Raw genomic sequence first — 143,382 nt, 5'->3', positions numbered from 1 at the left:
TGTGCAGTGCAGCTGAAGTCATGCACAGGAACTAGGGGAGAGTATGTACAGTGATCATAGTGATGACAGGCAACTAGGGGAGGGTAAACCTCACTGTTCTCAAATATTTAGTAAGGAACAGAGTTTAAAAGGTATTAAAGTGTTTTACAATGCAGGCAGCAGCCCACATCCAGGCTTTGAGGACCTTTGAGGTCCTACTCCATTGAGGGGCCTGCCTAACTCCATTTACTTTAATTACTCATACCAATGTGTAGTTTATGGGAGTTGGATGACTAATAGGTTATCTGAATATAGATGAGATGCATCTCAGCCAGTTCTTACTCTCTTATGCCCACTGTTCCACTGCCCAGTGTGTGACTTGCACAGCAGCCACAGGTACTTCTCCCTCACTGCTGCAAAAGGCTGGTCAGATCACCCAGCCCATGGCTTGCAGCACTCTGGTGATGGCTCTGTCAAGGCACAGGCACTGCACAGCCAGCACTGCTCACATGCTCTGGATGGGCACATGGAAGTCACAAATAACTGCTGCTATAATTGACTGAAGAGTAAAAGGAGGACTGATGGCAGCTGACATTATGTTTAACTGAGGGCAGTGTGTCTTCTAAACACTTCACTGCCACTAGGGAGGAAGGGATGTATCCATGTGGGATTGTAATTTGTGCTTTATTTCTAGCCGTTGAAGGACAACGTCGTTTTTAGGGTGTAAGGGATCATTTCAGGCATCTTAGATGGGGACATCATGCTCTTAGACATCATTTTGAGATTAAATTAGTCATATAATGCAGTATATTATTAGCTTTGTTGTGAATTTTGAAGGAGGCTTCCTCAAAAAGTAGTTGTCTACATTGGATAGCTGTGTTTAGTGCAGTAGAGCAGATCTGTATCTTGCTCTTATGCTGACTGGAAATCCAATCCCTCTGATAGAAAGGACCATCTATCCATATTCTGTGCTTGATTGCATAGCCTCAGTTCTCTTCAACTGTTAGCACAAAGCAAAATAATGTACCTAAAAGTACAGAAACTTTATTCTTCAGGAGTCTTCCAAATGAGGACAGCCAGTAGAAAAATTCATCCTCTTGTGTCTCTGACAAGCTGCAGGAAATGGCAAGGACCCTGCAAAGAGAAGTGAAGATGTTTTCCAACAACAGCTTGTTAACTAACCTCAAAATGTTAACTGTAAATTACTTAGGATGTAAACAAAGCTGGAGCAAGGTCAGTAGTCTCATTTCTTGTCTTTGGAGGCCACAAGGATGAGGTTCCTCACAAGGATGAGGTTCTTAAATGTTTACCTCCCTTAAATACTTAAAGATCTTTGTGGCTTGATCCCACATCCTCCAGAAAGAGACATGCAGGATCTTTACTCCAGCTTTCACTTTCAGTTTTGCTCCCATGTAATATTTTGAGTCTGGTGAACAGAGGTAGTGATAGAAATGCTATCACTGTACACCCATCTGCCCACACTTCAGTGTTAAATCTCAGTTCTTCACATAACAGCTTCACATAACCAAAGGAAGTCAGTACCAGCTTGGTCAGATTGCTGTTATCCTCTTCACAGGATCAACAACCTGTGATTATACAACCTCTCTTTCTTCTACCAGTAACTTCAAAACCCTCTTGACTGATTTCAGTTGAATTTGATGGACAGACAGCAATCTTAAAGATGGGAAGTTCTTTCAGTCTCATAAAAATCAGTAATCCCAATCAGTTGGGATAACAGAGAAATCTAAATGATACCTCTTAGCCATTAATACTTGCCTTCCATTCCAAGAATCTGTGGTTTCTCAACATGATGGGTCTCACCTTTTGTGCAGCCAGGCAGACAGGGTAGAGTGAGTAGTCACAGAGACTGCCTCATCTCATGTTAGGATAGAAGTGATTGACTGGTGGGAGATTTTTACCCTGCCTCTATCAGCCACTCTGATGCATCACAAATAAATTAGTTGGCAATCTGGAGACTTGGCTGAGACCGGTTTCCTAGGTATTGTGGACAGTGTATGCTTCAGTACCTGATACTTATATAAATCTGATATTAAGATCCTTGTTTTAGATGCTCTGTATTTATAGATTTTGTTAGTTAATAAAGCCTAGGTAGGAAAAGGTATTTAGGCACTTTCATCCTGCTACTTTTCCCTGACACCTCTCATTGGGGTCTCAGGAGCAGACTGCTTTAATGTGGGCAATTTTAAGTGATTTTATGTTTGTTTCTGGGTGATTTTCTTTCCCTGTCTAGCATGAGCTGGCAAAACTCACAGGCATTGGCACCACAGCTAAAAGCTGCCACAGGTACCAGCAACATTGCCAAAGCTTTGCATATCAACTTCTTTGTCCCTCACCTGTGGGCAATGCAACCAAGAAGTGTTATTTTTTGCTGAGGCTGCAGCTCTGGGAAATCTTTTTTTTGCTGATATATAGGATTTTTAGGGCATATTATTATATTATTTAAATAAAACTGCCGGTGAATGAAAAGCTTTAGTACGAAACCAGGGTGACTTCATTGTGTTGCCAAAAATACACGCTCTGATAAGGCCTGCCTGTAAAAGGCAATGAGGAATATGCATAGGTAGCAGTGTGCTAACACTGTAAATCTTTGTAACTCCTGCCAGCAAAGAGGAGGAGGAACATCAAGGTCCCACCTTTCCCTCCTAAGGGGACAGTGTTCTCCACAAGTCTGTAACCTACAGGGTCCTCTCACCATCTCTGCATCTGAAGGGTAGCAGTGGGCATGGCAGGGCCTTCACCATCCTTGGCTGCACTGTATCCTAAAGATTCACAAATAGGATTTTCAGAAGCAGCTCAGCAACTTAAAAGCGTCTGTTTTTATTGGATGCCAATGGTATATGTGCTCCCACAACATGCTCAAATAAAAGGCAGTCTATAAGCAAAAGGTCTTTAGGTCACTTCTTGCCACAATTAGTAGTAATTAACAAGAACACATGATCACTGTATTGCAGAAGCAGCTAGAAATTGCATTGCCCAGAGGAGGCATCTGCAGGATCAACACAATTCATCCTCTTTTTGTGCATGAAACTGTTAGGATATTTTCAAGCCCATAACTGGCCATCCCTTCCTCTCCTTGCTGTGACATTCAACATCCCACCTTCTATTTTCCCTGCTGGCTCACCCTGTACCTGCATTAACACAACTCTGGGCTGTGGGCACACCAAGACTTGAGTGGCTGTCACAGCTCTTCCTTGCCATGATGTGGCATCTCTGCAGACACAGCTCCCATTCCCATGTGGGATGCAGCACTCAAACAAGAAGGAAGGGGGTGTGCAGGCCCTGCCCAGCAGGATTCAGCAAAGTATCTGTGGTGTGAGGTAGGTGAATTTCCTTTTCCACTTCCTTTCTAGTTTGTTTTCAAAGGGAGTCAACAGGGATGTTTTTGTATGACTCACAACTGGAGCCCCTAGTACAGATAAACAGCATTCAGACTTTCATCTGGCTCTGTGCTGGGCCAGCCTGGCCCATGAGCTTTCCTGGGGGATCAAGAGATGGGAACTAGAGACTTCCTTTTTGGAAAGACATTGGAGAAGACACAGTGTGACTCAGTCCTAGCTCTTCCAAGGACAAAAATCAGCTGATCTTAGAACCATAGAACCACAGAATCACTTGGGTCTGACGGGACCTTTAAGATCATCCTGTTGAACCTCCCTGCCACAAGCAGGAACATTTTTTCACCAGACCAGGTTTCTCAAAACACCACCCAACCTGGCCTTGATCACTTGAGTGATGGGGCATCCACAACTTCTTTGGGCAATCTGTTCCAGTGCCTCACCATCCTCATAAAGGATTTCTTCCTTTATTTATCTGCCTTTTTAGTTTAAATTCATTGCCCTTTGTTCCATCACTACAGGCTCTGGTAAAACGTCTCTCTCCTTCTTTCTTATAAAATCCCCTTTAAATACAGAAGGGCTGCAATAGGGTCTCCCTAGAACCGTCTCCTGGATGAACAGACCTGACTCTCAGCCTTTCTCCATAGAAGTGTTCCAGCCTTCTGATCAACATTTTACCCTCCTGTGGGCCCTCTCCAAGAGGTCTGTGTTTTGTGCTAGGGGCTCCAGAGCTGAATGTTGTACTCCAGGTGGGGTTTCTGGGAGCAGAGTTGAGTGGGACAATCCTGTCCCCTGACCTGCTGACACACTTCCATGCAGCCCAGCATTTGGTTGGCTTTATGTGCTGCAGGGCAGCTGGGCCACATCCAATTGTTCATCCACCTGTACTCCCAAGTCCCTCACCTCCAGGCTGCTCTGGATCCATTCATCCCCAGCCTCTACTGATACTGAGTGATACTGAGATATTGCCCCAACCCAGATGTAGAATCTTGCACTGTTGAATTTCATGAGGTTCACATGGGCCCACTCCTCCTGTGTGTGGCATCCCTGCCCCTGCTGAATCCAGGGCACCACTCAGCCTGCTGTCCTCTGCAGAATTCCTGAGTGTGACTCAGTCTGCTGTGTGTGTCATTATTAAAGATACATATTAAAGATCCCAGTACAGGACCCTGAGGGACACCACTTGTTAGCAATCCCTATTTGGATGCTGAGCCATTGACTGTAATTGGATGCCATCCAGCCACTTCTTTATCCATCAAATAGTCCCATCAATCAAATCCACCTCTCTCCAAATTAGAGGTAAGAATTCTGTAGGACCATGCCAAAGTCAATACACAAGTCCAGGTAATTGACAGGTAGTTTTACTTTCTATTAGGTTGGAGTGGTTCATCCTGCACTGCATTTCCCAAGGATATCAGAGGTCATACCTGCATTTCAGTTTGTGACTGCCCCCTTGCCTAGAGGCTCTCTGTGAGCAGAGGTCCAGCCTCACTGGCTCTGGACTCTTTTCTGCCACTGAGAGATGAGGATCCAGCCCACAGGAGGGAAGGAGTTAAGTGCTTGACCAGCTGCTGTCTCTGAGGCACTGAATTCCTTCCCCGTGCAATCCAGCAGCCAGTGTCACGACAGCTATATTTAGAAAGCTGATAAAGGTTTGGTGCCAACAGTTGTCCTGCCCCTCGATGAAGAAGCTGGAGAGAGAGTGAGAGGGAGGCAGCTGATTGCTTTCCCCTCCAGTACCACTCTTGCTGTCTTCAGTGGGCTCTTAGCCGTGCCTCCAGCAGGGACCCCCAGTGGAGCCATCAGGCACAGGGGTAAGTTCCCTTTCCTTGCTCACCCTTCTCCCTGAGCGACCACGCGGCCGCGACCCTCCGGCCTGAGCGTGGCTGCCGGGCCCTGGGGAGCTACTGCCAGCTCCTGTGGCACTGAGTCCCTCTGCCTGGGCCAGGGCAAGGCTTGGCTGCTGTGTTCCCATGTTCCTAACTGAGCTGTGGTGCCCACCCAGCGTGAGAACAGCAGCCTCCACACAAAGGATTACAAGGACAAAGTCCCAAACTTTCAAGCTGCTTTGGCCTTAAGCTTTAGGAGCGTTTCATTTTGGGGACACGAGGTCTCATGTTTCCTGCCCCTGACCCTCCTTCCAGCCCAGCTCTGGCTGTGTACGGCTCCTTCCAGCCACCACGTGCGGCCAGGGGAGTATAGAGTTTCTGCCCTGCCACCCCTTCCTTCCTGGCCTTCCAGCACCCTTACTCACAGGCAGGAGAGCATTGGTGCTCACTGGGCAGCAGCCAGGGAGCTGCAGGAGGCCCTGGGAATAGCAGGCTCCCTGGATGAGGAGCCAGTGCAGCCCTTGAGGAGCAAAGTGTGGGAGGCCTTTCTGCTGTACCCCCAGAGGCAGGGAAGGGCCTCCTGTCCAGCCCTGTGTAATGGCTCTCCCTCTTGCCCTGCTCCTTGTAGCAGATCCCCAGCAGCCGCCATGGCCAGCGGCAGAGATTCCGACAGCGAGCCGGCGGTGCCCGAGGAGGAGGAGGAGGAGGAGGAGAGCCCAGATGTGAAGGCCGTGCAGGCACATTACCTGCGCAGCCCCTCGCCCAGCCGGTGAGTCCACAGGCACTGCCACAGCCTCCTGGCAGCACGTGGGAGCTGCTGCCCTCCCTGCTTGCCCTTCCTGCTTTCCCTTCCTTCCTCTGCTCCACACTGGCGCTTGGGCCAAGCTGAGCCCGGGGATTCCCTGCCCTCCCTGAGCTGGGGTCAGTGTGCCAGCTCAGACAGGACTGCTGCACCAATTAATCCATCCCACTGGGAGAGTGCACAGCAGGGATAAACTGCAGGAAGGATTACTATGGGCTGGTGGTGTCCCTCTTCCCTGTCTCATCCTCTCATGCCCCTGTGCTGACACTTCTGATCCAATTTCAATTCTTCATAAATTCAGCTTCATCTTTATGTCTGTTGTAAGGACTTGTGGATTTATTCAATGTTGATATTTTAGGCTTTGCCAGCTCTAGAAGGGCCAAGAGTCTTGGGATTTGGGCTTGATTCAGAACCAACTTTAGCTACTAACAGCAGGCTGTCACAGCACAAGCAGAAATTGAGTTACCTCAAGCAAAACAAGCATGATTAGATGTGTTTTCTCCTAATACAAGAAAAAATACACCCCTTTGTTCTCTTTTCCTAAAGCAAAATGCTCTGCAGGGCTTTCTCTACCCTTTGAGATGCTTTAGCTGACAGCAAGGAGTAGGGATAGAGTTTGAAAAGAACCTTCCCCAGTGTCTCTCAACAAGTAGGAGGTTATTAAATGTTTCCTGATAACTGTGGGACACTGCAGAAAAAATGAATACTTACTTCATTTAACCACATGTATTTCAAAGTTGTTTAAGAGAATCACTGAGATCACATAAGGTAAAATTATGTATTGTAAAATTATGTATTGAACTCTCTTCTACTGCTCATCAGTCACTCAAAATGAACAGAAACTTCCCTTCCCTTCCCTTCCCTTCCCTTCCCTTCCCTTCCCTTCCCTTCCCTTCCCTTCCCTTCCCTTCCCTTCCCTTCCCTTCCCTTCCCTTCCCTTCCCTTCCCTTCCCTTCCCTTCCCTTCCCTTCCCTTCCCTTCCCTTCCCTTCCCTTCCCTTCCCTTCCCTTCCCTTCCCTGTTCATTTTTTTCTCCCTTTTTTTTGCTGTCAATGGCAAAACATAATGATGAAAATGGCAAGATCCTTCCCAGCTGTTACCATTTTACTGAGCTTGGAGGCAACCTTTACAGCAAAAGGAATCGAAGGCAGGGCATAGCTGCAAATTTGTGTCAGCTCCTGTAAATGAGACTGAGACTCCCCTTGCTCATCTCGTAAACTCCTTTGAAGAACTAGAAAAGAATTACTTCCAGTCACGGCTGACAAGTGTTGGAACTCAACTAAATGACCTGGATGAGCCTGTTAAGTGGTTTCCAATGGCTGTGCCCTCTGTTTTGATTCTGGAGCCTGAAAGCAGTTCAGCTCTCCAGACACTGCTGCACCCTGAGTGCATATTAATCACCCTCCCTCTCCTGCTTTAATTAAACAAAAACAAACTATTGCAAGGCTGCAAGCCCTGCATTGCCAGAGAGCTTCTGTGATGGCAGCAAACTTGTCCTAGTGATTTGTACCATCTATTTGGAAGGAAGTGTAGAAGGTGTAGATCAGGGAAAAAGCTCTGTAAAATATTTTGTTAAGATGGTCTAACTGAGAGACTGAATTTTATTGGACTGTATAGGTGGACCCAGAGTGAAATATTCTTGTTTTTAAGGTTGTGGCCTTTTTTGCTTAACACAAACTTATTACACTGTGTCAAATAACTCACTTCAAAAGTGTTTGTGGGTGTAATAGTGGTTTCTGACCCACAGTTACTCAACACTGAGTGAGTGGGGAGACTGACCACAGGTTCATGCTCTGAAGTGCCCAAGGTACAAAGTACTGAGGGAGAGATTCATGGGCTTCAGTCTCAATGCTTGCACTGCAGCCTGTGGTAACTCAAAGGATGCTTGCAGGCAATTAACTGGCAGAAAGAAAACCCCACAGTTTTCTAGTGCAATCTGTTTTGAATTACTCAATAAATTTTAGTTAGGAGCATGTTTATGTCTGTCTGTCTAGGTGAGAGTTACTTGTGAGACTTTTTCTTGTGCTCTGTCCCCCTCCCAGTCTCAGACACTGGTCTTCTTTTCCAATAAACTCCTCCACCGTGCAATTTGATTGCACTCCCAGTCCACTGCAGCTTCTTCCCATGGGACCTGCCTGCATCCTGCAAATACTGGATGCCAAGGCATCTTTGAAGCCTGTAGTGCCATGGTGGAGATTGGGGTGGGAATGAGATGCAGGAAAATAGCTGGGACTTCCTTTCTACAATCAAAGAATCCTCCCTGCTCCAGCTCCCTGCTGTTCCCCTCTGGAATGGGTGAAAAGGGCTAAAGTCCTGGGGATGGGATCCCAGTGGAGGGGCATTTGCCTAACAGGCAGTGTGGTTGATTGGCAGGTACTCAGTGATATCAGAGACTGATACAGAGAGCATCTTCATGGAGCCAATCCATCTGTCATCCTCTGTGGCTGCCAAACAAATCATCAGTGAAGGTAAGAGAGCTATGGAAGTTACAAAGACCTGAAGTTGCACTTGTTTTGCCTTTCTCATCCACAGATCCCAAATGATAAAAAAGCCCTTATGAGAAAACTCCATCTGAAGTAGAGAAAGACAAAACAACTTATAGAAAGGTGTGGTGACTTCCTTTGAAGCTGTGCAATGAATCTGTGGCAGAATTGTGTAGTGCAGGGGTAAAAGTTTGAGTGCTGGTTGCTTGCTGCAACAACTAAATTAAAATAGAATGGAATAGAACAGAACAAAATGGAGTATTTCAGTTTTAAAGGACATATGTGATCATCTAAATACAACTATCAGGGCTGGCCAAAAGTTAAATTATATTATTAAGGCACTGTCCAACACCTCTTAAACATTGTCAGGGATGGGGCATTAACCACCTCCCTAGGAAGCCTATTGCAGTGTTTGACCACCCTCTCAGAGAACAAGTGCTTCTCAATGTCCAGTCTGAATCCCCCCAGCTCAGCTTTGAACCATTCCCACGTCTGATCACTGGATAGCAGGGAGAAGAGCTCAGCAGCTCCCTCTCCATTTCCCCTCTTCAGGCACAGGCAGCAGCTGCATTCTTCTGGGCCTGGAATAAGGGTGCCCTCAACTCCCAGGCCTTTGGCCAGCGTGGGACTGAGAGGATAGTGCAATGTGCCCTCCTCATTGCTAATGCCCCTCAGGCATTAGCATGTGCCTGCCCACACTGCAGGCAGAACATGGTGATGTTTCTTGGGAAAAAAAGCCACAAGGCTTGTCCCAGGCACAAGTAATGATAGCTCATACATTTGCATTGTTTTTCTGTGCTTTTAGTTACAATGTCAGTTTGTTGCAGAGCTGAAGACAAAGGACATCAGGGTAGACTCGGTGTGTCCCAGGATGTTGGAGTCTGCGCAGCAGCTGATGGTGGAGGACCTGTACAACCGAGTTAAGGAAAAGATTGATGACACCAGCTTGTTTAACACGCCGTGTGTGATGGACTTGCAGAGGGCACTTGTGAAGGACAGGCTGGAGACCCCCAGGGACGCTGTGGATGAAGTCTGGCCTAATGTCTTCATAGCAGAAAAGTGAGTGTCAGCTTCTGTCATCAAGTTGCACGAGATTCCCAGTATAGGGTCAAATGGAACCATTGAAGGCATAACATGTATTACATGCATCTAATACCTTCCATCCCTAGAGAGCCCTAAAGTGTTTTTCAGACTGTGCTCACAGAAATCTCTATGCACTGGAAAGTAAATACTTCTGGAATAGAATCAGCAGCTTTCCTATGCTGTTTAGATGCTTCAACAGTTTAAGAGAGGAAAAGACAAATAAGCCCAAATTCCACTGTTCTGATTGGAATTTGACTCTAAAATTGAAACTAAAGTCTTTGTTATGTAAAAGTGAGTTTAAAAGGTAATGCCAAAGCAAATGTGGAGTAAACATGATTAGGTCTCCTGTGCCATGCTTCAGCTGTCTGAGATACCTGTGTAAGTGACCAGACAGAATTAAAAGGGGATATAGAGTAAAGCATCAATTATGGAGTGATAAAAATTGATAAATAAGTACATGGCCTGAACCTAGGATGGCAGTATGAGTTTCAAATCAAGCTGGAGTGAAAACAGAGCATATGGCTCTACACGTGAATGCAGGCTTCTTGTTTTCTTTTCCCAGTGAGTATTGGAAAGAAATACCTGTAGCACTCTCAAAGGACATTAAGGTCTGAGTGTACCTCATGCAGAATGAGTAATATGGACTGGGAGTTATGTAGACCTTGTAGCATGCAGCTTTTTTCCCAGCTAAAATAAGAGCACTGATCTCTATCATGTTTTTCCTTTTCTGCAGAAGCATTGCAGTGAACAAAAGCCGTTTGAAGAGACTGGGGATCACCCACGTCCTGAATGCAGCTCATGGCACAGGTGTCTACACAGGACCAAGTTTCTACAATGGTCTCAATATCCAGTACCTGGGCATTGAAGTGGATGATTTTCCAGACGTGGATATCTCCAAACACTTCCGTCCAGCTGCAGAGTTCCTTGACGAAGCCCTGCTGACTTACAGAGGTAAGAGGAGAAGACTGAAGTGGTTCCAGGTTGCTTGGCAATTAACAGGGAGAAACCTTACTCTGATATGGCACATTTGTAATGGGGTAGAAGGCAGAACCTTTGCCCTCTGCATGCAGCTGTAGTGAACTGCCCATTTCTGCCCAGTTTCATTCAAAACAAGAGGGAGCAAACTGGTAAGGGGAGGCAGCCCCATGGCTTCAGGTTCAAAGTGGCTGCAAGTCAGCTCCTGCAGCTGCTTTAAAAGAACGTGACTATAGCAAAGAGCAGAATCCCTGCTCTAGCACATTTTTTTAAATACTCTATAATACTATATGTATATATATATAGATATATTCCTGTACGTTACACATTTCAGTTTTGCCATGATGCAAAAACCAGGCTGATTTACTAGAACAATCCATGTGGCTGAGTTAAACCTCAGCTGGTGTCTACACCCAGGCTGCTGTCAGATTTGCTGGACTTCAATTCCATGGCAACTGTTATTCTGTGGACCTCCAGTGCATATTTGTTGCAAATTCAGTGGACAGTTAGAAATATCTTTTTGCTGTTCAGTATTGAAAGAAGCACCAGGATCTGTGGTATCACTGATATTGTTCATATGAACTGTCAATTAATCTAATTTCTGTAGAGAGGTAACAGATAACCTCCTAGTAGTAGTGACAGTAAGAAAAGTTTAAAGTTCAGTTTGTATACAAGGAACATTGAACCAGTTTTAATAGCTCAGCAACATGAGGAGTATGCACCAAGGCAGAGGAGCCTTGGAAGAAATGAAAGCAAGGAGATCTCCCCCTCTTGATGAGCTGTTAGATTGGCTTTGCTGGCTGGTAAAACACTTGAAAGGCAACCGAGACTTTTGATGCTAAGAAAGGTATAAAAGAATTCAGGATTGTAGGAAGAGGTTCATTATGTAAACCTCTTGTGGTAACTTATCAGCAGTCAAAAAGATGGTGCTTAAATTGGCTTCATTAAATTTCAGTGCAAACAGATTGATTAAACTGGAGTTTAACACACATTTAGAAACAGTAATTTCAGTTGTTTGCAAGCTAGCAAAGCTTCATTTACACTCTCTTCGTATTTACAAGCTTCTCTTCAGCTGTAATTTGCCATGCAAGTAACTTAAACCCCAAACAAATTGTCTGTGCCAAAGCTTGGTTTTCTACAAGAGGTAGTAAATGTTATAAAATAAATCAGATCCTCAGTTTTGATTCTTGCTCATACAGTTACTGGTGCAGGACAGGGGGTCCCAGTAGTTTGAAGAAGCTGGATCAGTTTGTCAGTCAAAATCAGCTCTTTTCTGATACTTGCTTGGTTCTGCTCTTGTAAGATATAATAGGACTTTGGCCTTCAGCCAGTCTCCAATGTAATTCTTTGAGGGTGCTTTGCAAAACTGACCTATATTCTGGCAAAAATACAAATAAATTAATATAAATTTAAGTCCTATAATGTCGCTTATAGAAAAAATAAGTTACTTGCTTATCCTCCCAATACCTTCCTGGAGGCTAATGCTAATATCTGAGTTTTTACATATTGAGAAAAAGCATGGAAAGCTTAAATGTCTGACCCTGTGTCAGCCAGCAAGTCAAGAATGTCTCACTTGCCTTTCTAATAACTATTATAAGCTTTTTGACTATTTGAGTAAGTGAAGTGTGTAGGCAAAAATACAAACACTATTTAGATTGTTTGGAAATGTGCCTGCCCACAGTTTTTGAAACTAATGTGCTTTTTATTCCTATGTATCCAGATTTTTATTAAGGCAAAGCTAGCAAATATTTAGTATTGGTTTCAGTCACTGTAACATATAATCTGTGTAGCTTTTATCACCATTCAGAGAATGCTTTTGTGCTGCATAGCAGCACATCCTGCCTGTTATTGCAAGTAGCTGATTCTTCTCATATTCCCTATCCGTAGGCAGAATCCTTGTCAGCAGCGAGATGGGGATCAGCCGCTCCGCTGTGCTGGTGGCTGCCTACCTGATGATCTACCACCACATGACTGTTCTGGAGGCTCTGATGACCCTGAGGAAGAAACGTGCCATCTACCCCAACGACGGCTTCCTGAAGCAGCTGCGGGAGCTCAACGAGCAGCTGCTGGAGGAGCGCGAGCTGGAGCGTTCTGGGGAGGAGGATGTGACTCCAAGCCAAAGCCCTCTTGCCCATGCAGGGACTTCTTCGCTGCTGTCTGGAGCTGGGGACTCAGGGAGCGTCAAGGGAGCCAAAGCCCACTCCATCACAGTAGAAGAAGAGGACACTGGCAGCATTTTGGGTAGTTTTATGAGCTCTTCATCAGTGGAAAAAACTAGCTGGGTTTCCAAACACTCCACCCTGATCACTGAGGAGGAAGAAGAACAATTGTATGAGGAATGGAGAAGGAAACAAGGCTTATCTGCAAAGGAAGCAGGAGTTCACCATGAAAGAAGAACATCTCCAAAGCATCTGGATCGGGAAGAGGAGCAATCTGATGAGGATGTGGAACAGAGGATCCATGATTGGCAGCGCAGAAATGAGAAATACCAGATGGCAGGCACAGCCAGGGAGGAGGATGGTGAATGCAGCATGGGAGGAAGACCTTACCCATCAGGTGAATTCAGTGATGTTGAGAGTGTGAGCAGTTTTGAGATCCGAACCCTAAAAAAGCAGCTGGAAGCCAGTAGCTTTAGCAGGATGAGGAGGAGCCGCACAGGCTCTGTGTCTTCTGAGAGCACTTGGGACATGTGGAATCAGAGGCTTCTGGAGATTGAGAAGGAAGCTGCTCAGAGGTATCATTCTAGGAATAAAACTTGTGGGGAGAGACAATCCCCAGAAACAGGAAGAAAGGAGAGGGATGTGGATGAGGAGAGTGTGTTTTCAGACTCCTCCTCTAGCTCCTTCTACAATTTCTGCCAGAAGAACAAGGACAAGTTGACTCCTCTAGAAAGGTGGAAGGTCAAGAGGATCCAGTTTGGCTTTCACAAGAAGGATTTAGAACCATCATCTGCACCATCTCCAGCAGAAGATGGCAGCCAGGCAGGTCAGGAGGAAGCAGAAAGGAAGAGTTTGTCAGATATTGATCTGACTGCTTACCAGGCTTGGAAAATGAAGCGGCAGAAGAAGGTGGGCAGTGAAAGCAGCAAGGAGGAATTTTTGGAGTTTGCCAAAACTGAGGATTCTGCTTCAGCTAAAAAGAAGCAGAGGCGTGTAGAGCTCCTTGAACGTTCAAAGAAAATTTTAGAAGAAAGTCAGTCCATGTGCAGCTGGGAGACAGAGAGTACAATGAGTGGGAGTATTCCCCTGTCAGCTTTCTGGCCTTCAGCATCTTCTGCAGGTGCTGCTGACGATGCAGCTTCTGCCCTGAGCATGCAGACAAATCATTCATCTTTGTCACAGGCCAGGAGTTGTACAGGAGCAATGCAGATGCCAAATATACCCCTTCCCAATCTCCCAGTTGGCCCAGGTGACACGATATCCATGGCAAGCATTCAGAACTGGATCGCCAATGTGGTCAGTGAGACCATTGCACAAAAGCAGAATGAGATCCTGATGCTGTCCCGTCCCTCGTCCGCCATGGCCTCCCTGTCAGGAGACCTTGGCAGGCGTGCAGATGATGACAAGGTTTCTCTTCTCAGTGCTCAGAGTGGCTCATCCCTCGCTGCCTCTCAGCTCCACCAGCAGGAGCTGCGCAGGGCTGAGTCTCAGTCTGTGCTGTCCTGCAACAGCTCCGTCAGCACCAGGACAGAAGGGGCTAGTTCAAACATGAAGACGACCCAGACAAGCAAACCACTGTACAGCCTCTTTGCTGATGATGTTGACCTAAAGAAACTCAGGAGGAAGGAGAAGGAGATGCAAATGGAAATGAGAGAAAAAATGTCAGACTATCAAGTTGAAAAGGTGATCAGAGACAATAAACGCAGCACTTTATTTAAGAAAAAGGTGACCAAAGCAGAGGAAAATGAAACAGAAGATGACAGAGAGAGCACAACAAACAGCCACAGGCGTCCCTTGCAAGCAGATTTTGACAGAACTGATGCAGTGTTCGATCAGTTCAGTCAACCTACAACCTCAGGTGCTCCAAAGTCAGAGATAGATACTGATATTACCAAGTGGCTCAATGGCCTGAAAGCAGAAAGAGAACCACTGTCATATTATGAGCAGACTGAGAAAGCTAGAGAGAAATATAGCAGATCATCCAAAGTTAGACAGATGGATTCTGAGACATCCAGTTACAGATTCTGCAGATCCCAAAGAAAAGAGCTAGATAGCTGTTCTTCCTACGAGTCAACAGGAGATTCACTGAGAACCATGTCAAGATTTTCCTCTGCTTCTGCAAAAGAAGACAAAAAGATGTACAAGTTCACAAGGTCCAGGGTCAGTGAGACAAGTTCCAGAGGAAACAGCCCAGAGCATGTTTTCAGCCAGTCACCTGAAGCACCTTTTGACTCTGAATCCCCTGAACCATCTACACAGAGCCGAGTTAGAGCTCATCATGTGGAGGCATGTGAAGAGGAGGCCAGGTCAGACGTGTCAGAATGTGGAGCAAAGAGAAAGTTCACCCAGAGCTTTTCAAAGTCTGAAGAGGATGGAAAGAAGGAGGCAAAAGTGGAGCAAAGTGAAGAAAGGTTTGCATCTAGGCAGGTCTCTCAGTACAGGCGAAGAATGCGGAAAGAAGAGGAAGAAGAGATGGATGATGATGCCATTATTGCTGCTTGGAGGAGCCGACTAGAAGAAACTACAGCAAAGCTCCAGCGGAGAAGGGAAGAGTGACCAAGATCAGACTACAGGAACACAAGCAGAGCCACAGAGTACCTGAATCACTCACTCATCGTTATATTTTTGATAATCCTTTGTGGTTTGTAGGGCATTTCCTGCAGATAGTTCTCTTCTTAATCAAAAGCGATGAAGGGAAGAGGTCAAGTTCTGCAAGTGTTTGTGGTTTGTCAGAAAGAAGATGCTGGTGTTAAATGATCAATGTAGGTAGGAACACAATGTTAGAAGCCATTAGGAGCCAGACGACGTTTCAGCAGCAAAAGCAGGTAACGGTGACACCTCAAGTCAAAAGACCAATCACATCCCATTTTGGTTATTTCAATTTCCTAGTGTCATTAAAGACTGGACATGTTTTTTCTAGGATATTTTGATCATAAATGGAAGAAGCCAACAGCCTTTTCTAGGAACTTAAAGAATGTTTTTCTCTTAATCAGTTTTACTGTATATGACTGAGAAGATATTACCAGGTAGGCTCCATTTTCTGCACCAGCCTTACAAATGTCTAGAGAAATAAGTTCAGGGGAATACATGTTCTGTTTTACTTTATTAATTAGCAGAAGCAAAGTGGAATACTAGAAAAAAGAAGATGCCTCCTGTTCAGAAGTTCAGTGCAGTAATGAATGTATTAATTGTTTTCTGTTAGATGGAGTCATCTCTGCTCCAGTATGGTTGGTTCCTGCTAATAACTTCAGGTCAACAAAGGAAAAATGCAGTAATATTAACAGCCATCCAAAAATCATTTTTTGGATGTAGTTAAAGAGATAGAGTTAGGATTAGTGTTAGCGTAGGCTGGGTTTCTGAGTATTGACTTCACTTTGGTTTATGTATGCAGCTCAGCTAAGTTGGTGCTTTTGTGTTTATAGTCAGATTAATTTTCAACATGATTGCCTTGAAAGAAAAGAGCAGTACACAAACTGACCTTGTAATAAAATTGTTTATTAGACCATGGGTGTAAGGCATCATGCACCGAAGGAGAAATTGCGTGTGTCTATGAATGTGGCACCTGGAAGCTTGTTTTTGGAGGCAGTGGTAGGTTCAAACAGCATCTTAAAGTGTTCTTTGCATCCTGAGCTACAGAGGAAGAAGCCCAGCCTCCATGGTAACTCTGAGTACTCCAGGTTAAGAGCCTTGGGTCTTTCCATGCCCTGCAGAGCCTTGTGAGATTGTGTGACACAACCACCAGCTTGCCCCAGCATCACTTGTGTGTCTTCCCACACCACAGCACCCAGCCCTCACCAGTCAGCATCCTCCACCTCTCCCTTACAAGCACATAGGCCGGTTTCTACTGACTTTGACTCTGGAATTATTAGTTCATTTTTCTGTACAGACTGTATTTTGAACCAACAAAGCCCTCTGGCAGAGCTGAGTCTAAAAGGACAATGGAGGGATGATGCAGTAGCGCTGTCTCACAGGAAGTTTGTCTTTTTCTTGTAATCTCTTCTCCCTCCCACTGTGATGCTTAGAGCTCACCATTACCATTATGCTAGTACCTCTCCCTATTTTAATTGTGTAATACAGACAGCAAGCTCCACAGGGCAAGGGCCTGCTCTTTGTCCCTGTCTGTATGGCGCTACACACATCAGCAATGCTATCTAAATAATGGTTACTGATAACAAAATGCAGCTGGCAATTTTCCTAAACTTAGAATCATTTCTCTCAACTATAACTCACTGATCAGACATTATCCCTGCTTCTCTGAAGATAAAGATAATTCTTTCTGACAGCCAGGACTGGGGTAAATGATAGCTACTTATTGTCAGGTGAATGGAGTCTCACAATCAGGTGATTAACCAGTAACAAAGGTAGAAAAAATAAGAGAAATCACTTACTTGTGTGGGTTGTTTTGGGGTTTTGTTGTTTTTTTTTTTTTCAGTAAACTCAGATTACATTTCTGAAATACATAAGGAACATGGTCATGTTAATGTTTCAGGCATGCAGAGATGCTCTGAGGTTTATAATGCTCTTCTACTATAAAATCATATATAATACAATGCATCCCTTGTTTCTGCATATCTCTGTGAGTTGTTATTTTTAAAGTAGTGAAATTCCAGGCCTTGAGCCACATTCTGAGAATTTACATTGAATTTCTGCAGTGTGTGTTAGGATAGGCATTTTCCTCTTTTCTTCATCCCTGGTAAAGTTGCTCCACAGAAAACAGCACTGCATCGACATATTTGGAGCTTGCTTTAATTTCACCCTAGAAAAGGTCTTAAGTTTTGATGGATCAAAGTTGAAGTGTGCAATACCTTCTGGCACTGAATTTACTTTTTTATCAAAGGCTGGTTCCCTCTGAAAAATCCCTCTCCTGCATCCCGTGCCTGGATGTTCCCAGCAGACAAGCCTGTCCTCTGCAGTACTGTAGGGGGCATCTCGCACTGTAAAAGACGAGCAGTAGATGATGTAGTAATTGGTTTCATTTTGCACTGTACAGCACAGCCTTTGTTTGGGCAGCATTTTGATTTAAACACTAATCTAGGTCTGCTGCACAAATAAATTATTCAAGACCGAGGGGCAGAATATGGTTCTGTAACAAGTCTGAGCCAGACCGTCCTGATAGCGAGTTTTGACCCTTGTGAGAAAGGGTTAAGTGGGTTCTGCTGACTCATTGAGGTAGGTGGCTTATTAGTTCACTTGTGTAAAAGGGAGATAAAAATGGGTTGCTGGGGAGAGGCCATCTAAGATGCTGGCTGAGCAGCCATGAGGGAGAAGCCTTAGAAATAGCTGAACTTTATTTTCTTATTGCTTATATCCTTGTTAATAAAGCCAAACCCCCAAAGCAATAAGGGGGTGGGGATCATTTTGGACTCCATGCAGTATATGGCCAGTGCTTGAAAGCAAGATGGGAAAGGCTCCAGCTCACAGGTATAAATTACATGAAACAGTGACATAAAGACCTTGCATGGTGAAAATATTAAAGCATTCAGTCATAAGACCAATAACCAGGAGAGACAGAAATGGAGGGGTTGAAGGCAGGCTAGAAAGCCAGGTTTTAAGATGAGAATTTAGAAAGGAGATAAGGAATTGCTGAAAGGGGAGAGGTCTGCACAGATTGTTTCAGGTGACCAGAGCTGCAGAGTGAATGGTTTTTCAGCAATGACACCAGTCTGACAGTAGATTAAAAGAGTAAATAAGTACCCAAATTTATCTAGGAAGGATTTTTCAGCAAAGATGCGCTGGGACTGATATTTTTTTCTCCCTCTCAGTTTGCTGCTGTAGGCAGGAGGGTTTTTTTGCCATTGTATAGTGTAAGGTGAAAGTGCAAGGAGCATCCATACGGTCAGTTAAGAATATAAACACAAGAACATAAGAAAGGCTGTATGGGGTCAGACCAAAGGTCCATCTGGCTCAATATCCTGTCTCTGATAGAGAACAACAGCGAATACCTAGGGAAGAATATATACAGTGATAAAATTGTTATTTCCCCAGCATGATCTTCCAGCTTCTAATCATTTGCAACTCAAGGACTTCCTAAGCCAGGTGTGATATTTTTGTATTTAATAGTCCTTAATAGATTTTCCTCCTATGGAAGTGCCTAGTAATTTTTGAGTTATAACCACTACAGCCTCATACCCGCTAGTCTCTGTGACCTCTTGTAGCAAGAAGTCCCACAAGTTACCGTACAAAAAATGCTAAGCCATCTTCTTTCTGCCTGTTCTGAACCCTCTGCCCACTAGCCTTCAATGCCAATGTAGTATCTGTTTAGTATCTACATGTCCCACGAGATTTTAGCCCCCCTTCTGTTGTTCTGTCCCATCCTTAGCTCTCTGGTTTTCTGCCTGAGTTACTTATCCCTCATGCAGGGGCTGCCCCATGTCTCTTCACTATCCTGGCCATTCTCCTCTGAACCCTCTCTAGTTCTGCTTTGTCATGTTTGGGATGAGGGACCAAATCCTCATGCAATATCCAGGGTGCAGGTGTGGCAGGGATTTATCCTATGGCATTGACCTTTTTTTTCTCTTTTTTGTTCCTTCCCTATTGACTTCTAACAGGCTGCATATTTCTTTGGCCATTGCTGAGCACCAGTGTGATGTTTTCATAGAACTATTTATTATATACACCAAGTCTTGTTGGATGGCAATGGTCAACTCTGAGATCATTTTATATGTTAAGTTTTCTTATTTGTAATGTTTTACATTTATTAGCCTTGAATTTCATCTGCCATCTTAGTCTCTCTGTCACATTAAGTCCTCCTTCATTTTTCCACAGCCATCCTCCCATTTCTACTACTGTTTCCTTAAGGTCCTTTCAACAAGGTAGAAACTCAGAAGGTGTGGAAAGCAAAGAAGTTAAGGAGGGCTAGATGAGAGGAAAACCCATTTCATGTTTGCTTGAAGTAAGAGGTAAGAAAGTGATGGAAGTCAGAGACCTGAAGACAATAGGCAAATTAAGAAGGTGATCTACAGTGGTCAGAGACAGGAAGATAAGAATGTAAGCCAAAGAGGCCAGTGGAAAATATTAATTTGTTTAGATGTATCAAAGTCTGGGAAAAGTTAGGAGGCAACATCTGTGGGAAGAAAGGGGATTTAAAGAAGTTACAGGTCTGTGAGAAATGTGAAGGGGACTGGGAGAAATGCAAAGAGTGAGAGACATTAGTGGGACACTGATGATAAAATGACATCGGTGCTGGATTGGGAATTCAATGTAGTACAAGCAAGTTTGAAGGAAGTGGAAATGTGCCAGAAATATGTTATTCCTTCTGTGAGAGCTGCATTTTGCATCGTAATACTGATAGCTGTGGGGCCATGGCCCATTTCCCACATCTAGGAATTTCAGGACAATGTGATTTATTGCATGCTGCACTAGCTTAGACTGGATGATTTTAAAAGGAGTTTAGCACCATTTCCTTCCTTTACAGCTCCTTGAGAAATGCTTACACATTAGCTGTGGTGGAGAGCTAGGTGAATTATGAGACAAAAAGTTTTATTTGGGGAGGTTATGTTGCATTGCCTGCCTTTCCTTAAGGGGTGTAGCTGGAATACATTCAATATAGACATTACAATGTGAAAACGCAATATCCATGACCTTCCTAAATTTATAGACAATCCAACAAAGGTACTGAAAGCATGTGATTAATATAGTCTAGGGCTTGGAAACAGACATTGCATACTCATGTAATCCAGCAAAATCTCTTTGAGAGCTACCTACCTATTCTCTGGAATTTCACTTGTCATGTAGAAAAATGAAAGTGGGTCAAACCTCTAGCTGTTCTAATTGTGAAGAAAATTTCCAGAATTGGAAGTATGTGTAACAAATAAACTATTCTCTAGAGAGGTGAGTGCATGGGTTTAAATGGTGTGTGAATTGCCCCAGCCATTTCAGCAAGGTTCTAACATATTTGCCCAGAACTAATAATTTAGATGCCAATAGTATTTATCATCCTGTACTTCATGTAATAAATTGAGAAAGGTTCAAAGTGCATGTATTTAGGTTGTGTACTGCCAATACCAGCATAATCTGCTTGAATGAACACCCTGTCATTGCGGTTGGTTTTGTTGTTTTCTGGAATTTGTGGGTTTTTTTTTTTTTCTTAGGCTGTCTTTTGTTCTTTGATACATTTCAACATATTCAGAAAGCTGATTTCATGTTGTTTCTCTCTATCCTCCTGTTACTACCACTCTAAGCTTGGTATTTTCCTGTGACTGCTGTTCCTCTGCCACAGGGTGCACACACACACAAAACCACACAGAGATATAAAGAGAAAACATCATTTGTGACTTATAAAAGCAGTCAACAATATGAATTCAGTTCTTCCTAAGACTATCCAAGTGTGGTGATGTGAAAACTGTCTTAGAGAGCAGGAGAAGGGACATCCTGTTTGTGCTTTGAACCTTCCCCTCTGGATTGCATTTCATTTTTATTTGCATGTATCTTTAAAACAGACAATTTTAATCCTTACACAAGAGCTTCCACATCTGATTCATATCTGCAGATAAACTGGTTTACTTTTAGTTGTGTGCCCAGGAGGACACAAATGTGCGTAATAGAAAACTAGCTTCATTGTTAACTATGAAGAGAACAATGTCTCTACATAATCAATCAATCAATCAATCAATCAATCAATCACTTATTTTTTTTCCAGTGCACCCTTCATGCCAACATGCCTGAATGCTTTATGGTCATTAAATTAAATCAAAGAAGACACCACAGAATGGACAAGGCCAGATCAATAAATCTTAAAACCTGATTCAAAGTTACCAAGGACTCTGCACAAGTAACCATGACAGGAAGGATGACTCCAGTCAGGAGGGCATGTGCGTGGGCATAAAATTGAAACAGGACTTAGGTGATACTAATTAGAAGACAGAAACATTTAAAGGAACTGTAATTTTTATAGCATCACCCAACTGCCAACAGCATCAATGTGCGGCTTAATGTCTTAAGAGTATTTTTGGATTTATGAGTGATATAAGAAAATAACAATGTGGCAAGAAGTTTTTACAACTTTATACAGCTGTGTGCTTCAGGGCATCTCTTGCCTAATTATAAAGATTTGCCTATTTGTGATCTCTCCATGTAATTATTGCAGGGCACCATATTAAAGAAAGATGCACTAAACACCAGCTGGCAATAACCACAGTATGACTGCTCTGTCTGCATGGACGATACCAGCAATTTGATCTCTGGAATGACTCCATGCTGAACTCAGATCCAGTCAGAAGTCATCATTAGTTGGGCAGAACATTTCTCCCTCCTTGCTTGAGAGGAAAGCTGCAATAGTTTTGATGAAACTGCCAGTTAATGGGGAGCTTTGTACATTTTGCTCATAAAAATATCCCAGTAGCTGTCACAACCTATGGAGGTTCATTCCCAAAGCACATAAAATGACCACAGGCCTGACTACATTCAAAACTAAAAGCAAACCCCAGTTCTTCAACTTAAACTTCCCTCCCTCAATAATTTCGAGGCATGTGGTTCTCAGTCTGTGAATTGGATCAAAAGTATTGCCTAGAGGCAAAGGGTCAGAGGAGATTCCACTTATGAAAAACAGGAGGCCCTCAAAAGGGTGCAACCTCAGTTGCTGAACAGACACCACAAATAGGATGGATAAAAGCCCACATGAGACTGGTATGTGAGCAAGCAGAAGCTGACAGTTGCCCCTCAGGAATACAGTATAAAGCTTTCAGTTCTGCAGGAGATGTGATCTGAAAGTCTGCTTCCTGGAAGCAATCGTACCTGAACTGTTGCATGGTGCTGCAGTTGCATAATTTAATAGTTGTCATGTTTCATCCCAAGGTGAGTGTTCTTGGTGGTAGCGTACTTAAAAAATTTGTATGTCATTAGGGATAAAAGGGTCTATGCCAGACAAGGTCAGATATTCTCTTCATGACTGGCAGAAGAGGTCCATATTAAAACAAAGAAGATGTTTAATTTCCTTTTGAACGTGGGCAGATGATTCAGACCCACGTGCCCTTCATATGCTCTGTCTCTCCCCTTCCTATCTCCTTTCTTTTGAAACAGATTTAAGTCCATCTACTTTTATATTTTCAAACAAAACCCATAAAAGGGCCATAAATATCATGACTCGCTAAAATGAAAGCTGTTTTCTTCTTCTCCCAGGAGACTCCTGCCTGAGAGAGAGACAGAAAGAGTTCACCTCTTTGAAAATTTCCTCCTCTGTCGAAGTAAAGCTGGTATCTAAAAGCAGCCTTCAAGGCTTTGTTCTTATCATCTTGACCTGGCTTTGTACTGGCTTCTCTCTGTGTTGCTTGTGGAAGTGTGAAGGACGGGGCTAGGGGAAGGAGTTTTGGCTATCACTGGCAGAGCAAGGGTCATGCTTGGAAAGGGATTTTTCATTGTGGTTTCAGAAAACATTATAAACTCAGCGCACTGGCAGAAAGAATGAAGAAACTCATTCCCCTCCTGGATCAGACCAGTGATCCACCCCTTGTGTCTCTGATGTTGGCCAGAACCAGATTCACCTCGGAAGGTATAAAGAAAGTTTAAGTGGGTAATTATGGAATAACCTGCCCTGAGTAAAATTTTCTCCCCTCCTGGCCCAAAGCCCTCCTTCATCTCTCCTCCTTGGTTAGAGTTCAGCTCTATGCCCTGAAGCATGACGGCTTCTCTCCCTCCCAAACCGCTTTTCATCCTGGCCTGTCTCATGTAACTGCCTATGACAGTGATGGGATGTATAGGTCTTGTCCATTGAGAGTCTGTGACAGATCATAGCCTTATTGGAAAGAGAGGCAGAGAGGCTGAAGAGAAGGCGAGGGAGGAGAGCATAAACTCAGATGAAATATCCATCAGGAAGATGGAAAGAAGAGTGAGTGCCTGGGAAACTAATTGCTGCCTGCTGATCTGGGCTGTGGAGATAGCTTGCAAGTGAGCAGTTTTGCTTTTCAGAGATTTCAGCCTGGAGCACACTAGGAAAGTCAACTCTTGGTTGAAACTACTGTTCATCAATATTTCCCCATATATTTATATATATATGTATATATATATATATATATATGTATAAATTTTTTAAGCTGTAGAAGTAAGACAGGAGTCCTGAGAAAATGATTCCATTATAAGCTAAGGGAGCTTTTTCTTTTTCTTCCCCTGAAGTTCACTGCTCATTTTTGAAAAGGTATTGGTGTAATTTGGGGCTCTTAGACACTGAAAATGGATGAAAATCAGGCTATTTTTCTACTGCCCAAAAACGATTTAGGAATCCAAAGTCAGATATTCCTGCCTAGGTCCTTATACCTCTCGTACAGAGATGGCTGCTCATAATCCTGAGTCGAGCAAAGCCCAACTTCTGTGGATTTGTTTGGCCATTGCATAGGGCATGAGAACATTTATGTGACACAATGCCAGATGCCCCAAGGTGAGGATTAGAATTGTCCAGCACATGAAGGCTCTTTACTTTTTAGACATTGACAACATTATTGCAGGTGATAGCACTGTACTACAGAAAGCATTAACAAAGTTCCAGGGAATGCTTAAATGTACTTCCTAGATGGACACTTTCCAGTTGTTGAATGACAGCTTTCACTTATTTGTCCAAGAGCTCAGCAATTCCTAGGAAGAGGGAAAGAAGAGCTAAGTTTTGGATCATATCCAAGTCTCAGTCATGATTAATTTCATTCCCACAGTATCTGCTGTTTCTCATATTCCTTTCCCTCAAAAGTGTGGCAAAGGGATCTGGAGTTTTCCAAGTGATGGGTGTTGAAATCACACCCGATCTCCTGGATACAACACTGAGGTGTTCAAAGCATCCTGCTGGTGTTGGCTGAGCATAGGAGATTGTTCATTAAGACAAATGACTGCATCATTCATACTGGGAACAGCTGCAGTGAGCAGCTCAGTGGCAGTGTTCAAGGCTCTGTAATCTCCTGTTAGTTGCCACTTGCCATTAGATTTTTTTACTGGCCATAAAGGAGAATTGTAGGGGAAATGAGACGTGACAATAATTCCCTGTTCTTCCAGCTCCTTTATCAATTCAGTAACAGGACAAATAGCACCAGAAGGTAATGTGTACTGTGGAATATTAACTGCCTTACTATGAAGTAAAGGAGCAGCTGTTTGCAACAGATTAGCAGTCAGAGATGCATCTGTAGGAGATAAACTCGGGGGCAGAAAGGGTGATGGCCCTATTTCCCATTTTCCCCACAACTGACCCTTCAATACATCCATGCCCAGTATATTAAGGTCAGGTGGATTGTCTGCCCCTTAGACAGAATCAGCTTTGCCCTGACCAGACTGGTTGGTGGGTTTCCCATTATGGCCTGCAATAGAAACTTGACTGCTTGTAAAGCAGAGGCTGCCCTAAGTGAGCCATGTTGTAAGGTAGGGATGGATCATTAACTAGGGACCATTTTCTTGGGATTGGGATCCTCAGCAGTAGGAGTAGCACCCACCTTAGTTTCCTAAATATCCAGTCTAGGTTTAGTGCTGGTAGATTTGGATATATTCCTGAGCTCACAGTACTTGCATGCTCTATCCCTTTGAACCATATGGTGTCACCCCGTCTCCAAACACAAATCTCAGAGGGTTATGAGAAGTAAATGAGGAAAACTTGTCCATTTCCACAAAAGGAACGTTGGCATCTCAGAGACAGCTCCTTCTCTAAACACATTTTCCATCATCTTTTACACTGAGTAGTAACTGACCACGTTTGTTTCTCAATTTTCCCTTTTGTCTTTCACATGGAGATAGGCTGGCTCTTTTATATTTTCTCTAGCTGAGGATCTCCCTTGGTTTTTACCCTCTGGGATGTATAGTGGTAAATCTGCCAGCCACACTGAAGGACCTCTTGGGGAGTAAAACCATTTAAGCTTGTCTTAATAGCTACACACTAAAGATTCTCACACCCCCTCAGCTTCCATTAGGCACACATCAGAAGTGTGCAGGCTCCCAAATCACCTCCCAAGGATTCAGTTCTGCTGGGAGGGGTTGTCAAGCTCCTGGGGCAAGGGGAGCTGGTCCTTCTAATTCAGCTAAAATCCCTGTTTTCACCATGGCTGCATACAGGCCCTTTAGTTCTTCCTGGCCACCTGTCCTACCTACCTGGCTCTGCTTCAACCAAATGCTGCTGCTCCCAGCACATATCAGGCCTTAGCATGAGCTGGGTTGGCCAAACCAGGAGCCTGAGTCACAGAAAGGACAGGATCTTCAGCAAACAAACAAAAACAAAAGGGGTTGTTGTTATTATTTATCAGGAAATGTAGTGATAGGAAGTGAGCTAACAATTTTAAACTGAAAAAGTGTAGATTTATATTAAATATTGGGAAGAAATTCCTTATTGTGAGGGTGGTGAGGCCCTAGCACAGGTTGCCCAGGGAAACTGTGGATGCCCCATTTCTGGAAGTGTTCTAGGTCAGGTTGGATGGGGCTCTGAGCAACCTGGTCTAGTGGAAGGTGTCCCTGCCCATGGCAGGGAGCTTGGAACTGGATGATCTTTATGGTCGCTTCCAACCCAAAACATTATACGATTCTCTGACTGTTTTCTTCTAATCCACTTATACAGTGCCACTTCCGGGTATGTAGAGGGTGGTAAGAATATTCTTTCACTGAACTGACCTTATACATGTGTCCACAGCTTGGTCTGATGATGCTTACACACTGTAAAATAATCTCTTATTTCTGTGGCAAATCTTTCTTCTGCCAACAATTAAGTACTCTTTATAATTCTATTTTTTGGTTATGTTTATGAAAACATAGCTATTACAAGTGTATAGAAAATGTAAATAACTTGCCTAATATTTTTCCTAGCGACCTCTCTCCTTCTCTCTCCTTCAGTTATGAATGCCTTGGAGAAGAGATCATTCTTGCCTAGTGCCTGAAAATGCCTTAGCTTCTAGGGGGAGCTACAGTAAATAAAAAAATTATGCTGGATTCTATTTTCACTAAAAGAAAAAAAGAAAGGCATGTTATAACCCTGATTTGGTGTGATTATACTGTAAATAGGCCATAAACAGTCAAAGGGAAAATAACCCACAATATTCACACCTTTGAGAGACTGTGAGGTGGTAATCGCTATTCTTCCCTGCTGTTCAAAATATTTTCCAAGTGTCCTCGAAACTGCATTGGCAGCAGAATGTGGCCCAATTCAAGGGCTTTAATGCTACTGCTAAGTAGAAATGATTTTTGTCCTCGAAATTTTCAGTGAAATAGTCTGTATTTTGCAAAAAAAAAGCATAGCTATTCATTTTGAAAGCACTAAGAAAAAAGGCAGAGGCAACCAGAAATCTTTCTGACAAGACAATTCCATGTTTAAAAAAAAATTGTCCAATTAAGGAAGAAGTACAAATGTTGAATTTCAAAAATAGGTATGTTCCATCTGAAGATGCCAGAGAATTTCAGTGTTGTATGCTGAAGTGAATAGGGAGCATAACGTGGAGTATATCCACTTTATACATGGGGAAACAGGAACAGAGATTTGTCTTCAGCTCATTTTTTCACTTTTCCCCAAGAACTGTTGCACCTTCCATGCCACACACAGAACTGTCATTTTAAACTGGTGGTACAGCTTACCTTTAAGCCCACAACCCTTCTTTGCAAGCAGCATGGCTACCTCTGCCTGTCAGAACGCTGCAGAAGAGCTCTGCCAGAGATTCATTCCAGGGAAATGCCGTGCTTTTTCTGCCCTTTGTGGTGAGACTCTTTTTCACCTTATATCCGTCCCCATACTCAACACATTAAAATATTTCACCTTTATGACTTATTATTTCTCAGCATCCTTTTAGGATGATAGATAGCTAATGATTTAGATATTTACTGTACTACATTAATATCCAGTGGTCTTAACTAGCACAAGGACCCCACTGCAGCATCTACACCATGCAGCACAATTCTAGATGTTCCCACCCTAAAAGACTTGCAAGTTAAATAAATGAAACAGACACAGGCTGGGAGAAAGAGATTGCACCTGTCAGTGTGGTTGAGACCCAGAAACAGAGCCCAGTGTTGTACATGGATACTGCAGCAGCAGAAGCCTGCAGGAAATTTCAAAAGATGGGGCTAAATTCATCTTGCTAACAAACAATCTCCATGAGCAATCACTCACCTCTCCGTGGCACAATTAAACACTCACTGGCCTCCAGAGAGCACAAGCACAACTTTCTAAACTGGTGATTAAGGCCTTTGCCTGTGAGGGGCAGACATATGTTTCAGGCCTTTTTCCAGGGAATGTATGATGTGAACGAGTGTAGCATTCATCAGTGCAGGCTTTTCCCCTCCCAAGTCATGGCTCCTGGCTGCTACCTCGCAAAGCAGCAGTGCTGTGCCTTTTTGGCCCAAAGAATACTTAAATAACCATTTCAAATAGTTGCTTTGGGACTCTTTTACAGAATAATCAACAGCTCAGGGAAAGAGCCTGACACTTCCTTGGACCCAGGTTCAGGTTCTCTGAGTGAGTTAAAATGCTGTCTTCTGAGATGGCATTAACACTGAGCTACTGAGTTGAAAAAGGCCCCTCTCTGCCTTTTGTCACCTGCTGTTTATGGGCTGTCTTGTCTGTGGATAAGGTTGGTGTTAGAACCGAAGGTAACTTCAGGTCTGTGAGCACAGGCTGAGGAGAAATTCCTTATTGCAGTTTTATGTTTATCCATCATAACCCAGTGTAATTGCAGACTGTCCCTAAAATATGCTGCATTGAATTTTACAGTGCTTCAATCATCTTTTGGATCTGGGTCACACTGATGGTACAAGCGGTTTCAAATATAAATACAGGCTATCACATGGATGGGACATGCATTCCTGGCAAAACCAGCAGCTTTACCTATGTTTTTCTGTTTGAGAAATGATTCAGAAACAATCAGATTGGTTCTGGCTCTGTGTGGCAGATTGCACTTGAGCATGCAGCAGCCTCCTAGCCAGCAGAAAGCTGGGCTAAATCACCCACTGGAAGTACAAGCCTGCTTTAGCATTTAACACTTCCTTAGCATTTAACAGTGAAACTCAGCAAAACGACAGCTTTTATTTTTTGCTTTGTCCTAGGCTCAAAGGCTCCCAAGGCTCAAAAGATTGCAAATGCCTCTGGAGTATCAAAGCTTCAAATCCAATGTAGCCTGGCTATTATTCCCTTCAGCCGTGAGCATGGGCAGTTGCAGAGATGGGATGAATGCTCCCCATCTAGATAATTTAAAACCTGTGTTTAGCATTAATTCTGTCAGTTTGGAAAGCAGGCAGCTGACAACACAGGGCGATGCAATGCCCTGTGCTTCTGCTGGATTTGCACATGGTAAGAGACCATCGTGTGTGCTTGCTGGAATGGGAGGGGTTTAGGTGAGATTAGCAAATGGGCAGAAGTACCTGCTCTGAGGGAAAGGTCTTGCCAAGATTTATGCATGCAGTGACACAATCAGAAAGATACTGCATGAGGCACGTTACAATGGACACACTAAAAGTCTTCCTATTCCCTTATTCTGCCATATGGACTGAGTTACATACTGTGAAAATCATGTTCCTTGCATGAAGGAGCAGAAGAAAATACTGTTTGGCTTAAACCTATTCCTGCTTGTAAATGTAAATTAAATCTGTTCTCCTTCAAATTTCTTTTGTTCTGCTGCCTTTATTGTTGTGGAAATTTTCTTTGGTGACTCTTCTGGTGTTCTCAGCCTGGCCCTTACAGGTGAAAATCATGACCCCTTCTGAAGTTACAAGCTCTAGGAACATGTCCTTGGCTGGAGGCAACATGGACTTACAGAACCCCAACCAGAGTGCACTGGTACACTGGCTTTTCCTGCCCTCCTCCATGCAATTATCTGGGGGAAAGTTCTCTAGGCCAGCAAAACCATATTCATAATATCCACTATTTAAACCTCTCACTTGGATTCCTTTCTTGCAGTGAGAACTGACATAGTGTCAAAGTCGACAGCACTATGCCAGTTTATTGCACCAGAAGACCTTTTCCTTTCCTCCCATCTGCAGAGCTTGGCTGCTCCCATTATATGAACCCTTCCCCACTCCTTCCCCTAATAAAATCTCCATGCTTCACATGCTCCCTCAGCCTCCCTTTGATTCGTGCTCCCAGAGTCTTCCTCGCTGCTGACGTCGGGAGCATGCACAGCTCTGTAATTTCCCGACAGCCCTTTTCAAACACTGCCTTTTAATCAGGTGCTGTGTTTTACCAGCACTTCCTTCTCTCACTGAACGCCTTTGAAGCGACGCTGCCAACACTGGTGGGGCTCCTTCTCCGCTGCCTTTTTTTGTTGTTGCTATACAGAATTCTAGGACAGAATTTTGTAGCTTTTTAGAGGCTCTGATTTTTTTTTTTTAATTTTTTTTTCTGTGTTGTGATCCTAATTTCCTTCAGGATTTCTTCTTCCTCTCCTGGGAAATTTGTCTCTATTTCTGGCATCTGTCCTTCCTAACCCTTCCCACGTTTCTTCCCTTCTAAAGACAGGGGAAAAGAATCCATTTAATATTTTTCTGTAGTAACGTCTATCTCATCTGTCAATAAATTACCCTTTGCCATCTCTGGGAGACCCCTTTGTCTCCCTTCACTGACCTTATTCTGTACCTTGCCTGGTTTTTTTTGAGGGAGGATGCAATATCCCTGGGCTGTCATTCCATGAAGAACAGCTGTCATTCCTCCCATAGTGTATGCGTATGTGTTTGAGGAGGGAGGGGAAAGGGAGGGGGGAATTAGGGGAGGATGGGGTTCTGCTGTTGGGAAATATGATGATCCAATTCAGAGTGGTAAATGTTTTTTCATTCATGATATTCTGTTGCAATTCTTTTTCTTCAGTGGTTTTAGACATTCATTTTCTTATTAATCTAACACTCGTCTATCTGACATATATTATACCTACCAGAATATGTATTAAACATATTTTTAAACTCATTATATATGCATTTTATAAATGTCTAATTTCTGCAGTCTCTGCAACTGTGAATGCTATCTCACTGTCAGAGCTGCAGCCTAGTACTACAGAGGTGGATTCAGAAAGCATTATCTGTGGCTAAAAAACATGACTTTTCCATATATTTTCAGTGTTACAAACTGAAATGCTCACTGAGAGGGTTAAAGAGCATGATGTAGTCCTGCATGTAACTAGCTAGCTGTGCAGACCTGCAGAAGGAAGAGATGCATCCATGAATCCAGCAATTCCTGCCCCGTGTTTATTCCTCCTTGTGTTTTTTGAAGCACTGCAGACTCCCAGATAACTCATCACAGATCACTCCCTGCATTTCTCGTGGTCCAAGGGCTTTGTGCATAGACAGGTACAAGTTCCTTTCTTCCTGTTCCCACACACAATCAAGCCATAAATTAATACAGTTTGAAAAAGCAAATATTAGTTTCTGTCAAATTCTACCAATATATTTTAAGAAACAAAGGAAGTAAGTCCACCAAAGACACTTTCACCTCTGTACCTTCTAGCAATTACAATTCTTAATGCATTTATTTTCACAATATAGGCACGAAATAAGGAAATGCAGTTATTATCTATGGTGTGCATAGAAACACACCAAAGTAAGCTCAAGGCACAAGACACAGCACTGATTCTCTGAGTACCTGAGCCAAAAACCTGGTGAAACACACCGAGTCTTATTTGATCCAGCCTTGGGGTTTCCTTTGTTTGGAAACCAGCGACAGGCACCATGTTTGTGTCACAGTCTGGGTCCAGACATGGCCTCTGGATCTGTGAGCTCAGAGGTGTTCCAAAGGCCTAGATTAGCAACACTAGAGAGAGACTGAAGAACTTAAAGTCAAAAAGAAAGTCAAGATACAACACACATACGAAGCTCCTCACTTCCTTGTCCTGTACTAACAGGACATCAGCAGAGCATCTTTTCTCTTAAAAGCACTATGGTACTTGTTTTACAATTCCTTTGTGATTGATGTCCACTCTGGCCCTTTCTCTCTCATCTGATGGCTCTGGCAGTCCCTGCTTGATTTAGCCATCCCAGCTGAAAAGGTAACCCATCTCCACAGCTAGAAGTAATAAATTCTTTAGCCACCACAGCAAAATACATTGATAAGATCTTGAATTAAATCACTCATGTCTGCAGTTCTCAGTCCAGGATATCACAGTAAATTGGTATCAGCTGAAATCAGATTTACATTAGTAAATGTATCAGGCTATGAGCTGAACAGTTTGCATTGGCCACACCATTCATTCAGCCACCTTTCTTTGGGATAACTACCTCCTGCACCTTAGTAATGCAGCCAGTTGAACAGTGATATTTTAAACTTCTCCAGGAGTAACTGAGGCTTGGGAACCAGAGCCTTTACTTCTCTAGAAACAGTCTTCAAGGACTAAGGCTCTGTTTGCATATGGAAATTGGGTTTTCAAATGCATTCAAATGTTGGTAATACCAACCCTGCTCCAGCACCAGGAAGGAAGGTGTGAAATCTACAGAAGAATGGCTCTTAGCTACTGCCATCTTCAGGACTATCCCATGTTAATTATTCAGCTCTCTTGCAAAAAGACACCTGTGGCAATTGGCAGAGTATCTGCACAAACATTAGCAGCCTTGAGGCTGAGAAACTGTTAAATAGCCTTAGTAATAGAATATTAAAACCTCGATGATGAGCAAGCGTGGGTGGAATAATTGTCTGCTCAGAAAGAGGCGCCTTTTTCTCATTCTATTCCTGTTGTTGAATCCTTATCTCCTGGATAAATAAAAACAAACTCCCCAGTTATTGTTCTCGTTCACCTTTTGACTCTTGATTAGATTTACTGCAGATACATCCCTTTGGCAATGAAAATGGAATCAACACATTTCTGATGCACTCTAGTGGAATTCTCAGCCCCTGGTCCACCCTCAGACCATCAAGGTCCTCGTTTTCTGAACGGTGGTTAATTACCTGTCCTTCTAGTACATGGATGAGATAGAACTTTGAGAGAGATCACGTGCCCTGATTAACAGACTGGTCTGTTTCTCTTTGAATCTTTATCTTATTTTTAATCCTCAGCACTTGGAGCCAAACCTGATACCTTTCTGAAGAGAGAAATTCACGGTGATACAAGCTGCCTTGCTCAGGCTGCTTCTCCTTTCTATATTTTTCAGTGTTTTCCCAGATGAGGCCCCAGGATTATTGCAAACGAGTCCCAGGAAGAAATGCTGCGCAATTAGGCGAAAAGAAACTCGAAGGAAAAAAAGGAGTAGAGCCAGCAAATTGCTTGAGATAACAATCTCCCCCCACCCGTGTGTCTCTGTAACTAAGAGGATTAGCTGAACTTTCTGTGTCACACCAAAACTGACAATAAGCAACAGTGACTTCCCCCCGCTGGCACTTGTACCTTCACATGTTTCATTTTCTTGCCCACACTACTGCCTTGCCCCTTGCTGATTGTATGACAAACTTGGGGATGAACATGATGGCTCTTTCCTTTCCTTTAAGATTTATGACTCAAAGCCAAATAAAACCCAACTCAAGTTATTACATGCTCTGTTTCCTCCTAACAACAACTCACTTTTAACAGTGTAAGCTAAGCAAGGAAACATGGAAATATGGTCTCCTTGATCTCACCTGATCTATCTGCTGCTAGAGATGCAAACAGCAGCCTCGGGTCTGCCAACACAGGAGCAGGCATAAAGACGTCCCTTGGGAGCAGGACCAAACGTCTGGAATTTATAAAGAAGAAGTGCCATCAAAATTCAAAGTAACTGAGGTTCCATGTACATGCAGCACTTCCAGCAAGGAGCTGGATGTTTATTTCAAGTTAAGATTTATCATTCTGTGGTAGAAGGACTACCTAGGGTAGTCTTGCAATGAAAGGAAATGAACTTTGTTGAAGGAGTCTGTTGCCAGTTATGGAATCAGCCCTGTGTTCCTCTGACAATGGTGTACACATGACGAAAAGAATTTGGCTTGTGGCTGAAGATGATCACACATCAAATAATTCCAGTTTCTAAAGTAAACTAATTCCTTTTGCTGACCTGTGTAGTACATCACTCTAAACCTGGTGAACAACTCCTTTCCCTGAGCTTGCCAGAGAATTTGTATAGAGAGATGAAGTTCTGTGAGACAAAGCAAAGGAGGAGCATTCTGCCACCTGCACGTGCTCCCTCCTTTCTCTTCCCTGAGCTTCCACAGAAGACCACAGCAGAAGGTGTGGAAATCCAAAAGATGAATGTCTCTGATACCTGAAGGGCTACACACAGGCACACTAAGTAAGCACCTGTGCCACAGTGAAGAAGGAACTTGAAAGCAAGAAGGAGGCAGGAGAAGTAGAAATTATTTCACGCCAATGTAAAGCAGATACCAACACACAGAAAGGGAATGTTGTGATAAAACGAGTTGGGATGTGGGACTCAGGTGATCACCAGCAGCATAAGGATTGAGGGGAAATGCTGACACAGCAAAATCTGCAGGCAGTATTAGGGTTGGGTCATAAAATGCATGGGATTTGCTGGTTCTTGTAAAACATGTACTGAACTAGGCATCTGTGCTGTATGCCCTCTCATTGCTACACAACTGCCTGGACCTAAATTAAATCACTATGGCACTTCTGCCATGTTAAACGGTGCGAGCAGGTACTCTCAGGCCACATAAATTCAGTGAAGTAGTGTTTTGGGTGTCCCTGTACAGCTTTATTTGTGATCAAAGGGTATGGTGTTGTGGGGGAGAAATACTTCCAGACAGATTTAGACTTTTACTCCAAAATCTGTTCAGACTGAGGCATTGTAAAAACTGCCCGGTGTATTGCCATGGGGCAAGACTGCCTTGTCACTCTGTAGCAACTCCTGTCTCGCCTATATGGAGCAGCAGTTTTAGTTCAAAGGGATCCAGGTCCATTCTCTTTCCCCATTTACATGAAATGGGACTAGAGTGGAGCGTGGCAGCCTATTAACAGTGCCCCACAGCACTGCAAGAGTTCTGCCTAGAGAGTGAAGGACACCGTGTCCAATTGAAATTACAGAGGAATTTGGGGTAGGCAGAATGTAATTACACAATTGGAATTTAAACTGTGAAATTAAAAGGAAATATTCAAGGATGAAGGGGCAGAGAGAATCCCTAATCTCCAGCCAGGCTAGGCTGTGTGACAGAAAAGTCCCTTTCTGAAGAGGGAATAAGCAAAGAGCTGTCCTGGAAGAAAGGGAGGTAGAGAATAAAGACAATGTTTTCAAAAGCACCCTAACTCCAGCTGTGTGTTTGTTTCATAGGCTATGTCTATTCTACAGAAAACCTTGCGGTTGCTAAAAGGCATCAGATGTGTCCCTCTTGGCCCCCTCTTCACTGAGGTCAAAAACAATTTGGTTCCTCATGTAAGCAGCACCAAAGCATTCCCAAGGTCTACAGCAGAAAGCGTGCTGTACAACCGGTCAAAAAAAAGGAGTTCAGCCCTGGTATTCATACAGGTACAAACCAGAATTTGCCCTTCTACCCGAGTTTGTCACACTGCTGGCAGTACTGCTTTAGTATCTGAGCTTTTCCCAAGTCTTAGTTAACAATCATCCCAACAAAAACCAGGTATTTTTAAGGGTTTTGCTGTAGTAAGGGGAGGAAGAGAAAACCACTGAAAGCAGATCTGCGACAGTTTTGAGTGGCAACTTGAATCAGGCAATTGCAAATCCCACTCCTTAGAGATCTGAATCAAGTTGTAGGACCCCATCATTGTCCCTCTGAGAGCAGAGAAACAGGTGAAGATGCAGCCAGCCTTGTGGGTCTCTGGGAGAGGAACAAGAACTGCTGAACAGGGTCCTTCAATCAAGGTACAACAAAGAGAACTGGGGGCTCATCTTCCTGGGCTGCCCAGCTACACATGCCATTGAAGAATTAAGTTTCTTAATTTCTCTGCTTTGGTTTACCATTGCTAAAAAAAGCACAGCAATAATTTCCTAAATCTTCAAAGGTTGTAAGATGTAACTGGTTAAAATCGGTAGGTTCAGAAGCTGCATTGATGACAACTATTGAAATGCATACAAAAACCTCAGCTAGAGCTAAAGTAAGTGCAGGCAAAGCAGCAGAAAGTGAGAAATAGATTGAAAAACCCACCTGAAAAGATAAGTGTCCTTTTAGTAATTACTTCTCCCTTTCCTGAGGATGTGTGAAGGTTCTGAATTACAGGGGTTTTTTTTTAATATGAAAATAAAAAACATGCTTCTTTTTGTCCGTGCTCCATTTCTTATCTCCAAAAACACAGTTAGCTGCACTTGGGAGGGGCAGAGTATTATGAGAAGGTACAACTTTCCTGCTATAATTTTATTATCTTTAAGATTCAGAGGAGTGGCGACAACTCTCAGAAATAAAAGATTCAGGGTCGTCCTTTCTCCAATCCAGACACAACAGAATGGGGTCAGAATCGAAGGCAGAAAGCAATCTGGTCAAAGGCAGCCAGAGGAGTGTGCAAGGGAAAAAAATCAGCCAATATATGCAGTGGACAGTCTCCATTTCTCTTCTGCTGTTCGTGCTCAGCACTCACAAGGTGCGTAGGAAGGAGATCTGAAGAGGGGGAAAAGTCTAATAATGCAAAGAGACAGTACTGGTGGGTCCCAAGCCTTGGGGATAAGGGACTCTTTTCCATGCTTGGGAACAGGGGGAGGGCGGGGAGCAATGCAGGAGAGAAAGGAAAAACAGCTTTGTGGTTGAAGTACTGAACTGCACAGCCTCAGAGCACCTAGGTGCAAGTCTGTGTCCCACTAATGTCGGCTGTGACACTGGGGGGACTGTGCACAGTCTTTACGTTGCTTTTCTTCACTTGTCCTCAATCAAGAAGGTACTAATCCTATTTTTCCCTCCTTCTTTCCCTGCCAGCTCTCTAAATTGCAAGCTTTTTGAGGCACAGTGTCTTTTGCTATGGATAGCATGCTCAAAAAATAACACCGTAGCAGGGAGGCTGCGGTTGCTCCATCAGGTTGTGTATGACGATGAGAAATAGGAAACAGACACACACACAGGTAAGTTTAATTAAATGTGAGACAATCTGTGCAGTCCCCAAGTGAAAGAAATACAGAGGGTTTTGAGGATGTGTGAAAACGTAAGGGGCATAGAATGACTGTTTTGAGGCAGAAGCCTCTAATTATCTGGATGACCAAAGGGAAAGCAGAGGCAAATGTGATTCTAGTAACAGGCCCTCCTGTAGGAGAGAAATCTCATGTAAAGAAAACAGGATAGAGAGAAGGGGGACATCGTGTGAGAAAAGCAGCATCTGGGATTCACATCTGAGTGGCACAGTGGAATTGGAGCAGAGCAGATAAGTTTGCTCTTAATTTCCCTATAAACTGGAGCTGTTTTGTGAAAAGGATAATTTCCTTCCCGATGTGCTTTTTGCTTAAATACTGTGATTTGTGTTTCTTTTGCTCCCTGCCTTCCTACCTCATGTTTCTTTTGTCCTCTGCCTCCCTACCTTAAAAAAAAAAATTGTCTGTGAAACACTACTGAATTAATTCTAGCAGGAGATAGAAAATTCAGAAGGTCACTTAGCAATCATAGAAAATTTGGGGTTATTGGCACAAGTCAAGCAGGCCAAGGAGGGCTAGGAATTAAAAGATATCTGGTTCAACATCAAAACAATGGGTGCAGATACGCTGCAGAGCTTTAAAAGATCCTCAGATACCATTTCTTCCCTTTACATGTGGTGTTGATTTTGAACACTGTATTGTTTTTCACCGCCAGAAAAATCTTTTTAAAGCAAAATCCCTGTGAGAGGCGATGCTGTGTGGCTGACAAGTCCAGCCAGAGAACAGAACCACAGCGTCCTGCTCGCTGTTCGCTGCTTTGGGCTCTGTTTCAGCACATACTTCACCACCAGTGTGAGCCCAGTCTCACTGACTGCAGCTGAACAACCAAGTTTCTTACTTATGCCTTTCTGTGAAATGAATCCAGAGTGCTCAGCTCCTCGTAGGACTAAGCTTTGTATCATCTTTGTGTCCAATTATCTCAAATTTCAAGTATTTCCAGCAAGTTGCTCATGAGTAAGACACCAATCAGGCACTATGTGGCACTCACAATTGAAAGAGAGGTAAAATTTATCTGATAAATTATTCATCACTAATGATTTGGCCAGCTTTCCTGGATATATAGCCACAGGGATGTATGACACCTTGGGGAAGGCATCAGATAGAGATGCATTCAAAGAAAACTAGAGGAAAGGATGCAGACATAGATCCAGACTAATCTTTACAGGGAGAGGGAGAGCACCTATGTGGCTTGACTGAATTAAGTTCTCTTTATAGGTGGTCAATTAGAAAACACAGAGCAGATTAATAACTACCAGAAAACGACAAATAAAAAAAGAATACTAAAAAAACAAAACAAAAAAAACCCAAGCAAAAAACAAAGCAAAAAACCAAACCACTAGCAACTACTTGTTTTCAGACATCTTTTCTGCGGCAGCTGTGGGTTCCAGCTAAGAGTGCAGAAGCTGAGCGAGAGCAAAGGCTAAATCAGGTGTGGTAATGGGAGCAAATTTTCCCCAGCAAGAAGCTGCTGGGATCAGGGAAGAGGTTACTGGGAAGTGGCATGCCGGACTGAGAAGAGTCTTTGGGTGAGATAGGGAGATACAGGAGAGAATATTCAGCATAGGCAGGATTAAAGCTGTGCAGAGTCTTAATCTAGGCAGCCCTTTCTCTCTACCTTTATCTGTCCTGGTGCAGCCCCTGCGTGCTGCAGTGCTGGTATAACCTGGCCATAAAACTGGATTAACTGGCCCGCGAGGATCATGGCTGAACTGAAGAGGAGCACGACAATATGCCTTTGTTTACATGTTCGCTCCTGCGAGTGCAACACAGATCTTGAGGAGACAAAGTGCTTAATTGCTGGTTTAGGGTGTCAGCAAATGAATGTGCATGAGTAGAACTGGTGTTAGGGGAAGGTTTTTGCTCTATCACGGTGCAGTCCATTTCTGCTAGTGTTTTCTGCAATAACAAGAGGTTATTTTATAGGATGGCAAGGAAAAAAAAAAATCCCATTACCAAAGGACCCTATTTTTAAATAAAAATGACAAAATTACCTTTCTGATTCACCCCTCGGAGATACACCCTGCTGTCTCCCTCGTTCAGCCTTTCCTTTTTGGCTCTCTCCTACCAATGAAAAATTCTAGTGGCTGTCTCTGATACGACTCTTAATTTCTTCAGCAACAGCATGCAAGAACAGATCCCTGACAGTTCCTCTTACTCCAGAATGTTTTCCACCCCAGAAGAAAATCCGGCTTGGACTCTAACCCATCTGAGTTAATGACTCCTGGAAAACGTTAAGACCGAGTCCTTAATGAATGTCATTCTGTACTAGCCTCCCTTTCTTCTTTTTCTGGAAATACATTAAAAAGCTCGGGGATAACGTGTATTTACACAATATTAAGAATGTAAGTTTTATTTTTACTCTGCCAAATATGTCAAGAATAACAAAGTTTTGCCACTCTGGCTGATTGTTCGTCCTGATTTGGAAGCTTTGAATCTAAAGTTAATTTTATTTGTTGGTCCCTCTGGTCTCATATTTACTCCCCTTTAACGAGGGAGGCATGAAACCTGACTCCCCTTCCAGGACAATTTGACGCGGGAAGTGTAAGAGGATAAAGTATTTGAGAAAAGCACCCCAGGAGCATTGGGTTGCCCAGAAGGAGGGAATGTTGGGGTAGGGTTTTTTTGAACAGAGGAGAATCGCTTCTGTGCAATCCCTTTTTTCTGGAGGAAAACCTGACCCTCACTCAGGCACCCTTTTCCTTGGGAACCACAGGTTCTGCGATTCCATTCTCCCTGGATGCAATTCCTCTTTTTCCACAGGGGCTTGGGCAGTACCTGGGTGCAGGTGCAGTCCAGACGGGGATTTCCACAGCACCTCCCACAGACACAGCGCCTTTGGAGCGGCCATTCTCCAGGAGTCTCCTTGCAGGCACCTGTCCCCCCCAGATTATTTCAAGTTAAAAAATCTCCCTACCTGTCCACTACTGACTACCTCAGTTTACCTCAAAAATCTTCATCCTCTCCCCTACAGGTAACTTCAGATTTTACCCCCAAAATATGAATTTTGTCCTTGGTAATTATCTACATTGTACCAGCATGAAAACCCAATGGTTACCTTATCCCCAAATTGTTCATTTTGGCCCCCAAAGATTCAATCGGATTTTTCCTGTATTTTTCCAAAATACTTCTTTTTCCTTACAGATGACCGCAAGTTTTCCCCCCAGATTTTTCCCTGTCACTAGTGATTACCTCATTTTTACCTCCATATGTCCATTCTCTCCCCTAGAGATTATCTCAAGTTTTAGCCCCCCAATTTTCCCTTCCCATCCACTACTGACAGACAGCTTTGCTTGTACTTCAATGTCACTTCTCTGCCCTACAGATTAACTCAGATTTTACCCCCAAAACTACCGTTTTTGGTTACCTCAAAACCTTCATTCTCTCCCAAGTTTTACCCCAAAACCTTTCCTTCCTGCCCACTACCGATAACCTTATTTTTACCCCAACACGTCCATTCTCTTCCCTACTGACCACTCAGATTTTACCCCCAAAACATTCAATTTGTCCCCTGTAAATTAACTAGATTTTACAACCACAAAAAAAACCCCTTAATGACTACTGGAGGACCTTTGGGGGGGGTCGGACCGCCCCGTGCCCTGAGGGGGCGCGCGGGGGGCGCCTCAGTGCGCACGCGCCTCCCCCCACCGCCCGCCGGCGCGAGGAGGGGGAGCGAGCCGGTCCGGCCGCGCTGCGCATGCGCGGCGCCGCTCCGCGCCCTCGCCGGGAAAGCGGCTGAGGGGAAGGGAGGGGAGGGGGGAGCGCAGAGCCCGGCGCGCATGCGCAGAGCGGCGGCGGCGGCGCGGGCAAGGGAGGGAGGAGAGAGGGAGGGGAAGGGGAGGGGGGAGGGTTTATCGCGCGGCCGATTTTTGGTTAAAATATTCAAAATGGCGGACGGAGGAGCAGCGAGTCAAGATGAGAGTTCGGCGGCGGCGGTGGCGGCGGCGGCAGGTAATCATTACTGCGTTTTACATATTCATATTCATACTCGCGCGCGCGGGGCGCACCCCCCCCCCCGCCCGCCCGCCCGGCCCCGCTTAGCATAATTTATTAGTACTCAGGATTATTATAATTAACGGCACAGGAGGGAGCGGGGGGGGGAAAGAGAAGGAGAAGCAGAGCAGCCTCCCCGCGTTGGGGAGACACACGCACACATACACACACCGTCCCTCCCGCACACGGAGCCCTCACGCCGGGGCACCGGCCATGGGGGCGATGGGCGGCGGCGGCGCGGCGAGGCGGAGGGGTCGGGGCGGGAGGGAGGGGGGACACACACGCCGGGAGGGAGGGGGGAGGCAAGCCCCGCACCCAAAAGCGTTCGGGGGTGGCTTGGCCGCCACCCGGCCCGCACGCCCACAATAAACCCGCTTTACATATTCATGGAGGTGGGGGGGGGGGGGGGGGGGGGGGAAGGGAGGGATGCTGGAGGAGCGATCCCGGCGGGTCGCCCGAGTGGGGCAGGGTCCCCCCGGCGGCGGGGCGGAGGGGGCCGGGGGTGCTGGCCCCTGGCTGGGGCCCGGGCAGGCAGATAGGCTCGGTTTCCTTATCGCTCCCCTCGTTGTCCCCCCCCCCCGTTCCCCGCAGCACCCCCCCTCAGCCGGGGTTTATTTCCCCAGAGCCTGGGCCTTGCAGCGTGGGGTGGGTGGGTGCGGGGAGGGGGGCAGCGGGAGAGCGTGGTTTGGCTTTTTCATTTAAAGCTCCCCCCCTCCCCTCGCGAGGGGCGGGTTCGGCGGGGGTGACCGCGGGGTGCACGGGCAGAGCCCCCCCGTGCCTTTCCCGGCGGCAGAGGCACCCCCGAGGGCCGGGTTTGCCCCCCAGCCCCCCGGGCCCGGCCCGCAGCCCCCGAGGGCCGGATCTGCCCCGGCGCTCTTTGCCCCGCTCCCCCTGTGCCCCGGGGCACGGCCGTGCCGGTCCCGTCCCTCTCCCCCGCGCTCTCCCTCTCTTCCCTCTCTCTCCTTCTCATTTGAATAATGTCTAATTCGGGGAGGTTTATATTATTGAAATGGCCGCCCGGCTTTCCCCGCCTCTCATGTTTAGTAATTCAGACCTTTAATAACAGCCACTCAGAGCCCAACGCCGTGTTTATATTTTACATTCGCCCCATGTGCTTTTGTGGTTCAATATGATTCTTCTTTCTCGCTCTCTCGCTTTTTTTTTTTAAATTTTCTTGGCAAACCCACAGGGCCCCGAGATCAAACCCAGGCTGTGTGAGGAGAGGAGGGGGAGAGCCAGGCCCCGGCTCCTCTGGCAAGCGCCTAGGCCTCACTCTGCTGCTTGATTTATTTACTAATAACCAAAATGACCCCCCCATCTCCACTCCACCCCTGCCAGCAAAAACAAAACCCTCCTGGGGCTTGAGCAGCATCAGATCTGCTCATAGATTCTCAAACACTCATGTCTTTTAAATAAGGAGCTTATTTTTAATTTATAGCAACTCAAGACTGTAAAGCTGTTCCTTTCATATCTGCTTTTCAAAAGCTTGGGCATTTTTGGTCCCTTTGTCCTTGATTCTTTTCCTTAAAGGAGAGTTGCTTCTAATTTACGTTTCCTGGCACTGAGAGAGCTGTAGAAGACACACTCAAAATCTAAACAGCTTTCCTCCTCCCTCTGAACACAAACAGAATTGAATACATTGAAGATAATCTTATTCACCTTCTTTTTGCTTAATGTGGATGAGGTTTAACAGTGCAGTGTGTCAGATGCTTTTGACGCTGCTTGTATCTTTGACTGTTCTGGGTTGAGGCTTTTTTTTTTTTCCCCTCTCTCTTTCATTTAGATTTGGCTTTCAAGACAGAAGATACCACTAGGCAGTACAGGGTCTAGAAAGGAAGATAAGTTTTCTGTGATTGTGTCATAAGAACACCAAGTGAAAATTGAAATTAATCCTCTTAAATTGTCTGCAGTAATTCAGTTTTAAACCAGATATTAGTCTACTTAGAAATAAAACAAATGGGCTACTTGATTAGGGGGAGGCAGTAATTTAAAATAGAAAATATTTATGCAGGGATGGGTTTCAAATAAAACTGTGTAGGTTTTCATTAGTGACCATTGTTTTCACCCTGTGGAGAAAAAGGACTGAACAGCAGGGTACTTCAGAGTAGCAGTGCCAGATTAGCATGTAAACATCTTTGAAACACTACTAGGAAGAGCGTTCACGTGCAAGTGCAGATGGCGTATTTTGTAGTTTGGTTCTAAATTTAATTTGTCACAAAATACTGCACTGCAGCTAATGAAAAGCGTTTTGATTTAAAAAATAACGACTCCGATTATTTATCCTTTTTACTTCACCCTCGGCAAAGACAGGCCTTGAATACAAGAAGGAAAAAAAAAAAAAGCTGTAGAAGCTGTAATGAGACTGTTCAGGTGACTGACTATTTCACAGACCAACAGCACAAGGCTGGCTGGACAAAAAGCAGTAATATGATTTCATGCCTTAAATAGCATATGTTTTTGCACTCGCTTCACAAGATGTGGTCAAGCCGATGATGTCATTGGCCAGAGGACAAGGTGCAGTTAATTTGATTTATTGACCTGGGGTGAGGTGTAGCACTGAAACCTTCTCATAGGGAAACCATTTATCTGAGGACAATTTCCTTTATAGCAGCAATTTAACCACTGCTGAGACTGTAGATATTTTATCCAGCATGATAAAAATGTACATGGCATCTTGCAAACAAAATTTCTTTGTCACTGGTGTTTTAGTAATTTTTCTAGAATGGAATACTGGACAGTGGCCTTGTGCAGTCTTATGGCTGAGCCGGGGTTTATAACGCTGAATTCAGGTATTTACATGCCAAAATACAGGCGTATTTCTCTCAAACATGTATCTGTGTGTCATTGTTGCAGCTTAAAATGTTACTGGAATGCGATGGGGATACAAATGTGTCTTCATCAGTGAAGCCCATAGGCGACACTTTAGCGTAAAGCACCTTTTCCCAAACCTTGGCATCATCTTCACTTGCTAGAAGGTGCCCAGACTACTGTGTGGGTATCGCTGCTCAGTCTTGCGTGTTTGTCTGAGTCTCAGACTTCTGTGTTACTTTGTCACAGGTAGGTGTCAGATTTTAAGCTGCTCCTTGGACCATATTTGTGTGTTTTCCGGTCAGAGAGCAAAAGAAACTTTCTTCTCCATTGTCTACCTGGGTGTGGTGAGAATGGAGGGTTGTGCTACTGTTACAGTGCTTCCTAATTTAGTTCCACTGTCTGATTACATCTGCTCAGTTATTAAGGTGATGCTGCATTTTCTATCTTTTCTTGGTTTTTTCTTCCCTTTTTCCAAACTACCCAAACTTAGCAGTCTGACAGCTGGTTGGAAAACAGGCCAAACTGTGCCAGCAGCCATGCTGCTGCATGTGGAGCAGAATTAGGAACGTGTGTCGGGATGGTTTTAAAACTGGAGAAGTTGAAGCTTCCCTCTTGCTCCCCAGAAAGAAGAGGGAAAATCTAAGCTTCCCACTCTGTTATTTAAATAGGAAAAAAAAGAAAATCTCAGGCTTGCTGTCACTATCAATTTCTCCAAGATTAGCCTGGAGCCATAATTCAAGCAGCAAATGTTCATACTGGCTCTCTGATGCTGGATGTGGCTACCTTGTAAACCCTTGTCTTGGTGAACATCCGTGGCGATGTCTGGAGGTGCCTCGTTTGATGGGATTGGTGAGGTTGCCTTCACCTTGGTCTGCCTGTTAAGCCCAAGGAAGCACCAGCATACTCTGTGCTGGGAGTCCCTTGAGTGTGAGGAAGTGCTTTTCCTTCTTTGGCTTGATCATAACAATTTATTGCCCAGAAAAATGAGGTTTGGAATATCATTGTCACTGAAATAATAGTTGTCAGATTTCAAGTGCAAAATTCCATATTCAGAGTAGCACATTTTGGCTGTTTTCTTTATATCCAGATCTGTGAGGATGTAAAGAGTTCTGGAGTAAATGTTCTGCCCGTGCTGTCCAGGATGTTTTGGTTGGGTTCATCTGTCATCCAGTTTCTTTCTGTTAAATAGGGTACAAGTTCCTCTTAGGCAGATTTGTTTACTCTCCTGGTTCTATGGCAAATTTGCAAGAATTTTTTGTAGCAAACACTAAGTTTTCATTTACTTTCCTTAAATTTTAATTCCTATGGAGTTGAAGATTTCAAATCGGGTTGCAGCGTCATTTTCTATTCCTCTTAAACTCTTGTTGCCCTCAGGACAATAATCTTGATAGTTCTGTTTTATACAGCTGACAATTAGGCAGCCTCTGCTCCTTGCACTTACAGCTTTATTATTTTTATCTTGAGAGAATCGGTGACAGTCCTGGCAAATGACTGTCTTTTTTTGACATACGTATTTTGAGTCTTGGTGACAAAGCTGTTGTCAAAAGGTGGTGTTGAACAAAATTAAGTATGACTTGAGCGTCCCAAATGTGATGTGCTCGGCTGTGCTTAAGCTGGAATGTGAATGAAAGACTATCTCGTGTTGCTGGATAGACTTACAGTGCTGGCTGTTCCCTACTGCAGAGATTTGCTTCTGTGTTAACAAATCCCCTCCTTTTTCAAATGTGCTTCATTGTTATACAGAGCAAGTTAAGTGTGGGAATTGTTGGGCTAAGTGTAGGAGATAAATTTAAGGGAAGATACTGGTCTTGGTTAGGGTGTATTAAATAATTGCTGGCATTTCACATGAAATGGTTCTACAATGGTAATCTGAGGAAAAAAGAATCCGTTGATGTATTTTCCTTTCTGTAGCTCTTTGCATTAAATTTCTTGAATTGTGTGAATAGGCCCTCATGCTGCTTCATGTGCACTTATTTTTCTCTATAGAAAAGGAAATAATTACTTAACATCTCAGTATTATTCCTTTCCCTAGTTTCTTATTTCACAACTATCTAGGAAATATCCACATTTGTTAACTGTATTATGTATGTGGGCTTCATAGTGCATTAGAAAGTCTTTGCAAAGGGAGTTTTTTATAGACTGCTACTGACTAATTGAATCAGTTTAGGGTTAATAACACAATCGAGTGATGAAGCAAGTGTTGGTTTGGTGTAGAGGATTTACTGGGTTCCAATCCTGAGTTTGTCACCAATTTTGCTTGCTTTGCTGTTCTGGGCTGAATCTGTGTAATGGGAATTATAGAGCACATTTTCACAGGGATGTTGCTGGGAGGAAAAATTAGCTAATGTTTTCTAGTGTCTCTGAGGGTAAGAGAGCTGTGATTCTCGTGCTTTTGCATGCAGTGATCCAGGCTGGTGCCCAGGTTGAACTTTGCCGAGGACGTTTGAGTGCTGGCACTGTTGGCACACTCCCGTCAGCGATGAAGGCCTCCCGTTGTACAGGCGCAGATTACTGTCAGTTCTAACTATGGTGTGATGCAGATCTGCTCCAGGGTATGCGGTTCAGTGACAGCTTGAATCAGCCCCAGCCTGTCCTCATCTCCCTGTGTGTTCCTGCCTCCTTCCCTGCGCTGGTGCAGATGCTTGCTGGATTCCTTTGCTGGGCTAGTTCAGGGAATTAAATTGGCAGAGAACAAGCTTCGCCAAAAATAATGAATGGTTTTTTTGTTGGTTTAGCTCTTTGAACTGGCTTACAGTGAGATTAGACAAATAGCAGTACCAATCAAGGAAGGGACCAAGAAGCATATGTGTTGACCCAAGTCTTCTCGTAATTTCATTCTCTCTGATGACTTTCCTGTTGGCATGAATGGGTACTCATACTCTCAGCCATGTGATCCTGCCGCTTACTTGGCACCTGTCCTAGGATTCCAGGATGCTCCAGGTTAGCTTGCCAACCTGGTGGAAAACTAGCTCCAGATCATTTTACATCTTGGGTTTATGAAATTGGCTCCACAAAGACCTTCAAGTGCAAGCAAGGGGGTGGGAAGAGCCATTGAGTGAAAGTGGAGGAAAGGAAAAGAAGAAAGGGAAAGGAAGCTTCCTCTTTTCCAAAGCAGCAGCATTCTGGTTAGCTTAGTTATATAGCTTTGCATTTAGATTGATATAAACCACTGTGAAACCACAGCTGATTGAGTTGATGAGCTGAACTTGATTTAAAATAGTACTGGCCAAAGGGAAGTGGTGGGAATGTACAGCTGTGGGCACTGTGCTGGCCATTCTCTTTTAGCAGTAGGCTGTACGTACATCATGGAAACCAGAGAGGAAACTGCACCCGAGTAGAATAGTAGCTTGGAAACCAATAGATGCTGAAAATTTGGTGTGGTTTATACTGTCATAGGTATGATTGCATTAATGGCAGCAAGGGCAGAAACTCCAATAAAAAAAGTGGATGAGACCGTTAAGTGGTTCCCATTATTTTAGTGCTGCTTATAGTGAGACACATCTCTAGAAAGGACTGTGGCTTTAAAGGACATATTGACAAAAGTACTTGGGAAATTACAGACACCATTACTTCTGCTAAATTTTGGACTGACATCCTTTTAAAGCAACCTTAAAAAAGCCCCCACCAAACCCAAGCATAAGTGCTTCAGCCATTTAATATGATCACTCTGAGGCAGATGTATCTTTTCTATAAATTGTAATATTGTGACAAGAAACCTTTTGCTCATCATTCCTTTTATTTTTTTTCTTCCCAGAAATCTGATTTGGCTGTATAGAGATGAAGTAGCATATATAGCATGTTTGACATTGTATGACAGGGCATGAAGCTTTGGAAAAGGAAGATATGAACATCTGAGTTACTAAAATAGTAAATATAGTTGAAGACTTAAAAATAAGTGTAAAAAAACCTGTTGAATCAGGCTGGAGGTGTAGCTTCCTTCTTTTTCCTCCTCCTTTTCTTTGAGGCTGCTAGGAAGTCACCATCTTTTTTGCAGTGAGCTCCTTCGCTGTTTGTTCTCTTTGTCCTTTCGATGATTCAGTTTTATTTGAAAAATACCATGTGACTTAGTAATTTGTGCCTGACCATACCAGTGTGAAGTTGTGGCTTTATACTACTTGGCTGCAGCAGAGGGAGAGGAGTGTACAGTGAATACAGGTAGAAATGATTCACGTTTGAATCACTTGTTTCTACATTATTAGTTAATACAGTCTACTGAATGGGAAATGAGATTCAAGTTTATTTCAGGAATTCTGTTGGCAAAGATTCATTTATAAGTATTCATAGTTTTGCTGCTGATCTTTAGTAGGTTATTGTTTTTATTAGAATTTTCAAATGTATTTTGAATTTTTCTAAGGCTGCAGAGAGATGGAAATGCCAGTAAATACTGCCTCCCCTCCCTACCAGCTCCTCTGGAAGCATTTCCCACCCCATCCTCCAATGCATGTACACACACCTGCATGCACATATCCTTTGGAAAAAGTAACAGAAAGCTTGGGCTGGGGACAGCTTCTTCTAGCTCTGATTGTGGTAGTAGCAGACCTTACTGTTTCTGATTGTTCATGTTTCCTGTTCCTCTGCACCTGTTTGTGGGTATTTCCATTTGGGTACTCTGTAATCCATTTCAATTAAAATCAGCTGAGTTATTAAAGGCTGTGGTCTGAATTGCCTAAAGTAGCCCAGATTATTCAGATTGAAACCTATGAGGGGCTCCTTGGAGTTGCTTTGTCATCTCACCTGAGGGTGCAGTTCATGTTACACTTAATCCAATCGAAGGGTGGGCTGCTGCCCTAAAGAAGAGGGAGCATAAGCATGGTGAGTATTTGGCTGTGACTCTGTAGACTGTTGTCCCTTTTGACAGATACTCTGTAAAACTCTGTCCTGGCTTCTGGCAGAAATGTGTTGGGATTGTATGGGGAGACTGGAGATAGGAGAGCAGAGGGAACAGTGGCTTTCCACTTGTAACATTTATTTATGAATGAAGCTGTCTATTAACACTCTTGGAAATGTGTGACCCTTTTTGGCTATTACTGACTTTGTAATGATACTTCGATGTTTTTAATGATATGTTCATCTGAACTACACAAATTAAATTTGTTTTATTTCCTGTATCCCAAGTGGAGCATGCAACTTACTTAATTTCCCTTAAATGATCTTCATAATAAGAACATCTTTACCTGCTGTTCCATTTCAGTCCCATTACAGATATTTTAGACAGCTTATGGCAGCAAAGTTAGCTAAACTTGGGAGTTTAGGAGTGTCTTTTGGAACAATGGAGAAATTCTGTGTATTTAGTCTGAGGTTTAGTAGCTTCTGACTTCAAATCAATCACAGTGTGTCAGACATCCCAGCTTGAGTCTCTTCATCACTAACCATAATTCAGCTCCTGGTGTCCTGCCAGGATGGCTTTGCTTTGGCTGGGAAGGGTGTGCCAAGGTAAGGAGGAGAAGACATCATCTGCCAGGCTGCGCTGCTGCCCATGAGCCTTGGGCAACCACTGTCCTAGACAACATGGCCAGGTAGCCATGACTGTGAGACAGGCTTCTAGGGAGAGTTCTCAGGTGAGAATGCACAGGTGGGAGAGTGTGAACTGGAAACCTGATTGTTTTTTCCTGATTGGTTTTATTCCGTTTTGCAAAAAAGCAAGTCTCCTAAAGTTGTAGAAATTTTTCGTGTATCTATTTACCCTTTTTCTTTTTTCAGTTTTTGCAAGGAGGTACAAAGAAGGACTAAGCATGTTGTTCTTTACCTCTGTCTCAGTCATGTGCTGGGCTGCAACTTGATGTTTGGGAATGTAATCAAAGGAACTATCCCTGTTTTCATACTCTTTTGTAGTTGCCTGTTGTTGGAGGAAAGTCAGGTAGACAGATCTCTGGTCAGAGCCAGGATGGTGATTTTAGCTCTCTTCCCAACAAAAAGAAAATTCCTTCCCATTAATTTCCCAGTGCATCCTAAGTTTTGTACCTGACTCCTTTCCTGAAGTGTTCAGGAGCACTGTAGAAGAGTTTAAGCAAGATGATGTTCCTTGTCTGCTCTGCATATTTTCAGCTCTGGGGAACAAGTGTGAGGTTGCTCCAAGGGCTTTCCTAATAATTTTTGATTCCCTACCAGGGGGTTAGAGCACTGGCAGCTCCTTTTGCTCTCAATGTTTGTGCATAAAGGAGGGTGGGTGTTAAAAATTCAGTGCCTCTGTTACTGCTTCATGTAAGAGATCCACAACTGAGCAGATTGTCTACTCCATAAGACAAGTTGAGGGTCTTGAAAATGAGGGACTGCAGAAATCTGTAGATTTTGAGTTATTTTTATTTCCAGGCTATTTCTTTACTCATTACCCTGGGAGATAGTGACATTGTAAAGAATATCTCCTCTCAGTTCTAAGAAATTAAAGCGCTGTGTTTTATCATTTTGTGATTCAATTTGGTTTGGAACCCGGTTGCAGTGTGGGTGCATCTTACATGGTTCAGTTCAGTGGTGCATAAGGGACTGGTTCTAAATATACTAAGGTGTGAATAAAGGCCAGTGCCTCAAAATTCATTGAGATCATGCTTTAGCCATGCGTGGTTAGAAAAAACTATTTCATTAATCTCATTCTCAGCACAGTTAAAATTGAAAATGGATCCAGGCTCATGCTGTAACACATTTTAATGGTATCTAGAGTAAACTATTTCAGTTACTATAACAGTAAAAAGTAACTATTTCTAAACTAACAGCTAAATTTAGTGGAAATAGCATTGTATTTAAGTGCTTTTACACTCAAGTTTCTTGTAATTGTGGGTGATGAACTCCTAAGAGTGGAAAGAATTTGCTATATAGAAGTTTGAATGAAGGAGTTATAATAGTTGTTTGGCATCTTAAATTCCCTAGCCTTTCTCAACTTGATTTGCTGGGAGAGAGAGGAGGGGTGGGTGGTGTTTCTTTGTGTTGTGGTGTCTCTGGTTAGGTTTGCAAGTGGTTTGGGCATCTCTACAGATCCTAGCAGAACATTTTTAGTTGTTGCTTCTGTTATAATAGTGATACATGAATAATACAAGAAAAAAATACTATATGCAGAGGTGGGTCAGCACCTATGTTTTTGCATTCCCCTATCTAGTAGTAATGTAAAAGTCAGACTTAACAGAAGGACTGTTGGGGAAGACCTAATTTAACAAGTTCATTTTAAAGTCCTGTAAAAAGCTTTGTAAAGTCTTGAGATTATCCATAATTTTCTGTGTGCACTCAGAGAAGACACATTAGTTGCTTAAGGGATCAATTAATCTGTCAATCTTTCAAACAGCAAAATCAGCTGCAGACATGGTCGGGTTTTTTTATTACTTATTAAGCAGTGATTTCATATTGTGTAAGAGCTGAAAATGCAGTGTGTACTAATGAGGAAGGGAATGTCATTGCCATTTGTCCTGTGTTTGTATCACAGGGACACTTAGATTGATACTCATTTGCAGAGAAGAGGATTCTGCATTTGTGATGTATCTTGCCTGAAGATGGAAGTTGATAAAACTTCTTAGTTTTCTGTATTCATGGCAGTTGTTTTAATTGTATTTGGTGTATTAGGATATATGGTTGGAATCACGGTTGTATTCACCAAAGGCAGCATCTGTTCCTAAGATTTAAAAAAAACCTGTGAAAGACTGTTCATTTCCTTACATTTCTGTGGGAGGGAGTACATTGGCACACTCTGTGATTTCCTTAGAATGTGTTGTCAACTCTAATAATTTCCCAAGTACACTTCATATGGTGAAACTTGAGTTTAACTTTTTGTGGTGTCATCATTCAAGTAGTAGTCATCTTTCTTGGTCGTGTGAAGTAATATTAAGAGAGCACTGAGGACAGAGTCATATGGGATACAACTCTACTAATCCTCAGTATCTGAAACTCCTGGTTTTATTGTTTGTATTCTCTTTGTCCTGTGCTCGTTTGTTGAGGCAGTCTTTATAAAGAGGCTGGAGAGAGCAGGTTAGTGCAGTATTTCTGGCCTTTCATTTTGGTGTCATCAGTGTGCTTGATACCAGTAGAGAAAGTGTCCTAGGAAGGCACTGAGCCAATGTGGAAATGTGCTGTTAATTGGTAACTAGGGCAGTTTTGTTTTCTTGGAAGCTGAGAAAATCCCATCAGCGTGTACTGAAAACTGTTTAGACACACTGACTAATTACATATAGTTATATGTAAGTGTTCTTTGGTCCAGCATTAATTTATAGATTGCTCTTTAAGAACCATTGAGGTAGCAAATAAGTATACTTTACTGTACAGAGTGGTTTGGTTGTTAAAATTTGTTTTGAAACAATTTCTTTGGGGCTAATCAACCATAAGGTTGAATTGTGAAACACTATCTGCTATTACTGACCTGCAGCTCTTGACTTCTGTATTCAGCAAGTTAATTTGAAGAAGTTAATCTTCAGATGTGCTTTCCTTCATGTGTGTTTTTAATACTGATTTATTCCCACAGATATTTCAGCTTGCATGATCAAATGGGGCACTTGTGTATTTTATGTGGAAGTGCTACTCACAAATGTAATTGTGACCTGGTAAATTGGCAACCGCTTCTTTTTAGTTTTTGAAGCTTTTGTATTTGTGAATGGGGAGGAGCTGGAAATAGCAGATCTGCCTCATTTTCAGAGGAAAAGGGTTGAGGTTTTTTTTTTTTACAAGGAAGCTGTTGCAGGAGCCCTGCAGATTTGAATCTCTGTGTTTAGTCAGTGTGTAAAAAACCACGACTGGGATTCGAAGGAGCTGCTGGTGCACTCCTTAAACAAAAGGAGCCATGGGCTCCAAATGTTCTTTATCAGTTAGTTCTGCTGCTGTGTGGCAGTTCCAGTTTCACTATCTCTTGCTTGTTGAAATAAGAAATGGAAAATGTTGTTTACTGGAGGATTTTTGATACTTTTTTCCCTCTGTTTCATGTCTAAACTGAGTTTTGTTGTTTCTGACTGCAGTCATATGCATAGGAGAGGAAAGCACAAGAAGAATTACTGTTCTGGAAGAATTGAGGGACACTAGAAGAAAACCATAGTATTTTTCAATTAGACTCTTTTTATCATGTATATCAGACCTCTTTACATATGCCACCATGTTTAAAAAGTCTCACACCAGGTGAGCAAAACAAGAGGTGTAGGAAAAGCAGTCCACCATTGCAGTAATACCTTATTTCCTGTGTTGTTGACTGGATTTTTGTTCAAATAAGAACATTTATTTTGTGGCAGCACGGGTGCTCCTTGATTCTGCAGTGAAGGCAGTATTCTGTGCTTGATACTAGCTAGTTGCCATGGCAACAATTATGATGTCATGAATTCAGTACAGTGACTTCACTGCGGTGTATTTTATCTCTATTCTCAGTTTTCTTCAGATCTTTCTAGCAAACCAAAAAGCACCTACTTGTCATAGTGTGACTTGTTTATAATGTGATTCAGCCCAAAAAGTTTACTGATAGGCAGGAAGAGGAGAATACATTTTTTAATCTCTCAAACGTGGTGGTTTTCATCTGAGAGAAATGTATTTTTAAAACTGAAAAGGTGAGAGTGACTGTGTCCTGTTATGTCTCGTCTACCAGAATTACTTGTTCAATCCTGGGTTACCTTTCTTATTCCTGTTCTTATTCTTATTCTTTAGAAACAGGTGAAACGTTTTCTTAGTTTCTTTTCATGGGTTTGTTGACCAGCAAATTGTAGCTGGAAAGTACCTGCCCATCAGCTTTTGGAAATGGTCAGCTGCTTTCAGCCTTCAGAGCACTTCCATTTATCACCAGGTTGTGTACCTCCATTTCACAGGTAGCAGAGTGAACTGTTGAGTGCCTACTCTGTCCTCTATTGCTTTCTGATAGTCAAAAAGAAGTATTTAGCATTTTTTCCTATTTCTGAAAAGATACGATTTCCAAATTTAGCCCCAGTAAAAATGCCAGTAAAAACACTGAGTTTGACTAGCCTGCATTTCTTTTGTTGACATAACTGTGTGTCTGTTTAGAGCTGGCTTATTGGCTTAACTCAAAGGTTGCCTGAGACTTCTGGGCCATCTGACTTTACATTATTACTGAATAATGCAGAGTGTGTTAAAGTGGTATGCCAGGTATTTTTTGTACGGGGTTTTTTCCCCCCTTTGGTATGTAAAAGGTTCTTCACCTTTGACTTAGTTTGACAAGGATGACTTCTTCATATAGATGAGGCCTGACTATCTTGTAAGTGTCCTGGAAAGCCTTTCTAGTAACAGGAGAAAATGTTGGATGTGCTGATTTCTTCCCATGGCTTCTTGCTGTAGTGCTAATTTGCATTAATTTATATTGAGCATAAAGCAGTTTAGGCAAGGTTAGAATTAAATGGCCTCTTTTGAGGTCATTCAAAAATGAATCTTTTCTTCCTCTAAAGAAAGACTGAGATCTGAAAAGCACCCAGTAGGAAGGATACTTCCACTGGGAGGGTGTCGTGGAGAGCACATAAGGAAGATGAAAACCATAATGGGAAAAACGAAGTTGCAGTTGTTTTTCTGCAGAAGAGAAATAATACCCTGTGTAGCCTGTCATTTGTGGTAAACATATCACGGGAGCTGAGTTGTGGCATGCTGCAACTGCAGTTAGGAATATGTGATTGAGATGTTTTTGTTAACGAGCTACTGACAGAACAAACTACAAAGTAGTGTCGCTGGTACTGTTGTTCCCATCACCTAAATGCAGAGATCTTGTACTTGAGGATTTGCTGGTTTTTGTTGCTAACAGCTGTGCTTAGTAGCTTTTTGTAAATCAGCATAAATGTGCTGGTTATGGTGTAACTTGTGTTAAATTCTCTAAATGCTTTTTCAAAATTATTATCTTGTTGTAATGTCTGTGCACATGGAGGGGTTTGTTTACTTAGAGAATGTGCCATGATGTGATTTGTTGAAGGTTTTGGTCTTCAGACTCCTTAGTCTAACCCTTTGTCATTTGGTACTGGGGTTTTTTTCACATGTTTTGTTCTGTTAATTACTTTTCTAAACATGTATGTTTTCAAGATGTAATTGGACATGGAACTAGAGAATCTTATCTAGGCTTTCCTTCCCACAAAAGTTTGGACCAGGTGATTCCTTGAGGTTCCTTCCAAGCTGGGCTAGTCTAAGATTCTAGGATTGAACTGTTGCAAGGAAGAGCAACTTCCTTAATGGCAAACTGACATAGCATGTGAAAAAATTGCCAACCCAAAACTAACTTTTTAGTCATGAGATGAAGATGAGATCATTCAGTTCTCGGCAGCATTTCATGAATGAATGTTGCAATTAGAAATGGTGTTAGGCAACTAATACCAGACGGAGTATATATGGAATTTACAGCTCTGGACTGTTGGCAGTGGCAGCTTCTCTGAAGGGAAGTGTAAGGGAAAGGGAAGTGCAAAAGTTTTTGGGATACTTGGGAAAAGTGATCACATCTACGGTGCTTCAGTATGTGAAAATGAAAGGAAACTTGAAATGGAAAAAGCAAAATCAAGGTGTAACGTGTGAATCCCTTGTTTTGTTTTGTGAACGGATGGGCACATGGCCTGTCTGTACCAGATGGAGCAGAAAGGAACCTGCTGCATTTTCTCAAACTCAACATGTAAGAGACTGGGATGATGATTTGATGGAATGATGACAAGAAAACACCCACTCCACCACTTTCTTTTCGAATTATTAAATGTAACAACGTAAACTTTCAGTGCTCTCTTTTATTCAACTCCAAATGCTTCTATGAGAACCAGTAATATTCTTGCCCACTGGGACTTGGAAAATAAATAAGCAAATTGGAATTGCCTTAGTTAGTGCTCTGCTTCTACTTAAACATACAACATAAACCCAATTGGCTCCAATTTTGCATTGCAGGCTTTTACATGTTCTGTTTATACAGGGATGCTGAAACCAACCTTTTAAGTTATTACCAATACTGGTAGTGCATGGAAAAGTGGCAATATTTGTGAAAGTGTGGGAAACTATTTGTCTTGCATTTCAGGATGCAGAGACAGAGAGTGGCTTCAGTTTGTGTTTAATCAGTCTCTAATATTTTTAGTTTGGCACTTTTTTGGTTGCAGCTTTGAAGACTTTTCCTCCAGGTCAGTGGTTTCAAGAGGGTTTCAGTGAAAAGCGTTAAAATGCTTGGATGGCTCTTCTTGCAGTGTCTTCTTCACAGTCTAGAACCAAATTTGTTTCAGAATTGTAGTTTGAAAGGTGAGTCAACAGAAGAAGGCGGAGACTTAAAAGGCTTCTTGCTACTGTGGATAAGTTAGGAGGCTGGAAGTGCCAGAGAGGTGTTTCAGGGGGCAGTACCTGGTGAAAAGCTAAACTTCTAAACTTTGTCCTGCTTGGGGGTCCCTTGTGACCTGTTCACCTGTCCATGGTTCATCTGTCATCTTTCTGGGTATCAGGTGACCTAACCCACTGATCCTTTGCTACTTGCAGTCTCCTGGGGAGGGCTGTGAACAGCGTTGGGGTAGATGTGTCCTGTCTTCTAACAAAAACTCTGTCCTCTTTAGAGCACAGGGTTTTATTGAGTACATGAACTGCTACATCTCTTGCAAAGACTTAGATAGAAATTTCTACTTATCACCTTCAAAGCACGTTTGAAATTCATTGTTTTGAAAGCAGTTGGGACAATTTTCATGAGTACAGAGGGGCTGGTCTTAGCAAGCATTCGTTAAAGTCATTATAGGTGAGCTTTGAATTAAAAACTTGGGTTAATTGGGAGCCATGCGAAAAACCTCCATGACAAATGTGTAAATGGAGATAGGTGCTTCCCCCCACAGCCAGGTCTGTGATGGGAGTGCTGTGGGATGGGGGTGACATGGTTATCTTGGCCTCAGCAGGCTGCCTGGTTCCCTTTTGCTGCAGCTCTGATTCAGATTACCCAGCAGTCCCCGTGCTTTGCTATGATCAAACGATACAGCCCTCACGGAAAAATGTGCTACTCAAAGCTCTGTGTGGCTCCTGTAGCCAACTTGATCTATACAATAGGAAATAGGAAAGCCTTCTTTATCTGATTAAACAGCCGACTTTGGCATGAAATCTCCTTTTTAAAATCAACTTGCTGGAAGTGCTATGACAATAAAAATGCCTTTTTTTTTTCCTCTTGTTGTGAAAGCAAAAAAATTGACTGACGCTTCCTCGTTTCATGTATTACTGCCAGAGCGTTCTCTGACACTCTTTGAGTTTAATCATCAGATGTGATACCCTGGTTGTACTTAAGCACAAAACTTTTCAGTGCTTTATTAACTGCCAGTACCTGTGCTACATGAGGGCTTCTTCATGGTGACCTCAACTATTGTTTCTTTTTCTTGCTATATTGGTGTTAGATGAATTGATAACGAAATGAATTATGTCTCAATACTAATCATTAAATTACAACATCCTCTCAGATATAAATGGTGTCAGCATGAACACGTTTGAGTCCTTTCTCTTTAAAACAAATGGAAATTTTGGGAAATAACTTTGAACACACAAATTACATTTTAAATGTAAAATATATGCATGGTTAACAAGAAAAAGTTTGATCAAGTTGACTGTATACATAAAGAAAAAAAAAGGCAGGTTAATTGTGTATCTTGTTTTTTTGGAGAACTCCATAAATGTGTGTATATCTAATTTGAACCTACTGTGCCTTGCCTACTGAAGCTCCCTCTGCAGTGTCAGTGTAGCTGATGATTCAGATGGTGAAGTTGGTCTTTACTTCCAAATAGCCATGGAACAGTGCTCTTATGTATCCAGATCACCCTGCATAATAAGTATTCATGAACTTTCAAATATTAGCCTAGTTTCTGGTTCTGGTCTGGTTTCTAGTTTTGGTTTCTCTAGATAATTTTGATTACTGGGGACTCAGGAAAGGTGGTATTGTTTAGACACTTTTATTTTTGATGTCTCGCTTAAGGTGCTCTCCTTGCTTACCAAATGTACACATTCTTGCTCCTGCTGCAGTGCAGTGGTGGAGGAAAGATTTGGGAAAAAGGTAGAGGAAATGCAGAGGCAGAGGAATAAGCCTTTGGAAATGGTTTGGAGGAAGATATAAGAGGAAGAAAACAGCTCTGTAGGAAAAGAATACTCTCCATATTCTTTATAAATTATGCATCATGTGGGTGAGCTTCATGTCTGCATCTGTGGTGTAGCAAACAGAGATACTTGCCTGGTTATAAATGCCAAGTGTTGTTGGAGTAAATGAGAGAAACGTCACAAACTGTTAAGGAGAAGTCTTACAATCAGTGAACAATTTCTTTTGTAATAGATAATAATAATAGATAACTGAATGGTTATCTATTAGTACCTGTAATTCAAAAAGAACAGTTGGAGTAAGGGTGGTGTTCAAGTCATGCAACCTCAAGATTTTAGGCAGAGATTGGCATTTCATCTGAGTCCCCAGATTTGTGGTGTTTGCATTGGATTCTGCTTCTCAGATAGCATTGATTCAGTGGGAAAAAAAGATGTTTACAATAAACACTCTCATTCATATACTGTTTGTGAGCACTGTCATTAATTGTAGGCACAGTTAATTATAGGATGAGGATAATAAGCAAAGTTGATGATAAATAGGGTTGGTATCCAGTGAGACTGAAGAAGAGTTTCATTGAGATGTTATCTTAATAAAGCAGTTGTCCACAGCTCTTGGAGCAGAGGGCAGCATTCTTTGGGCTCTGAGGAGATCACAAGGTTCCATGTAGGATTTCTAGGGATGATTTCAGTTTTGAGAGCATTATATGTGGGACATATCTCTTCCAACCTAAAGGAATTTACCATCATGTTTTACTAAACACATACACATTATTATAGTTTTGTTCTTTGACTCAGAATTGAATTAAAATCTGGAGACTATACAAATCAACCATTTGTGCTCTGTTGGTGGGCTTGTATTTTAATTTGGGCAGTATCTACGATGGGGAGAAGACATACAGATTTCTTAGGAAGTTTCATATTTCCTGTTCCAGAACCTTTGCTTGAGAAGCTGAATTTATTTCCCTTTCAGATTTATAAAAGCTATCCTGAACACTCAGCTGTTTAAATACTGGTGTGATGTGCCACTGCAGAGGTGTTTTACTTTTATATTGCTTTCATTCAATAAGATGCGCATTTTTTCTGTATAAATGAACTCATATTCAGCAGTGCAATTGATGAATTCTCCTCCTCTTTTTTTCCTGCTGTAACACTGGCAAACAGTTCAGTTCATCCAGGTGTCAGTGCTTTTAGTTGTGTGATCAGAATTTCCTAATGAGGGGAGGAAACAGTAAGAACTGGTTTGAAATCACTTTTCAAGGTCCAAAAAGAAAAAAGACAGCAAAGCCATCTTAAAATTAACAGCTGGAGTATTATTCTTTATGGTCTTTCAGAAGGGAAAGAATAGAGGTGGATTTTTTTTTTTTTCTGGATTGTATAAGTACAACCTTATACAGTTTTTCTCTCATTTTTCTCTTATGTTTGCCCCTCATTTTTATCCTAGAAATGTAATTCCTCTTCTGATGTTTTTCCTCTGAGGTTTGTCCTGTGTGACGCAGACTTAGTTTAGTTGACACAATCTCTGATTCTGTTCAGTTCTGCTTTTTTTTTTTTTTCTTTTTTGTTACGTCTCACCTTATTCTTGGTCAATTAATTTTAATGATCTTTTTAGAGAAATTCTTTCAGGGTTTTCTTCTGAAGCCCAAGTAAATTGAAAGCAAAAATAAAGCCATTCCAAGTGGTTTCAGGGTGCTTAGGACAGAGTAGTGTCTGCACAAGGGCATTCCACCCCATCTTGTGAATAAAAAACTTGAGTGAGACACGTATTTCTAGACTCCAGTTTCTGTTTTGTCTTGGCAATGGAGGTGGGATTAACCACATTTAAATAATATTGTGAATGTTTTGGGGTGGATGCCTTTATTTTCTGTGAAGATGTTTCTACAAGGAGAGTCAGTAATTTTTTTTTTTTTCCTTTCCCCATCCCCAAACCCACAAGACAGAAATGAGGAAGCCTTTCACCATCCAGGCTTGCCAGATCATAGATGAAATACTGTGCTATTTGAAGTGACTGGCTTCTGACCTTGCTCAGTGGTCATAAGGGCTTTTTTTTCCTTGATACAGGATGCTTGCATCCTGTTTGGAATGACTTCCTAGGCTTTATTGGGATCCACTTGGACAACACTGGGATTTAACACTTTTGCTAGGCAGCTCTTGATTTTTGTGCAGTTGAGTCATGGAGTGGTTGTGGCAGATGTTGTCTTTCATTTAACTGGTTTCTTCTTCCTAAAGTCAGTGGTTTTGATGACTTTGAGCAGCAGCAGCAGCACTGATGAGTATTTTACCTATAACTGAGTAAGAAGGATTTTGTAGTGGGAATTGGGACAGGAAGCTGGATATAATTGGGTGCGATTTCTAGACACACACGAGCTCTGCAGACACAGGTTGGTCAGATGAGGATGTCTGGAGGATGTTAGAGACTCAAATGTGGGAGGAAAAGTGTTATTCAGACTGCTTTGTAGCATTGATGCTTCCAGTGGGCAGAAACAAATGTTTGACATACAAACTCCTATGACTGTTTGATTTAAAAAAATAGTCCAAGTTTGCAGTAATAAAAACCTGTTTTATATTTATAGTGCTCTAGCAAGGAAGATTTTTTCTGCTTACAAAGTCCCTGTAGGACTGGAGAGTCTCTAAATGCTTTACAAGTTGGGTCTGTAAACTGGCAGCACAGTGCAAAAGTGCAGTTGAGTGCCAGAACTTGCATTTGTAGTAGAAACAGATTTTCCTAAGTCTTTACTGCAAAATGATGTGTTCTGGTATTTAAAACTGTTGCTTTGAAATGCCTTCCCTGGGTTTTCAGAGGATGGCAGTTGGATCACTTTTCAATTGAGTAGCAGTTTGAAGGCACCCTCTTCCTCCCTGAAGTCTTGAAAGAGAAGTTAATGCTGCAAGAATGTGCTCTGCTTGTTAGCAGTAGGGTGGGCTTTAATTCAAGGCAAAAGTGAATGGACAAACACTCAGGAATTATATGGCACTTCCAGGCTTTCTTCCTGAGAAGGCAGCTCTCAGTGCCTGCTCTTCCATCTCAAGGCTACCATAATCCATGTTCATCACACGCAGAGAAGAAATGAGGACTCTCTCTGAACTCCTCTCATTTGGTGGAGCTTTAGCTGTTTGACAGAAAGACTGCTTGCTCTTATACAACAAATATTAATTGTGCTGTTTAACATCAGCTGAGGGGAAATTTTAAGACAGGATAAAGACTGGTCCTTTTATGAAGTAGCGATAGTTTCAATTACTCTGTTTCATTTTAGAGTAAGGATCTTGTCATTATAAAATTTAGGATTAGCTTTGGCTTCCTTCAGCACCATGCTATGAATATGTGTAATCCTGCAAAAAAGCAGAGTACACATTTGTCCTTCATGTAAAAGGAGAAAGTATTTCTAGCTGTAGTAGCTCTAATTAATTTAATGATATCGTGACAGTAACAGAGGGTCTAGGAATGCTATTATTATTCAGTCATATAATTCATGCTATTATAGTTCAGTCATAGTTAAGAACTCATTTTTGCATGTAGGTTTTGGGGCACAGCATGTCCATTCATCAAGATTCTGGTAAAACCTGAAGATCTGCAAGGATGAAAGAATAAGAGCTGGTGGAAGGATGAATAGGGATTTTTGGAAATGTCTTTGTTGCACTGTACAGCAGTTCTAGCCAGGAAAATAGGCTGGATGTTATCTTCTTCAAACAAGAAATTTGGTGTGCTTGTGGAAATTTGTTGAAAAGTTTGGCCTTTCAATGGGACATAACAAACCAGAGATCTCAGCATTGTCTTTCTGCATTTCAAGTCAGAGACTTCCAGGTCTCTGAGCCTTGATGTTGGAGCCAGCAGTGAGAGGCGCTGCCTATTTATTGCAAGATCTTTGCAACTCTTGGCACTATCACCAAATTTTAATTTTATTGTTGGTTAGAGATTCTTTTGTTTCAAATGCAATTCCTTGAGGGGTGTTGTTTCATAATATTAGCAGATCTTCCCTGTTTCCCTTGAACATAATTCTGCCCTGAGGTGTTGCTGTTTCTTCCCTACATTAAGGTTGTGTGCATTTACTTTGAACTTATTCAGCTGGAGATATTTCATATCCATAATGTACTTCCTATTTAAGGTTTTGGATGTTGTGAGATAGGACAACCTAGGAAATAACGACTACTATGTTATTAACTGAGAAGCAAAGAAATCAGATACAGAATATGTAGTAAAAGAAATGGTTTGCAATATTGTTTTGGCAATGAACTTTTACCTTGACAGGGAAACTCTGAGGTGCTAGGTTCCACAGCAAAGCATAAAATGAAATAAAATCCTTAAAATAAAGGTTGATTGCAAAGTCAAATATTAGGATGCTGCTTTTCAGTATGCTACTGTGAGTAAATTCAGACAACTGAGGTTGGGACTTGAGAGATTTTCATTGGTTTATACTGCCTCCAAATGGTATCGTAAGCAAGTTTCCTTGCTTCCGTGTTCCTCAGTTTCTCAAGTTACAGTGGTTTTGATGTGCTTTTGTTTCTTTCAAGTTAAAAAAACCCCAAGCAAACAAAAAGTCAAACAAACAGAAACCAAGCAAAAAAACACCCCCAAACCAAAATCCTAAATAAACCTGTTGAGTGCTTGAGGTTTTAACATTTGGGATGTATTTTGTGACCATTAGGTAAAATACAGATTCCCGTCTTCCACTTTCATTTAAGTATTGCTGGGGTAAATAATCCCTAATGTTGTCCCGCTGTAAAAGATACTTCAGACCAGACAGGGCACCACAGACAAAGCTATGTTCTTTTACTTTTCCTGCCCAAGAAATGGCAAGTGGCATGATTGCAGTTTTCAGATTCAGATTCTTTTTCCTTGAAATCCTGTCTGCTTTGTTATTCAATATTCAATTTGTAATTTTCACCAAGTGTTATTCAGGCTACAACGCTTTGCAGCAGTTGGCTTGTTTTACACTGTCTGTTTGGGTTTTAGTCTTCTGATTGCTGTCAGATATCTGCATTGTGTTATTTGCTTCGCTTTGGGATAGCTCTCTTGGATATTTTAGAGCTCACTTACACTAGGTGTACACTACACCTAGATGTAGTAATCTAGCACTGATCAAAAAATTTAATTTGAATTCTCAAAAATAAGAATTTTTAAGAATAGAAAAGTATTGTTTCCAAGGAAGCTTTGGCTCTGTTACATCAGATTCTGAAAAGGCAAAGCCATCCAGATAGAAAAGCTATTGTAGCAGCTTTTCTGATTGAATTAGTAGTGAATGCTCTTCTAAAAGCAGCCTTCATTATTAACCCAAATCACTTACTAATACACGGGGGCAGCTGAGTGAGGAGCCACCAGCAGTGCACTGAAGAAGGTGAGTAATTGTAGGGACTTCAGGAATGCTCTTCCTAAGTGGCATGATAGGAGCTGCTGCTGTGGTGAAGCAGTGACCATGTACCTGTGGTGTCTTAGAGTTGCTGGTAAAATGAAGGTGATGTCAAATGTTTACCATGCTGTTGGCATTTCAGCATGGTAAAAGAAGATTGAATAAATTGAGAGGAAATGAGCCAGTCTTTGCCTAAAACTCATGAGTGTGTGGTGCACAAAGCCTTGTCGTGAGGGAAGTTGTTTGCTCTGGTTTCCTCTATGAGTCTCCCAGCTTCTTTAAAAGAAGCACGATGGGTGTTTTTAGTTGCCATGGAAGTTGTGTTGTGCCAAGGCAAGAGATAGAACTCTTCTGGCAGAGTAATTTTAGTAAAGATATGAGGGAGATAACGTTCTTCTGGTGCAAAACATAGACTGTGGTGTTACCAAGATGTTGTAACCAATACAGAGCTGTTAGAGCCCCATTTGACTTCACTGAAACCTTTGAATTACACTGAAGCCATAGATCTCAGAGCTGCTGCTTTTAAAAGCTTCATTTGACTGTTTGTGATAAGGATGTGGTTACTTGTTTTTCCACCCTACCAGATTTGGAAAGCTTGTGATGCCAAACTTGGCCAGGAAATAAACTTTCTAACGCAATCTGAAGTATTAGAAAGCAACCATTCTTTATTATGGACACACCCAGAGGGTATCTCCTTTAATCAGAGTAGGATGAGGTTTTACAACAGGGTGTTATTTATTCCATCCTGATCAAATGCTCATCACAACATTCTTCCTAGCTAATACATAAACATCATTTTCTCCCAGCACTAATTTCCATGCATCCACCTCCATGGGAAGTCCTTTTGTGGTCCTGGAGGGTCATCTGAAGGGGTCTCTGGTGGTTGTGCTCACTGAGTTCTTCAGTATTAAAGGTGCCCTTTCCTTGAACTACTTTGGGCATGTACTGTTGCTTCTTGTTACAGAACTTGGCAAAACTCCCACTGTATTCCACATTATCTGTTTATCCACTGATTCTAGCTAAGTTTATCATCCTGTGTGCCTACTTTTACCTTCTTTTATCTTGATTTTTTTTCTTTGTTACTAAGTCTTTAAGATCTATCTAGCAACCTCAGGGGAACTGAGAATGTCCATTCTCTGTGTTATTTATGACTTGCACAAACTCCTTGTCAGAGCATGAGACTGTTTCACAAGCTGTGCTTTGTATGGACCAAACCATACTAGGGGAACAAGCTCTGTCCATTTCTATGTGTAAGCAGTAGTGTGTCCATCTCCATCATTCAAACAATAGCTTCTCTTTTCCCAGCAGCCACAGCTGCTGATGAGAGAAGGATGCAGAGGCCAAATAAAAGGGCAGGCTTACAACTCTTACAAATCTGAGGATGCGTGGCAGTGTTGGTTAGGGAAAAATCACGCAGCAATTCCACAGTGTTTTTTCTACTTCCTTGGTGTCAGGAGCAAGTCTGTCTCAGGGTAGGAGTATTCATACAAGAGAAGCTGAGCTGCCTAGACAGTGTTTCCTTCCTTAAGAGACATTCTTGCAGCAGTGGGAATAGCTTTTGAGCACTTGTTCCACCATACTGGCTTTATGTTGATTTTTGAATTAAAATTACTAAACTGGTTTAATATTGCTGCAGAACCTCATGATCATTCAGGACTTGCTAATTCACAGTGTCAGGGACAGAATTTGTCACGTTTAAAGGGTCTCATACCAGCTAAATTGAGGGGTTTGTATTTTGGAATTTGATGACAATGTTGCCTTTTTTTCCTTTTGATACTCTTTTTTTACCTTTACTGTGTTCCTATAATCACATTGGCTTTAAATCCTGAATAAAAGTTACGTCTAGTGCAGTCTCATGCTAGTTTATCTGATATCTGGCCCTTGATGAAGCAGATCCCCTTGCCTCTTTGACTGTTAGTTTTTATACCTTTCTTCCCTGCGTGTTTAATTTTGTAACTGAACAATAAAGATACAGCTGTTTAATTTGTTAATTAAGTGAAAATCTGTCCCACATTTTGGGGTTGATTTTTCACTCTGTCACGTGTGGGAATCGATTCTCTTGGTGTCACATAGTAATTGTCTGACGGGGGAAGCAGTGGGAGCATTTGCTTTTTGGGATAATCTTGTCCCTTCACTGTGGTGCAGCCAACTCACAGCCTGGCTTAGCTGTTTTGGGCAACTGTGGCACCAGTGTGATGTCCAGCTCTGTGTGGTGTGTTTTGCTTTTTTCTTTGCAATACTGACAGGAGAGTGAGTTGCTGCTGACAGAAGGGATCTCATGTTTCCATACCCTTCAGCATTCCTGTTGTTTGCCCACCACCAGGCTTCTGCTAGGCAGATTCCTGCTGCCTCTTGGAGGCAAGTGCAGTGCTGAGGTCAAGTGTGCAGAGACCAAGGGAGGATGGAAAGTCAGGAACTCTGCAATAACCCATTTGTACTTCAGTTTAGAATGGTGCTGTTTCTGGCCTGCGTGAGGTTCTCTTTAAAGAAGCAATCTGATATAAGTAAAGTCTGTTTGCAACAAAGAAATGCTTTTGCCTGATTGCTTTCAGTTCTGGTTTGATTTTGTAGTTGGGCTTTTTCTACGGACACCTATAGGAAGTGGGGCTGTGGATTGATTAGGGAAGAATGCTAGAAAAGTAAAAAGAGGATAAAAATGTGGAGGAATGATGATAATTATTGTTGTGATTATTAAAGTTTATTTTTGCTTCTTGCTGTGGGTCTAGTATAGCCCAGAAATCTGGTGTGTCTTAAAGTAAAACAAAAAAGAGAGAGCAATTACCTGTTTTTGGTAGCATGGCAACATTTCTGGAGCGATTCTCTGAAGAATTCCCAGTGGACATGCACAATTAAGGGAAGTAAGTAGTCTGGGATAGAATATATAATCTACATAGTGACTTCTAGAATAGAAAGCCTCTAAGTAGACAGGTGATTACTGTGTGCATCACAGAAGGAGGACTGTATGAAAGCTATTTATGCAATATACATATTCCCTGTCTGAAAGCTAAGTGAGCCCATGCCTGGGAGCTGCAATAACAAAATAAACAGATGAGATTTCTTTTTAACTTTAAAATAATAACAACTGCTGCCTCCAGTCAGTGTGAGGATGAATGACTTCTCTTTTGTGATATGTATGCTGGATTAATGCAGTATATTTTATTTAGGTTGCTTTCTGAACTGCTTCTTGGTGACTGGTTCAAGTGTGGTATATGGCTATACTCTGCTTGTTACCCCAAATATTAAGGGATAGCTGCACTCTAGAAGTCTTTTCTAAAGAAGCTGTGCTTAACACCTTGTTCTCCTGTGTGGTAAAATGATTCAGGACCAGTCTGTTGAAGAGTGGTGACTCTTATGTCAGTCAGTACCATCATGATAAGTGTTGCTTGCCAAGTATTTGGTATTTTCTTTCCATGTACTTGAAATCTTCTGCTGCCTAAAACTAATTTTTCCATCTTTCTTTTGGTTGAGAATTGTCAAAAGTCAGTTGTTGGAACTATTAGACTTAAGCCAGAAGAAAGGTTTTGTACAAATTGAATCTCTTTCTACAGGAAACAATTAATTTTCTAGTTTAGAAAATTACTAGTGGCGTGTGTTTCCAGTTCCCTGATTAACTCGCTAATTTTGGTTGATTTTGAGCAATTTGTCAAAAGGGCAGATGTACTTTTTCTGTAAGTTCCTGAGCTGGGGCAGGGGAGGGATCTTAGGGGTGCTCAGAGAAGACAGTGAGATGCACTCATTTTACAGGCATATAAGAGTTAACCTCAATAAATCTGTCTTTAAAAATGGCCCAAAGATAAGCTGTGGTCAAACATCATGTATGAAAATCTAGCATTCGAGCCACCATTCTCAGAATGAGATGTTGAGGTGGTCAAAGCTCTGGGTTTTGGCAAAATAAAAGTAATTTTAACAGGTTTCTGTGATTTTTTTTTTCTTTTAAATGTAAGAGAATTCTCCTTAGCAGCAGTGAGCCTCTGCAGTCATTCATGTATTGCTTTGCTGGCTGTAGAAGCTTAGGGACTGGTGTCTGCATTTCTGTTCAGGTAGGTGTTCCAGGAGAACACAGCAGAATCTGTGAATTCAACTATTTTGTGCAGTTATAGTAGTGGCTGTCTCAAGTATTTTACATTTCTGCAATTAGTACCTCAGAAATATTCCACTGTTGTCTACTTCATATGGCTGTAACACTGTCAGTATTTAAAGGTTTTATAAATTTAATGAATACTCAAAGACACTCCTGGTACACAAACCTGATGGAGTTCTTTTTTTCAGTCACTGAAATTGCTCTGTGAGTTCTCTACTTCCATATCTTTTTTTTGCTTCTGCTCAGTATCTGTAATGTGAAATACATTGTCTGGTTTGTAAAACTGACATAATATTTGCGGGTTCTGTAATTCTTTCTAGCAGAATTCCCCCAACTTATTATTACTAAAAACCCAAAGAAAACCCACATAATTACTTCAGTAACATAGTTTTTAATCATGGTAAACAAACCTGTGAAAAATGAAATTTTACCAATTTTATTTCACAGTGTTTCCCAGGTTACCTTACAGGTGGTGTAATAGAATATAAATATGCTGCCAACGTGAGACAAACCTCCCCAAAAAACACAACAACAACTGAAATCTGCTGTGTCAGGGGCAATCTGCTGGAGATGTATTTGTCTATCACTTTATGACCTTGCATTTTTTGGTAGAATTTTTATAGTCTAACTGTGCACTGGACTTTTAAAGAAAAGTAATTTGTGCCGGCTAATTAAGAGTCATATCCTTAAAAGTGGGTGTACTTTATGTCCCTGTTTGGAAAAGAAAGAGAAATTAAGTTACAGAATTAATGTAAAACTTTTGATTTTGAGTACTGTTTTTGTTCAGGTGAAGAAAAGATCTGTCCTCAGAATAGTCAAGAGAGCATTATCAAGTAGCAAAGTTAGATTTTTGATTTAATGTTCCCGTCTGCACTCTGGAAATAGTGTGGAATACTCTAGGTAGCTGCTTATGGTTGTCAGAAGATGTAAATCAGGATGGAGATGGGTTAATTGTTGATAAGGGACAACTTAAGATCATTATGCATTAAAAATCTATTATTGAATTAAGTTAAAACTATTCACTATTAATAATTTATCACGGCATTGACACAAATCTGTACATTTTCCAATCTCATGCTTTATTACAAATACTATTGGCAAACATTTTCAGCATATACATCATAGCTAAAAACCCACAAAGGAATATATAAATTACATGTAAGTAGTTGATGCACAGTACCAAGGGGAAGAAGTGGTCTAGAGGACAAAAAATGCTTGAGAGAAGCACGGTGTGCAGTTATGAATTATTTCATATCAATATTGCCTATGGCATGGATATTTAAAGGGGGCGAAAAGCCGAATATATTACAGGGAGCTCATCTCGGCTGCGAGCTGCGGGAGCGGCTCCGACAGGAGGGACGCGACTCGGGAACCTCGGATCTACCCGAATGTTTTGTCTGCGGCTGAGCGAACCGAAGGGTGATTCCTCCTTTTGGAGAAGGACCCGCGTGGGTTCCTGGCTCGCAGGAGCCTCGGGGCTGCGGGCTGGGCTCGGGCACAGCCCCGCAGATGGCGCTGGCCCCGGCGCTGGCCGGGCAGGGACCGCTGTGCCGGGAATTCTGATGGGCTGCGTGCCTTTCAGGTGACTGCTGCACACCAGATGGTTTTTGATAAGATTTTGATAAATGTATTGGGATCCACGGAGAATAACATTTAACATGCACCCAGGGGAGTAATTCTGTTTTATTTATATTCCTTAGCTGGGATAGATTTATTTTTGAAAATTTTTGTTGCGTTCCTTTCTTCTAGCCTTCTTAATAAGAGCATCGGACAATTTATCCCCACGATGAAATTATATGAAATGTTTTTGCCCTTTTTTTTGAATCTAAAACCTTCAGCAATGCATACAGCACAACTGAATTTTCAAAGGAAAACTCTTTGAAGTCCTTTTTTCTTTTTTCTTTCTTTGTGTCTCTGTCTCCCCCTTTCTCCATCTCTCCCCCCTCCTTCTCTCTGTCTGTCAAGTTCAAGAGCAGCTCAGATGCCATGAATTAAGTGAAGCACAAAAGGGGAAAAGGAGACCCTTTTGAAGAACAAAGGCCTCCCATTAGGCTGCCGTGTTCTTTCTCTGACCAAAATTGCTCCCTACATGGTTTTTATTGCTGTCCACATGCTTGGCACATAAGGTAAATACAGTAGGACCCTCGTTACCTCACACTCTCTCTTCCTCTTCCCCCTTCAATAAATGTTTTGTCTCTTTGATGTCCCTAGTAATTCTTATACTGATTGTTCCCACCCTCATAAAAGCCCCAGGGGTAGTCATGGTGGTGGATAGCATTAGGTACTGTGTAACTGCTTCCAGAAAAGAAGACAAACTGCAGCCAAAGAATTTATTTCAGGTGGAAGAGAATGGGAAGGAAATACAGATGTTTTCTTTTCAACATGTTGCCTCTTTGCCCCAGCTATGCTTGTATTTCCAAGGAAACTTCATAATTTCTTCCTGTTTGTTTCAAAAGCGAACAAGGAAATAGGGCTAAGTCAGAATTATGAGAAAATGCATGCTACAAGACTTTAAAGTGATAGAACCTTCTCTAAAGCCTTCTTGATTATTTATTTTTCTTTGGTTTGGGCAGCTCTGGTGAAAAGTACCAGCTAAAGTTCAAACTGAGGTGGATTTCAAAATGTTAACTGTGCAGTGCATGCCTTAAATCAGTCAGGCCCTTCCTACTGAAGAGAAATTTAAAAATAGCACTGAAATGTATGCATGCATATGAAAAACTGGAGCCGGTGTAAAATGCTATCTTAAACCTAAAATTGCAATGGAACATTTTAGTACTTGAATGATAAAATTGCTAATAGTTTCAAAGACATCTTTTGGTGAGTTAATTTTTATGGTAGAATCCTGAAAGGTGAAAATAATTGATGTGAGATAACTTCACCATGAATTGTGCTGTCTGGAAATTGTAAAGTATGCAAGTATTTCTTGGAATTTGAAATTATGTTCTTGCCAAATAGATTGTTTTCAGAAATATCTATTTGTTTTGTTATTGGTACTTGTTTTCATCATCTGGTTCTGCATTTTCAGTGGCATGAAGTAGTTTCATTAGGTTGTGTAACACAATTTAACATGTAATGATTAACAGAACATGTAACTGTTTTTGTTTTTGGCACTGCTTCTTACTGCTACCGCCTCACCTCCTGCAGTATATGCTTTTATGAGCATCTACTGTTACAAACATAGTAATTCCAAAGAAAATGTCAACAAGCCTACTTAAAGACGTAACAATGACTCTTATCAGTCTATTTTGTAGATTACAAGGCAAGGAAAATCCACCTTGAAATCTGACTTTTCATGGCAAGTTTGATTTTTTTTTTCTTTCTTAAGCTTCGTTTTTCTTCCCCATGTTGCTCATGTTGCATAATAAATTTAAAAATAAATTATTGATTGTAATCAGTTGAATATTTCCTCACTCTGTGAACAAGGTTTTACATACACATCTCTGCAAAGGAATTAAATTTGCTTCCCCATCCCCTTGTAATTGGCCTACTTAGCTTCCTGCTGTGTGTGGGGAGTGAGGTGATGCTGGCACTTGCTGAACTTGCAGGATGTAATTGGCATATTTTGATCCATATTTCATGCAAGGATGGCTCGTCTGCAGTGGCATCTGCACCTTCAGGTGTTCTGGTAGAACGCCCCATAGGTAGCAGTGGTGCATCTGCCTGTGGTGCATGTGGATGCTGTGATTAATGGCAGTGCTACAGCTGCCTGAGTATGGAAGATGAACCTTTGTTCTACCTTCTCCCTCCCTCTTGCCATGCCCCATTTGTCATGTAGCCTCTCCTGTTGTCGTTTAACCTATGTCCCCCTGCTCCATGGAGCTGCACCTGCACTCGTCTTCCCCAGCCTCACAAATCTGTAGCAGACCCTCCCTTCCCCTGTGCCTGTGGGCACAGTTCTGCTCACAGGTCAGAGCAGAGGCTCACCCTGCTCCTGAACAGTGAGCACAGGACCAGACTGTGCCAGGATGGTCAAACCCAGGGAGAGGAGTCACAGCTGCCATATCCACAGATAGGTTGGACCAAGAGCACTGGAGTGCTTTTGTGGGGAGCTGGGACAAGTCTGGAAACCACTGTTCCATGTTGGGCAGAGTAAGAGGAAGACTTTCTGAGGGAGGTGGGGTTGAGTCGCACAGAATCACAGAATTAATGAGGTTGGAAAAGCCTTTGAGATCACTGAGTCCCACCTATGGCCTGAGTGCCACATCCAATCTTTTCTTAAATACCTCCAGGGATGGTGGCTCCAACATCTCCCTGGACAGTCCATTCCAATGCCCAGTCCCTCTTTCTGTGAGGAATTTCTTCCCTATGTCCAGCTTAAACTCCCCCTGGTGCAACTCAGGGCTGTGTTCCCTAGTCCGGTCGCTGTTCTCCCAGAAAACCAATGTCATGCAATTAACTAACATGATTTTAATACTACTTGGAATTTCTTTGAGGATGAATAGGAACTAAAATATAAATCAGCTTTACCAACACAATAAAAAGTGAATGTCAGCTTCAGAGTATTCCTTAGTTTTAGGCTTAGTTTTAATTATTCAAAACTCTGTTCCTTCCTTACATAGGAACTGCAGATTTGTAAGAATAGTACCTCGTGCCTTGGAAACACTGCACAGTGAAAACAACGCACTTAGATTGCTACTCTTGAAATAAACTGTACATTTCAAAGAAATCATGATGTCTTCAGAATGATTTTATTTCTTTGGCACTGATACTGCTGGAATTTTCTCAGGTTTATCTTAATTTTGAACTCCTAGACATTGAGGAAAGGCTTAGCAGAGCTCTGAACTGTGAGGTTGGTTGTTGAATAGTCATATTCACAGTGTCAGTCCAGGATAAGGGGTTCAGTACATCATCTGTTTCTTCCCAAAGGGCTAATATTTCTTATTAGATTCTTAGTAGAGCCTTGAAGCTGTGTAACTACTCTCATCTTCATCGCACAAAATGTAAAATCTCTTGAGGTAAATAAAATTTTCTGCTCTTTTATTCTTTCATTTGCAGACAGCAGTAAGCAATACTGCTTGTACTTCAGGTTGTAGCTTGCATTCCGAGTTCTCTGCCACTGGAATGTGCTCTTTTTCACTAGCTTGCTTTAGGTTATAATACGGAGATTATTCTTTTTATGTTTACCTTGCTTGTCTCTTGTATTGAGCATTTTTTTCAGGCAGCAACATAAAATGGAAACTTGTGCAAAAAATATTATGTTGCATGTTGAATTTTGGACACTGAGTAGAATTTTCAAAGTTTATTACCACTCCTCTGCAAGAGGAGACTTTGCATACCAACATATGATGTTTTCTTTTCTAGGGGCTAAAAAAAATGTTAAATAAATTAGAAATTGGTGTAGCAAAATCCATTCAAGCATGTTCAGGAAAGAATCTTCTCCTCTGGTGGGTGAATTTTTCAGACTGTAGTGGTTTAGGAAATGATGACCTGTTTTGCCATGTTGGCGTGGCCTACCCTGACTGGCCATTCCAGAAGAAGAGACAGGAATTTACATACAAGTGACCTTATTGTAGCCACTCGCTCTGAAGGACATACAGGAACTGTTCATGTGTAGAAAAGTAAGCACCTTTTTGACTATAATCTGCTTTTATTAAGGGTAAAGCTAATCTAAATTATTCTGAATTATTTTGTACAGCTGCAAGCACATCAGCACAGGTTTCTGACACACTGTAACTTGCTGGAGACCTGACCTTTGGTATTTTGGTTTTATTTTTCCTATCATTTTTGGATAAGGAGTTTGCTGCATTGATTTTTGGACATGTGTGTAGTGTTTGAGTTTGGAAGGTCCATTTTCAGATGAAGATTTTAGATATAAATTTATATAGGTATGAAATGTAGCCCTCGGATGTCAGCTATAGAGATGTGAGGTACACTTACTTGTTGTCTGTGTTTTAGATTTAGGGACCACCTCCCAGATTCTTTTCTGAGATACCTACAAATTTTTATAAGCATATATTGTAATATTGTGTAGAAGCAGCTGTCAGTATTCTTGTGAGGTCTAGAGAGTTGTGTAAATGGCTTTTTCACTTCAGAGCTGTTGTGTGAAATTCACTATCTAGGATTAAGCACTCTGGTCCCAGATTCTGTTTCTGGGCACTGGAAGAGAGCAGCCCTGCAATACTCAATTTTACATTGAAGTCTCACGGATGTCTTCCATACCCATACTTGGAGAGAGCTTAATTAACAGGGCTAATTACTGTTCCAGATAGATCTACATGTCCCAATGCAAATTAACATGGAGTTGAAGAAAGTAGAAAGGAAATGAAGCTGTCATGTGCGTGGCTGCTTATCAGCTGTTGAGTCTGTCTGAACACTCGTGTGATCCTCGGCAGCTGAAAAGTGGTGTCCGTGGTTGGCATTAGGGAAGCACAGAAACCCTTTCTGAGCCAGATTGGCTTTTTTTTTTCTGCTTGCCTCATAGCTAGAGTGCAGCTTTGCTTTGTCTTCCTTAGGAAGATTGCTGCTGCTGTTGGCTGTGCGGGTTTGTTCTGCGGACACAGCCTGGGAGTCTCGGGAGGAGAGAGACTCGCAGTTGTAATCTCTCCTTGCCTTGCCTCTGGTCAGGCAGCCAATTGTTTTTCTGGTTTGGTTCCTCCGGGTGGCATCTGTCTTCAGGAAAAATTTCCTTACAGCCAAGTGTGGGCTGCTGAACTGTGGCTGTCTCAGCGCCACTGTTTCTGACTGCTACACTGAATTAATTATGTGAGCAGTTATGGTGTAGGTGCTGGAAACATCTGTGGTTGTTCAGAATGGAAGAGCTGTTCTTAAGTGAATTTCTTTGTCATCCTTGGGAGCCTTTTTTGGGTTATTTTTACTTTACTCTTTAAAAAAAAATAAATCCTGAAAAATAGTTTTTCATATTTCATGTGTACAAAAGTTTGTGCCACTTAGAATGCCTTTCCTATCCGGTGATTTTATTCTCAATATTAGAAGTGGTTCATATGCCTACACAGCATTTCACTCCCATCTCCTAAGCTTTATCTTCCTGCAGTTTTTTAGTTGTAGATGCTTGTTTAATACTAATCAACTATTTCTTTGTTTTTCAGCATATTATATTTTAACTGTGTTATTGACACAGTATTGCATGAAGGTTTCTGTTAAATGCCTGTTTTAAAGATCTAGAAAACAGTGTTCTTTAAAAGATTGGGTTAAAATTACTTGTACAGAATTAAAAATACGTGAACAGTGTGGCTGTACACAGCCAGATGTTGCAAGATCAGCATGAACCTGACAAAGCCTAGAAGGGATTCTGCTCTCACTAGGTAAAGACTTGAACAAATACATGGGACCTGCAGTGTTCCCCAAAGGCCAAAAGAAATGAATTCTCTTGAATCAGAATGTGATTTCTCTGGAAAAGTTTGCTCCACTGAGAACACCTTCTCAGCATCTCCTGGGACTTGAGCCATAAAGGTCTTGGGTTCAAAGCAAGCTGGAGTTTACACAAGGCAAGTGTAGAGAAATAATTAATCTAGTGAAGGCTGGGGTACTTAGTTCTCTTTTGTTTCATGGCGAAAATGTGGCTGTGTTTTTGCTGTATGAGTTATTAAATTGTTTTCTGTTGCAGTGTTTTCTTAAGAAGGGGAGAGCTTTAAATGTTCACTTTTTCTTTTTTCATGTTTAATTTTTAAGAAATCAAGGGCTTTTTGGCTGGCATAGTGATTTATGCGATTCATTGCTGTAAAACTGAAGTTTTTTGTAATACAAGAATCAAGCTCATGTAATGGCAGTTTTCCAAATACAAAACAAATGTGTATTATACAGTGTTTGTATTGCATTGGCTACATTTGCTGCTCAATAGCTTTACTGGTCAGTGGCTGAGTAAAGTTAATAGGACTTGCAGGTAGCAGAATCTCTTTAGGTGTTAAACAGGAAAACAGCATCATGTTCATGTTCTCGTTTTATTCCTGGGGAAACCACAAACAAAGACACAAAAGTATGGAAATGGCAAAATACTATTAAAATAACAGAAACATTTTTTAACATTTATCAGTGCATAAAATACAAGGTGTAATGTCTGCTCTCAGAGATAACAACTGTATTTTTTATGATGAAAATGGAACACAACTGAGCTGTTGTTCAGCAGATACTTTAAAGCATTACTGGGACAGCTTTGCCTACTCTACACCTGCTATAAATCTGGATTTTAAGAAAATACGTGTGCTCAAGTTTCCTGTATTAATTTTTCAGATGTTTTGAGCTTGTCTTATGTACATAGAAGTTCCAAGTTTAAAATAAATCTTTTGCATTTCAGCATGTGCTGAAAACAACAGTGTAGTTCCAAATAAAGGGAGGGAACGCTCTTATTCTATTTTAGAGTGTTCCTTGAGGAGGAACCTGTAAAAATTGCTGCTTGTGTGAATTTTCTCCTCTTCATGGGCAAGGTGGGGAAGTAGAGACAAGCAGCAGTTGGAACTTGAAAATGGATATTTCCGTATAACTAATAAAATTACTCTTCAGGTCACCAGGGCTGCAGAGTCAGCTGTTGTGTCCAGTGGATTTTGATTAAATTGGAGCGCAACATTTTCTTTTCCCCTTTGTGTGAATCTGGCTCTTTGAGGCATGCCCTCCTAGAGCATGTACTGTTTCAGTCCTTATTTCAAGCATTTCCACTCTTTGTACCTGCTTTGAGCCCTAGGATTTTTTGCCTTATACCTTGACCTTGGTGTACCGTGCATTTGTGAAGCTAATAAGGTGGATATAAGAGAATAGCCTGTCCCTCAAGTTAAGGGTGAGAGGCTAGGAAATAAACACTCAGCGTGCTGCAGAATGGAAGAGAACAGAAAGAGATATTTTAAGAGGAGATTAAATACACCTTTACATACTTTCTAGGTGGCAGGGAAAAAGATGATGTACTGACAAAAGGTTGCATTTTCTTTCTTTGGTGATATATTGTTGTTGTTTGTTTACCTTTTTACAAGCTCTAAATTAGATTTTTATATAAAAAGTCTCTGAGTTTTATTAAACCTCAAAGGGTGGCAGGAGTTTTTGTGCAGGGGGATGTTTTATCCTGTTTTTCAAAGAACATGGGGTTATTAGGTTATGCTGACTGTTAGTTCCATTCCTTGTCATTTTTTTGCATCCACTGTCCGGTTGGTTGCCTTTTTCAGGGGCAGGGAAGTCTCAAGGATACTGGTTTCTTAGGGATTCCCCAGTAAATGGGCAGGTAGAGGAAACTGCTACTATTCACATAAAAGGAAAGGATTCAATAAGAGCATGAAACACATCAATTGTTGGAAAATTAATGCAAAGAAGAGATCTTTATAAGCATGCTTATTGCAGAAGTTCAGTAAATCAGAGAAACCTATCTTTAATCTGTCCTGTATATATATAAAATGCCCTTAAGGTAGTCAAGTCTTTTGTATGGTGAACAGTACAGTTATTTTTAATCTCTATCAATTCTTTGACTCTCTTTGTGGGACACTCTACTGGTGAATCTGAGAGTAGGGCTGGACCAGTGCAGACACAGAATTGTGCACAGACATGGGTACCAAAGGAAGTGCTTGCCAAAAAGGTGGATTCACTGCCATGTGAATTCTTGTTCTCAGATAGTACAGATTTATAGTTTTTCTGGAAATAACTGTGCAGCACAGCTTTTTGTAGGTTGAATTTCTGATGGACCTACCAAAAGGAGCAAACTCTTGCTTTAATCATAATCTGGTTAAAAAAATCTCCAAAATATAACAACTGCAAGATGTAAACAATTCAGGAAAGAACCTTTAGTAGTTTCAATGCTCAGTGAGTTACATTGCTACTATCTGTGTTCTTATAACATCTATAACTTCTGTTGCTTCAAGGGGAAAAAAAGTTTTGGCTAACTTAACTGAAATACGAAAACAGCATCATGTTTTCTGTTCTGAGAAAGGAGGTAGTATCTGAATAGTTTAAGGAAAACTGAAATTGAGCAGTGCTATGCTACCTTTTTTTGTGTGAACTTTCTCTAATAGAGTGTTACATATATCAGATCCTAGTTCAATCCAGAATAAACGTGTTTATGTTGTGGTGGGCTCTGTCTTGTTCTTCATTACTATGGCAAGTATTAGAAGTGCCTGGCAAAAGTAAAGGGCTTAAGAGCATCTTTTCATTCTCTGTTGCTGATAAGAGTTCATACAATTCAGCCTTGTTATTTTTCAGTCGGAGCAGTTTTATCAACTAATTTTTAATTAGCTAATGAACTGTTGATCAAAATCTAACTAGTAGTTCTAAGAGATGAGAATTGCATCAGATACCTTGAGTCAGTGTTGACAAAAACATGTCCCAGTTCTGTGGCTACAGCTTCAGTGGGTTTCTCTTGACATTGCCTGATGCATTGCAGTTTGCACATTGCTTTGTATTTGAAGGAAGCTGAGAACATAAAGGTGCAAGTGTGTTTTGCAGTGTAAGGCTTTTGGGTGGTCACAGTTGAATGCTTTATTTAAGGGGAAAGCTAATATGTTGCAATGACTAATATACTGGAGAAGAGCAGCAGTGATGGTGACTTGAGTGACTCCTCTGTATGTATATCTGATTACAACTTTTTTTAAGGCACATTACAGTATAACAATACATCTCTTTCTGAAGAAGAAGTATCTATATTTAAATTACGGTTCTAAGCGTGGCTAAGTCAACTTGACAGCTCTCTGAAGCTGAAATTGGACTCCCCTTGCTCCTTACCTTCAGCTTCATTATATTGTCTTTGCTCTTCTTCCTTTGGAAAGTCTTTTAATGTTCCAGAAGGGTATATAACTTGTTGGAAGGATGTAGTGACAGAGCCAGCACAGCGCAGCCAAAAATGGTGGGAAATCCAAGTGTGGAGTGTGGCCTTCTTTCAACAGTGCTAAACCATCACATTGCTGTGCCCTGGCTCTTCACCCTGATGCTGAAGCTGTAATAAACCTTTTTGAGTTTGCTGCCACTGGAAGGACAGGGCAGTTCTCCTTTCTTTCCCACTCCTCCATGATTCAGCTTCTGCCCTTGTATCTGTTTTCAGTCTTTAGCTATCACACATAGCTGATTTAACTTGAAAGGAAAATAAATTTCTGTTAGTTTTTTATGAAGTTCATTTTCTTCTGGACTGCCAGCAAAAATTGTCTCCCTCTCTGGTTAGGTGAGCACAGGGAAGCAGTGTGAGGGAAGAGGTAGAGCCAGCTTGTGATTGAGGGATAGAAAGAAAAGGAAGCTTTTCTTTTTCAGTGCTGGACAGTCATAAGATTGGCTTTGTTATAAATTCTAAAGGTATTGTGAGGCTGTGGTTTAAACAATTCAAATCAAACTAAATTGATTCTGCTTGGTGCCAGCCTCGATGGCATTTGCTCTGCTGGGCTTGTCTGATTTTGCAGGCATCCAGGTTGGGAGCTGAGCTGCCAGAATTGTTTTTTCAGAAGGGTCAATTTTCTGATGCTCAGTTCTGTGGGCTAATCATGTCAGCCATGGGGTGAGCTGAGTGGTGGTGTGACCCCATGGGAGGGATGGCTAGGGGAAAAGGGGATTGCCCTAGAACTTTGTCAGCTTTGGTTGTTTTCACTATCACATTAATAAAATGTTTCAGCTACTTCTACATCTACGTGTGTTTTGTAGATGAGATAATTGGCATACATGATGCAAACAAGAGGGGGATGTTATGTGAGTAAGACAATGTTTCTGCAGCTGTGAGGAAGATTGAGTTACAGTGAGAATAATCAGAGGTTTGTGAAAAATATGAATCAACAAAGGAGATAAAGGAGGCTGTGATGGATAGAAGGTACTTGACTGGGGCTTCTGGGAGTCAATATGAGACGTTCTTGGTGTGTTCCTGGCAATCATGTTCCCATGGTGATAGGAAAGCACTCAGTTATCTGTGTCTTGTTCTGGACTTGTATTGGACAGATGGAAATCAAAATAGAGATCTTATACTTCTTGCATAATTAACATTTGCATCTCACTGCTGTGAGATGTAACTGGGGCCAAAAGATTAACAGGATCAGGAAAGAAAAGGGATTATTCATTTACAGTACATTATGCTAGGTTAAATGAAAGCTTTGTAAAGCCTTTGTAAAGAATTGAAAAACCATTATACAACAGGGAACAAATAAAGTGCTAACCAGAGGGGATTAGGAAGAAACTTCTCTGGTAAGTGGGCTATTCCATGGGTGTCCACTGTGAGGTTTCTTGTACCTCATATTAATCACAGTCAGGCAGGTTTTAGGTTCAGCAGTTCATGTCTTTACAACAATTCTTATGCTCATTTAAACAGATGCTGCTGATTCGAATAGAAACGTGTAGCTGGAAAGACTGCTTAGGGAAGCAAAGTTTAAATTTAGTTGTGCACGAGATCTCTTTCCAGGAGAGAGAGCCTCTGGAGAAAGGCCAGGGTCTGCCACCATCAAAGTGTAACCAGAAACCTGCCAAAGAAATAGCAAGGGTGATTATTTGCAGTAGGGGTGTGTGGTGAAATTTGTAAGCGAGGAGCATGTGGAACATCAGGTTGGTACTGGGGAGGTTTAAAAATTCAGCTAAACTAGTGAGCACATGGTTGAGAGCTGAATGTATGTCTGATTTCAAGTGTGATAATTAAAAAAGACTTATGAGTAAAAATTGCTGTTAAAACCAAATAAGGTGATCTCAGCAGCAATAAAAAGTGCCTTTATAGTATGATACATATGTTTCTGTAATTAGCAAGACAAAACCCCTCATAAATTAATCATTAATTTGATTGTTAATTTAATAGGCAAACTGATGACTCATTGTGCACATAGGGTAGATGAGTAGTCATCTGAAGTAATACTGTAGGGATTTCAAACTTGCATAGTGAAGTAGAATGTGAAAGAGGAATTGTGAGGAAAGCTGTTTGAAGAGACTTTCTGGTGTTGTATCTACCTGTTGACTCTTGCAGCGAAATAATCTCTGAGAGAACAGCTCATGGTGAATGCACAAGTGTTGATGGCTGATATTTTAATACAAAAATGAGGGAAATGAAAGAATAAACACAGATGACTTATTTAAAATTGTAGCTCTGCTACTGGGTAACTACTATCCATCAGCAAAAGCTGCTTGACAGACAACTAGCTGTCCATACTCTGCTATTTAGAAGGATGTTACAGATTTTTAGATTCTAAAAAAAAAAAAAAAAAATTGAAGAATAAACATAATAAATACCTTATATGGCTTCCCCTCTGCTGATGAGGCAAAGAGGAGTCCAAATAGAGGTCTGGTCTTCAATGTCTTTCTGCTGGCTTAGGAGGATTCCAGCTCCAGCTTTGTCAGTTTGCTCCCTGTGCTCTCCTTCTGAAATAGCAGTCTGTTTTTTAATCTCCACAGTGCTCATGTTCTGGTTAGCAAATAAGGAGGAGAGGCAGTGGCATGGCTTGGGAAGCACTGTCTGATGCAGTCATGTGGAATTGTCTTTCTCAAGCTAATGAAATACAAGTACACAAGGAATTGTTTGGAATACCCTGATCTATTTTTCCTGATGGTGTCTAGCAAGCTGATAAAGCTCAAGTAGTACCAGTGAATGCCTTTATTTCAAAATTTGCATACAAGACTTGTTATGATTGCATGATGCAGGATAAATTCCTCTGCAGACAGGACTTGATGAACCAAAGTGGGCCACCACAGCAGCACCTCTCCCCCTGCTCCCCATTTATCAACTTCTGCACTAAACACCTCTTTGGCCTGATAAAGTAGTGCCAAAAAGCCACACCAAGCCCCCAAAATAGAGGAAATTATGAAATTTCCACTCCCCTCTTTGGTGAGAGACAGTCCAGCCTGTGGAGTTGTAGTCCCTGGGCACTTTCTGGAATCTGTAGAAGGGGGAGGACTTCTGTGCTTACACAGACCACCACCTGCTCACCTGCTTTTGAGTGGCCTTAAATGTGTCCTAAAAATGGGGAGAAAATGCTATTCTCAAAATAAATGGCAGTGGGGAGGAAGAGGAATGCTTGAAAGACTGCATGAGTTGGGTTTCTAAAATCCTGGAGACAAGGCAGCTTGCAGTTAGTAATATAGACTGACTGGAAAGAAACCTCTCTAATTTGTTGATTTTATGTATTTGTTGATGTCAATAAATCTTAAGTGACCAAGGAAGCTGCAGGGGGGGAAATGAGTGGGTCAATAATGTCAAAAAATGGGGTAGTTTTATTTTAAAAGCTGGAGGTCAGTTGCACTCGCTTGAGTAACTAGATAATTTTATTTGCTGATAGACAATTTTTGGTCAATAAAAATAATCTAATGTCAATTCATACAATTTTCTGTGGTAGGAGAGAAAGTCTTTTTCAGATGAATTTGCTGTAAGCCTTTTCAGTTCTTGTTAAGATTAAAGCTCTGTTTTGTAATTGTATTGATAAAATGCACTCTTTTATAATGTATCTGATTTAGAATGGCTTAGTTCATTGATTACCAAATTAAAGTGATACAAAATCAATAGTAACACATACTAAAAGGATTAAGGACAGGCTAACTGAAAAATCTCAATACAGTTGTTAATGGAAAGTCAAAATCTACTGGCTGTGTCTTTTTCTTCAGCAAGTGCCTTCCATATCTGCCAGGGATCAGGAAGAAGTATGGGAATTTCAATGGTGAAGTTTCCATTGGATGCAAATATTGGTGAGGTTGCTCCTCTCAGGTCCATTACTGCAAAGGGGACTGTTTCCAATTTTTTTTTCTGGGAACTTACCCATGTATTTTAATTCAGCTAAGTAGAGTGTCTGTTAAACACCTAGCAAAAAAAAGATATGCGTTTCAGTTTTGGTAGAGGAACTTGTGCTCTGAAACACGTGGACTCTAAAAATTAGTTGAATTGTGATGAATTACAGTCAGGAAATAGCTTTTGGAGTGAGGCACTACCTGTGATAACACAATACCTGAGTTACAAATATGGTTGAGTCTAACCTTATGATGCTGCTAGGAAATTTGTAACATCAGGAATGTTGCTAACAAAGCCAGAGATGTTTGGAGATGGATTCAGAATGTGAAAAGCCTGCCATACTGAGTTTAAAATTCAGAATCTTTGGTTACACCAAGTTTGACCTAGTGAACAGTGACTTGCTCAATGAGTGTAAGGGGTTATGGTTAAGGGAGCCTCTTTAACCAGTCCAAGGTGCGCAGTGAGATCCAGTTGTGGGAAACTGATGCTGGTTTTCAGTCTTGGGGCATGCCTTATAAAAAATGAACTGCCAGTTAACAGCTGAACCTAAGAAAATGGTTTATAGCTCTGTCTATTAGAGTGTGTTAATGAGATTGTTCTTAATCTAATCCATCACCTGGAAGTTGAGGCTGTAGTTACACAGGAGGTGCTCAATGGCCTCCTTTTATTACAGAAATGTTGTGTTTATCTCCAGGTCTCATCAGAAGGCTAAACCTTCACTCCTCCCTGTTACCTTCTCCCTTCCCCTCCATGCTCCATATTCAAGCTGTTCATAAGCAAGTGCTATGTCTAGGGTTAGAGTTGGTCAAATGACATTTGAATTGGATATGGGCAATTTCAGTGCAAGTTTGTCCTCAGCATGCAACAAATATCATGTAAGAACCACAGCAGAGATGGGAGCTGTAGAGGACAGAATCAATATGTACTTAAATTTTCTGTGGTTTTGAGATGTACAAAACTTGTCTCTTTGTTGGTGTAAGGGATGCATATGAGAGCAGAGAGCATATGTGTGTGTGCATGAGTCAATTTGCATTTAGAGTGTCTCCTCCTTAACACCTGACATTAAATATTTATTTGCTATACCAGTATTAGCTGGTATTACTACTAATTCTTTCGAAATTGCATGTTCACTTCAAGTGTAAAATCTCTTCATTTTTCAGCCTCCCAGGTTCCAGACTCTGCCAGTTGTATGCCTCTTTTGTTTCTTCCTGTAAAATCTGCAAACTTACTGACTTGCAATACAGACTGAGTGCCTTCAGTTTTTAAGTATTTGGCTTTTATTAATATGCAGTGGACTGTCAATGTTAATATGGTGTAGTTCTTAAAGTGGAAATTATGCCAGGTGTATAGGGGAATACTATTTTTTTCTTCCTTCTAATGAATTGTGATTCTTCCTTTTTTCCCCCAATTGAGTGGGCTTACAGTCATCATTTTAAACACTAAATGGCATGTTTCTCTTGCTGAGTGGTTGTGCCCTGCTAAAGCTTTGTGTGTTTCCCTGGTCATTTTAATGCCACCAGCTCAGCTGTTTCTTTGAAGTGCTGCTGATTAGAAAAAGAAAAGAAATCTGGAAGGCAGAAAGGGTAGAGAAGAAAACCAAAAGTACTTAAGCAAATGAGCAGCTTTCAAGTTAGTGATGGATTAAGGCTAGTTCCCACAGGTGGGATAATGGGAAGAGCTCACAGGTGTACAGTGTCTTATGTATCTTATGGAGGAATAAAATTTATAGTTAATGTCCAATATGTAGATTGAACTGCTCCTGTTTGTTTATATTTCCCCTTTCCTAGATAAATGTACATTCTCATATGAGACAGCTGGCATAATGGTGGTCTCTTGTGAAGTTACAGGCTGAATGTTCGTGGGTGAGCTTGTCATGCCCTCCTTGAGGAGTAGGGATCACTGAGAGATGGCTGTGCCAGGTACAAGGACAGGCATTTTGTAAAGTCAGCACAAACAGGAGTGACTGATGCTGAGTCTGTTTCTTATCAACCTCCTGCTCTTCTGGAGACTGATAAGCATCATGTTGTTATTTTTACTTAACCAGGTTTCCAAAGCAAAGAGAGGTTTGTATTGTGTTTTTCTGTCTTTTCCTTTCCACTCTTCCTCAAAAACAGTTGTCCAATTTTACCCAAATTGAACAGATTATCATGTTTCAATTATATTAATTCCCTGGTGAATAAGAAATAAGATCCTGAGTTTATGTGCAGTTAATCTAGGGATTCCTAATGCTTCAGGTATGAGATCCTTCATGTTACAATTTTTCATGGAAATAACTGCTGTATTTTCATTCTCAACAAGTAGCCAAAAAGCCAATCAAATGCTAGGACTTAGGAAGAAAAGATCAGTGTGCAAAACAATATAAGAAAAAATAGCATTGTACCACAATCCATTAGTACTTCTTTCTCTTGGGTGCTAGACTTACAGCTCTTCTCCTTAGACATTAAAAAATATGTAGAAAAGCAGTATTGGGTACATTTTGTGGAATCCATTCACACTTTTTATGGACAACTATTATCATCCTGGAAGATAGAGCTAAGGGGGCTATGGCAGAAGTCAGTGAAGTGTCCTGGAGGGGGAATAGAAGCCTCCAGTTCATGGATCCTTTTTGTGCAAGAAGTAGGGGCCATTAAAGTAGTGCTACAGAAGAAGATAGATTCAGAGCAAAATAGAAAAGAATGTTCTTTATTGTATGCTTAGACTGTAGGACTCCTTGCTGCAGTTGGGTTCCCCAAAGCTTGCAGGGCTTCAGTGGGATGTTAGTGCGGATTCATGGCAGAGAAAAATCTGTTGAGGTTACTTCATGTTTAGCAACATCCTCTGCCCCAAAAAGTCTTTGATTTGTAATTGGGGGTGGGAGAGGGTGATCTTAGGTACCATCTGTGCTCCTGCTTCCCAAGAGCCATAGGATGTTAGCAGGGATATCTGAGCTCATCCTTTCCCCTAAACCTGTTCTTACCTGAAAGCACAGCCTGAGGAGAGGAGAGATTTCCTGCTTGTGGCTGTGCCAGAGGAAAAGCAGAGAAAGCCTGGTCTTGTACCTGTATGGCTTTTCTAGTGGGTTTACCATCCAGTACACATCTGTGCCAGTCAGGTTCCACATCAGCCCCAGTGCCTTCTCCTTGGCTTTTTAGCCTGCTGATATGGAATGGACACAGTGAGAAGGCTGGGATGAAGAATTGCAGGCAAAAGTAGCAAGCTGTGTGTGCAGGATGCAGGAAGGCATGGAATTAATAGAAGGGGGATCCATGTTTGTAGGTAAGGAACAAAAGGCATGATTTCTATGGAATAAACAGCTGCAGAGTAACTTCAGGCTTTTACACTGAAAGCTGATACAGAAAGAGTACAGTGAAAATTTGAAATATTACAAAGCACTTGTCAGAGAGGTACTGTGTTGTGGAAGTCTTATAACTTGTCCGGAAGGATTTGAGTTTCTGAGTTTTCTCTTCCAGCTGTGGTTTTTCTTGACAGCAAGGTACAGAATGGCAGGCATTTTCCAAACGCTGTAGTGTTTCTTAAACTTGAGCTCCTTGCAGCAGAAAAGAGAAGCCATTTCCTTCATAGGTATTGCCTCTTCTAAATAACAGATATTCACTTTACGTGCTGAGCAAGTGCTGAACTAGGAGCATATCCAGAAGTTTATTTTGCTGTGTTAATCAAGGAAAAATGGATATTCTTTTTAGTAGATGTTTCCTTTACAAGATGCGATAATTGGTGTTTCACTTGCTGAGTGTTTAAACTCTGTAGCCAATATGAAGCAGATACAACCTCTTTCTCGTGGCCAGCTGTGCAAGTTGCTATGGGAACTCGGTGGGGACTATCTGCAGATTACTGCTCTGGGGACCACACCTGGCTTATTTGCATTCAATTTAAGTTGGGGAAAATTCAAAAGAAGAAAAGAGGAGTGTAGACTCGCCGGTAGGCAGGCAAAAAAGGACTTGTCATTTTGAGACTGTGACATTGGATGGAAAAGATGCTCGTATTCACGCTTCTTGCAGGCTCATGCAGGGTGCTGAATTTTGTAGCCTTTTTACATGCATTTCACCAGTGTTGTGAGGCTTGCTGGAAATGGAATGCTACAGAGGTTTTTTTTTTTTTTTAATTGCCTCTGACTTAGTTAAATCCCATAGAATTTGCTAACTTTCTCTGCATTTTTAATGAGTAGTCTCTATGTGATGGTGAGGGATTGTGAAAGCAATGTGGAATACAGGTCCTTTTAAAATGGCATGTTAGATCAACTCAGTGCAGTATTAAAATGTCAGTGCAATATTGAGTGTTGCTGGAGAGCTTAGCTTGAGGGTTTTTTCCTGAATACTGAATTGCTCTTCTTTCAGTGGTGACTGACTTCCTAAGAAGGCTGGGGAATGATTTTCATTCAAGTCAACAGTGGTGGTCAGTTGGCAGCTTTTGGGCTGTTTGTGGCTGGATTTTTGGGGATGATGGTGTCTTGCCATTTAAGGGCTTTACTTTTTTTCTTGTTTGTTCATTCTCACTGCAGCAAGTTGCCTTTTGATCAAGATTGGACAAAAGTGATGAAAACAGCGCTGTATGCTGACTTGCTCTTTATGCTATTTCTTCCACTGGGTTGGCACTGTTGTGGTACCTTTCTGCAGGAAAACGGAATATATAAACTGTTTTCAGAACAGCAGGCTTAGAAGCTTTGAGAAATCTGAGATCACTACCTTATTAAAAAAAAATAAACATAATATATATACACAATATATACTATAGTATACATGTTTTATATAAAACATGAAATATGCATAAATAAAAAGTATGTATGTTTATGTATCAACTGTATATGTATATGTGAAAAATTCTGAGGGTTAATGTGAGATTGCTTGTAAATAGCTTCAATTGTGATCTGTTGTTAATGTCAACAGAGCTGTGGTGTCCCTTGAGAATTCCAGTTTTCAGCTTGGCTTGATGCTCTAGATCAGCCTACAGGGGTTTTATACCGAGGTCTCAGACATTTATGAGGTGTACTTGTTTAATTTCTGTAGATTGGTCTACTATGACATCTTAGGGTTACTAGTAGTTTTTGGTTTTTTTAAAATTCTTATGTGAGCAGTTCCTTGAATTTGGGGTTTAGTACTCTAAGCTGTGTCTGTGCTAAACTACTTACTGCTATAATTTTATTTGTTACTCTGCTGCTGCTGCTTCTGTCAGTCAACAACTCCTCATTTTCTTTACTTTCAAACCCTGCAATTCTAATGCCTCCTTCAAAGCATCTGACGAAAATAAGTGATTCTATAGTTAAGTTTTACTGTGTAGGAATCACATTTCCATTTTTGAGCATGGAAATTGCCTGTGTGAGACCAGAAATCAGAGTATTCTCCAGAGTGGCATTGGAGGGGTATGTGCATGTGTAAGTGTACTTGATATAAAAGTTGTCAGTGTTGGTGCTGAGAGTCAGTGTCCCAAAGAGGAAATAAATAACTGGTTTGAGATTTTAATTTCTTCTGTTTGTTACATAATTTGCATGACAGAATTCATGAGATGGATGTGTAACAGGAGTGGACTGAAGCTGCAGTGAATGTTTTAAGGCAATAGTCCAGCTGGAACCATCTTTCCCATTTGTTCATTTCTCTGTCCTTGCTGCCTTTGTGTTTTACCGGAGTAAACATTTCTCCTCTTGGATTAAAAACCAGATCTGGGTTAGTATTTCTTCTTATAGTTGGAGTAGTTTTAAGACAGACCAATTCTCTTGTGTAGGTGTGTAGGAGGCAGCAGTGCTGCTTTTTGCTGCCTCAGCATTAATGGCCCATGGCTGTGGTACTGACAGGGCCCTAAATTAAGTGTCTTGGTTTTAATTTTTGATTTCTCTGTGAAAAAGAAATACCCATATATGGGACTTGTGTTTTATTGAGGAATGGGGAACTTAAGTATTTAAGTATTCTGGGCATCACTTTTGAAAAATTTTAGGCCTTTTGGCCTAATTTTTTCAATTATCTTCTTTTACTCTGTAATTTTTAAGTAGACAGTGATTTTTTTTATTTTTTTGAGAGGATTCTGCCCCTATCAAGCTAACAGTTCCAATCAAAATAAGTTACAAAAAGTGAGGCAGTGTGGAAAAGTTTACTACCTCTTCTCTGATTTGCTGGAGAAATAAACAAGACATTCCTACCTTCAGTGGTGTGTCCATGGGCCTGCAAATAAAAGTGTGCATGTCCTCCCAGTAAATCCTCTGCAAACACAGCCACAGGTGTCAGTCCTTCTACCTGCCCTTAAACATTGCTTCTAGTAAACCCCTTCTTGTGGTTATTTCCTGGAACAGCTGATCAATGCCTTTTCTGCTTTAGCCCAGCATAGATGCTAAAACAGGCAAAACCAAGCTTGTGAGTATCTGGAAAAGCTCATCTAGTTGTACTTTATATGTGTAGTTATGCTGTGGTTTTCACTTTCTGCTGTTCTTAAATTATTATAAATTAAAGACCCAGGTGCCCAAGCACTGGATATGTTTTATTTCTGGCTGATAGCAAATATATTCTTATGCTAGCTCTGAGCAGCCAAAATGATAGATGCTTGGATAGGTGTGTTGATGGATGGAATCAGTGTCTGCAGTGTGAATAACTCTGTTTCTTCCTTCAGATCTTGCATCTGGCAATTTTTTGTTCAATTTGTAACATACAAAGCAACTTGTCTGGAATTTGGCCTTTTCCTCTTTTGAGATCAAATAATTTAAGCTTCAGAAAGAAGCATTCTCATGACATGTCTTCTGGTTCCTACAGGTGTTAATAGTGTCTGGATCAGTGTGCTGAGGGCATTAAAGCAATATCCTTCCTCGGATTTGAGATAGTTATTAAGGAAGAGAGAGCAAAAGCAGCTCCTGCAAAGCGTGAGCACAACAGCCATGCAACTTAAATTCATACAGTGAACTGCAGAGATTGCACATGTGCTTTTTGCTATTAATTTGTTTGTCCAACACTCTAATTAGCTAACTAGAGCCAAATACTATCAGGGCTGTTGGTATTGATGAATCAAGTTGGCTCCAGCAGGACTCATTGTAAGCTGAAATCCCTGACTTTGATTTATGTGTTTTGAGAGTGACCTGTAGTGTAGTTAATGACAAGTGGTGTGGAGGCTCTGGGATTTGAGCAGTGCTGTGTGGTTAAGTCAGGCACTGAATTAGTCTCTTCTTTGTAGAACCCCTGTTCGTCAAGCTAGACTAGTAATTGCTACTTTGGCAAAGTGGAGAACAGGGAAACAGCATGTTGGCATAAGGCATTATGTTTTGATTAACAGGTGAGTTTGAAAATAACATTTCTAAGCTTTGAGGGCTTGTCCCTGTTATGTGAGTGGACACAGGGAGGCAAAATTAATGCTTTTGGAATGCACATACAGTGATGCTTACAGAGTGCAATAGTTCATACAGCTGGTAAAACAAATATTTCTGTTCAATATTTGAGCTTGGCGTAAGTACTTTTTGCATGTCAAGGCAAGTGATTTGCATATTAGATAATATTTATTTTTTCTGAAATATTTGGTATATTTAGTGTGTATTGCAAAAACAGTTTGAAACTACCAGTATTTATGCTACCTTTATTGCTTGTTGTTTTGGTAGTATGAACTGCATTTACCTTTCCCATTCAAATGTGTGCACAATTTCAGTAGCATGTGGGGAAGACACATTCCCATAAATGTAATTTTTGGGAACAAATGACCCCACTTTGGGTCTGCATTGGCTGGTGTTCCCTGCTAGGGGAAATTTGGGGTCACCCCATTTCTCATGGGGTTGGTGCCCAATGGTGCTCAAGGTTCTCCAGCTGCCCCAAGATGCAGCATGCATAAAAACTCGCAAGCTTCTCATGAGGTTGTTTTTGGATTGGTTTGTTTGGGGGAGGATGAAGTAATATGGCTTTTTTCCCCTCAGTACTGCTGTAACACACACCTGCATCCTCAAATTGTCCCTATTTTCCTAATTTGGATAAATGTTAGTTTTACTGATCTTGTTCTCCAGCCCTCCCTTATGTTTTGTTCATGTAACTTCACATCAGTCTTCTTGTCAGACTTTAGTTTGTCCTGCAGTCCTTTTTTGAAAAGTAATGTGAAGTATGCAAATCCTGTAAAAGTAATAAAAAACAAGAGGTGTTAACTAATCTGCACCTACCCGAGGTGTTCAGTACTTGTCGGTGTGAAGTATTTTAGATTTGACAAACCAATAATTTTAAAGGAGAATGACACCCACTAAGTGGACAAAAATTCAAAACAGGTATTTTCCATATAATAGTCGCATTTTAAGAAATTTTTATGTGTGTTTTTAAAAAAATCCTGCTTAAGTTTGCATATTACTTTTCATACACAAGTTTACTGAACAATGACTGTGGAATGGTGTTGAACCATACCTGAAGTGTGGTGGAATCAGCATGGTTTGTTCATTTTCTATGCTAACTTCAAGTGAAATTGGAAGGAGGTGAATGCCCTGAAGCAATAAAATGTGCTAATGTGCAACAGCTCTGTGGCAGGTGGAACATGGTAGTTAAACAACATAAATTGGTTTTCAAAGGTGTGACACTTTGAGTTGGTTTTTGAATTAAGTTCCTGGAGTCAGTGCTTATGATGTAAATAAACAAAAAACACTCAGCACGAAAAAGTCTCAAGCCATTATGTCATGAAAACTGTGGGAACATAATGAGTGGAACATGAGAACTTAATTCAGGAGATGTAAAGACCTTGCTGCTCTTCAAAATACTCCATCATTTCCTAGTAAATGTTATGACGATAACATTTACTTAGACAACAAGGGTTGACTGCACTGAATTTGTATCCTTTGCTATTGAAAAGAAAACATTCAACAGGATGAAAAAAAGCTTTTATGTAAATACAATATGGATGCTTTCTTATGTCCCATGGCTTGCGGACAGTAAGGGTAGGGCAGAAGTGTTCAGATGATGCACCTGAATGACAGAATCAGCTGTGAGTTTCAAGTAAGACTGTTTGCTTGTGGAAGTTTTAATTCTGTACTTTTTGAATAAGGGTATTTATTTTATTTTCTCTCATCATATCACTGCCCCCCTTTTTTCTTCCTTCCTCGTGTGGTAATATTGTAAATTTGTCATGTGCACAGTTTTCTTTCTGTGAAAAAAATACTTACTCCATGGTAGTTGGTACCTTCTGTGGACAAAAATAAGTTGAGGCATAAAAAACCAAACCCACAAACAAATCTTTTTATATTAATGTATCAGGTGCTTACAAGTATCCGCTGTCCTGCACTGATAAGATAAATTAGCATTCCTGCTTAGCTCTCTACATGCTTAATTTCCTTTAAAAATGTACACAAAGGAATTTTGAAAGGCATTTTGTGTGGTTGAAAGTTTTAAAGGATAGTTATGGTTTGAGTTTGTGAGAAGTAAAATTAGATGTAGACTAAAATTCCAATTCATAGCAATTGCCTAATGACTGGTAATTTTAAAACAGGCCAATTTTCTTTGACTTTTCCAGACAGCTACTCTTTAGCTTTTAGAGCAAACTTACCAATTTTCAGATAAAATCAATTCTGTTAGCCACAGTCAAAGGTGGTGGCTAAAATTAGAGTTAGCTTGCAGCCCTAGCTATGAACAGGCTGCTGTCTGTCTGTAATTACTCTAAGAGGATTGTGCCAACTGTATTGACAGTTTATTTTGTTGAAGTATGTGATTTTTACAATTTTTTTAATAGCACGTTGGAGTTGTGTTTGTTGAAATATTTGTTAGGCTTCGTTTGGCTTGTGGGATGGGCACTTGGAAATGCCTTGAGCTAAAGTGTGGTAGCTTCAAGGTAAAATGTCCTAGGCATTGATACACTAATGAAGGCAGCATGCTAATGTCGCAGGTGATGCTGTATTTCCTCTCCTTGTATTTTGTATTCCATTTGTATGCATTCCTTTGCACTTCACTGTTTAAAAGGGAAATAATGAGTTGGCTTATTGGGCAATCTCATCACAAAGTGTGGCCCTGAAGTTTGCAAAGGTCATGCTTGTCACTGAGCTGCATGGGGGTAGAAATTTCTTACCTGTCACGGAGGGCATGTAGTAAGTGACATTTTAGTAATATATGGAAACACATCCACATAAAAGAACAAGAGTTGCATAGTCTACAGGTAAAAGTGATGTTCCCTTTCCGAAGGAAATCAGGTATTGTCATTATAAAATAAAGAAAGTAACATATTGGTGGGGCAGACTGCAAAAGGAAGACATTCATTTGAAATGGTGTGGTGTGGAAAATACATGGAAAGTGTCAAAAATGGGGTAGAAAGCGTCTCCTGGAATGTTATCTGCAGGTTCCAAAGTGTTTGGCTGAAGAAAATCCGCCTTTGTCATACCTGGCTCTGTGTTAGTTCCTTTGGTTTTAAGGAAGAGTTTGAATAGGATTATGGGGGAAAAAATAATGAATGTAAAAACTAGAATTGGCTGAAGAGGAGAGACACATTTTTTGAGATTCCTGTAGTTTCATGGGATGAGGAGAGCTTTTTGCTTATCACGAGGTGCAGCATTTTCTGTTCTGAGAGATGTCTTTGGATGAAAAATGCAAGTGTGAGCAAAGCCCAGAGTGCTGTTTTGCTTAAACATAAGTACCAGAAGTATGTCCTTGGTTCAGGGTGTTAAGTAACTTTTAATAAGTAGCCATAAAGAAAAGAAGTGGCAGTGTTGTGGCAGAACCTAAAGAGAACATTAAATTAATGTATCCCACCACTGGTTTTGGAACAGAGTGATAGGCACCATTCCTCCCCAGACATTTTCCTTCTCTACTACAGCAGAGATTAAAAGACTGACAGTGGTAAATTTAAACAAAACTAAAGTGGATGCCCCATCCCTGGAAGTGTTCATGGCCAGGCTAGATGGGGCTTTGAGCAACCTGGTCCAGTGAAAGGTGTCCCTGCCCAGGGCAGGGGTTTGGAGCTCTGTGATGATTAAGGTCCCTTCCAACCCAACCACTGTATGATTCTATGAGCTTAGATAAAAGGCAAGATAATAAAATTGTCAAAGAATGAAGTGGTCACTGAAAGAACCATTGGGTTTTTTGTGGAGTTTGGTTCTGATTGGCTGTTGGATTTGGGGTGGTTTTTTGTTTACTTGTCTCCTTTTTTTTTGGCCAGTTGTTGGTTTGACAGGTCAACCCATAATGTTTGATTTCAATTAGGCTGTTATGTGTGTGGGGGTTGATGCTGGTGAGGCAGATCAGGCAGGGCCACGCGTGAGCCGGATTCTAACGGCCGCTTCCTGCGCTCTCGGGGCTGCACCTGTGAGCCACCAGCCCAGCACACTCTGCTTTGAGGAGAGAGAGCACTGCTGTCCTGCTCTGCTGCTGCCGCAGCTCAGCCACCTGCTTTGCCAAGTGCTTGGTTTGTCACACCGTCTCTGTTCAGGCTCTTCCCATAAAGCAAATGGGTTGTCTCCCAGTGCACTCCAAAAGCAGGTATGCAGGAGTGAAGTTTGCTCGAGCCCTGTGAACCACAAAGATGTGCCTCAGAGGTCTCAGGAGGACACATGAATGAGTAGAAAACCAAGTTGCAAACAAGGTGTTAGGAAAACCTATTCAGCACATGCAGTTGTTTCCCTGTAGTAGGGAGCACCTTCTCCCTCTCTTCTTGCAATCTTTTTCAAGTGTAGATCACTCATGTTAAATATATAGCTGGGAACATCTTGTGTTAAGTAGAGATATGAACCTGAACAGAAGAAGAGGTCAAGCGTGGAAATAAATTCCAGTCAGTACTGGATGATTGAGAAGTCCCTTTTCTCTCACTCCCTCTTGTTTGGAGAGGTGGTGCTTGAATTCACTTCAGAAATGAGAAGAAGAAAAGTACAGCTAGGGTATTTTTAAAGGAAAGAAAAGAGAAAAACAACTTTTTAAATTCGTATTAGCACCTGGAAGTGGGTGGCTCAACCCTGTAATCATCTGCATCATCATATTACCTTTGCCTGATCAGAATATGGAGTAATAAATTTTGTGATGTCCACATCGTGCTTGAATTTTTATATAAATGTTATTGCTGTTTAGGACACAAATGTTTGAGTAGCAAACAAACTATTTGAAATGGTTTAATAGAGCCTCATAGTTAGCCCACTTACTTCTGTGGACCACTTTTGGAAAAGAAGATTGATTTCTCCATAGACCAAAGCCTCTCCTCAGTTCTCCAGTGCTCCAGCATACTTTGTGGTCACAGCAGCAATGACATTCTTTTTATCACTGAATGCTTCAAAGATGCAACGTGGGTGTGACGTGCCCCTTTCAAACACCATAGCTCTGCAGTAAGCTCTCTTTAGCCATATTGTGTATGTGCTTGAAGGGATTAGTATTAGATTTTTGGTTTGTTTTTTTTTTTTTTTTTTGGAAGTCATTGGAAAGCAAAAGACTAAATCTATTTTGATTTCACTCGGGATAGATTAATGGGTGTCAAATGTTACACAATACTTGACATATCCACTGCTGTTAAGTTGGCCGTGGCAAAGGGATTACCCGATAATGAATCACCAAGCTCTTCAGCTGTTTAAAGGGAATCGTGCCACTTCCTTGCCCTGGTAGGACTCTCTTCCCTTCCCGGGACCTTGCTGAGACAGTGCATGTTTGGATGTGGAAAACTCCACGCAGATGTGCAAGCACCAGTTTAACAGCTTTGTGTTCAGCTTCTACCTTGCTAATTGTTTTCGTGGGATTATTTGGATTGTGTAGAAAGCTTTTTCCAAATCCCCTTTATTACTGATGTTATTGTTGCCAGCAGGAATAAGATTAAAGGTGCTTAAGTCTGTAGAGTTGTTTCTAATTTGTACGTGTCATTTCAGTGGCATTTGAACAGAACTCTGTCTCTTCCCCTCCCTGATCCCCTGTGGTACTGTGCTCGAGTTAGGGCTGAGAAGCCAAGCTATTGGAAGAAAATTCATTTTGTTCCCTAATTATTATGCTGGCACTCGGGAGATAATTTTTCCCTTCATGCACTGCCAATTAATATGCAAATGAGCTGATAAATATTTATACCGTGATTTAAATTATGCAGGGAGCGCTTTCAGTGTACTCTGCAAATGAATTGTTCATGGACTTCAAAGTGCTGGCTGCTGTGCTAACGAGAGGAGATTTGCATAAGGCCCTAATCAGGCGCATACTGATTAAGCTTCATTATGGAAACTGCCAGCTGCAATCTTTGTTTCTATTTTATTACAAAAAGGGGAACTTTTCACGCTTCAGTCGCCTTGACAATGTCAGACACAGCTAGTAGTAGAGACTAAAACTCCACACAGCAACTGAAGTTTCCCTGTTCAGTTGAAGATTGCTATGGTGTAACTGAAGTTGTATTTCTCCCCCCACCTCCCCACTCCCTTTCATGTTCAGTCAGAGCAGTAGTGTAGATTTGATAGAAATTGCCATTCTCCCGTTCCTTGGACTATCTGAACCTGTAGAGGATACCACAGCAATGCTGGACTGCAGCGACTACGTTCTAGGTGGGTACCAGCTCAGCTCTTTCTTGCGGACACCGAGGCTGGGAGATTGACTATGCATAGTGGCTTAATCACATATGCAGAAGGTATTTTTGGGGCTGAAACTCACCAGTGAATCGGCAGCAAGTAGCTGCCTGCTAGATGGATAGCTCGATCTGTACCAGGGAAATAACATGCTTTGGTTTGTTTGTTTGTTTTGCTCTTTTCCCTCCCTCCAGGAGAATTCCTTTCCTCTGCACAGACTTGGGTGATATTAATACAGACCTTTTGCTTTTAGGATTTCAGTCTGAGAAGCATTTTGCCTTCTAACAAACACTGGACTTGACTTGCATATCTGTGTGTTACGAATTTTAAAGCATTAAAATGAATGAGAGGGAACCTAAGTGTTGAAGGAATTTAGTAACTGTATTGAGCCATTCCACAACAGAATGTATGTTATGTCTGTGTATTTTTAATATAGAAAGGTTCTTCGTGTGTAATAGAAAATAAGGGGGAGTGCACAGTGGTTGCCATTGATACCGTTGCAAGCTGTGTTTAAGGTTACTGGGATAATACATTTCCTGCGCTGAGATTCCATCAGGACTGCAGAGCAGACATGCCACAATTCCTTCTTCGTGTCTTTTAGAGTTATTTATAGTAATGGATCATCTCAATTTTACAATAGGTTTTTATTTATTTTCCCCCTGAAGCTTAATATATATATATATGTATATACATATATATTTTATTATTCTTTTCATTCCATCATATAAGTTCATGTAAGAATTACGTCTCTAAGTAACAGAATATATTTTTGGATGATAAATTTTAAAGCAAATGTTCGAGTATGTTTGTTTCCGAATATGATGTGGTTTTAAGAAATTAATTTCTAAATAATTATTGTCATGTTTTCACTCACGTTAAACTTCGTTTTTTCCATGCACATAAATGAATCATTTTTGCTGGTGCAAATGGAGTATTAGGCAGTTCCACTTTAATGGGTGAAAGGAAACAGTTAATGGTGTATACCACATTAAGATTTTCTTTGCTTTGCCAGCTGTGTACAGTCCTTATAAAGCTTCAGGTTGGTCTTATGTCCACTGCTTCTTTCTCCTGAATGCCTTTGGAAATGTTCCTGAGGGTGTGTGAAAGGCTGGCACAGCACTGCCTGGCGTCACCTCAGCCCTGCTAGCAGAGTAGAGCGTGGAATGTATTCACTCCTGAGAGTTTGATTTCAATCATGCACCTGCTGCTTTCGATCCTTCCTTCTGGGGAGTTTGTTTTTAGATAATGTTGGCAGAAGTTGTAGCCCAGGGCCTTTATTTAAAACCCAAAGAAGATCTAAAGGAATTAAAAAAGGTGAAGGCATAAAGGTTTGGGGTTTTTCAGCCCACTTCATTTGTTTATTCTTTTAAGTTTGAAGCAGTAATTGAACGAGCACGTATAAACCAAGTAGGCTTTTTATTCAATGTAGAACGAATCAGTAGGTTGAGTGTCCCGCGGATATGAGTGTGTTTTGCTGGTAGCAGTTTTGTGCTTCAGATGGATGTCATACCATTTGCAATGGAAATAGCGGCATTGTTCTTGATGCTTTACATGCAGAAGGCCCACAGATTGAACAAGAAATAGTCAGCTGGTGCAATAATGGATGCTATCCTTCACTTGAACCTGAGCACTACCAGAAAGATGTTTCTTCCTCCAACTTGCTTCTTTTTTCAATAGCAATGTTTGGGGTCTTTGTTAAGGATGGATCTTTACAATAAAATATTCTTCATTTAGGTGAGATTTTGGTAGTTAAATAAACTTTGTGTATGTCTAGCACTAAAAAACCTATTCTAGAGGGATTTATTTTGCAGCATAGCCTGACAGATAAATGTGTCCTGGCTTGCTTTTTGGAAAGAGGTCTGTACAGTTATGACTTTGTGTGACTGAGCAAACTTCCTCATCATGTAGGGAGGCTTCTTGTGTGAGCTTCCTCATAGGACAGAGCAGTGGCTGCCCTGCTTGAGTTCTGTGCACAGGACACCTGTGTTCCCCCTCTGGGTTCATTTGCTTTGCTTGTTCTATCATTAGTATCCTGCACCTTGGCTCTGACACTTCAATTCCTGCAACAAACAAGCAACAGGAGACTCTCTGTTGTTTTTCTAGTATGAATTTTCTGAAGCGGTTCTGCAAGTGGATTCCATGTTTCTGAGAGACAACCTTCTCAACCTGTTCTTTTGACTTTTGCAGTCAGTTGCATCTTGAGTTCAAGCTATTCTTCTGCTCTGGGCTTGGAAATTACATCCTGTGTCCAGTAGCCTCATGAGTTTGCCTGCTTTCCACAACCAAATGTATTTGACTTGTAAGAACTTTTTGCTCATTTTCCTGTTGGATGAGGACTCTTCATATTTGTGTCCAAATCAGGGGCTCCAATTTGGTGCTCTCTAAAGTGAAATTTCAGTAGCCATCTGTGTGTAAAGGAATGAACTAATGCTGCTTATCAAATGCATGTTGCCTGTAATCACTCTAAACAAGTGTGCTGTTACCACAACAATGAACTCAATTTATTAAGATGTATGCAATGTCTAGATAGAAACATGGATCTCTCATCAGAGAGGATCAAGTCAAGAGCAGACATTTCTGTATAGTCAGTGGAACCCGTGTTCTGTTTCTAGAGTGTCAATCATGCTATCCAAATGTGGGAAATGACAAAATAAGGAGCCTGGAAGGAATAGGTTCTGTGCCTGCAACCTTAGCAGAGCTCTGGTTTTCAAGACTCTGAATTTGTAGCTTGAATGTTCTAAGCAGAGCTTGTGGAAAATGGGGCAAAACTTACTCAAGTGTGGGCCAACAGCACTCAGCTGCAAAGTTTTTCCTCATTCCCTCTCCCTTTCAAAAAGCAGTTTAACACATCTGCCTTTATACCAAGGGTAACACTGATAGTCCAGATCTCTTTTACACATGGCTGAACACTTGAAAGATTTAAGAATAGACATAAGAACTTTCTGAGAAGAGTTGAGGCTCTGGAGAGGTTGTGTTAACTTGTCAGGGGAAGTTTTGTGGTTTTTACAGTCCTCTGGATTTTCAAGGCTCTGTTGGGTTCAACTGCCATAGTTGTTCATGTGGAAAATTATATTAGTTTTTAAAATATTGATCACAGAATCATAGAATGACTTGGTTTGAAAGGGACCTTAAAGATTATCCAGTTTCAACCCTCCAACTCCTCTGTCATAGGCAGGGACACCCTGCTCTTTATCAGGTTGCTCAGAACCTCATCCACACTGGCCTTGAAAACTTTCAGGATGAGGCATCCACCACATCTCTGGGCATTCTGTTCCAATGTCTCACCACCCTCACAGTAAGAATTTCTTTCTATTATCCAGTCCAAACTTGCCCTCAGTTTAAAACCATTCTCCCCTGTCACTACATGCCTTTCTAAAAATTCCCTCTTCAGCTCTCCTGCAGGCTTCTTTAGGTACTGGGAGGCTGCTGTAAAGCCTTCATGGAGCCTTCTCCAGGCTCCTCAACCCCAGCTCTCCCAGCCTTTCCCCATGGCAGAGGTGCTGCAGCCCTCTGATCATATTGGTGGCCTCTGAACTCCCTCCAGCAGGTCCCTGTCTTTCCTGTGCACTGGTAGTAGCAGGTACATGGCAATAGTCCATCTTCTCATTTCCAGCTTTCGTGGACTGCCCAGCACTGAGATGTCTGGGCCTTCTTGGAACTGTCTGGGGGAAGGATGCAGCACAGTTAATGCTGCTCCTGTATTCTTCTTCAGCCTATTGGTATTTTGGAAATCACTGCTTTGATGAAAGTACATGACAGAGGTAACCTTTTAAGCACCTAGCAAGAGAATATTGTGGAGTAAAGGGTTCATTTTAAGCTCATTCAACTTGCTTTTAGCTCATTATGGGAATGGAAGAGTGTGCTCAAGGATTTGCTTACACTTTATTTTATGAGCTGTTCTGTCTTGAGATTCTTTTTGTAATTTTGGTTTGTGATAATGTGGCACTCTGGGGTCGGTGGCAAGGAATGAGGAGGTAATAAGCTGGAAAGCTGATGCTGTACAGAGAACATCTGTATAGATTCCTATATAAGGAAACTATATTCTCTGTCTGCCATCTGGAGAGGCCCTCTGCATTGTACTGTATTCAGCTGACAGGCTCTGAAACCAGGAACAGACTTTCCAATACATTCATCCAGTGGGAGAAAGAGGAATTAATTTATATTTGTATGGTTTTGCATGAATACATAGGAAATATAAAATAACTTAGTGTCAGTGACATTCCAGTAAAATAGAAATGCAGTAGTGGGAAAATGGCATCCATTTAATTATAATGACAGAATTTCCTTTCTTTTGTTGGGGTGGGGCAGAGGGAACAAACACAAGAATAATGTAGGCCACGATGGTCAGACTTAATGTTTTTGAATCTTGGTGTAATCATTGTTCCTTCTTCCCCCCTCCTTTTTTTTCTTCTATGACTTTCATTGTATTGAAAATTAAGTTCCTACCTATCATTGCCCTCCAGCATGCTGTCTTTTATTCCCTTAATACCGTGTTTTCACATATGGGAATAATGTCATAGAAAATTTTGAAATAATATTTATCTGGAAGATTCAGTATTGTGTTCTGGTTTTGGTTGTTCTTTTTTTGTGTTGTAATCTGAATTAGGGTAAAGCACATAACAAATTTCTGCTGTTCTGTGCTTCCCTTGAACAAAAAGGAATGAATAGATCCAGGGATTTTTTGCAGTATTGTTTTATCGTTCTTTCTGTTTTAATGCAGACTCAAGAATGAACAATCCGTCAGAAACCAGTAAACCATCGATGGAGAGTGGGGACGGGAACACAGGTAAGAAATGATCAGTTGGTGCACAGATATTTTCTGGTGGAATTGAATGGATATTAAAAGCAAAATTTCTTTACCCATTTAGTGGGATTTAAAAAAACCACAAAACCAAACAAATAAAACCCTACACCCTTTGATTTTAGAGACCTGGAACTTCTTTTGTCATTAACTGTACAGCATACAGGGCATTGTTCATACCTACTTTATTGGAGCACCATCCACACTTTTTATGTAAGATTTCCCTTCCCCAGTTTTTCTGTCTGTAATGTTTTTCATATTACTGGTGGCACTAGCTCTCCATAAATAGTCTCATTTTTTCCTGGCAGAGCATACCTTTGGCACTTGTAACTTCATCGTTTATTTTTGGGTTGAAATTTTCCCTGGCAGATGTGGGCCACTGCCTGATCTTGTTTCTGTTTTAGATTTCATTCAAGCTGTCACAACAGTTCTCAAGAACAAGTCAAATGGAGAAAGCATAATAGAGCAAAATTTGTAAAAATGTTAGCCAGCTTTTCTGTAATTTCTTAGTGTGTTAGAACAGAACCTTGAAATTTGGTGGGGAAGAACAGATGTGTCAGGGCCAGTCTGCCTTTTGGCACACTTCTAGGATGTGACCAAACTCTAAGCCATTGTAGAAGCTTGTTGAGCCACTATAACTTAATCAAGGTATCTCATGCTTGAATTCCTTTCTGGAGGTAATGTAATGCTCATTCTGAAAGCAAGAGAAATGACAGTTCTGAATGGAAAGTGAGTAGTTTAGAATCTCTTCTCAGCTCAGAACAACGTTTGGGAAGAGAAAATTCTGAAGAGAGGCAACTTGTGATGAAATTAATGCTATTTAATTTTGTTTATCTGAGAGGCTGGATTTTTTCTGCCAGTATATGGGTGCAGTCAAAAGGAATTCTGCCTGCTTATTAATGTGTGTTTTGTTGCTGGCATCTCAGGTGTTATAATTGTCACTGTATTTTTAATGGGAGAGGTATCAATTCTTTTTCTGCAGAGAAGTGTTCTATTATGTATTTAATGGTTTAAGATTATATAAAACATTATTTCAAAAGCATATGGGCCATAAATATTTCATGATCATAAACAGCATCAAGGGAACAATGGTTTTAAATATCCCTGTGGACTCCTTGTAGCTGGAAGATGTGTGTAAACTTCTAAGAAAATTCAGATTTCCTCCCCTATGTGACCACAGTTCCCTGGATGTGCTTTCTCCAGAGCACATTCCCAACACACTTCTCTCAGTGCAGCTTTAGCAGTTTCACCTCCACTGGACTGGTAAGGAGGAGGATTTATTTTATTCAAAGGTAACCAGCCAATTAACACAGGAGCATTGCATCTGCTTCAGCAGAACTGGGCTCTCTTAGGCAAATATTTCACAAATATCATTGTGAAGGTGGGGTCATGACATAAAATGGATGGATTGTAAAGCTGCATGTAGGTCCTTTCATGGTAAAAGGGGATACAGTGACTATTTTTTAATACTCTAACATTAAAGCTAGTTATTACTAGAGTTTGACTCTTTCAAACTTCTGGAATATTGCTTCTTTAGTTTAAATGTTTTCAGTCTTTCCTTCCAGTTTTGTATCCTGATTTTTAAATTATATGAACTAAAGTGATCTAGAATTTTTGAGGACTCTCTGTTCTGCAGTCATTGTTTTGTTTTAAAATGTAGTGCTCCTAAACCACTGGAGATAGTGATTGATGGCATTTGTGATGTTCTTTGGGAGCTCAAGCATCGCTTGTATTAGTCAACTTGGCAGATGTTAGGCTCTGAAAGGAATACTCACAGAATGTAATTTTAGGCTTGTGATCGGGGTACTTAGATTATGGTTCTGGGCTCAGTGCATACTTGAGTGAAAAGAAGTCAGCTTTCAGCTCGAATGCTGAGGAACTGGAAGTGCCATTGATTTTCTGTCAGTGCCTGTGCTCCCCAGATAATGCGTGATGATGATTTTTATAAACACTCAGAGTTCTTATTTTTGTAACTTTCTCCAACTGTCTGCTTTCCAGTGACATTTGTAAATCACTTGAGTCTGCTGTGTAAACACTAATAGTCTATCTTTTAAACTTCAGTGGATGCTTGTTTGGGTCATTCCTGTTTTAAACTGTAGTGAGATAATACGACTTGAAAATGTTAAGAGAAATTACTGTGGAGTGTGAATTTACATTTGGCAGAGCTGGTGTTCTCAGGAAAAAAGCAACAGTTGCCACTGGTAAAGATGACAAACATCAGTAGTTCTCTGAGCTATCAGCTAAGTTTCATGAAAGTTAACAAACTTGGGTTTTTTATTTTGAGCTCTGGCTAGGAAACATCATCAAGTCCCCTAAATATATTGGTCACAGTACAGTGCCTGAAATACGTTATGAATATATATTTTTTTGTGCTAACTTCCCTTTTAAACCAACCCATATTTCAGACCAATGAAAAACAGCAGCCAAAACATATAAGTACAGGAGCTGTTGGATGACTGCTTCCTTGAGAACATGTATTGACCAACTGGTCATCAGTATTGCAGACTTAGAGAAGTCTTTTACAGGCTTCAGTCTACATAGTATCTGCTGGGGAAAGGAGAAGTAAGAAAAATATCTTACAGTAAATGGAGAGTCCTTTTGATCCCCTTTTTATAGGCAGTGTAAAATTTTCCAAAACATCTCAACCTTTTTGTTTGTTTAATGCATCTTCTCTTGTAAGAACTGTGTGAATGCAGAACTGTGAAAGCCAAGGTTATGATGATTATGGAAACTGTACTATTAAGACATTTGTTGACATAGCAGCAAAAGAATAGTTGTGAAAGGGTGGTATTTGGAAGGATTCTAAGGGTACTTGTTTGCATTGCTTCATTTCCAAAGACTGATTTTCCAGTTTCCATAAGAAGAAGGGGATCTGTAGGAGAGAGACCATGAACTATTCTTCAGCTGCTAAAATTGGGCAGTTACCACTTCTGAACTTGTTATTAGGAAATGTGGATAGGGAAACAACAATTCCTGAATATTGGGGGTATCTCTGTCTTTCAGCAGAGGAAGAGAGAGAGAGTGACCAGGGAAAATATGGTGGTGGTGCTGGGAGAGGTCTCCCAGAGCACAGTGCAGATACTAGCTGGTTTTGAAATCTTCCTTCTCCTTGGCTACCTTCCTTTCCTGAGTTGCAGGTGCAATATTACCTTGTCTGCTCTGCTTTATCATGCCTTTACCCTCTGCTGGTACAATTCCAAAATGCCATAAAATAATCCATGTTCAGTATCTACTGTTCTGTTCCTTTCCCTGTATTAGTCTCCATCCAAACCAACTGGTGAAGTAGACTGAATTTATGCCAGAGTTTAAACATACTTGGGTTACATTGGATCTGGAGTGTAAGGATGAAATTTCATCCCATGGCTTGCTGGGGGCAGAGCACCCAAACCCAAACAAACTAGTGGTGAACTACCAGAAGGGGCAGGACAGGGAGGATGGAGCTGGAACCAAGAGGAAAGGAGAGATGGAACATGGAGAATTCCCACTCTTTTTGGTGTTGCAAGCTCTAGCAGTTATGGAAGTTGGGATGAAGATGGAAAATACATTAAAACCCTGCTAAAATCACAATACATGTGATTGTATCTGCCATATCTGTTAATCATCACAGGGTTTTGTATTTAACACTTACCTTGAGCAAAAGTGGCATTCTAGTCCTTCTGTGTCCTTACAATGTGCTGACCTTCTGCTTCTGACAGCTCCATTTTCCAGCTCCTCATCAGATTTCTTGGATTCTGTGGGAGAGGTGCCACATGCTTCTGAGCACCTTAAAAAGGCATGGCCTCTCATATGCTGGACTCATTTCATTTTCCTTGCTCTTCTTCAAAAGACATAGGCATCTTGTAATAAATGCATGCAGGCAGGGTAGCAATCCTTCCAAAATTAGGGCTGCATCCAGAGGGGAAGAGACATTGTGCTTCCAAACACCAAAGCAAGTTTAAGATGCAAGTAGAACAGAGAGTAAACAGGTGTGATGTGGATTTTTTTTTTTGCCCTGAGTTTGGTTTTGGGAGGCCTGGGGAGAGGGAGTTGATGTCTTTCAAGACTAAATTTAAACAGAATGTTGTTTTCTGTCAGTGCCTATCTAAGTTGTTTGTTGGGAGCCATGAAGATTTTAAGCTCAGTGGTGGAGCTTGCTTTGTTCTAAACTATCACCTGGGAGGCTTGTTTCAGATTTCCATATTAAGAGTCCGCAGAAGTCCTAACTGGAGTATTTCTACTGCACACCTGTGCAGTAGTGCTCTTTTAATATGGTAGCAGGATTTTTGAGGCTCTTTTTGGAAGATAGTTAACTGGAACAACTTCACCTGTCTACCTAAGGTGAGACCTGCAGCTGGTTCTCTCAGAAACAGATAATTTTTTTTAACCCCCACAAGTTTCCTATTGGTATGAGAAGTATTTGCCCTACAGTGGGTTTTCTTATCTGTGTTTTTTTCACTCCCTGACCATTGAAAACTAATTCAAAACCTTTGCTTAAATGAGAGGCTGGTAGGTTGTTTCCTTTGACTTATGGTAGCTATTTGTCAGGAATTACTTTTATATATTTACCCAAGCACTTTTTCATTCCCTTTGTATTTCTGCATGGAAAGAATTCTGAAGTTTACTGGAAAAAATGAAGATAGATGAGATTCTTCTGGTACTTTCCAGCAGACCTTCTTCTATAGTATTCTTTGGAGAAAGGCAATCGAGTTGCATTCCTTCAAGAGCAATGCAGACCAGTGAGAGTCCCTACATTCACTTTGAATTGGAATTTTAGACTAATTAAGCAAAATGATTTGATGCAGTTTAAAATTGGAATATTTTTAACACATCAGTGGATCTTTGGCTGCACGTATGTCTCTTAAGTTTGTAAACCTTGACCCAAAGCATAGAGTTGAAAACTTGGGAGTCAACCAAATCTTCTCACACAGAACCCCCACCAAAGATGCATCAAAGGGCCGCCTTAGGTGTACTTCACATGGATGGTAGAGAGCTTGATATGATACTAGGTATGTATTTAATTGAACAGTGGCTCAGTCTTTGGAAATGTTACCTGTGTAAGCTGTTTGTAGGTCAGAATAGCAGTGTGAGATATTGGACAGTCTATTTTACTAATCACATTTTATGCCTGCTTGCTTTTGCAGATGTTTCCAAGGAATAGCAACCACCTGTTGTTGTTCAACAACTGTAACTCTTTTTGCTCGGTAGATAAACTGGGTTTTTATGGCTAGGAATGCAGATGATGGAAGGAATTTGGAAGTAGGAGTTACTATGCACACCTACCCATAGGCACTGAACAAAATCTGATTGCCATGACAAGTAAACATGCAAGTCTGAAGCTGGTTTTGCTTCATTTCAGTCACGCAATTTTAAAGATTGCATCATCTATTCTAGAAATTCCCTGCATCCCAACACACTTAGAGTCTCCCTTCCTGTTATTAGCCACTGTGGGTAGTAACACCAAAAAAAACCACTTGTTTTTTTTCTTTTCCTTTTTCTTCTCACACTCTGATTATTTTGTGATAACTGGGGGGTTTTCATGTCTTCCGAGCAGTTTAGGATAAGACTGCAAAAATGTAGGAAAATAAGCAGGTTTTGGTTCTATGAGAGTAAGTGAAAGCAGAAGCAAGCCCAGGCAGTTCTCTTACCTAATGAGACCTCTGAACAAACTTTAAGAGAAATGTATAGGAGTCATTTCTGGAAAGATTAAAACTACAGCCCATAACTGCTGTGTATACATGGGACTTCTGTTTTCATCAAGTGTTTTTACCTGTCTTTAAGGAAAAGTGGCTTTTATACAAACCTTGCTGTTGGCACTTTCTGAACTTGAAGTTAGTCTTCAGCTACTGGATAGAGGGTGCATGGAGAATGGAAACAGTTCTATCAAAGCAGGAACCACCCATTTGGTTCTCAAACCATGTAGAGAGTGATGGGACAGTAGAAACACAGGTCATAGAATTATTTAGGTTGGAGAAGACCTTTAAGATCATCAAGTTCAACAGTTAATGCTGCAAGTCCCCCATTGAACCATGTCCCAAAGTGCCACATCTGTACATGTTTAAATGTCTTCAGGGTACACTGCATAGATGATGGAAGCTAAAGAAAATACAGTGTTGATTTTGTTCAGCTGACAAATGCTCTACTCTGCTTTCCACCCCACTTTCAATTTAAAAAATCACAATTCTTGTTACTCTCAGAGTATTTTTTTACTGTATAATGTTGAGAGAATAGCAGGAAAGTTGGAGTGTTAGTTCTTATTCCGCTTACTAGAAGTAGTAATTAATAGTTTTCAATGTCTCTCTTTCTCCAGGCACGCAAACAAATGGCCTGGACTTTCAAAAGCAGCCTGTGCCTGTCGGAGGAGCAATCTCTACAGCCCAGGCCCAGGCCTTCCTTGGGCACCTTCATCAGGTAAGAGAAGAGACATTTCAAACAGAGGGGACTCAGGCAGCTGTGGATGCAGCTGCCCTGCTGTGTTCCATGATTTCTCTTTTTGTGAAGGATGGGGAGTAATTTATTAGAACATAAATATGGCTACACCACCTGGTTAAAGAGCGTGGATGGCATAAAAGTCCTAATAGTAGCACTCACTTCATTGCATTAGGCTGCAGAACATGCCAAGATATGGTGAGACCTCTTTGGAAGGACTACAGATCACATTTTTGGGGGCTTGAGAATGCCTAAATGTCGTGGTGTGGTTTTGAGTATGTTTTTTGCTTGTTTGTTTTGTTGTTGTTAACCGTAATAGAAGTAACACTCTGAAAGGCAAGACAAAAATTTAAATTTTTTAGGAAAGAATTGTATTGGCCCAATGGCTGCTAAGGTTCCAAAACTGTCATTATCTAGTTAAAAACACTTCACTCTTACAAAGAAAATTGATTGTACTTACTAAGCATATATGGCTTGTGAGGTTTTCTTTTCTTACCAAAAAGTTATTTCAGTGACCTGTTTGTCAGATGATATTCAGACTTCTAATACTATCCCTCTGTTCTGCTGCTGCTGTGTTTAGGGAATCAAAGCTGAACTTCAGATGCAGGCTGAAGCAAAATGGGGCATCCCTAGGTGAAAAGAAGTATAAGGGGCATTTTTTTGTAGTTTTTTTTATCTGTTCGCACTTGATGTATGAAAACAAATGTCCTAATTTCTTTCCCTTCCTCTGCACCAAGTTAAACTTTAAAATACTGTACCTAATTGGATGACCTTGAATGTTTGAGGTCTGAGGTTGCACAGTTATTGTGGTATAATTGAAGTACTGAAGCTTTTATGCCCTCTTTTAAGAGCTCTGAACTGCCGTTTTATTGTATGGAACATTCCACACGTCTTGTCACATAATTGCAATTTTCCTAGCAGATTGGTTTATATAGGACCTGGGGAGTGCCACTGTTTGAATTTGCTGAACCAATAGGCTGTTGTAGGCTGCCTTTATGTGGAGAGAAGCTGACTAGTTTTTATGGCTTGCCAGTGTGTGTTTAACATGGAGACAGATACAGCTGTTCTGCAGAATTCTGTGTGTTTGTTTTAGTCTTCGTTTTGTTATATAGATTGACCCAGGACAGTAATTGGGTTTTGCACTGTGCTTTATCCTGCTTTGGAAATTTATTTATTTAAATAGTTGTCAGGATCTTTATAACTTCATGTTTGATAAAGTGTGATTCATTTCTTGAAACTGGTTCAAAGAAAAATCTTTTATTCACCTGCAGGTGTGTGGGAATCTATTGTCAAACTGTCCTCTGCTAGTGAGGCTGCTGTTAGTGGGGTGTTATTCAACCTTAACACACAGTGCTTTGCTCTAGACTAATGCAAAATACTGGGCTCTAGGCAGCATTCAGATACAGTTTAATTTCTGATTTGGAAATGTTGGCTGTCTGGTGAAAGGGATGTCCAGATTGCATTCACAGAGATTTTCAGGAATACGCTGGCTGTACCTGAGCAATATGCATTTGTAGTTTTTTATGTGGTTGTTTGTGTGATTTTAAAGTATTATTTTGAGTATATCATTTGGATGGCAGAGTGGTGTTATTTAGGCTGTTCTCTGCAGTTAATCCGTGGTAAAAGCACAGATTACATCAACTGTGTCAAACTGTGTTTTGCTTCTGACGGGGAGGGGCTTTTCTGGGAGTGTTTTGCTTAGATGTAGATCATGCTTAGTCTGACTAGTACTTTCATCTAAACCAGTAGGAAATATTTCCAAGGTGACTTTTCCAAGGGTGACTGTTCAAAATATTCAGTTATTAATTTCATGTACTGCAGTTTTTCCTGTGCTTGAAAATATGTGGAATTTTTACATGGGGGCCATATAGAGGTCCTCCATCTAGAGGCAGGAGTGCTACATTTTGCTTTGCTTTATTGTATCCTTACATGTCACCAAATGTTTTCAAATGCGCAGTGGTCTTCAAACATGGCCAGAGATGGAATTCTCTACAGGCTGTTACTCTGACCTTTGAAAGTGTTGGTAATTAATTGCAAAGCATTCCTTCTCTATAACTCGGTGTGCTGGTAGAAACAAGGCAAGACTGATTCAAATGGACTTTAGTAAATGAAAATATAGCATATTTTGTACAGAGAAAATCCTTGTTAGAGACAAAAACCACTCCAAAAATCTCACTTCTGAAGCATCCGTTTTTCCTTGCTGCTCACCCAAAAGACCTTCTTTGGGCTTGTTAATTACAAACATTGAATTCAAGGTATTTATCATTTTATCATTTTAAGTATACCTGGATCAATACAGCGTTTGTAAAGTGTCTCTGGTCCTCTGTGTTGAGATCTTTTCAGTGGCTGAGGGCTGCAAATGCTTGAATGGGTTAATTTGAGGGAGAGTGGTTATGCTCTAGGTTCTGTGCTGTGCACGTGCTTGCTCATATCAGAAGGCTGGTGAGGGCAGTGTTAGGGTAAGACCCATTCTGAAATGGATGATGATGAGTAGAGCTTAATGCCCTTCCCTGAAGCCTGGATTTTTCCAGCAGGAATAGGACTTGTTGGCCTGTCCACCCCAATATACTCTGTTTCAACTCCATCCGTGGTAATACCTACATCCTTAGGCAGGAATAGCTTCAGTAAGAGGTAGATAGATAAACGACATAGTGAAAGACTCTTACAGATCTGTCTCAGCCTGGAGTACAGCCCCTACTCCACTGATTCAGGTGTTAGAGGGGCATACACTCTTCTTGGGAGAGTTTTTGTTGGGATGTGGGTGGGGAGATTGTTCTTTTTACATTATTAGTTTTCTGTGGATTCTACATTATTTCATTTCCATTTTTGCACTGTTGTAGGTCCAGCTCGCTGGAACAAGTTTACAGGCTGCTGCTCAGTCCTTAAATGTACAGGTAAAGACAGTTACTGCTGCTCATCCTCCTCTCATCCCAAACAGCATCAGTAGAGATAGTTCTTAACCTATGATACATTGCTCAGGTTTTTTCAGTCTGACTGGTTTTGCAAGTGATAGGTGTGAAGGAATAATACTTTTACAACTGTAAATCAGGTTCAGGATTTGTAAGCATTCAGGCTCTGGAGTTGTTTAAAACATGGACTGACCATAACTTAATGCTGAATTTTAGTCAGGTGTGGTATCATGAAAACCTTAAAACTCCAGGAATATTTCATAGTGAGTATTATTTTGCAATTTGTCCTTACTTCTGGTAGCTGAATACAGCAGTATAATGTGGCATTAACTATGTAATGTGGCTACTTTAGGCTACTTGTGTAAATTACACACAGTGATTTCAGAGTCAGAGTAATTGTTGTTTAATGATGTACATGAGACAGCAAAGCTTTCAAACTTTCCTATGATGCTGAGCACTTCAGTTTATCTCTTAACATTCTACTTCCTCTCTATACTATATTAAGGGGCAAGGGATGCAGTTTTATTGAAAACTGGTTTCAGTATTGCTTGTTATTAAAGAATGTAGGTAGTGCGTTACATGAAATGCAATAGAATGTGGACCCACTTATACATAATAACAATTTGGAAAGAAGAGGAGGTATAGTGACCTTCCTTTCTAAGAGGAAGGAGGCAGAAAATTGCCTTGGTTGCCATGGTAAACTTCCATCCCTGAGAGAGATGTTGGCAAACAGGCTGTATCTCCAGTGCAGAATGTTTACAGTCCTGCGCTGTAATTATCGCTCAATGACTGGCAGAATTAATCAGAGCCTTTATGTTAATTAGCCCGCTCTGCAGTCCCCAAAACAGGTGGTGGAAAATATGCAAATCTATGCAGAATTGTAATGTTCTGCATAACCAGTTTTAATTATCATAAAACTCTCTCCCCCTCTTCATGCACTTGCATTTCCTCCCTCATGTCTTCACAATTTCTTCCGTTTAAAAAAACAAACAACCAAACCACAAAAATAAATCAAAACAAACTTGAATCATTTAAAATAAAGCAGTATTCAATTAAATAAATGCTTTGAGTATTTAAAAGCACTGTATATATTATATATTTTGCTGTAGGCAGAGAAACCTGTAAGGATTTTTCAAATAGGTTCTGTATAAGCCAACAGTGTGATGACTTAGAGGTACAGGATGGAGATAGAGAAAATGGAAACACAATCTCCTTTCTCCCATTCCATTGTTGAGGATTTTAGGCAATGAATAATTTTAACAACCTTCTCTTTCTTCATGGTGAAAGGCAGCGTCAGCTTCAGTTGCATGGCGTAAAATGAAGTGAGACCTGAAAATAATGTCAGAGAGTTACAGGAGACCAGAGGGTCTCTTTGTTTTGTTTAAACTGCATTACCTACAGACATGTTTGAGCAATCGTAGCTGAGATGGTGGGCACACAGAGCCATTGCTTAAACACACTCTTAAAATAAACCCAAGGGCTTTTTGTATGCAGATGAAAGATTTTTATTGTGCAGTGTTGAGATAGCAACGTTATACATTAACATCTGTTTTACACTATAAAGAGTTGTATTTTTTTTTGACTAGTCTAAATCTAATGAAGAATCTGGGGACTCTCAGCAGCCAAGCCAGCCTTCCCAGCAGCCTTCAGTGCAGGCGGCCATACCCCAGACCCAGCTCATGCTGGCCGGAGGACAGATCACTGGGGTAAGAGTTACCCAGGGATGCTGCAGTCCCACGCAGCTGTCACCGAGGGGCACTGCAACTTCCTTTAACCTAGGGAGGAGCTTCAGTGGAAGTGGCAACACAAAATGTTTTCCTAGAAAAATAAGCAGACTGTACTATTCGGGGTTTGTCGCTAAGTATTTGCTTCCAAACAGCAACAGCAAAGAATTCTTTCTCTCTGTTCTCAATCCCTTTTGACTCTGCAGTGAAATTAAAACCTGTTAATAACAGTTACAAATGAGACAGTCACTGATGTCATAAAGAGGAGTTTTAATTTTTTTTTCAAGATTAAAATGAGGTATGGGAGAACAAGACTGAACCTTATAGCTGGGTGAAGAACAAAAATTATGGGAACTGTTAATTTTTCCTCTTTTCAAGCACATTTCTTTTTAACTCTAGTAAATTTTAACTCTAGTAGTACTTTTCTGAAGCCTATTGAACCCTTTCATTTTAACCTACTGATTTTGAGGGGTTTTTAATTGCAAAGCTTCAGGAGTAAATATGGGATAATTGTTGATTTAGACTTTCTGGTGTTTCTGAATTGTTGTAAAGGCTTTCAGTCATTTCAAAAAAGAGCAAGATTTGTGAATGAGCTGGTTAAAGAATTTGCTTCTACATAATCAGCTGTGCAGTATAAGAGTTTCTCTGTTAATAAGCTTAGGGCAGTTGCTCCAACAATATATTTATGATTTGAAGTGTTAGGTTAGATCATCCCTACACTTGCATGAAATGACTGCTTAATCTCAGGCTCAATTGTTAAACCTTCTCCTGTGTTAGTACGTAAATAAACATCCTATTTAGTTTCCAGTTAAGCATTGAAAGTTTTAGAAGTGAGACTGTTTCGCTGTGTTAAAACCTGGCATATCTTATTATTTTTTGCATTCTCAGAAACACTGGTTTGTTTTAATTCATTATTGTCTGCTGTAGTGAAACATTCAAAACTCCAGGCCTGTGCAGATATGGGTTGTAGTAAATATGGGCATCAAGATTCATTTACATGTAAAGGAGAGACTGCTGCCACCTGTTCCACAGAGATAATGTGTGTTTGGGAAAGGGAAGGGATGTAAAGTTGCCAACTCTATTCTATTAAAAAAAAAAAAAAGGCAGATGGGGAGACTTGGAGAGAAACAAATGGAGCTCATGTTCTTTACTTATATCTTAGGGCATAATGGAAATGATGGAATATGGCAGGGATTCATGCTAATGTGAAGCAGCTGGGGCGTTATCAGTTTGTTCAGTAGCCATAGCCAGCATTCCTGCTTCACATTCATCTGGCTAATCACTTGCTGTTCTGCTGGGTGTAAATTTCTTTTCAAATCCTGGCAATACTGATTCTTTTCTTTTGCTTGCTGCTTAATTGCTTTTTCCCTGATACTCCTGGTAGAGTTGTGAGGAAAACTTAGGAGCAGAGTTAGGTTCTGTAGGTTCCAGTAAGCGCAAATGTTGGTGGAGGTGCAGTTTGGTTCGTGTCAGGCCCTGGTAGGTTGGTTCCCACACTGTGTTGAGTAGCCAGCTGTCCTTCCTTGGCCATTTAGTGGAATAGCCCTAGGATTGGTTAACATAACTAGTACTGAGCTATCTAATGACTTTGTAGCTGAAGTGGCTCTTCCCATTATTAATGGCTGTGTTTTCTAATTGTTTATAGCTCACGTTGACGCCAGCCCAGCAACAGTTATTGCTCCAACAGGCGCAGGCCCAGTTGCTGGCGGCTGCAGTGCAGCACTCAGCCAGTCAGCAGCACAGCGCTGCTGGTGCCACCATCTCGGCCTCTGCTGCGACGCCGATGACGCAGATCCCTCTATCTCAGCCAATACAGATTGCACAGGTGAGCCTTGAGGCTTGAGAGGGTGGAAAACTAAAGAGGTTTTTTGACCGGTTGCACCATTCGAATAAAATCTGTCGTTCCTCGCCTCAGTGAGTTTCTAGAGTCCTCGGGCGTTGTTAGTCTTCCCTCGTGCATTTTTGGATGGTGAGGTTGGAGTTTGGTAGTCTTAGCAAGGAATGTGTGCCAGCTGCTCCTCAGTTCCACTGGGCCTCTGAGTTTGTGCCAGAATCTTGAGTAGGTGCTGTGTTTTCTGAATTTCCTTCCTTGTAATTAGAGTGAGAAAGGAGAAAAAAGGGTATGGAATGATGCCCGCAGAAATTGCACTTGTTGAGACCTGTATGGATGGGAAGTGATGACTGTGTATCAAAAAGGATGCTTGTCAGACCCCAGTGCTGCTTGTTAGAAGCCAAATGATAGGGCTGAAGAACAGCAGTTTGACTTGATCCATTTGTGTGCTATTTTGGCTTGCGAGTTCAATGGCAAAGAATGGGCACTCCCGCGTGTCTGGAGAGAAACTTGGAGCATCAGTTTGGTGTTGGAATCTGTCCAGTCTCATGGTCTGGTATAAAGACTTGTCAGTTCTGAAGAACTGCTTGCTGTGGATGTTCTGATTACTAGAAGCAGTGAGGAACCTCCTGGGTCTTCCAGGACTGGCTTAATTCAGTGTGGAGATTGCAGTGGCACTAACTCTGTGCTTAGTGTATGTAGTGGGGAAAATCCTTGGACTTGTGGACAAGGATCATCAAATGTGCATCTTGGACATCTTGAGTACTACAAGTACTGCGACTGTCTTGCTCATGCTGAGGTCCATCTTTCCATAGATTAAAGTTCTTGGTACATAATATCAGTTTTATTAGTCTAACTGTGCAAATTGTGTGGGGCATATAATCTTCAAAGCTGCTACTTCATAGAGCAAGTTCTTTAAGACTGTCTGATGCTTTTTTCTGTTCAGGCTCTTTTCTCTTGCATCCAACCAGGATGAAGTGTCTTGAACATGAGGACAAGAATGGGAGTGTTGCAACTGTCTGTGAAGCCCAGTGGTGAAATGTTCAATCCTTTCCTGTGCTGGTCCACTAGCTGAGTAACAGCCTGGCTGTGCCATCAGGTTTTCATTAGCTGAAGTGACAAACTTTTGTGGTGTTGGTCTATAAGTCCTTAGAGGCCAGAGTGGTGCCATCCTGTTTTTAAAACACCAGCACTGATGTTGTTTTGGTGAGGTGCCTCCCACTAAATCTTTTGTTGCACTGTGAGAAGTCACATCGCCAAATAACACCTTTAACCGAGGATTCCACTTCACTGGCATGATGTGGAGATGACCGAAGGATGTAGCATTCAAGGAAACTTGTAGTTCTCATATCCTAATTTTGTTAAGACTGTCTCTAGGCAATAATACAGACAGATTTCAAAAAGAGAATGGGGATTGTACTTGTTAAGGAGGTTGTTGGTTATAGCTTCTGACATCTTTCCATGCACCTGTCACAGAGTTCCCATTTGATGGGATGTGTTTTAACATGTATGTAAGCAATCCACAGGTGTGTGCCTCTCCTCTTCCAGGTGTGCAGCTTAAGATAGCAAGGTCTGCTTCACTCAAGTGTGGTGGCTTAAAATTTCCTATTAACAAAATCTGTACCTTGAACTGTCTGGCCTTAGGTTTGTGAAATAGGCCACCAAAGCAGTGGATACCAATGTGATGTGTGTGTGAGATGTTTTTAATCCTACTCTGCCACCTCAGTGTGAAGCTCTGAAAATGTGTGAAGCATTTACAATTATCAGTTTTGTACTGGCTTTTTCTCCAGAACTTAGAAAATCTTCAGGGGAGTGTTTGAGAGGAGTTGAAAAGATCAGGCACGTGCTGTCTAATAAGAGTTTCTGAAGGCAGCATTGTCTGACTTGTGCACATGAGTGAGCTAAAGGCTCTCTGAAAAATAGCATGTGATCATGTAGTTGCCACGTGCAGAACAAATTAAAGTTGTACTTGTTTTCTGACATTTCTAATTACAGTAATTTCACGAATACAAGCCGCACCAATTTGACTAAGATTTTGCTCCTAAACCGGAAATGCGGCTAATAATCAGGAGCGGCTAATACAACCTCAGAAGTGCCTGCCAGAGTGCTGAGCCGAGCAGCTGCAAAGTTGGCATTTTACGATTGTTACAAATCGCTACTCTGTTGCACCGCGGGTGGAGCCTGGCTCCCTGTAGGCAGCACGGGGGGCGGGGAGAGAGGCGGGAGAGCTCCCTTTCCTCCTCTGCCACAGCCCAGGGGAGAGACGGGGGGGGCCCGGCGCCGCCATTGCCGCGGCCCGGGGAGGAGAGGGGAAACCCGGGCCGCCCCTACCGCGGCCCGGGGAGGGGGGGGGAAGCTCGCGCCGCCATTGCTGCGGCCCGGGGAGGGGGGGGGAAGCGCGCGCCGCCATTGCTGCGGCTCGGGGAGGGGGGGAGAAGCCGGCGCCGCCATTGCTGCGGCTCGGGGAGGGGGGGGGAAGCGTGCGCAGCCATTGCTGCGGCTCGGGGAGCCGACGGGAGCCCCGCGCAGCCATTGCCGCGGCTCGGGGAGCCGACGGGGTGCTTTGTCCCCGCCCGCCGCCGCCGCGGCAGGAGCGGGGAAACTCCGTCCCTGCCCGCCGCCGGCGCCATGGGCGCGGGAAAGCTCCGTCCCCGCCCGCCGCCGCTGCCGTAGGAGCAGGGGAAGCTCCCTCCCTGCCTGCCACCGCAGGGCAGCGCCGACCCGGGGTGACCGAGCCCAGGGGCAGCGGCGGCCGGCCCCGAGCGGCAGCGCCGGGCTGGAGCACCTGGCCCCGTCAGCGGCCCCTAGCGGGCCGAGCCTGCACAGCCTTAGCTCAGCCAGTAAACCCCGCCATGGCGTGGTTCTGTTACTAATTGCACGCGGGTCCTCGCTGCGAACGACAAAGCGGCTTATATTCGGGTGCGGCTTATCTATGGACAAAAACCGAAATGTTTGCCAAGACCCAGAGATGCGGCTTATAGTCAGTGCGGCTTGTATTCGTGAATTTACTGTACTTAAATGTTTGACTTTACAATTAATGTCTTTTAGGGTGGGTTATTTTGGTACATACATGAGTGTGGTTGAATCTTGTTAACTGCTCCTTATGATGAAAGTGCAGGGCATAAATTGTGCAGGTGTTGGATATAATTTGAGTTACTTATGGAAAACATCTACCATCTAGGTTCATAGGCAGATAGCACCGTGCTTTTTGATCCACCTTGGCAAGGATTTGTAAGCAGTGCTCAGCTTTGTTTGTGTTGCTATTGTAAACATATAGCTGATTATACAAATAGCTGCATGTTTGTTTTAATTGATGATTTTTGAATAATTGATTAACTGGCAGGTCTCTGCAGCAGGGGTATTACCATATTTATTTTAATTAACTAATTGGAAAAGCTGACTCTTTAATGTGCACTGCAGTTCATGTAAGGTATCTGCTGCAGCAGCTTGGTAAGGAGCTCGTGCTGCTGCTGGGTTGGCACTAAACAGTAGTGTATCAGCTTTTGGGGTTCTTTATAAACTTCATTCTTCTCAGGATCTAGCCACTGTATTTATATGATGTAAATCTCAAAATGGCACAGATGCTTAAGTTTGTGCTGAAGCTGTAAGTGGAAATAATGGCATTGAATTTAGAAATCTAGATGATTTTTTTTTAAACAAAAAGTCTTCCTCACAGCAAGACACAGCTCTTGACAGATTATTCTGCTGAGGTAGGATTTGGATTGTTTTGATCTTTCTAAATTGCTAGGCAGCAGCAGAAGACATACATGTCTCCCTGAAAGTCTCTCCATCTCTCTCTATGTGCTTGTGCTAGCATACAGATTCTAGCACTGAGGAAAAAAAGATCAGTATAGGAAAACAGTGTCCAGTTTGTTCATGTGGTTGCTATTGGGAGATTTATTATAATGGTATAATTAACTAAATAATAAAACTTTCCCAAGGTGGAAATAAAGTTGGATGTCAAATGCATTTGAGGGGCTGGTAGGGCTATTTAGGAGTGATTAGCCTTGGAGGTATCATTTTCATTTTGTGTAGCAGAATTATATTTCTGTATTTAAACAAGACTTAGCCAACATACCATTTACCAAGGCAGATGCACAGAATAAGATTGCTTATATCAGTTATCCCTGAGGCCTCAATTTAAAAACAGTTTTCTCATATTAAAGTGTAAGAGCCTGATGATAAGAGCTGTCATGTCTTAGCTGGGTAGCCAGTGTTATGAATACTATAGTCTTAAACAAAAAGCTCTCCTCCTTTGATCTCTACAGATACACTACCACTGTTTCTTTGTATTCTTTCTTGCATATAACTCCATCTCCTGTGGGGGTGCTTGAAATCCTCTGAGATCTACTTGGTCATCTAGGGTGATTTCATTTGTTTGCTTTTGATTGGGAGAGGTCCTTAACCTGTTTTTCCATTGATACTTTTTTCTTCTACAGTGTCTTCCCAACTCTTCCTTGTGTTTCTGTTTTTTTCTCTTATCTGCCTCTATTTTCATCCTGCAGCCTCTCTTTATTTTCTTTTCTTCTGCCCAATGTTCACAACCTGAGTCAGCTTGCCCAGCTCTTTCCATTTCTGTTTTCAACTCTGCATCCAGTCCTCACATCCATTCCATTATGAGCCCCCTCTGAGCTGGAGGGTCAGCACAATCTGCAGAGGTAACCAGCTGAGCATTGAAAATCAGTAAGTGAGTGGAGATCCACGTTGTGTTGAGCTCAAGAAGTAAGAGGTTTTGGTAGCAGTTCTGACCAATGTGATATTAGGATATGAAGTCATAAGAAACATGGAGTTCCAGGATAGAACTGGAGCAGTTATTTCTCTCTTTCAAGAAGGAAATTTGCCTTGATTTCATAGGAATGGTTGCATTATTTCTGCAATTTTCTGAAAGCAAACAATACTATTGACTTTAAAACCACTTTTTTGCTCATGGGCACTTTTTAAAATTTTACCATTCTCTTATAAAATGGAAGTTTCCATTTCTTAAAAAGAGCATTGCTTTATCAATCCATCTGGTGTCTGTCTACCATATTATTACACTGCATGCTTTTGACTTAACAGGGCTAAGTAGCCCAAGTGATTGATGGCCAGTGTCTGTGTAATGCAGGTTAAGTAGTCGTTTTCTTATAATGCCTGTCTATGGTCTCATAAATCAGTGGACTCCCTATTTTTTCCCCTCCCTAGTCTTCCTTTCTGACATTCCCCACCCCCATCTCCAGAAGGGGGGTTGCAACTTTCAAGTTACAGTTTTAGCAGATTTAAAATAATGTAAGGTCACTGATAACAGCATTGTGTAAGAAAGAAGTTCTCCTTGTCAGTCTGTCTTGACTTCTCATCTCCAAATCCACGGCTGGCAGTGAATGGCCTGTCCCATCCTCTGGCTGAACAGGTCTGGGGAGTGCATCAGTCCGAGGAGCATCTTAAGGAGTGGCTCTTTGTTACTCTGGTTGCCTTGAATTCCTGTGTGTTTGGGGCTGTGTGAAGATGAGCAGCTCCAAGCAGCCTCACCGGGCACTGGTTTTTTGGCACTGCTACACCTGAACATGGTTTCTTTGCAAAAAGGGATCTGAATAACTTCCTGAAACAGAGCTCTGGGACAGTCTTCTCATTTGCTTGGTTTGGTTTGTGTAGTGGGAGGTTACAAGTGTGGGGAGTATTTCATTCAGGCTTTTTTCCACCTGTTTGGTGAGTATTTTGAAACAGATTCTTCCTGGAAAGATGGAAAAATCCAAAAAGAGTGTTTAGGTAGTTTTCATGGATTACCACTGTTATGTTGACTGACTTCATGGCATATTTTTTAAATTCCAGTTGCTCTTGTTATTGTCCTGTTTGGAGATGAAAAGAAAAAGGCTAGTTAGGGGGAAAAATATTTTCAAGTGGTTCTCTATGTTTTCATTCTCCAGCTAAATGTCAGGTTGAAGCATTTTTCTTGAAAACTCAGTTTCTCAGAGATTAACATTTTGCATTGAGACCTGTCATTTAATTATAGAAAATTAATAGTCCTGAATGGTTTAAATACATAAAGGTAGGGTTCTGCAATAATGCAGTGTTTGGATTATTCCTTTTAACCTTTCATTATGGTCATATCTATTAAGCTTATTGTAATTTGTTTCAGAACAAATCAAATATATTTACTAATTGAGTTAGCTATTTTCTGAAATTTGAACTGAACAACCAGAATGCAAACAAGGAATCTGTAATACTTTGCTTTCCTGTTGTTGATTCAAATGGTAATTGCAGACTGTTGTCACAAAAAAAAATAGCTCCCAATTAAAATGCTTGATTTGTAGCAGAGTTCCATCCTCAAAAAAATAAGTTTGAGAGCTCTTTTGTGCTGATAAGTCTTAATATATTTGAAAACCCCTGAATCAATGGGGGGAAGAGAGATTAATTTGCTTGGTTGGTTTGGTTTGTTTTGATTTTAAAGCAGAACGGTTTTGGATATACTTTGCTGGTTAATTTAGTAAATTACTTTGGTTTTATGAAGAAGAGTGAAACTCAAATTGCCATTCTAAAGGATACTCAGTAGCAGGACTTCTGCTGTGTTTGACATCCACTTTTATCTCCAAATGTTAGAGTGTAGCTGGCTGATAGGAAATCTTATATTGGGAATCATTACTGACTTAAATGTCTAACGCACAGCTCTTTCTCTTTTCTTTTTTTCTTTTTTCCTTTTTTTTTTGTATTCTCTTTTTTTCTCTTTTTTTTTTCTTTTTTTTTCTTTTCTTTATTTTTCTTTTTTTTTTTTTTTTTTCCCCTTCCCATTTCCTTAAGGATTTGCAGCACTTGCAGCAGCTTCAGCAGCAGAATCTCAACCTGCAACAGTTTGTGTTGGTGCATCCAACAACCAACTTGCAGCCAGCACAGTTCATCATCTCACAAACGCCGCAGGGGCAGCAGGGTAAGTGCTCCTTGCCACTAAAGCAAACCATACACAGCATTTTTTAGGGGAGAAGGTGAAACTCAGGTGGTTCATACCAATGCTCAACCTTCTCCCAGACAGCTTTTACCCCGCTAAGTTTATATCCTCAGTATTCCACATGGTGTGGAATATCCCTTTGGCCAGTTTGGGTCATGGCTCTGTCCTCTTCCAGCTTCTTGTGCCTCCTAACCTGCTTGCTGGTGGGATGTGTGAGAAGCTAAAGACTCCTTGACTCTAAATACTGCTTGGCAATAGTACAAGTAGTAATAGTAGAGTATAATAATAGTAGTGGTAATAGTAAAGTAAAACATCAGTGTGTTATCAACATTGTTCTCATCCAAAATCCAAATCACAGCACTGTACCAGCTATTAAGAAGAAAACTAACTCTGTCTCAGTCAAAAGCAGGACAGACTGAAAAAAGATTACAAAATCAAAAGTCCTTGTGGGAGTCTGGAAAAGTATTTAAGCCTAAAGAGTGTACAGTGAATTTTGTCCTAAACTGAAATGATAATTAACACCTTGGGAAAAGAGCTAGAATGCTGGATTTGTGTGACAGCTCATATAATAATATTTTGGCAATTCACTGCGTATAACACATATGCCAAAGAGACAAGACAGTGGTAGGTGGTGCTGTGTCAGAGCAGTTAAGTTGTTGTACAGTAGCTTTGTTCTGAGGGCTGATGTGTCCAGGCTGCAATGCATCACAGTGCTGATTGCACCCCATTTGTTGATGCCCACAGAAAACTGCATTTAGCCATGGCTTCTTATGCTGATATACTCCAATGGCCTTTTTTCCCCCTTTTCTCTTCTACATGGACTCTACTCAGTTGTTCAGGTCTGGTAATCCAAAGATTCTTGCTCAGAAGGCAAATCCTGTTATGCTTGAAGAGTCCTGCAGAGCCTGGCTGTCCTATAAAGCAGCTCTTTGCACCTCATTTTCTTCTGTTCCTTTCAATTTTTTTCATGCATCATTCCTTCGTACTTACTGTGACTTGGATAGAACTGGCTTTCCATTACGCTGAAGGGCTCTTGCTGTCTGAATGCTCTCACATTTGAATAAAGGGTTAGTCAAAATTACCTTCCTTTTAATAGGACTTGATTTAGGAGAGATTTTTTACTAGCACTGGTAGAAAATGGCTGAAAGGCTATTCATGGAAGCATTTAGTGATGTACTGCTTTCTTAAAATGAAGCAGAACTTGTAAACTTAACATGCTGTACTAAAGAAATCAAACACTAAGATTTAGTTCAAGAGTTCTTCAAAACTTGTTTTTTTTTAAAAATAAATTCTTTTCAGAAAACTGCAAGCACAAAAGCGTTGTTTTGAAAAACTCATTGGTATTGATGTCCGCCTACATTTTCCAGATAAATTTTACTGGTTTTCTAAAATACCTCTGAAGATGTTTTAGAAAAAGGAAAACTAAGAGAATCAAATTGTATTCATCCCCCAAAATGAGTTGTTTGCATCATAGAAGGGAAGCAAGGCTTTCTTGTTTGTTTAAAATCTCCTGAAGTAGAATAAGTACTAGATGAGATTTTCATAGTACCTTTTCCAGAGGCCATCTCTGCAAAATTATTTCTTCACTACAATTTAAGACCTGCATATTGCTGTCACCAGTGACGCAGTGCAGGTAGAGACATCATGTTTTACTGGTAATGTGCAGCCTGGACAACTGAATAGCTCAAAAATGTTGGAAGATTTATATGCTGAATTCTGACCATAGGCCATTAGTGTGTGACAACCTTCCAAACTGAAATGCTTGAATAGATCTCATTTTCTTCATGAGCACTCAATGATAAAGCAACATGTATGTCATAATACCCCATATATCACTTTTTGATATGTTTTTTTTGCGTTTCTTCATGGTTATTGTTAGAAGATCTCAAACAGTACATTATTATTTATGAGAAAGATTGAGAAAGTGTGTATTTTTATTTTGTTATTTGCTGTTGCAGCTGACTTTTCCATGTTGTTCTTGCCCTATTGCTCCATTAGTCAACTTCATAAAATAATAAATATTCTGAAGAAACTAGCATAGAGTTTTATTCAAAACCGATGTAATTTTTTTTTTTTTTTGGATGCTTCATTGGTACTGCATGGAGCTTTATATATGTACACATTTAATAATGAACATAAAAATTCAGATTTGTGTATAGATTATGTATTCTGGAAGAAATTTCTTGCTTTACAGACTACATATTTTGTGTGTGCCATGTAGTCATATAAATGAGAAACACTGGTTTTAAATGAGAAGAGTTTTGAGGGAAATAAGTGAAGAGTAGTGTATCTAAACAAGATTGTAGTGAAGATTTAAGCAAGATTTAGTGAAGGAAAATGTTTTACTTAGAGGCAAAGGAGTACAGAGAGATGCAGTCACCAGCAATTGTATTTAGATTCTTGAAGGGGTTGAACATCACGAGCTGAGATCCAACTTTTGAAAAAATTTAGGCAATTCAGTATCTAAAATATTAATCAATAATTAGGATGTTATTCTACTAGCTTTCTTCAACACACGTATTGTAGCTGCCAGCAGCAGATAGGAAATTTTCCCCAGAAATCCACTGCCATATGTCTAATGTAGTCACCTTCCTTTTCCACACAATTTCTGGCTATTTATGGGCTTATATGAAACAAGTTTTAAAGTTCCCATTTTTCATGGCTGGTAATTGATAACATCATAACTGAAAGAATTGTTTCAAGCCTCAACAGATATGCAGAAGATCGAATGGAAATAGAAATCTGGAACATTTTCTTATTCAGTGCAACTGTTGTTCATATTATTGTTAAAGTCACCAGCAGGAATGTAGCACCTTGTAATGTCTTTATACCTCTTGTATCTGTTCTTGTATCTAATAGAGCTGTCTCTAAAATAATCAATTTAACATCTCTTACTACAATTACAGCTGCTCCTTAAAAATATTGCCCTCATCGGGTGACTGTTAACCCTTTTACTTGTGAGACATTGCTAATACAAATCATATCAGTGAAAATCTGAATTGGGGAGTGGTGCTGCATTTAATTTAAATTAATCTTGCAAACAGAAGTTGTTAAGATCTAAGCAAAGACTATATCACAATGAGATTTAGAAATTACACTTACAAAGAAAATATCCAGAAAGGCAGAAGGTGGAAGACAAGCTATTAATTAACTATAAACACTGAAACCTTCCTAGTCTCAAGTTATTGGTATTTATTATTAAAGACAGTCTTTATGATTTTTTTTTAATTGTAAAATTGCTTGGGCCAAATCCAGTCCTCTTTTCTTCTTTCATACATGTTACACAGACTTTGAGACCCCACTCATGTGGAAGTTGTAATGGCTTTGTCTTGCAAGCTAACTTCCAGTGAGAGGATGAACAACTTTGGCACAGATAAAGCAGTCAAGTTCTTATATGAAAAAATTCACTCTTTTGGGAGATCAGTTTGGGATGAATTATGTATTATGCTTCTGGGCCAACTTTTTTAAAATTATGCTGAAAAAGTCTGTGCTTGAATGTTTGTTTTATCTTTTGTTTAATTTTAGATAGAACTGAATCCCAGATCAGTCCTAGGGGACTCTTGGCTGGCAGGAAGAGTTTTCTGGCTTGGACCATTATTCATGCTACTCTTAGACATACAGGAAAAATCCTGAATGACAATAGATATATTTGCTATAACTATTAGAAAGAAATTAAATACCTCTAAACTATCACACTTCTGCATAGATCCTTATTCTGGAGTGCGACATAGGTGATTGGTGTCCCATATTTAATGCAATAATATCACAGGGCTCTTAAAACCTAGAGCAGAGGGTTAGGAATATGACCTCTGTAAAGTATACAAGTACAATACCAGCTTTTATAGGTTCAAAAAAATCATGTGGGTTGGAAGGGACCTCTAGAGACCAGGTAGAATTGTTCAAAGCAGGGCCAATTACAGCAGCTATTCAGCACCTCAGCCAGTTGAATTGAACATGTACAAGAACGGAGTTTCTGCAACATTTTCAAGTACCTGCCCCAAGAGTTGACTGCTACAATCTTAAAAAAAAAATTGTTTTCCTATATCTAGTTGGAGTTTTCCATGTTCTGATATCCAGTGCATCTCATTGCAGTGTATCCATTTTTGTCTTTGAAGAAAGCAGTAGGATCTCACCTTAGTCTTGTCATCAGGCTGAAAAAACCAGCTCATTTACCTGTTCCAGCCTGTTAGCCTCCCTGGTGGGCCTTGGATGTACAAAATCCAGGATGACTTTGTGCCTTGTACTGGGAAACCCAAAGCTGACAGCAAGACTCCAGCTGTAGTGTCACAGGTGCCAAATGAGGGAGAAGCACAACCCTTGACCTGCTGGCTGCACTGCTGTGAGGACAGCCCAGGATGTGGTTGGCTGTCTTGAAAGGGCACATTGCCAGTTCATGTTCATCATATTGTCCTCCAGGACCCCCAGGACTTTTTCCTGTGGGACTGCATTCCAGCCAACCAGTGCCCACCCTGTATTGCTGCACAGGGTTATTCCAGCCCCCACTCAGAATATTGTATTTTCCTGCATCATGAGGCTTCATTTGTACAGCTAGTCTAGACCCTTGTTTCTGGCCTGTTGTTTGCTTCCCCAACTTTGGTATTGTCCACAGACCTGCTGAGAATATTTAGGCACCAGCAGCTGCCTAAAAAACTGGATTTACTTAGAAAAGGCAGTGCTATGCGATCTGTAAGTTGAGTCACTGAAGGTATTTTGGACCTCAATGATTTCTTCTCAGAAAAGAAATCAAGGAGAAGCTTAGACTGGTTCAAGTCATATCTTAAAAGAGCACAACTGCATCTGGCCACCCATGAGAGCCAAGGAGTGCCCAGAGTGTGTGCATGACAGCAAAAGGCTGTGATCACAGAGAGAAACATTGCCAAAACAGTCCAGCTGCTTTCCCATCCCCTGGTCATTCCTTCAGTCATCTGCAGGTTGAACTGATTTGTTCTGTCTCCAGTTTCTGCCTGTGACACCTTGTGTCAACTCCTCTTACACAGGATAAAATGATATAAAAACAGTAGATTAAATGTGCGTAGATTATTTTATACTGATAAATCCATGGTAATTACTTCAGACCTTGTGAGTGAGAATAGAATTAGGAAGAGTGTAGTCATCTTGTCATCTCTTTAGCAAAATTGTTAATGCCAGAAAAACATCCACTGGGATTTCTCTGGGGACAAAAAGTCACAAGAGGCCAGGCCTAATTACTCTGATTGCAGTCATAAGACAAGTCAGTAACTTGTAATCGATGGTGTTACCAGTGGACTAGAACTCAAATGTCATCGCTGTCAGCTGCCTGGTTTTTGTTTCATTATTGGTCAGCCACTCTGTAGTGACAGTATGATGGGCTTACCCCTTTCTCTTTCAAGCTGTTGGTTTAAAATCCACTGAATTAAAGTAAAAAACTCTGCACTTACAGATGACTGTTTACTAAATAATATTTAGATTTGGGCTGCTAAAATCATCTTTCCAGTGAACAAATATTTGCTTGCAAAACTTGTAAAAAGCAGTGTGTAGCTGTAGTAGGTGGCTGTCTTGGAAGTTCCCTGAGCAGCTCTGTTCCCTCACACTGTGGCTTTTCAAAAACACAGCTGGAACACGTTGATTATGTGGTGCAAAGCAAATTTACATCATTGTCTGTGCTGGGCTATGCTATTATGTTACATAAGCAACTGGCTGTATTCTGTACATCCCGAGCATCTTGGTAGCAACATATTCTGTTTAAAATACATATGCAGCTCTTTGTTAAACAAAAATCAAGTGTCACTGTCAGATGATAGCTCTTCTGTGCTTGTGTATCCCTTACTGAGGATGCATTTTCTCCTTCTTAACCATGGTAATCCCTCTTTCCACGTTTCTTATGACCTTAACCTCGCATAAAACATCCAGTTCCTCACTCAGTATTTATCAAGTCCTAAATTCTGTTTCCCCTGCCTTTATTCTGCTAAGAGGTAGAACAGGCAGCTGATGATGTTGAATTTAAATGGTACATAGTTGATGGTGGCATAACAGACCATCCTTCTATTGTTCCCCCCCTGGTTTTAGGGACTAGATATATTGAAGTGTAAGTTTAATTAGTCAAGTTCTTAAGTTTTTATAGTGGAAATGGATAGTTGTAACCAAGAGGTACCAAAAAAAATAACAGTTAATATTTCTCACAGTAAAATCAAAGGATTTGACTAACAGTAGGTATATTTTTATCAAGATTCTGTCCCTTAAAATCAGATACATTTTTCCATTAGAAATGCAAAAAAAAAAACCCCAAAATTTATACCTTCTAGTTAAATTGTAAAAATAGTGGACTGTATTTGTAGATCAACAGTATATTACACATATTGGTTCTATCAGTTGCAACTGTTCTTTGATGTTGTCAACTTTTCATAGTAGCAGGGTTTTTCTATATTCAGTGTAGTGTTTATTCTATTTGTTAAAATTGAGCAGTATTCAGTATCTTACCTAAATTTAATCCCAATTACTTTTTCCAAAACATTCCTACTTCATTTGACCCAGGAGGGAGTTATCTAGATTTGTTGTGTCTTCAGGTGTGGTCTTCTTAAGTCTGCCAGAAAGCTTCCTTCTCGTTAGGCAGCTGGCATAGGGTGGTTTGGAGAGAAAGAGGGTGATCAAGAAACCAAATTTGTGGGTTTGATGAGTACTCAGTTGCTAAATTTGATCTCATTAGTGCTCAGTGTTTTTGTATGGCTCCACAATTCTTGGTCAGCTCTTGGTTACCAGAAGAGGTATATCCAAACTCTGCATGCTGAAAAGGGCAGTCAGTTATTCCTGCACACAGAACTGGGATGACCTAGATCATTGCCAGCTCTTTCTGCAGAGGAGAATTTCACTTCTCCCTCTTACCCTTCCATCACTACTTACACTTCAGGGAAATGCAGGGGGATTTTGGGCTGAAAACACCAAAGTCTGAAGATGCCTATGCAAAGATGAAATGAATGCTCACATCTCAATTTTTTTTTTTTTTTTTACTTTCCATTATTGCAAGAGCCTTGTTTTACTTCATTTCATGCTTTATGTTTTTGAATGACAAACCAAATGCACACTTTTGTCTCTCCAGGTCTCCTGCAAGCGCAGAATCTCTTAACGCAACTACCTCAGCAAAGCCAAGCCAACCTCCTGCAGTCTCAGCCAAGCATCACCCTTGCCTCGCAGGTCAGGCTTATTCCTACACTTCATGACTTGCTTTGAGGGGATTTAAACTATGGCAAGTGAACAGACCCTTTGTATTAGTTACCTGAATAGATGTTGTAGCTATCATAGTGAGATAGTTCAGGTTTGTAGCTCCCACCCCAATGTGCCTCTTCCCAAGCTGTAACGTTCTAAAGTGGGTTTTTAGCTGGAAATTTTAATGTTTGATACCTTGAGTTAATGGCCCTAGAGCATTGTTTGATTTCCTGTAAGGTTTTGTTGGAAATTCAGAGGAGCAAGGTGTGAGGTCCCTCAAAAGCACCAAAGAGAGGTTACTACCAAGTCTCTTTCTGAAGATTGCAGTGGTAATCTATCTTCATTTTAGTGTGGTTATTTTGCCAGTCTTACCAATTACAGTCTGTGAAACTGAACACATTGTTAGAAATGAAACATTCTAATTTTCTGATAGATGTGTATTAAAATATTAGAACTCTGTGATTAAGTTTTCAGACTGTAAGAAAAGCAATTTTAAGGTTGCATGTACCTGTAAATTTAGTTGTGCTTGGCTCTGGGTTTTACTGTGCAGTTTAGTTTCATGGCTGCATGCTGTTTTTCAAATACCATGTAATATCACACAGTATCTTCCTGCCACCTCGGTTACATATAAGAATTTTCTAGTCTGCAATAAGGTGCCTGAGTCTATCAGAGTCTTAGAAAACTACATTTTCTATTATACCACCTCTAGTATTTTTCATGCACCATGTGGAAAATGGAATTTGTCTCACCTCTAGTTCATACCTCAGCTAGTAGCATGATTCTCCACTGATGATTATTCTTGGATTTAAAAAAAAAATTAAAACTACTAAGAAAGAATAAATTATGTAAAGTGGGTGAAATCAGTGAAGACATATTGCAGTAATTACCCACTGTGATTAATGTAAATTAAAAATATTTTAAAACCTGTAAGTGTGACACATGTATCTGCAATCCTAGAAAGATCATATAAGATTACATTATTTCTCAAGTAATGGAATTATAGATCTTGACCTCCCTCTACCATCTGCTGTGCACTGCAAAACACTGCACTAACCCAGGAGGAAAACAACATAAGGAGTTATGTAAAGACTGAGCTATATGTAGGCCATCTCTTTTAGAAGAGGCTTTTCTGAACCTTTGCATAGACTTTGCATAATACTCTAGTGCTGCCTGGACTTGAGGCTGTTCTTATTTGCCCTGAAGGAGTCCAGAGTTTCAGAGCTGGGTGTAGGACACAAGGACATGAAATCACCTTTACTGAAGAACCACAGCTAGACTGACTAGAATTTAACTGGAGTAAATGATTTGTCTCTGCATCTCAGCTGATCATGGCATGTAAGGAGGTAGAGCTAGGCACTCAAAGCTTCTTTCCAGTGTTCTGCACACAAAGCCTAAACTGTGCAATACCAGATCTAAATATATTTTGTTCACCTGTGAACATTTTCCAATACGCTAATTTTTTTCACTTGTTTACCGTAGTTGCATCACAAAATACTTCAGTATGCCAATATTCAGGAATACTGAACCTTCCATGGGCTTCCTAGAAAATTACCCTTTATATAGAAGAAAAGTGTGAATGAATGAATGAATCATTTTCTGCAGATTGCCTTTGCTTAAGTTCTTGTGTCACCAGTATGTTCATTTTACTGTTGCAACTATTGATGGAAAGGTTAGAGGTAAATCTAGTTTATTCTTCCTGAAGAGTTGAGTCAGTCACAAGAGATGGCATTGAGGAAACTTGCCATGTTTGCTGCATCTGTACATGCTCACTCTTCCAGGATTAAATGGGAGATTTGAATCTTTTGGGCTGATGACAATCTAACACCTCACAAAACCAGTAGATTCAATTTTAAATTTTTTAACAGGAGTGGATACCAAGGTGTCTATAAGTGGTAGAAGTGTGTTAAGTAGAGTGTTTCAGCCTTTCTTTGAGCAGCTTCTGCAGCAAGTGAAAGTTGTTGGTTACCATTGAACATTTCTTACTTTTCTTTAACTGGTTATGACAGAACCTTTAAAAGCTTGTCATACTATTGTAGTTTTCTGGATTGTGTTTGCTTGTTCTGGAGAGGAATGTTAATAAATTGGAGGAACTTCCAGATTGCAGGAAATGTCCAGTTCACTGACCTCTCTCACAAGAACATCACTTATCTTTTAAGGAGTTTAATTTCTGTTGATTGTCCTCTTGAGTCTAATTTTGATCTTTTCCTTGCTGTCTCAATAGCCAGCAACCCCAACACGCACAATAGCAGCGACCCCCATTCAGCCACTTCCACAGAGCCAGTCAACACCAAAGCGAATCGACACTCCCAGCTTGGAGGAGCCCAGTGACCTTGAGGAGCTTGAGCAGTTTGCCAAGACTTTCAAACAAAGAAGGATCAAACTTGGATTCACTCAGGTGAGACTGCGTGCCTTAGTGCCTGCCAGTGTGGAACCTGAGGTCTCATCTTTCAAGTCTGGAGGGAGACTACAATTCCATCATTTCCTAGGAGAACCTGCTTAAATAGGGTTATGCTCTGGCCTTTATGTGGGGGATTTCTAAGAAATAACAGAAAAAGCCATACATCCATCTTACTTCCCTGTTGGTTTTAAAGCATAGCCATTTTCCCAGCAGGGGAAAACGTGCATTTACCAGCTCCAGATGTCATTGCATGTGCACTATTCATTCTATGGGATGTGACATGAATGGGACAAAGCACTTTAAAGCTGCCTTCAGAAGTACAAAGTTCCAAAAATCATACAGTACAATTAACTGCTCTGTGTGTTTAAAAAGTATATCACATCTGTGCAGTTGCTTTGGATGTCAAAGGGTTTTTATCTCCCAAGAGTATTTTCCTATTAAACATCAATGATTTCTGTATTTAATGCTTTTACTGAGGTTCCTAAACAAAACCTGAAAGGACTGTCACCTTTGAAGTTTTCTCCTTACAAGGGTGAGCTGGAGTTGTGGTTTGTTTTGGTTTGTTTAAAAGCTCAGAAATACCCATAGAGCAGAAGAAAAGTAATCTTGAACATGGTGAAAGTGGTTGAATGAAGACCACAATTAAAAGTACAAAGTGCATTTATATGTTCCATTATTCTGTTGAAAGGAACTTGTGTCCCAGAGTCCTTTCTTATTAATATCAAATTATTTTTCCCCTGCAAAATTAAAATACCTCCCCAATATCTCCCAATTAGTTTTGGCAGGGGTCTGTGGTTAAGCATGAGCATGTTTTTACTAGAGGAAACAGCATGCAAAAATCAAAGTATTTAAAAGTCTGAACTCCAGAGCAGTCAGTCCAACATATGTGATGGAATAAAATAAGTAAATCTACTCTAGCTGAAAGTATGTGCTGAATTCAGATTTATTTTTCTGGCAAAGTCCTAAATTGAAAAATCAAAGTTCATAATGAAAGTTCCTGGCAGCATCTTTAATTATAAGTCAAGAACAGAATGTTCTTAGTCAAATGAAATGCATTTTGCTGGCATGTGTGCCTCCTTCCCTCCCTTCTTTCCACTAGAGGGAGGCACAGAAATACAAGTGATGGACACACACAAAAGCTCGAATAGAGCAGCACAAAATAGGGTAAAATACAATAGCTTCCCTATAGCCTGACAGAGGGGTTTGTGTAGATCTCTCATTATTATGTTTAATCTGCCCTGCTGTGAGATGATTATAAAGGCTCAACTAGACTTTTTAAGTTATGTGTTAACCTTTCTTTATTGACCCTGTTATGAATTTTCATGGTGAGGAAAAATGAACACAACTGCTCAAGCTTACATTTCAGTATTTGCTTTTCAGATTAAAAAAGGGGAATCTTGAGAATGTGATAAAATAGCATTTGGTCATTCCTATCCTGCTCTGAGTTTGTATGTGTGTAATTAGGCTGTTCTAATAACTTCAACCTAATTGCATAATTGGATGATAATTAGAGACCCTGATTACTTTGGTTTCCTATAGTTGGATAAATAGACTGCCTTTCAGAGGATAAAAGAAATTTATTTCCAGCAGTACTGTAAGCTTTTTCAGACTTATGCCACCCCTGCCTTTCAAAAATAATTGTAAGATTTAGTTTGCATTGCAAACTAATCACTTGCTGCATTCTGTTGTGTGAACAATAAAACAGGTTTTGAATTTCAGCAGTTCTGCCTCTTCTCCCACCCTGAAATGTGGGTGATGCATTTAAATCCCTTTGTTTGTTTTCCTTAAAAATACCTCCCTGTTTGACATAGAGGGACACAATGAGCAAACTGCACCTTAGCATCATTGCAGGCCTGGGACTAATTGCTCAGTACAGATTCAAGCAACGTGAGTGAACATTTTAGACAATATTATTTTTATTCTGTGAAAGATGCTGCCTCTGCTAGACCATCTGAGCTTCTTAACAGACCAGTACACACAACAGTGATGTACCTTATAATCAGTTTCAGTTCATTACCAGAGCTTCAGTCAATCTCCAGAATAGATCAGATGTGTGTACAGTGCCTTTATACTCTGTTCCATCCTGTCCATGGGCCATCCCAGTATATAAAATTCTCATCCCAATATGTAAATTCCTTTGCCTACAGCTGAAATGCTGCCACCTTTTGGCATTGACAAAGAAATGGTTAACTATTCATTTTAAATCAGATGGCAAATGTTTGTAAGAACAACATAAATCCAGAATTAAATTTAGTTGGGGGACTGGAGCAAATTTCATAACTCTTTCCTGCCAAGACATAAATCAACTTATCTCTAAAATGGTTTACATAGCCAGGTTTTCTTCTTCATAAACCCAGAAGAGCATCCACGTTACTCCTCTTGGAATGATTTATGAGTTTTAAAATGCACAGCATCCTGGCATATGAGTTGAGGCATAAATGTGAGTTCCCACGTGTTCCCTCTTGATTGAAGGGCGCACAAACCAATTGTTCTACTCCTCTTCTAGGAAGGAAATTGTTTCCTTTGCTCAACCTGCACAATTTACTAAGCTTCCCAAAGGTTGTTTTCTTCCTGGCTTGTGTGTGGCCAATCTGCATGCTGTCAGTGTACTCATACCCAGCTGTGGTTGTGGAGCTGACCCCAGAGAAAAGCCAGCTTTATGCCCAATCCAACTAACCCATTTGCAATTAAACTTCACTAACTGTGCTCCAGCTTTTCAGCCTCCTCTTCCAGACTTCTCGTACTTTGTTTTGTGCTAAAAAAAAAAAATTTAAAAACTAAACAAAGCTACTTTAGACGAAATAGTATACTTGAAATATAAGTGCATTTTTTGTCAAAGGGCAGGACCTTCCAGCTTTAAAACGAAGCATGAAAATATTACGGTGTTTTTAATGGCCACAGTCAAGAATGGATTGATTTTTTTATTTTTAAACACCACTTTCCAAGTGTATACTACCTAGCTATATACTAGATACATAAATATTAGGATAGTCAGAATGTCTGCTAGCAGAATAGCTAGCTAAAACGGAGTTTAAAAAGCAATAACAGATGTAAAGAGATGATCATCTGCCTGTAAATCTCCTGGATAGCTTTCTGGCAGATGGGTAATGATAGTCAAGACTGCAGTTAATCATTATTTGAAATGGTTCAACTTCTTGTCTGCTTTGAAATTTGTATCTGTTGGGAAGAAATTTGGTTTGGAACTCAGAATATGCTAGCAGTTCAGATAAGAATATTTCTGCATCTATTTGAATGTGATGTATGTTTGCAGACATCTTTTCTAGAGTATTTTCTACAAATTTGAGAGCGTGAATTCATTGCATTTCTGCTTATTTGAGCTTTCCTTCTTCGGTGTGAAATATGCAGAAAAGCCTAAATCTGCTCCTAAACAGAGCTTGGCCTTCACTTATTTTAAAGAACTAAGAAAAAATTACGAGTTACTATTCAGTGAAATGTGCTGCTCAGTGATAATGCTAAGAAGACAAAGCATCAGGGATTTCCTGGAAAGAGTTACACGGTTAAACTGTCTGAGGTTTGACATTTCTTTATGATGATTGCTTCAGCATGAATCTTGATAGCCCTGAGAAAGCCTCTGTGAAACTGAGATCCCACACGCAGTGGAGTCACTAAGAGAACACCAAAATGTGACAGGATTCCTTGCTTTGGAAGTGCCTATGTCAGTGAATCCCTTTTTTCTCTTTCTTTGTCCAGGGTGATGTTGGGCTCGCTATGGGCAAACTCTATGGAAATGACTTCAGCCAAACTACCATCTCTCGCTTTGAAGCCTTGAACCTCAGCTTTAAGAACATGTGCAAGTTAAAGCCACTTCTGGAAAAGTGGCTCAATGATGCAGGTGAATGAGTCTGTGTATTTCTTCACCAGCCTACCAAAATCAGTAGGATTCTAAAAAGCTGCTTCGTTTGTGCCCTTATGGTTTTATGAAGCTACCAGCCTTTGTAGCTGCCCATGGGACAAATGAGGATGTAGAAATAAGGGTCCATAGTTCCCTTTCCATGTGCCTATATGCATCCAAAATAGTTGCAGTATGAACTTTCAGAAATGTGTTCTCTAGACAGCTGAACAATTGCATGGGATGAGGTACAATATGTGTCATGGTTTTCCTTCTTTTGTGTATGTTAATGCATATAACTTCTAATCCTCTTCTAGCTTTCTTTTCAGATGTGTAGTAGAGAGAGGGTTGCATGATTTGTTGTTTCAGTAGGCAGAGCTTATTGCATCCATCTCCTTCCACACCCCTGTGTGCATTCCTTTTATCTCTCTCCAAGAATTCACATAAATAATCATTTTCCCTGTAGGAAGAGTTTTTTGTGGGCTAGGTTTTGCTTTTTCCCTCCCATATTAATTTTTTTCTGGGATACAAGTTATTCACTATGCCACTGTTGGTAGTGTTTTTTCTTTTTTATCTCCCACCAGCAAAAGGAACTTGTGAGGTGGTGCTTAGGTGTTAGAATAGAAAATGTTTGAGAGTGCTCTCAGCCAGTTTTTTATTCCAAGTATGCAATTGTACATAGGATAAAACTGATAGATATGTTAAACAGATGGCAGGGATGGTGTGTGCCTTCCTATTTTTACCAAAATGGAGAGAGCTTTATGCTGGCGCCTGAAACACTGAAAGTAATTTCATGCGGTGTTGAAAATTTGTCCTGCATTGAGAAAAGGAAGTGTCATTCTGTAGTGCTGACAGGGGATATCATTAGGTGTTGTAGGTCTGTGATAGAAAGCATAAATATCTCCACTCTCAGTGCTCAAGTCCAGACAGTGGTCCCCAAACCTTCCAGCAACATTGGATGGATTCAGTGCTGCAAGGAATGTCACAGGAGTTTTTTTCCTGCTAGCCTGAAGAAATACTTGCCTCTGTACAGTTAGGGACTGTGAACAGTGTTGGAGTTCTTCACATCCTGCAAGTGGGGAACCATCGTCTTTGGCTTTGACTCCATTTCCTCAAAATCTTTGGAAGAAAGATTCAGGCTACTTTTAGGTAAAAGTAGGTAGGAGAAGCATACCAATGATTACAGGATTTATTGCCATGGAACTCAGCTGGTTCTCAGTGGAGTTTTCAGGCTGAGAAGGGTTTCCATGTGTGTACAGGTGCCATTGCTATTTTAGAAAAATCTAGAAAATACTTGCCCATTTGAGTCTATCAAATAATGGTGGGCATTGTGGACTCTGACACCTGCTTGTCACCCACAAACCCCAAGGCAATGAGGGAACTCCAACCACAATTAATCATTTTGTTTAAATTGCCTGCTGAAACCTGCCTTTTGGTTAGATTGCTCTTCCTGCTGCAAAGTGGGGTTAAATGTTCTCTCTTTGCTCCTCTGTGAAGCCAGAAAGACAGGAGTAGGGATTAAGAGCCTTGGTGAAGTTAAGAGGGGGAGCTGCTCGCTGTGTAGAGTGGTTGGTGGCACTGAGTGTCTACTAAGATGACCAGAGAGAAGAGACTGAATGAACACTGTGAAGCCAGTTACGAACTTCTCTTCCTCTAGTGTTTTGTAGAGTAGGTAAAAGAAACGTCAGGCTCCTCAGATATTTTCATAACTGCTTGTGGCTTTCAGCTATGGCTCATGGATATCAAGTATTCCTTTTTCCTTTAATGTGGGGCTTGCAGTGAGTGAGTGGGGAATAGAATGAAATATGGGAGAAAACTTTGTATAGGTATTATTAAAGGGATACTGTGGTAGCATACAGGAGCAGAGGGCATCCTCTGGGCTTACTTGTAGCTTTTTAGTTTCAGGTATATGTTTTAATTTGTAAATACAATGATCAGTGCATGTGATCTTCATAAACCTTTATGTATTTGGAATAGATACAGAGCAGGTCTTAACATACCTTGCACAGGTGAAGAACAATTGCATTAGACTGCACTGCATTCAGATTAAGTCTCCTGATTTGTATTACTTTCTTCTTTTTCAGAAAACCTCTCATCTGATTCAACTCTCTCCAGCCCAAGTGCCCTGAATTCTCCGGGGCAAGGGATCGAAGGCTTGAACCGTAGGAGGAAGAAACGCACCAGCATAGAGACCAACATACGTGTGGCCTTAGAGAAGAGTTTCCTGGAGGTCAGTGGTCCTGCTGCTGTGCTCAGCCTGTGAAGAAATGGAGAAACCTCACCTAACAATATGTGTTAGAGTGAACTCGTTACTGTACTATTTAGGAAAGTGCTAGTGCTAAACAAGGGGAATACAAAAGCTGTGCCAAGAAACATGAATCAACACGTGCTTCACTTTAAAAACAAGCACAGATCTCCTCAGAAAAGCTTACTGGTTCTTGCAGTTTACTGACTTTGTGATTTTGCATTCCAGGGTACTCAGACATAGGTTTAAACACTACCCTTCATGAGGATGGATAAATGGGCCCATAGGCTAAGCACACATAATTTGAGGTTTTTAGCTGGAGGGCAGAAGCATCTGCTGTGGTTTGTCTCTACCGTACCACTGACCTGATTCTGGATCTAAATCACCAACTCAGGTTTCTGCCTATTGGAGAAGAAGCTACAATGCAAAACTTCGGGAGGTAATTTCAGAGCTTTTCAAATACCATTTTCTTTTGTCAGAACCAAAAGCCTACCTCGGATGAGATCGCCATGATAGCTGACCAGCTAAACATGGAGAAGGAGGTGATCCGCGTTTGGTTCTGTAACCGGCGCCAGAAGGAGAAAAGGATCAACCCACCCAGCAGTGGTGGAACCAGCAGCTCGCCCATCAAAGCAATTTTCCCCTGTCCAACCTCACTGGTAAGAGCCAAGAGCTGTGTTGGCAAAGATCACAGGCAGAGGTAGTTCTGCTGTGCTCACTGTGGAAGCCTCACATGCTGCACCTTCTTTGTACAGCAGACTTGTTCTCACATATTTATGTTTTACTGGCATTTTGACTGTTCCACCTGGATACTGTCTAAAAGAGAGAATGCTTACAAACCAGGCACTAGTCAGGCCTTCAGAGAGGGTGTTTTATTTAGTCAACTCATGAACAAATATTCTGACTACCAAATTTGCATTTGGGGTTATTGCTTTGAACTTACTTCAGATCATACCTCCAGTTTATATCTGGACTCCCATTTACCCAATTTTTTAAAATGAAATAATAGTAATTTTTAAAAAGTGGTTAATAGCTTTCCTTCTCCCCTCTTATTTTAACAGCTCTGGTCAGTAAATGAGCAGCAGTAAAATGTATCATGCACTGGAACAGGTTGCCCAGAGAGGCTGTGGAGTCTCCCTTGCTGGAGATACTCAAGAACCATCTGGACTCAATTCTATGCCATGTGTTCTAGGACTGACCCTGCAGGGAGGTTGGACCAAAGGACCCACTGTGGTCCCTTCCAGTCTTACCCATCCTTTGGTTCTGTATCATTTGGAGACTTAGGTCATGCAAATCCAACAATACCAGTGTTGTTACTTCTAGTCAGAAATAATTTATATAAAAGAAAGACATGGAACAAAAGAACAGTTTAGCTAATACTCATGTAATTAATTTACCACACTTGTATTTACCTCAGGTAAACACAAACTTCATGAAAATAAGAGTAACAAAACACATGCATCAAGGTTCCTTCAGCACCTTTGCTACCAATGTCCATGGAGGTCTGTTTTTATAAATAGAAACAGTAGCTATTAGATTTCATAGTAGCTATGCTAATAGGAATGTGGTGGAATTTATGTAGCCTGTAGCTGTCCTTTTGTAGTATTTATTCCACCCTCATCACTGTAGTAGCTAATATCTTCCAGTACTTCATTAAACCATTAATTTTGGTGATGTGTTATTCTCTCCCCTCATCCTTGTCTCAGGGTGTGTGCATGCAACCTTTTGTTTCAGGGGAAGGGCTGTGTTAAGTGTACTTAGTCTTTTCTATTATTGTTCTTTTTGGTTTGTTTGGGGTTTTCTTGCCCAGTTGCAAAGCAAGGTTGCATGCCTTGCTACCAAAGCAGAATACAGTGAGATTTAGGAGAGTGGGTTTTAGTAACTGTGCAAGTTCCCTCAGACTGCAGCCTAAAGGAGTTTTCCTTCAGAAATTTTCCTGTTATTGTATGTAAGAAATTGAGGTGTTAACCACAGTCTCCCTTTCATCAGTGAAGTTTCACTGGTGTTTTCACTCATTTTAAGCTTCTCTTGAAACTGTGCTGCTACTCAAATGGATGTTCCAGCCCTGCTGCCCCCAGCCTTCACTGACTGTGTGCTTTGTTCATTCCTTGTGTCAGCTCTGGAAATTGTGTCCATGGGATGCTTGGGCTTAGTTTAGTAGTTTGACTGCATATTAGCCATGTGAGGAACAATGATGAATTTTCAGTGTGGGTAGATAACCAGTGTGACTTTCAGCCTGGCTGCAGGAGGGTGAGAGCTCTGCAGCAGGATTGGAGGGGAAGGCTCCTTTTGGGGGCAGCCTCCTTTTGCATTGGCTGGAGTCACTCACTGTAACCACGGGGTGAGCTGTATTAATTCCAGGTCATTCTCTGCCCTGAAACAGGGATGGTGACCTTGGCCTTAACTGCTTGCTGGACAGATGACAGATGCAGTGGCTGGGCTGCATTAGTGGGAGGTGTTCTGTGTATCCAGCTCCTCTTAATTTCATACACTGTTTGAAATGGGCAGAAAGCTTTCAGATCTGTCCCAGTTGCCCCAGTCTTGTTTAAAATGCATGAAACATTTGACTCCCTCTAAGAGGATGTGTAGCATGAGAGATATTTCTCTGATAATAGACTTAAGGTGAGAGAGTGGAAAGGAGGAATTTTTAGCCTATATCCTTGGCTATGTTCTCTTGGGCAATTCTAAAGGATTCATTTCTCTCATTGCTGTCCAACAGCATTCAAATATTACTGTTGGACACCATTTCTCGTCCGTAAAAGGTCCTTTCCTTATATTTCATTTTTCCTCATAAGCTAGTTTCTCCAGCCTTAAATCTTTGGTGTTTATCTGTAATGTCTTCAGTTTATCGTAGCTTTGTTGTAATAAGCCATCCACAATTGAAAATTCCATTTGTATGTTTTAAAATTCAGAGATCCTTCCTCTGGCACAAGGTAACTTACCAAAGCAAAGCTTATAGTTTGGTTGAATAAAAGTGAAATGTTGTTCTGCTTCTCCATATAAACACATTACCCTAAATACCTTTGTTAATGCCGGGGCATTTGCATAATCTAGTCAGAGAGAGATTTAGAGCTGAAAAAGATGCTTAAACAAGAAAAAAAAAAGGTAGAAATAATATATTTTGTAACTCTTTCCATAGGAGTGTCTCTATTAAAACAAGGTGCTATCTTTGTGGGGTGACAGAGAGAGGGCTACCTTGCAGTCTTGAGACAATATGGATAGGAGTGTATCTCCATTCAAATACTGAATTATTAGGAATAAATATATTGCTGGTAATTAGAGAAGGTGCTATGGTTGTTTCATTGAATGTAAAGTAACCAAATTACAAAAAAAATTAGTTTATATGCAGTGTTTTCCCTGATAACTTCCTCAGCTGAGGGTGGAAAGAAAGAAATCCAGGTCTAGTGTGTAACTCTGTCTTTGAGCAGCTGAGCAGTTTTATTCATTTTTGACCTCCAGGTGGCAACCACGCCAAGCCTTGTGACTAGCAGTGCAGCTACAACCCTGACTGTCAACCCCGTGCTCCCTCTGGCCAGTCCTGCTGTCACCAGTCTGTCAGTCACAGGTAAGGGCTAATCTCTGCTGCCACCACATCAACCCCACCGTTCGTCCCTTTTGAATTCTTACAAGAGTCACTCACTATTGGTCACTGGTATCCCAGGACATTCTTGTCATTGTGCCTTGTTGCTGCACTAGGAAACTTCAGTTTTTGTGACCACTGAGTTGACTTTTCCAGGAATAAAATCACACGTGGTGCTGAAACAAAATATATTGTATTTTATTGCTGGCTTGTGGAGCTCCTCAACCTCCCATTGGGAAGCATCATTTTAGTTTTTAATTTGAACTCTTGGTGCTTCTTGGTACTACAGAAATGTGTGTTTGTGTCCCTTTCAGCTGGACATGCAGTTGAGATCAGGTAGGCAGGGGTTTCTGTTGTCTCTTGTGTGTTTTGTACTGATCTGACCAGAGCAAATCTTGCAGGCACTACAGAAACCACCTCCAACAACACAGCAACAGTGATTTCAACAGCACCTCCAGCTTCTTCAGCAGTGACATCACCCTCCCTGAGTCCTTCCCCTTCTGCCTCAGCCTCCACTTCAGAGGCATCCAGTGCCAGTGAGACCAGCACAACACAGACAACCTCCACTCCCTTGTCCTCCCCCCTTGGGACCAGCCAGGTGATGGTAACGGCATCAGGGTTGCAAACAGCGGCAGCGGCCGCGTTACAAGGAGCTGCACAGTTGCCTGCAAATGCAAGTCTTGCTGCCATGGCTGCTGCAGCAGGACTAAACCCAGGCTTGATGGCATCCTCGCAGTTTGCAGCTGGGTAAGGATCAGTTTTGCACACCCTTCTAGTTGAGGTGGCAGAAGAGTGAAGGAGAATTCTCGGGATAAATTGCTTTTACGTATCGCTGTCATTTATTTCAGATTCTGAAGGTTTACTCATAGATGGCAATTGATCATTCCCAGCACAGTACACAAATACTGTGTTCATTTTAAAGGTGAAAAAACCCCGTTGCAGTGGTGATGTTTTTTGATAAATCATTCATCCCACTGCAGAGCTTGACTTAAAAACTGCAAGATACCACTGAATCATACAATCTGTTCTGTTAATTGTGGAATGGAGAGATAGCCTAGACCCACTTCACACCTCTGTACTCATTTCTCCATCATGAGCAAGAAGTTCTCAAAGATGCAAGATGATGTATTGTTGAAGCCATAGTTTTAGAAATGTTGCTTGGACAGATGTTTCGTTAATTCCTCTTGATTTATGTATTTGTTATCTGCATTTGGGAGAGGATGATAGTTCTCTAACAGTCAACAGTTTTCCCAAAATACTTTACAAGAATATTTTACACAAATAATCAATGCTAATCGTGTATTTACAGTGCTTTGTACTTCTGGCATGTCATGAACCCCTCATGGAGTTAAAAGTAAAATAATCCAAAACCAGCCCTTAATCTCTGGTCTTTACTCCCTCCTTGCCCTCCCTCCTGCTTCCCCCTTTTTTAAAAGTATGATGGTGTGCTTTAAACAGTGACAACCTTTTCTTAAAATACTCTTTCTCTTTTCCACTTCTTCTTGCTTGCTGCAGAGGTGCCTTACTCAGTCTCAATCCAGGGACATTAGGTGGTGCTCTCAGCCCGGCCCTGATGAGCAACAGTACACTGGCAACTATTCAAGGTCAGTAGTGCTCCTTTTAATGCATTTCTGTCACACAACTTCGGTTTACGCGCTCTGGTTTTGTCTACCAGAGGGCACTGACTCCTCAACACTGGGCATAAATTGTGTAGGAGTCAAGGTTTTACAAAATCAAATGTGCAAATACATTTTGTGGATCACATACATGACAGCAGGTACAATTTCAGATAGGGGATCAGAACTGTGTATGATTTTACGGTGATTTAAAGGAGGCATGCAAGATACTGAATATAATCTGGAATTTATTTTGTTGTCCTTGCCTCATTGGCCTGTATCTGTAGCAGGTTAGAGATTTGCTTTTTATAACTCTTCTATAGTCTGTTTGAACAGACTTGCACCATCTTGGGAGGGCAGTTCTGAGCAAGTCTTGATCCTGAATTCTCATCTTCATATGTATTTGAAAAGAACCTACAACAGACATCCTGCCTCCTAAAATCCTTACGTAGAATTTGAAATACATATATCCACATTCAGAAGAGCAAGTATTTATTTGTTTTGGAAGTAACACAAAGCCAGAAGTTACCACTGGCTTCAGCAAGAGTTGTTCTGAGTTCATAGTTTGCCACCTGTAAAAACTGGGTGGTACAAGTGTCTAAAGAGCTAGGTAACCTGTGTGTTCAAATATCCTCTAAACCAGCTGAACAAATCTCGTTTCTAGGTTGAAAGAAAGAACCATTTCATAAAGTGTCACAGATAAATTTAGGAGATCATAATCTAAGGCAGACTGAACGCTGTAGACCCGTGAGAGTAAGTTGTAACAGTGGTTGGTTATATGTCAACATTTAAAATGTTACACTCAAAGTTACATGACCTTCTCCATCTTGTGATAGCTGTCATTTCACATGAGCCCTCATCTCAACCCTTCCCAGGGCAAGTTGCCTGGATGTACAGGCTCTCTGTGGCAGGAAACATAGACCAGTATTGTGCTAAAAGAGCTGAAGAAAGGCACAGTGGAATTAGTTTAGCAGCAAATGAAAGACGCATTTTAGTATCTGCACAATCTTGTCTTTTTGAAAAAGAAAAACAGAACAGCCTCTGATGAGACAACTGCCCTCAGTGATTTAGAGAGCACATATATCAGAGAAAGGCAAATGCAGAGACCTCTTGCTTATAGGCACATTTTGCATTGTTGCTTACTGCTAATGTGATCTCCTCCCTGCTCAACTTTCCCTTTTTTTAGCTCTTGCATCTGGTGGCTCTCTTCCAATAACATCACTGGATGCAACTGGAAACTTGGTGTTTGCCAATGCTGGAGGTACCCCTAACATCGTCACTGCCCCTCTGTTCCTGAACCCTCAGAACCTTTCTCTGCTCACCAGCAACCCAGTTAGCTTGGTCTCTGCAGCTGCAGCCTCCGCAGGGGCCTCTGGACCAGTCGCCAGCCTTCACGCCACCTCCACCTCAACCGAGTCCATCCAGAACTCTCTCCTCACCGTGGCCTCTGCCAGCGGGGCCACATCCACCACCACTACTGCCTCCAAGGCACAGTGAGCTGGGCTGGGCTGTGCTCCAGCAGCCTGGGTCACTGTGCGCTGGGATCGGCTGCCAGCCCGGTCGATGAACTGAAAATGCCATGGGCATCTCTCGCCGTGTTGCTGGGGACAAGAGAGAGAGAGAGAAAGAGAGAGAGAGAAGGAAAAATATTTAAAAAAACAAAAAAACAAAAAAAAAACCACAAAAAAAAGGAGAAAAAAAAAAACAAAAGCAAAACAGGAAGGATTTAAAGCTGGGACAGACATTTGCCTAATTTTATAATAAACACTGTCTTTTCAGGATCGCTTCATGGATCGGAGAACTTTCTAACCAAAAATGTAAAAAAAAAAAAAAAACCACAAAAAAACTAAAAACCACAAAAACACAAAAAAAGTGAAAGGACTACTTATCATTTCCAGCAGTCACAATGACAAGTTAAGGTGGGTTATCAGTTCAAACATAGGAAGGGGATTTCTTGGTTTTTTTGGTCTAAATATCTTTCTTTTTTAATTATCATTTTATAGGTCTGTTGTACAGGCCATTATGTCATACAAGGTGTTTATAATCGTATCAATCATGTTGGGGGTTCCTTTCTTAACTGGTACAATTTAGGCAGGCCTGTATTACTGGTGTATCTCTATTATTATTATGATTATTATTATTATTATTATTTTTATATATATAGTTTGGACGCGTTTGTCTTTCGCTCCTGGATTATTTTCAGCGAGCTCCCACACCATGGGGCAGGGCGGGGGGTGGAGAGGAAGAATGGAGCACAAATAGACTTTCTGTCCTAATCTTCTGGAAAAGTTCTGAACAGTTTCCTCATCCTTGAATTTGTCTAATGCCTACTTGTAGGGGTCAGAAGAATTTATGTTCAACCTTTGTGCAGGAAGCTCGGTGCAGCAGCAGAGATCATTGTGTGCAAACTTCCAGGTTGGTCTCTGCTTTTTAAGCAGAGGTAGGAATTAGCTCCGAACTGCCACTGTCCTTCTCTCAAATGTTTAGACAAAATGGCCAAATTCTGCTCTTAGCTTCGTGTGCTTGGTTCCTTTTACTTCATGTGACCTCCCGAGTGTGGATTGTGTGACAGTACTGATGGCTCTTCTGTTCCAGTGATTTCATTTTGCTGTGCAAGACCACACACAAATATTTAAAAAACATCATGACCCAGGCTAATTGGCAGCATGTGAATCAGATTTTACAGTCCTAGATACCCTCTAGGTGAGTTGGTACCGGATTTCAGAAGGTCAATTCTCCCCTTTCATAGCAATATTCCTTTTCTGATGCTTCCAACACTATTTAGAAGAGCTTCCTAGTAAAAGAAAATAAGTGCTTCTGGCTGCAAAAGACAGAAGACAGGAATATGGGAACAGAAGGTGCCATTGTTAATGCCAACACAACAGAGCCACTCTGGGGCTTTGCACACCCCAGGCTGATCTCTTGTGGTCTCTGAGCTGCGGGGTCAGGGTGGCAATCGGCGCCTTTGACCGCTGTCCGGGGCTGGTCTGGCACTGGAACTCACTTTTAAAGGCTGATTCTGATTCGTGGAGCAAAGGATATTTTTGTGGATGAGGATGCAGTAATGAACTGTACAGAAGTTAGATCCATATATTCTTAAATATACAATCTAGTATCTGAACCAAAAAAAAAAAGATTTTTAAAGAGAGAAGACTGGATCACT

The 143,382-nt window shown here is 41.2% G+C and overlaps 2 protein-coding genes across 8 annotated transcripts; both read left to right on the top strand.

The window, feature by feature from the left end:
- Positions 1-5,808: 5,808 nt before the first annotated feature.
- On the top strand, positions 5,809-16,009 carry STYXL2 (serine/threonine/tyrosine interacting like 2). Its single transcript, XM_033053464.1, has 5 exons — positions 5,809-5,930; positions 8,336-8,430; positions 9,273-9,504; positions 10,262-10,479; positions 12,391-16,009. The coding sequence occupies exons 1-5, from the start codon at positions 5,809-5,811 to the stop codon at positions 15,216-15,218; spliced, it is 3,495 nt and encodes a 1,164-aa protein (XP_032909355.1). The 3' UTR covers positions 15,219-16,009.
- A 24,429-nt stretch (positions 16,010-40,438) lies between these two features.
- POU2F1 (POU class 2 homeobox 1) lies at positions 40,439-143,018 on the top strand. Of its 7 annotated transcripts, none has more exons than XM_033052787.1 (16): positions 40,439-40,508; positions 99,486-99,551; positions 105,853-105,953; positions 108,812-108,865; positions 110,467-110,586; positions 112,250-112,429; positions 119,207-119,333; positions 126,424-126,518; positions 128,752-128,925; positions 132,640-132,781; positions 134,863-135,008; positions 135,503-135,682; positions 138,483-138,588; positions 139,005-139,350; positions 140,119-140,207; positions 141,406-143,018. In XM_033052787.1, exons 1-16 carry the CDS (start codon positions 40,445-40,447, stop codon positions 141,714-141,716), a joined length of 2,301 nt encoding a protein of 766 aa, XP_032908678.1. In that variant the 5' UTR covers positions 40,439-40,444; the 3' UTR covers positions 141,717-143,018. The 7 variants fall into 7 exon arrangements, with proteins under 7 accessions (XP_032908678.1, XP_032908677.1, XP_032908676.1 ...); XM_033052786.2 differs by lacking the exon at positions 40,439-40,508 and adding an exon at positions 94,542-94,744 and having other exon boundaries at positions 110,500-110,586; XM_033052785.2 differs by lacking the exon at positions 40,439-40,508 and adding an exon at positions 94,543-94,744 and having other exon boundaries at positions 119,216-119,333.
- Positions 143,019-143,382: the final 364 nt, after the last annotated feature.

The sequence above is a fragment of the Catharus ustulatus genome, chromosome 2 (genome assembly GCF_009819885.2).
Source record: "Catharus ustulatus isolate bCatUst1 chromosome 2, bCatUst1.pri.v2, whole genome shotgun sequence".
In the NCBI taxonomy this organism is placed as follows: Eukaryota; Metazoa; Chordata; class Aves; order Passeriformes; family Turdidae; genus Catharus; species Catharus ustulatus.
This window is presented reverse-complemented; position numbering and strand designations above follow the sequence as displayed.

Bases quoted from the DNA above. Each gene is read 5' to 3' on its own strand.
- STYXL2 (XM_033053464.1), top strand. From the start codon at position 5,809: ATGGCCAGCGGCAGAGATTCCGACAGCGAGCCGGCGGTGCCCGAGGAG. The intron at 5,931-8,335 runs GTGAGTCCACAG...GTTGATTGGCAG, and splicing joins CGCAGCCCCTCGCCCAGCCG to GTACTCAGTGATATCAGAGA. The intron at 10,480-12,390 runs GTAAGAGGAGAA...CCCTATCCGTAG, and splicing joins AGCCCTGCTGACTTACAGAG to GCAGAATCCTTGTCAGCAGC.
- POU2F1 (XM_033052784.2), top strand. From the start codon at position 94,627: ATGTTCAGTCAGAGCAGTAGTGTAGATTTGATAGAAATTGCCATTCTC. The intron at 105,954-108,811 runs GTAAGAGAAGAG...GCACTGTTGTAG, and splicing joins TCCTTGGGCACCTTCATCAG to GTCCAGCTCGCTGGAACAAG. The intron at 135,009-135,502 runs GTCAGTGGTCCT...TTCTTTTGTCAG, and splicing joins TAGAGAAGAGTTTCCTGGAG to AACCAAAAGCCTACCTCGGA.